This window comes from Mytilus galloprovincialis, chromosome 4 (genome assembly GCF_965363235.1).
Source record: "Mytilus galloprovincialis chromosome 4, xbMytGall1.hap1.1, whole genome shotgun sequence".
Taxonomy (NCBI): Eukaryota; Metazoa; Mollusca; class Bivalvia; order Mytilida; family Mytilidae; genus Mytilus; species Mytilus galloprovincialis.
Window position 1 is genome coordinate 75816324 of NC_134841.1, and position 138808 is coordinate 75955131.

Here is a 138808-nt window from a genome sequence, read left to right on the forward strand (position 1 = left end):
ATACTCAAGGTCTTATCAAAGAACACTCCCAGATTCCTAACACAGTTCGCATCACTTAAAATAGTGCCATCGAAGGGTAGCTAATACTTTGATAACTGTTTGACTCGATGTTTCGGAGAAAAAACCGATGAGCTCTGTTTTGTCCTAATTCAGTTTCAGCATATTTGAAGTCATCCAATCGCTTATCGCTGACAAACACACTTTCAAACGGTCGGATAGATCGTCCCATGCAATCACATTCCGGTTTAATCACTTGATATACCTGAGTGTCGTCGGCATACAAGTGGTAAAGCATTTTATGTCGCCTGCATATTTCACCAACAGGTTTCGAGTACATGCAGTATAACTTTGGTCCAAAACAACAGAGTGAACGTAGCCGGGTACTTGTATATCCCAACATGAAAAAGACATTAAGGACTGATCTGAGAGTACTCGCAGTTATTGACAGGTAGTTTACTAAATACCACTAACAACTAATAAAAAAAATCATGCATCTAAGACTAAATTATCAATCAGTACACATCCAACATCCAATGGATTTAGAAGACGTCATAAACAGTCAGAAAAAACCATGACTTTGTAAAATTCCAAGATATAGGTACCGACACATTGTTATTCCATGAATGTGTATATGCATATAACAATAATATTTAGTGTGCTTTTAATTAACTAATCAATGTAAATACCAATAAAAACAATAATCAATGATCTAATAACAGTCTTGAATTGGTAACCTTTTAGAATAAGTTTATTTAAAGGATCGAGTAGTTTACCAGGATCGTTTCTAATTTTCGAGCAAGGTAAACAGCACTTCCGTAATATGAGGATATGTTATCCCGTTTGAAATACGTTTATTGTAGGAACAACCAAACTTAAAAAAACATATCTTTATATCTATGGAAGAATTTAGTAAAGGTTTTAAGTAATTTAAGGTCACGAAAACCCTGGCTTGATTATTTACCAGTAAAACATAGATACCGTTGGTTTAAATAAAAAAAAGTCACAGCAGACTAGTTGTGAAATATAAACCCTGTAAGATGGTACCAAAAGGAAAATCACCATCCAATGAGGGAAAATAAACAATAGGGAACGAAAAATCTTAGTGTGGAGTTTCTCGTGTAAAACCGAAGTATCTAAATCTAGGAAAATTTGATTTATTTATAGTAAGTTCCTGATTTTTTAACGAAAAAATATCATCAAGATAACAGTAAATAGTTATCAAAGGTACCAGGATTATAATTTAGTACGCCAGACGCGCGTTTCGTCTACATAAGATTCATCAGTGACGCTCATATCAAAATATTTATAAAGCCAAACCAAACAAGTACAAAGTTGAATAGCATTAATACGGCTAAAGTAATGTAAAGTAAGTTATGTTTAATTTATCAATTGAATTCAATTTAAACGGGTCTTTACTGGGTTTGGTCATACACTGTTATTCATAAGTCTGCTATTAAAGTGGAGCAATTAGTGCCCATTGGAATACCTACAACCTGTCGATAAAGTTTGTTGTCAAAACGTTCATAGATATAAAAAGGAGAAAAATTAACAGCTTCAAGAATCTCATCACACCTCCAGTAATATTTCTAGCATATTTACCATCCTTTAAGCATGTAAACAAAACAGCTGTTAGCAATTAAGAATGAAGTCATATAAATATGTTGTTGAAATAATTAAAGATTTAAAGGTTTAAAGATTTATTTATATTTTTTTCGATCAAGCGATTGACTTAACATAGGTGAGTTTTCTGGAGTCTGAACTACGTTTTTTTTTTTTTTTTTTTTTTTTTTTTTTTGTTGTTTTTGTTTTATAAAAAATGAATCAAAGTCATTTTTAGAAATTTCCCGTTTACAAAACTTTGAATTTTTCAAAACACTCAGGATTTTCTTATCCCAGGCATAAATTACCTTAGCCGTATTTGGCACAACATTTTGGAATTTTGGATGCTCAATGCTCTTCAACTTTGTACTTTTTTGGCTTTATAATATTTTGATATGAGATCACTGATCCTGGTACTTTTGATAACTTTTTTAGTGTTAATGAAGAGAACAAACATTTAATACTTTGGTGGACTTCGTGGTTGATGGTCTCGTTGACATTCATCCCACATCTCCTTGTTTTATTTTGAACATTACAAATTTGGCCAATATCGGACAGAATATTAAAATGTTTCCATGCCTTTATTGTTATTCAGATTTAAAAAAAAATCTATGCTAATGTCACCAGATCAACGACACCCCTATTGCGCGTACCAATGCTATCATATTAGTGCTAATCGGCTTATAGATCTATATGTTATTCAATACAAGGCTATGCAATAAATTAATAAGGCATTCTGATTTTGTAAAATAGGCAAAATCAAATTCAAGAATATGTTAAAATATTTCAATAGACATGTCGTCAATAGAATTCGTCCGATGGTTGAACGAGAGTATCACCTAAATTTGATTTGAGACCATTAATGTCTATGTTGTTAAATCTCCAGTGCAATTACAGTTAATTTTCTTTGACATATCCTGAAACGTGGAACATGAATCGATTTTATTCATTATGTAAAGCAATTACATATTGATGTAGCTACAATCTGTCGAATTAAATAAGCAATTATATTGATATGACACAATTTCAAGGGGGAATACAGTTGTACCATACCAACATGTGTATTGCTGTAATCAAATAAGATGTAAATTTCATGTGAATCTGGTATTTTGACTGGTCGATAAGTAAACGAACTTAAGTTTTATGCCCTAATGAAAGTTACAACTATTGGACACGTCTACATTGAGCAGGACTTCTTTCGGTTGATTTCTATTCAAGTATGCGGAAGAAACATGCTTGTTGTCATGGACATGTGTAATTAACTTGATTCAATAGTTCTTAGCAAAATTAAAAAAACAGGTTTTCACCAGTTATTTTGGGGCCCTTTATACTGTTCTGATTGGTGTGAGCCAAGGGTCCGTGTTAAAAGCCGTACTTCGGCCTATAATTGATAACTTTTATATACATTATCAACTAGATGGAGAATTGTCTCATTGGCACTTATACCATATCTTTTGTATAATTTATAATTAATCCACCACTTTCTACATAAAGAAATGCCGGCACTTCGGGACTTTTCAAACTGATTTTTTTAACACATTTCTTTTTCAGAATATTACGGTTTGTATGTTATGTCGGCTATTTTGTTAATTATTTGTGCATTTCTTTGTGATGGGTGTTCTTGTGTGTGTTTGTGATGTATTTTTGGCACGTAGTGTTGTCGTTTTATCAATAAGTATTTTTTTAACATTGACATAAAAGTGGGAGATTGGCTTAAAACTAAGTTCAACCCACCATGTTTTCTTTAAATGTCCTGTACCAAGTCAGGAACATGGCAGCTGTTATCAAATATTTCGTTTCTATGTATGTTGACATTTGTTTCTGTTGCACTTCAGTGTTCCAGTTGTTTCTTTGTTTTCCTATTACAGTTGATGTGTTTCCTTCGTTATAAGTTTGTAACCCGGATTCGTTTACACTCAAAATCGATTTATGTCTTTTTGAACACCGGTATACTACTGTTGCCTTTATGTACTATAAAACTTTCAGTGCACGTTTGTTCACAATCTGTCACTACGGTTTCCTCTCGCACTTGCTCTGTGTGGCGGCAGTGGTTCTAACGGTAGGTCTCGTATTTAAGATCACTGCACACGGACAATATCGGCGAATTATTATACAGGAAGACAATAATGCATTAGCAGCTTATCTATGAAGATTTTGATAGCATAATGGATGTTCTTTTTATCAGAAAGTTTGATTACGTATGTTTTACGGTAAACAATAGTAATTTAAGTTTATAAAAACTATAAAAAAAAAAGGGACGAAAGATACCACAGGGACAGTCAAACTCAAAGATCGAAAATAAACTGACGACGCCATAACTGAAATAGAAAAAGACAAACAGGCAAATAATAGTACCAAAAATACAACATAGGAAACTAAAGACTCAGCAACATAAACCCCATCAAAACCTGGGGGTGATCATATGTGCTCATATAACCTTGTTATGATATTTGAAGTTTATTATGACTATGAAGGTGCAATACAATTTGTCACTGTGATATTTTGATTTATCAGTTTCTCTGTAATTAGTGCACATCAGAAACTGTCAAAAAATTGTTCGTCAAAGATTTAAAATAACACCAAGAGGTTGCAAATGATTGAAAGATTAGTTTTGTCAATCCTACATTTTATCTTTTACTGTCTCTTCTCTAAAATAATTTTCAGCTAAAAGTAAAACATGGTATTGACGTACGCAAATGGTAAATTATTCATTGATAAATAAAATGTTTACAAAATTTAGATTACGTCATGTCAATATTTTTAAGTCGTTTGTCTAATATTGCTCTTTAAAATTAGAAACAAGTGGGTAATTGCGTCATCCATTACTTTTTGTCAAAAAAATATTCAATTCCATAAGAAAATAGTGACATTTACGATATTTTTAAGGTGTTCCAATATTTTCAGATCAGTAATTTGGCAAAAAGAGCCATTACGTCCTACTTTAAGTCCTTGGGGGGGGGGGGGGGGTATTTCAATCAACTTCTATGGACTTTATGCTTCTCAAAAAACGAATCACAGTGGCATAAGTATCCATTAATATCGTTTTTCAAACAGTGTTCGGATGAACCCTCTCAACAAAACACAGATATCTCAAAGCTAGTTATTTGATAGTAACCACCATATGCACCATGCATTGAATATTTAAACAATTGCACGTTTTGTGTATCTGGCAGCGAAAGGCATACCTAAATAAAAGCAACAGTAGTAAACCGCTGTTCAAAACTCATAAATCCATGGACAAAAAACAAAATCGGGGTAACAAACTAAAACCGAGGGAAACGCATTAAATATAAGAGGAGAACAACGACATAACACTAAAATGTAACACACATAGACAAAATCCCACGAGAATAACAAATATAACATATATGGAATGAAATTCAAAACAGTGTAGCTGTGGCCATTGATTGACACATTAAAATCATCCATTGACTGGGACAATTTACGTGAACGTTTGTCTGTAACGACCACTGTTCACGACGTACCTACGATAGACATTTAAACTGTGGGGTCACCAAAGGTTTCTTAACGCCTTTAATTATAAAATAATTCGAAAAATTAATCAGGAATAACCTTTGTGTTTTGATTTATATAATTGATATAAATCAAAATATCGTGTTATTTCAATCTGATTAATTTTTCGAATTACTTTATTTAGGTGTTGAGAACCTTTGGTGACCCCATAGTTTAAGTGTCTTTAAAAAGTACATAGTGAGCATTGGTCGTTACATACAAACGTTCACCTAAATTGTCCCAGTCAATGGATGATTTTAATGTGTCAATCAATGGCCACAGCTACACTGTTTTGATTTTCATTCTATATAACGTCAAAACCAAATACATGAATTTGGGATAGACAAGTACCGTGACACGTCTTATCGCAATGTGAATTTACACTCAAAAATAAGAGAAAACAAACGACACAACGTTATAATGTAATACACACAGAAACGAACTATAATATAACAATGGCCATATTCCTGACTTGGTACAGGGCATTTTTAAAGGAAAAAATGGTGGGTTGAACCTGGTTTTGTGGCATGCCAAACCTCGCACTTTTATGGCCATGTGAAATATAACATCAAAATGACAACACAGGACTACAATATAAATAAATTGGAGAACACAATTGACAAAGAATCACACGAACAACAGCCAACAAAAGGCAACAAGTTCAAAATTTTAATACGCCAGAAGTGTATTTTGTCCACACAAGACCTACGTGTGACGCCCAAATACAAAAGTTTTAAATCTGGTAAATACCGATTGCTCCATTCATTATCCTCTTCAAAAATAGTACTATTATACGTTTACTAAAGAAATAATTTCATTGAAAAGAACAATATAATTTTAGAATCTCATGTCAAAGATATAGTTGCTTCTAGACAAATTATTATTGACTGCACTTTCCTCAAATAGAAATGTTATTAGTTCTGACTGACAATTGTAGTAAACAAAATCTGTGTTCAAAAAGGTTAATTGAATTACTATCTTTTTCGAATGAATGGAAGGGATGGTTCTCTATTAAAGTAGTACAGCATCATTAAATCTTAGAATAAAAATAAAGGATAGGATAAGCGTTATTTAAACATTATTTATATAAACGATATTTCTGTTACAAAATGTTAGAAATTATTATAAATTAAGGAATGTATCTCCCTCATGCAAAGCTCTGATACCTTTCACGGATTTGGCTATACTTTTTGGACCTTTTGGATTATAGTTCTTCATCTTTTATATAAGCTTTGGATTTCAAATAGAATGAAATTCAAAACAGTGTAGCTGTGGCCATTGATTGACACATTAAAATCATCTATTGACTGGGACAATTTACGTGAACGTTTGTCTGTAACGACCACTGTTCACGACGTACCTACGATAGACATTTAAACTGTGGGGTCACCAAAGGTTTCTTAACGCCTTTAATTATAAAATAATTCGAAAAATTAATCAGGAATAACCTTTGTGTTTTGATTTATATAATTGATATAAATCAAAATATCGTGTTATTTCTGATTAATTTTTCGAATTACTTTATTTAGGTGTTGAGAACCTTTGGTGACCCCATAGTTTAAGTGTCTTTAAAAAGTACATAGTGAGCATTGGTCGTTACATACAAACGTTCACCTAAATTGTTCCAGTCAATGGATGATTTTAATGTGTCAATCAATGGCCACAGCTACACTGTTTTGAATTTCATTCTATTTTGGAAACGAGCATCACTGAAGAGACATGTATTGTCGAAATGCGCATCTGGTGCAGGAAAATTGGTACCGTTAATGTTATTAAACAGGAAGGTTATTTAAATTTTATGAGATTTCACATCGATTTAAAATGTCGGAAGATGGAACAATTATTTTATTCTACAATAAAATTGCGAACGGAAATGGGGAATGTGTAAAAGAGACAACCCGACCAAAGATCAGACATGACAAACAGACATAATTTTTAGACATTTTTAGAATGATAATCATAAAAGCTCATGTAAGTTTCAAAAATATTTATATAAGAGGTACGTTCAAACAGACGAATAAGGTGTGCAAAACATATATTCGTACTTGCATGCACCGTGTATTTCGGATAAAAACACATTATAATTAACATAAATATAACAATTTACATGGAAACATGTTCCTGTTTGAATGGTTTTACAACAGTCATTTTTGGGACCCTTTATAGCTTGCCGTTCGGTGAGATCCAAGGCTCCGTGAGTCCGTACTTTGACTTATAGTGGTTTACTTTAACAAATGGTCGGTCACATGGATAGATAGTTGTCTCATTGGCACTTATGCCACATCTTCTTATATCTATACGTTAAACTGGTATATTTAATATCGACATAACTGCATTTCTATTACTCTAATTGATTCCCGTCTATTTCATGTTAGTGTTTTCAGTTTGCACCTCGACTTTGTAACATACATATTTTTTTAAATGTATAGTTATAAACATAACTGATCAAGTTCCAGTTAAACCCTGGCTTAAAGTATAAATATATTTTAAGGAAATACATGTATTTGCAATTTGTTTTCAAACTTATTGTGAAAACAAAGATGTAAACGCAAAAAAATAAGGCCTCATATGTTTGTCTTTTTTATATTTTACAAATTTATATTGCAGATTATTTTTCAAATAATGGAGATGATCCATTCGTTCATTAATTTGTATTAAAATTGATGTTGTTCATTGATACATTTACATTGATGTGTATAAGTTAGGTTTTAATTTTATTAAACATAAGAGATTCTTCAATACATTCCTCGGTTCAGGGATTTCTATACTAGCTAGAAAGTCCCTGCTCGGTTTTACATATACTAGAACACACCCGCGAAATCGCGGGCATATGCAGCTTGAAGACTGTTGTAGGATGATTTTTTGTAAAAGATATTATGTATGGAGAATTTCATAAAAGGTATCAAAAGCCCTCTCCCTTTTTCCAAAGTCCGATATTTGTTTCCTTTCTGTTAAATTCAATTATTTTATGTCTCTGGCCTCAGACCACAATTATTCTTCTCCTTTGCTACGATGCTTCTTTTGGTAAAAGTCAAATCAAATTAACAATTTGCACCGTTTCAAACATGAAATAAAGGCAACTGCTTATATATAGACCATTATTAGTCTAATAAAATATGCTTCTAGGATAATCCATCAGTGTTTTCTTTTTCTTTTGAGAGCCTTATTAATATGCCAATGGTAGGATATGAATCATGCATAAATGACTACGGCTAATTTGAGGGGTGGTCGGACGGGTCCTGATCCCGAAATCCCGGGCTTAAAACCATGAAATCCCGAGATGCAGAATTTAAAGAAATGCATATCCCGAAATCCCGAAATCGAAAAATATATTCCCGGATCCCGTAAGGATCAATCCCCAAATCCCGAGCTTAAAAACACCGGATCCCGACGCCTCGAAAAATGTTCTGCCTACTTCTAATCTCTACCTTACTTTCATTTTTGCCAAATCACTATTTTCCCTTTCAACAATAAATCGTTATGCCCCATTTATGGGCATTATGTTTTCTAGTCTGTAGTCTGTACATCCGTTCGTTCGTTCGTTCGTCCGTCCGTGTCTGTCCCGCTTCAGGTTAAAGTTTTTGGTCGAGGTAGTTTTAGACGAAGTTGAGCATGTTTTACTTATTTTAATATATATGCAAGTGGTATGACCCCTTAAACAGTAAAAATTTCAAAGAAAACAGTAGACAGAATCAGGGCCGACTTTCTATACTAACATGTTAACATACTAACATAGAAAGTTCCTGACAGAATACATATCTCTATATATTAAAGTAGTATAATCGTAGTTTACATGTAGATATACGCGAAAAATAATTGTCTTCTCTAAGGAGGTATAATAGTTGTGGTTCTTGCGATCTAAACACCATGATATGAAACGCGAAAAATAATTGTCCTCTCTAAGGAGATATAATAGTTGTGATTCTTGCGATCTAAACACCATGATATTGAGAACGCTCTGAATGGCTAATTTATTTTTCATTTTTGTTATCTATCATATGATTGGTTGTATTTGTGCATCTTTAAAACCGGAAGTCTTATCTATGACTAAAAGTCAGTCCGATGACGGAATCATATCCGGACTCCTTTTTTGTCGTTTTTCTCCCAAAATAACTCAATCTGAATAATCATAAGAATGGATGACAAATGCGACTATGCATGTTACCTATAGGACACAGAGGCATGATGATTGATTTATTGTGGAAGGAAGAGAAGCGACACCCAAAATGAGGTCTTCTCGTTTAATAGTATAGATAAGGGTGATCTTATGAAAATAACTCTTTATATATTTGGTGTGTCCAAACCTGTACTGGATTTCCTTCAACAAAACGCTAGAACCGTAGCATCTTTTTATGTGTTTACCTCATGAGAATAAAACGAGAGCATAAGGTTTGCAAATGTAAGAACAGTTGTCAAATAATACGATAAACTGTTATATCAATTGCTCTTATACGTTTAATATAACTTTAATGAATATCAATAGAGACATGTTTTCGCGTTCTTAGATGTTTAGATAACAGTAAAGTCGTCTGATATCTAATTTTAATATTTTGACAGAATGTAAATTCGCATGGCGCGGGATGCATGCATAACAGAAGACACGTATCCTTCGGATGCTCCTTTTGGAGTTCATGCGATTGCTTCAGTTTTTGTGTTCATACCTTGAATTGTCTTTTCCTATCGATTTACAAGATTTTATCATCGGTTGTCTACTGTCGCCTTAATTTGGGCTTTCCAAGCTTTCTGCTTCGTCAGCTTATATGATTTTAAAAACCATGTTGTCTCATTGATGATTATCTATCATATAAGTTATATTTATTACTTGCATATAATTTTTATATTTTACCATAAAAACTCTGATTTTTGGATTCAAAGTTGTAAGTACATTCAATACTTGAGTCTTGAACATATACGAATAACTCCAACACACCAACTAACACCATTGTTGGTAGGATTCGTGTTGCTCGTTCTTTAATTTTCTATGTTGTGTTTTGTGTAATGTTATTTGTCTGTTTATCTTTTTTGGTTTATAGCCATTGCATTGATAGTTTATTTTCGACTTATGAGTTTGAGTCCCTTTGGAATCTTTCGACTCTCTTTGAAACATAATGCTAAACATAAAATCATGAGTTGAAGTTATTTCTAAACAAATAGTATCTGGAAGAGAAATATTATATATTTAGTTCTGACTGGCAATTGTTGGAAGTAAGTAGGCTTCCTCAAAAGGTTAATTGAAATTACTATACTTTTTATTCGAAATGGAACTTTTTTTTAACACACTAGTGACAGAGAAGTATGAAAAAATCGGACTACACATATTTTCTTATCGTACATACATCTCATAAAGGAGAACGCTTTCGTATTCATGAATGGAACTATGGGACTTTCTTATATGACTTCCAATATACTTTACGCCTTGTTATTTTTGATAACTGTATGTTATTTTCATTTACGTTATGAGGTTACGTTTTTATATTGTCTACTATTACCTTTACGCTTGAATGTATATACGATTCTATCTCCAATATGCTCTTTGGTTGAAACTTGAAAGAATATTTTTTTTCAAAGCGATGCATGGAAATGTATCTAGGAATCTGGGGCAGTTAAGGACTTAATTTATATAACAAGAGCGTCACTGTGTGGTTTCAATTTATTCAATTGCTGGATTTGCCAGTCCACACAAAGGACAAAATGGCTGAATCATTCGGTGCCCGAGTCCAATCTACTTTACTAAAAGTAAAAAAAGTAGTTTAAGCTACAAAAATAACCAATATAAATAACTATAAGTATGAATGATATGATTAACTGCAAATTATTACAGAAATACTATCTTTAGAAATTATAATAAGGATCAATTGTTAATCTGATTATGATTATTATGAGAAGTGTACCAATAATTATATAATGGATTAAAACATGTTACTCAACGTCGAAACATCGAATTTCAAAAAGACCTAGCAAAAAATGCATATATATAATAATCATTGCTAATATCAATGTAATTTTGAATTATTGTGTAGTTGTCTCATACCACATAATCTTATTTTTAAGTCATTAAAATCCTTAATATAAAATGTAAATCGAAGTCAAAATATAGTATGAATAATTTAATCTACTGACTTCAAGTGCAAAGTGTCAAACTTTTCGATTATTTTGATTAGAGAAGCAAAATTCTGAATATTCAGAAGATGGCAATTGTATCCTTTTCTTGAAAATGTACGTACTTGTATATATACAATATGCGGTATGATTGCCAATGAGACAGCTCTCCACAAGAGACCAAAAATGGCACAAAAATTAAAATTATATGTCACCGTACGGTCTTCAACAATGGGCAAAGCTCATACCGCATAGTCAGCTATAAAAAGGCCCCGAAATGAAAATTCAACGAGAAAACTAACGGCCGAATTTATGTACAAAAAATAAACGTTAACAAAGAAACAACACATAAACAAACGACAACCACTGAATTACAGGCTCCTGACTTGGGACAGGCACATAAATACAGAATGTGGCGGGGTTGCACTGATTTGAATTTTCTGTAATAATTCAATGAGAACGAGTAAATTTTCATTGAATATATGAACAAAAAACACACAGAGCATGCATTGACAAAAATATCCTTTAACGAAATCTTTGATATAACAGTTTACATATCCGACTTGAAAATTAGGGTCTGTGCTCTCCTTTTTTTTTCCTAGGCATAAATGAGCACGAGACCCGGGCGATTTGGTCAAATTTTTCAAAAAGTTCTATTCTTGACCTTTTAGCGTTGTAAAGATAAATGATAAAAAAAAATTAAACAAAACTATACAAAATGTTCTATTTCGTTGTCTTGCATGTCTTTTCATAAACTTAAAACAAAAGACTTAATATATTCGGGTCCACAAAATAGCCCTTACCTAACTTAAATTGTTTATTTCAAGTGCTTTACGAATCAGTAAATCTTTATATCATATAAGTAAAGAGTCGATATTGTTGAAACGAGCTTTAGCAGTTCGTCAAGTACACGAAGAATAATTGGATCTTCTTATGGTGAATGAGAAAAAAACTATCATTGTTCTTAAACTTCACGTTTCGCTATATACTAGAAGACGATGTCCTCACACTAAACATTTCATCGTTTGTTGACTATGCTGAACCCATCTATCCAACTGTACTTGAAATAAAGGATACATCAGATACAGTTAGGTCTGTCGCGTATCTTAAATTTTATTAAGAAATTGGCAATGAACGTCTGTTAAACAAACCTTTTCCTAATTGTGATCTTTCTTTTTTTATCATGCAATATTCGAGCAGCACCTGCATAAGGAATATATATCTCCCAGTTGATGCAATAATCTAGAGCTTGAATTTTCCATCACCATTTCTTTGGTAGTAAAATTGTATGGTGGTTGATTTAATCCTCACCATTTGTAACTCTTAGTTTGATACCTTCCTTTTAAGTTTAACTCATTCCTTCTTAAATTTTACGGATGCCATTATGAGTTGGATGAATCTTATGGAATAAATGATTTACAGATTACAACGGATATGTTCCAATTGTCATTATACCTCAATCTAGTATTTTTTTCTTATATTGTGACCTATCCTACTAGACTTATCACCAGCTTTGTTCTTTTTTAATTAGATATCTCAAGTGGATATCAAGTGACATCCAAGTCCAACTCGTTATAAAATCTAGCAATTTCTAATAAAGAAAAAATTTAAGAATAATGGAACATTCACTAAGAGAGTACTAGTATATGGGAAAAAACATTTTTAAAGTTATTGGTGATAAGACGTTTCGTTTCTACTAAGGTTTACCTATTATATTTTTTAACACTTTCCTATGTTCACTCAAGTATCGAAACGAATATGACCAATAAGGAAGTATTTATACGACTTGTATTGACATATTGTATGATAAAATGTATAAAGAAAGATAACTCTAAAACTTTGTCCTCAGATAAAGACGTAGTAGATACAACTGATAGTAGATGTTTTAGCAGTTGACGTAACAATACGCCTACCTCATTAAGATGCGCTTCTTTACTTGAATGTTTACAGTTTTCGTTGCTACGACTGGATTCCTTTTGGAAGGTAACTTTACAAATAATGGCAAAAATGGTGGTATGAATAAACCGTTTTTGACGATAGCCGAATTTTATGAAACAAAGAAGGACCAGCAGCATGAACGTGACGAACTGTCTCATAAAATAGAACTAATGAGGCATGACAGTGATAAGACTTTAGCATTACTGACATCACAGATACAGAATAAGTTATCCTCCTTGGAACATGCAGTGAGCAAAATAAGTGCAATGAATGAAATATGAATCTTTGAGCAAAAATACCATGAACTGATTGCAAATCATACAGAATTGCATAAACAATTTGACACTTTGCGTACAGAATACACATCATTAGCTAATGAACAAATGGTAACACAAAATAAAATAAAATCTTTAGATGTAAAGATGAAGTCGATGGGAGAACTTAAAGCTGTTCAACAAGTACAAGAATTGACAGACCTCAAGGATAAGGTACACACAATTGAAAGCCAGACACACTCGCTAGCTGTTCATGAGCAGGCCAGAAGTCAGGACTTCTTAGCGCTGTATAATCACACAATCGAATTAGGTAAAAAGATATCTGTGAATAGCCAACAAGGTATGTTTATGATAAATACATACTGTAAAACAACTTATTTTCGCAAGCGATTTACTTTTGCGACTTTCGCGAGTAAAAAATAACGCGAATATAAATCGTCGCGAATTTTTAAAACTTAAATCATTCCTGATTGAACTTCATCAAGTAAATCGGAAAATTTCAAAATTAAATTGTCGCGAAGTGGCCTAGAAAGGGTAAAACGCGAAATAAAGTATCCGCGAAAATAAGTTGGTTTACAGTACTCGAAAATAGTCCAATTAAACAACATATACTTTGTATATTGCAAATGAAACCTTCTAAATATAGTAAAATCGATGTGTTTTTTGAAAAGGTTATTGAAAAAAGGATAGAAGAATAATATAAATAAATGAGGGGCAAACGATATTAGAGGGACATTCAAACTCATAAATCAAAAATAAACTGATGAGGTCATGGTTAAAAAAGACGAATAGTACAATAAACACAACATAGAAAAATAGAGACTAAGCAACAATAAGATAGTATCCATGCAAACAGTTATTTTGCTTATGGCATCATCGCCAAATATGATGGGCTATTCCGTACAGCCAAACTTGAAAACCAAATTATTGTACCGATGCAAGAAAGGTTTAAAGTAATTTGTGGTAACGAAAACCCCGACTTAATGGTTATAAGGGATATACAGAATACTCTCATTGAAATCCCAAACGTCAATACAGACACGGGCTTAGCGAACAAGTAGGAATATATGGAATACCGTAAGGCGGTGCCAAAAGAAGGAAATTAACAAATGGAAGAAAAAAAAACGTCTCTACAAATATAACGTATCGATCGATATTGCTCTAAATATTATCATTAAAGTTCAAGTTTAACGAAATTAACACGTATGCAGAGGAGAGATAAACAAGATGCGGAGATGGACATGGCGACCTTACTACAGGCATCAAAGCTTCAGAAATCCATCGATACAGTTAAATATGCGATACTTTATCATATAATGGTTATTGTACAATCCACGATGAACTTAGAATCTATTGTCATATTGTTATTTCAGTTGCATTTACCTCATGTGCCACAGATGCTGGTTATGGAAGTGGATCTATAATAAAATTTCAAAATGTGAAATATCAAGTTGGATTCAGTAATGGTTCTGTTTTTACAAGCACTGGCAAATTCAAAGCAAGTCTCCAGGGTCTCTATCATGTATCAGTGTCGATTGTATCCGACACACTGGACGGCACATTTGACATTTATAGAAATGGGAGAACGATTTCTCATAACTTTATTTCACGAAGCGGTGTTTATGAAATGGCAACTGCTGTTGTGGCTCATCAATTACATATAAATGATATTGTTTGGGTTCAGGCATCAAGTAGTAACCTTGCTGTTGATAGCGAAGGTTCGTGTTTAACCATTATAAAGATAAAGTAATGTGAAAGGTTTGAAAACAATAAAATAAATGCGCTGTTTAAAGAACTAGATGAAGCATTTCAGCTGTTTTTCATATTTATAGTATTTAAAAAAGTTCGTCACTCGTTCCAACATTTTTTCTCTATTACTTTTACTTGAATTCCTTAAATTTAAAGGAGGTAAAAATCACGGTCTATCTGTTGATAAGCGAAAGACGGCATAATATACCGGTTTACTATTCAATAACGAACTCGAATGTGAAGAGAATTGACAAAATGTTGCGTCAGTGAGACATAATTCTTCCACGGTCTTCAAAATATATGATGGTTAGGAAAATGGAGCGACAACTGCCTACATTTAAAGGGAGCCGAATTTAACTTTTAATTTATGGACATTTTTTAATAATTTGTCAGATGCCGCTGCCGGTGAACTGTTAGTCTACGAGAGTATCACCAGTTTGTGCTCGGTTATTGCAATTTTGATAACAAACATTTTAAAACCTTTTAAAATTCGCAAACATTATTAAGAAACTAAGGTTCAGATTATCTTAGGCAAATGTTGGTCGAATGATTTTCGCTATATTTAAAGGCCCTATCATCCAGTGCCACAAACTCTACAAGGAATTTGAAAATTGATCAATTCTATACCGAGACGATTCCATGCTGTGTTACAGGCTTGTGGTGGACACCAGCTATATTGAATTTGAAATGATGTCATCCGAACTCTTTACAATTTAATGTATTAAATTTTAGGATATTAAAGTCTGAGCAAACTAATATGCTGCTTATTTCTGTACTAGTATTTAAAATGATTTAGAAAATTTGAAGTAAATTAAATATTTGCACATGTTGCGTTTCTTTATTTCCAGAGATTATATATGTTATACAAGCCTGTATGAACACAGCATGGAATCGTCTCGGTATAGAACTGATCAATCCTCAAATTCCTTGTAGAGTTTGTGGCACTGGATGACGACTGAACTAGAGTTTATCAAAATCACCCCACATATATTCTATTGGATTTTTATCTGGTGACGTAAACGACAATGGGGGATTACTGTTACGTTCTGATTGACTATATCAGTAGCACGAGCTGTGTACGGCCTAGCAATGTCGTGCTGAAAATATTCGCTACGGAGGTTAATTATGGGCAGCATGTTTAGTGTCAAATTATCACTGTATCGAGCGACTTTACAGTTCCATGAGATGTGCGCCAGTTGAATTATAAGACAATTTATCAACCTTAAGAACGCAGTTTACCAAATTGTTTGAAAGACTAATGATGTCCTTATAAAGAAATATTTTAACGTAGCTGTATTTAGAAAAACTGTTACGTAATTTAGCTCAAAAAGGCTCATCAACTTTGTTCTTTATTTTGCCTTTTTTCTTAATTATTCGAGTATCACTGATAAGTTCTTTAAACGAAACGTGCGTTTGCTGTACTAAATTGTAAGCATTTGTATCTTTGATTAGAGTACGGTCATCTCTTCTCTACAGCATGAATCTTGATTCATAAAATCCAACCAGTCTCATATCATGTTTTGCTAATTCTGGCCCTTAATCTGTCGTAACATCTGACCCTTGCAGGTCAAAGTCGGCGTCTTGACAATGCATCATTTTTTCGCGCGACCGATATTCGTCAGAGACCAACATTTGATGTTGCTTTTGTTGCTTTTACGGTCCGGTTTCTCATGTGAAGTACTCGGATGTAGCGAACGTTGACGATCAGCTGTTGACCAAGATTGCTGGTATCATCGTAAAAAGTTAGAAAATCTGCACCTCAAACATTAAAAAGTATAGCGACTGAAATCTATTGGCCTGGATAGAAACAAATGACAACGTTCCGGATAGCTATCTTTAATCTAGTATAAAGTATTACGTTCGTGAGCAATTTTACGACTAAATGCAAATAAAAGGGCAAGTGTCTATTAACATGGATTGATTGATTGATTGTTGGTTGCTTAACGTCCAGTAGTAAATATTTCATGTCTTTTAAGGACTAGAAAAAGTTAACAGTAAATACAATAGATAGGTCTTGTCATTCGGGATGGTCGAAGAAATTTGGACTGCCACTGGTAAACATGGGAAGGTCTGATTTGAAAGAGGAGTTGTCCTTGTTATTCCCATATGCCTTCCTCGATCGTGCAGCGTTACCGTGACGTGCAGACCCATAGGTCAAATGTGACCACACCACGTTTCTTCTTATACAAATACATTTCTTAATATGTTTTATGTTTTATTTGACACTTGATTCCCGCTGAGTCACGCGGGAATCAAGGTCTGCTCTAATTCGTCCGTATGTTCGTCCATCCGTACGTCCCGAAATTTTTTTCCGTTCTCAAATTTTATAAAACTGATATATAATGCTTATTACCACCATAACAACAGATCAAGTTTGAATTTGAGAAGGATCACTTTTATTGTTCTTGGGTAATGTCCTTTTATTAATAGAAAAAATGCAATTTGTCGTTTATGCAACTTAACTTTCCTTTTCCACATGTTCTTAAACATTAAAACAATGACTATCACGACCAAACACAGATCAAAAACGAATTTGGGGTACGTCACTTTCTCCATTTTTCAGCCAACAAAAATGGCAAATTTGTACTTTCCGTCTCTTTTTTGCAACAACCAAATATTCCGAACCATTTATATAATGCTTAATACAACCGAACACAGGTTAAAATTGAATTTAGGATACATGACTTTACCAATTTTTTAGTTATTTTCCTACATAAACGAAAAAAAATTGCCATTTCCGTACTCGATCTTTACTTAATAGATAATAAACAATCAATTATACATACAAAACAATACAAGCAACACATCCCATCTTAAACAATTATTATTTCTCAGAATGTCGTATCATTATTTAAAAAAAAAAAAACAACAACACGATATAAACATCATGCATATGAAGCTCTTTTCTGGATTTACCTAGTTCAACTGTTGTATCACTGCATAAAAAAGTTCATTACAGATAGAGATAATTGTAAGCAGCTAGAATGTTCAGTAAAGTAAGATCTACAGACACATCACCATCACCAAACCCATTTTTGTCATGAATCCAACTGTGTCCTCTGTCAGATATGCACATAGACCAAGGTGAACGACACAGGCTCATTAGAGCCTCTAGTTTATTTTAGCGGTCTGTGAGTATTCATCTCAATCTATTTTATCAATGCGTACGCTATCTAGCATGTCTAGAAAACATATCAAAAATAAAATGTGAAGTATACAAAAATTATAAGGCTTACCACCGAATAGAAAATTTTAAAAAATCTAATTTCAATAGGAATTCGTTTAGTACATGCAATTCTTACATATTGCACAAATATAAGAAAACAATAAATCAAACTATTATCATTGTTTTGTTTTGTTACACCTCATTACTAGTAAATACATGAAAATAATCCAAAATATCCTCATATCAAATACGTCTTTCAAAAACGAGGCAATGTCTGTAATTTCCAAACAGAAGAAAGAAAGGGAAAACTATTCACACAATCATAACAAGTATGTGTTCATGATTTTTGATCAGCTGAATTTTCTGGTTTCGCCTTCTTGAAGATCATAAAATATGGACTTAGTTCGTCGTCATCTGATAATAAGTTTACTATCATAAATCGTTTATTTTTTCTGTCATAATCAATAGCACTCGGATAATTTAGCCCGTCATCTTTGCCTAATAACTTGCGACAATTGTCATATGAACATGTATAACATGCTTGGGCCGATACTAATATCACCTGACGTAGTTCTGGGCTAACGACATAAACATGTCCGTCTTCATCCATTGCACACTGTCCTTGGTCTTTTATTACATCGGGCTCGTATATCTGGTATACTTTCTCTGCAGATTCTTTATCAGGATTTATCTTTAATACCAAGACATCTGCATTTTCATTTGAGGTATAGCACAGTCTGTTACCAAAAGAGGTGAGATGGGACTTGCAATGACTGTTGTAGTGTTTACCATTCAAATAGTTTAACATTTTTTGGTTACCATTCGATAGATTTAAAGCAAAAATACATTTCCATTCAACCACAAAGTATAGGAAGCCATCATAGTAAGTTATGCCCCAACACCCAGTCTCTTCAGTTTTGATGGTTCTGACTATACTGTTAGTAGACAAACTGATTATTGAGATAAGACGAGTGCTGCCTCCAGTTACAGCAATAGTTTCATCGTCGATGGAAGTAATGGAAAATGGCGTTTCTATCGAAATACTTGCGCTGAGAGTTCCGTCTATCTTATAAATCACCACAACATCATCCATATGATTAGCAAATGCAATATTAGAGTTTGGCAGAAACAAGCAGCAGGTATAATTTCCAGGTTTAATATCTACTTTTATGTTCTGATACTCAAGTTTGATGGACTTGAATTCTTCTCGGATTTCTTCACTTGTCTTGTTTTCCCATTGATTGCAGGGTTCCATGGTGTAGCAATTTCTGCTTGCATCAAAACTGAATTGTCGTCTGTAGATCTACAATAAAAAGAATGCTTTTAATTGTTAGGTTTAAAAAATGGACACGTTTTTAAGCAATTTTATCAAAACTGACCCTCAAATATTCAGACTAAACCATTTCTCTGTATGGCTGTTTGAATTTGTTTTTGAAGTCTCATGTAAGGCAACGAATGATTGCACAATTTAACAATTTTTTATGCAGTTTATTTATAACTTTATCGTATGTTCCTAGAAACCGATGAATTATATAGTTTTATTTTCGAGCATTTGCTATTTTTTTTTTTGGTGCCATACTATGATGCTTAATACTGAATTAGGCAGTACCTCGTTTATAGGTTTTATGTCTAGACAAAGAAGAAATTGTGTGAGGTTCAAGTTATTTTGCAGTTCTCTTAATGAAGGAACTCAAATTTCGGAGAGTTTGGTAATGATAATTTTTTTCTGATATACAGAAGAACCAATGAATTATGAACATACGTTTATTTATTTTCCTTCAAACCTAAAAATGTAAACCGAGTGTTCATAAATAACCTTGTGTATATCTTAGTATGTGTCTATTCGTGCAGCAACACCTATTAAAAATAAGATAATGTTTAAAATATCTACCCATTTGTAACTTCGTCCTTTGGTCTGTGGATAGATTTATAATTTGCAATTATACCACATCCTTTATTTTAATATATAAAGAATACAGAATACTAATGAATAGGCCATGTTTTTTCCAGACAAAAACAGTACATTAACCTAACATTGTCGTAAATTAAAAAAATTCAACATTTGAGCAATATTTATCCAAAATATTTAGTTTCAAACGTCTCGTATTTCATAAAATTACGCTTTTTCAGAGAAAAGGATATTTCTACTCATAATTAAATAATAAAGAGTTCACGTACTAAGTACAATAGTTATTATATTTCTAATATCAAATCATCTGTATGATAAATCAGTGTGCTTTCATGCATTGTTAATTCCATTACAACATACACTGTATAATATAAACCTTCAATTCAACAGTAGCTCAGTTTTGATATCTCGAAATAAACAATTCTGAACTTATTTGGATTTTACAAATATATTCACTTTGAGCATCACCGAAGGGACATTTATTGTCGAAATGTGCATCTGGTGCAGAAAAAAAATGTTACTTTTATTGTAATTATTCGTCCGTGTTATTCTAAAATCACTTACCGGCTGTGTCTGTGTTGATGTTTGATACTATTGTAACCGTCTATATGACGTATGATCCTAAAAATGTGTGACCTTGTAACTATACTTATATATAAATAAATATTGATGGTTTAGCTTAGTCTGATACTCATCTGCGCAGACGTGTGTATGGATGAACTTTGTGTAAACTCCCTTCACAGATGTATTTTCATTTAAAAAGTGTTGAAGAAAGTATTTCTTTATATTTAAATTAAAAATATTTAAAAGCTAACACGCTGACAAGTTATTAATTAATCTAAATGTATTTTTTAGTATGATGTTGTTCAGGAATCAATTCATCAGAGTGTCCTAGTACATATAACTAGTATATTGTGATTGTCCGTGACCTCCAGTATATATAACTATTGTTTATATGATTTACATATAAAAATGTTTTATTTGCGCCCAGACGTGTTTACATTTCAAAGAAACATTTTTAATTACCTAGAGTAACATATAGAAAGTGGTAATAATCGGTTGTTTTAATGTCATTTTATACCCTTTATAGTTTGCTGTTCGGTACGTGTGAGCTAAGACTCTGTATTGAAGTCCGTACTTTTTGATCTATAATTGTGAACTTTTTATACACTGTAACTTGGATGAAGAGTTGTCTCATTGACACTCAGACCACATCTTCTTATTTATGATTAGTTCAGGAATGAATATGAAAAAGTTGCGATAGATGAGAGTTGTTTAAACGGTCGTGATATCGATTGTCCTCATATTTCACTCGTTGAAACAAAACGGGTTTGTGGCTCCGTTCGTCCGTTCGTCCGTCTGTCCCGCTTCAGGTTAAAGTTTTTGGTCGAGATAGTTTTTGAAGAAGTTGAAGTCCAATCAACTTGAAACTTAGTTCACATGCTCCCTATGATATGATCTTTCTCATTTAAATGCCAAATTAGAGATTTACCCCTATATTCACGGTCCACTGAACATAGAAAATGATATTGCGGATGGGGCATCCGTGTACTGGGGACACATTCTTGTTTTTTTTTAAGTTGTAAGTTTCGGAGAAAATATATAATATGGCGACATTGAGGGAAGTCAGCCATTAACCCAGAAAGAATTCAGAAGCCATTATACGATGCTCATAATATTTTCGATATTCTTAAAACTTTACACAACAAGTAAACGTACACCATAACTAAACATGTCCTTGAAAAGTCATGAAATCATCGTCGGTTCTTATCTATAATCGATTCATACAAGTTGGTTCCATAAACTTATTCTTTTCTTTGGATAACGGACATTATGAATTTAGTTAGTAAACTAAAAGGAAAATTACTCATTTATATGGAATTTGGATCTGAAAATTTACGATTAGTTGAATTCCTTAAAAAGACAATTTTAAATGGATAACGGTTTGCAAAACGGATGGTTTATATGTGCGGCATTTTTTTAGTGATGCTACGTAATATTGAATATTAAACAACTCAACTTTAAAGTTTAACCAAAATAGATATGTTTTACCTGAGTGGGCTCCTTTGCGTGACTTACAAAAAGACCAAATAGCATTAGGTCAGGTGAAAAGTAGCATTATATCTTGGTGGGTCAAGGGTGATAGATTTTATCGAAATGTAATACACAATGGTTCAGAGGGTATATGCAAGTTCCATCATCTAAAAGTGATGCAACTTTATGCTAAAACTAGGTGAACAAGAAGGTTTAGATTCCATAACGGTTATACCGATGTGATCTTGGATACATAGAATAGACAAGGACCTTACTTTATGATAAACAAAAGCCTTTCCAAGCCGAGCAAACAAAAATTGCAAGAGCCGAAATATTTTCGAAGCACATAAAAGGACAAAAAAAGTGTCACATGATAATTGATTTTATTTTGATTATGATATTTTTGTCGTTACATTAAAAAAGATCAAGGGGTGGGGGAAATCATATGTACCGGCATGTTACATTCTCTGAAAGTTGATGAAAGCTGAATAAATCGGTCCTTTTAAATGTAAAAAGGTGATATTTACTCATATCCCCTGTTAATATAAATTGAAAGATTAACTGGGATATTACACTCTACTGTAATAAAAAGATTTGTACTCTTCTAAAACACATTTCACCAAGCGAGAAACAGATATTCTCCATTTGCAAACAAACCTCTTCATTCCCTAAAAGTATACAATTTTATATAACATTAGATATAAGAACAATCTCATTTTAGACCAACACGAAGGTCACTACACCTGCTTACACAATTGTCCGTACATTTTTTATTGTACGCAACAGTTCGTTCTCTCCTTTTTCCAATCCGATCACTTGATATCCTAAGTTCAATTTATATCATCTATCTTATGTTCATACAGCCATGTTTGTCGCTAGAGTGACAAGCGTCAACAGTTGATTATTTACATTGAAGATAGATTTACCTCTGTTGATATTTTACTATTCAGATAACCTAGAAATCAAACAATACCCATTTTGATGTATAAAGTGCACGTTAAATTGTCACAAATTGGGCTTCAGGTACACTTTAAGTAAACATATTGGAAATCTGAAGTCTATAATAAATTTCGACTTAACAAAATTCAACGAGCATACAGAATAACTTGTAGATCAGACGAGACAACATTTGTACATGGAACTATGTTTGATTAAAACCGAACTATAACTGTAAAATTAGGAAGTCGCTGTCATTAAATATAACCTAATTGAAACACAAAAACTGATATTTTACAGGGTTGTTTTCTTCAACTATTGGCCTTTACAGCAGTAGAAGGGTTCATACTTGATAGTAACAACAACGGGGGAACTGTAGCAGGGGCGAATGGTCAATGTGTGACTCTTTTGGAATTTCATAGCACTATAAAGCAATTACAACGAGAAAATGATGACTTGCGACATGAAATGGCTCAATATCGAATCGAGTCCGATAAAGCACTTGCTGTACTGACTTCTCAGTTGCAGATAAAATTCAAGGAACTTGAAAAAACCTTGACCGCGGCTAATGACACAGCAGAAATGTATGAGTCGACAGAGAACAAATACTCCGAACTAGCCAAAAATCATACAAATTTACAGACTGAATGTTCAGGCTTGCAAAAGGATTACGTATTGTTAGAAAACGAACTGTCACAGACAAATTCCAAAATGGTGTCTTTGGAAAGTAAAGTAGACACATTTAAAGACATTAAAGCTCGGTACAGCAACTGCAAGATTTGACTTCTTTGAAGCAAAAAATCCAAACAATAGAGACAAAGACGCATTCATTGGAAGTCAATGAACAAGCCAGAGGTCAGGACTTTTTAGCCTTGTATAACCAGACCGTTGATATAAAAGTAAACGGAAAAAATCGTTTCCTGCAAATCGAACAGAATATTTCCGATATTCGTGAAACAGGTATCATTAAGTTTTCTGTACGTGAGAAGCTAAAGGTTTAAAGCAGAACATAATATAGATATGTTACGTCAAAAAATTTATGTATCAATAATACTTTTTTGAAATTTGAAATTGATTTGAAAAATCATTAATTTTAAATGAGGACATGTGATAGGATTGCCAATGAGACAATCATCAATAGAATTAAGACGAAGGATAAAGATGCGATCATTTACATGTTACCTAACGACCTTCAACAATGAGTAAACCATTGCCGTGTCATTAGTCAGATATAAGAGGCCCTGTATAACAAAATGTGAAATAATTCAAAAGAGAAAAACGAACAGCATGATTTGAAATACAATAGACAAAAAAATAATAACGACAGGCAACAACTATTGACAACCACTGAATTACAGGCTATTGGTTTGAGAAATGCACATAAACAATATGGAAGGGTTAATCATGTGCGTTCAACTCTTTAGTATCAATTATTTATTAGTTGTTATTGTCTTTGAACTAGCTTTCGGTAAATATGGATATTTTAAGATCAGTACTTTGTGTCTATTTTTTATGTTGAATGTTGTGATGCTTCAAGCCGATCTGATTAGTCAAGCGATTTCCAAATGATTTTTTTACAGTGTTGTGCTATTAAATCACTATCTCAGGTCGAAGGAGTGGTTGCGTATAAACATGTTTAATCTCCATTCTTCATGATCCTGTTCCAAGACAATATCATGATATCAAGTGGCTGTCATTATTAGCTGTCCGTCATATTTATTTATTTTGTTTATTGTTTTGTTATGAATCAGGACGTTGGTTTATTTTCGTTTGGATTGTATAACATTTTGTCATGTCAGGGCCTTATATAGCTGACTAAAGTGTATGGGTTTTGTAATGAAAAAACTCAAACGTGATATGGCAAAAATGTATTAAAAGTTCAAGTTATATCATCTTGTAATTTCTTTTGTAGTTGCAATTACCGCTTGTACACAGAAAAGTGTACTTTATGACGCTGGGTCAATTATAAAATTTCCTTTGATGCGAACTCATATCGGAACTAATGACTTATCTGTATTTCAAAGCGGTGGAAAATTTAGATGCATAATGGAAGGACTTTATCATCTTACGGTGTCAATTTTATCGCTTACAGTTCGTGGAAAATTTGACATTTACCATAATGGAAGAAGTGTGTATCATACGTATATCTCCGATGATGGCCACTATGAAATGGGTACAGCCGTGGTAGCTGTTTATCTGAAAATGAATGACACTGTTTGGGTTCAATCGGCAATTAATAGTCTTAATGTAGACCAGGAAGGATCATGCTTTACTATCATAAAAGTTAAATAAAGATTTTCCTTATTCAATGTTTTGCTTTTCTATTTAATTTTTTAGTAGATACAATACTAAGATGGTAGTTCTGGAAAATAATTTGCTTCTAAAACGATACGGAACACTCGTGTCGGCTTAAGGGAATACAATACAGTTACATATTAAGAACATATTTATGAGAAAAAGATTTTTCATAATGGTTCTATAAAATGTGTCTATACAAGGATATGAATGTCGAGAGTTTGACCCCTTTTATCTCTAAAAGTAGAACATGCAGGTATATTTTTTATTACATATTTAAATTGCTTAGGTGAAAAAATAAAACAATCATTATGGGATCGAAACTGTATTTTATGCCCTTAATGTGTCGCAACGTGATTTACTGAATTGTTCCCTAGAGTGATATACCCTTTACCATCGCCGCAAATGTGTTGATATCGGTTTGCTACGATTTATCGTGAAAAAATATCAATGAAGAATAAAAACATTAAGTTAAACACATTCATTTTAAACATTTAATTTCTTATTCACATTTCCTGTTGGTATTTCATTTTCCAGTTGATCTGCGTATTTTTCTATTGCACCGTTAACCTTTCTGGAGCTCATTTTTTTTTTAATTTTCTGTATAGGCAGTTGTTTGTCCTTGCGTCGTTTTCTCTTTGGTCTTTAATGGAATGTATTTATTTGACTTCGTCCTGCATATACTATATTCAATGCAATTTTAGATAGAGATCTAATTTCCGAGGACATAAAAAGCCAGTCAAAATAATTGATCTGATTTTCGAACCGAAGTTAAAAACATTGCTGATAAAAACCTTTGACCTTTGATATAGATTTTATAGAAATATAGCATGAATGAAATGTGTAGTGGGGGAACGACGATAAGACAACTGAATGTGACTAGCATGTTTAACTATTTATGTTTCCATAGTTACAGTTGCCAATAGAAACAATGAAAATAAACACATTATCAATTTCACATTCCCAAAATGTGAGTGTGGTTTCTTGTAAATTGAAGATTCCGACTTATACAAAACTACCAACATTTTCATATTATAAATAAGTTCATTTATAAAGCAGCTAAAATAAAAGAGAGGTGGCGTGTACATTAATAAGACAACAAACCAGTTGCGAAATTAATCAAATAATATCTACAGGTCAACAGAAAAATATAGATAGTTGTTTTTACGATATTTCAAGCTCTAAATCATTATTTGTTTTGGAAGAAAAGAACAAACTAGACATTGAAATAGGAGCAATCTCTGTGGGCCCCGCACTGAATAATGTGTGGTAAAAAAATTGTATCTTTATCATATATATAGGACATGGGGTTGACAATTGAAACCAAAGTTTTTGACCTTGACCTTTAACCAAGGAAGTTGTTCATACATTATGACATACCCTCTTGTGTTGTTGAGTATGCATGTCAAGTATAAACCTTGAAATCAACGGTTCTCAATATACAGAGCGGACACGATCTTTACTATAGGACATGGGGTTGTCAACTGAAACCAAAATTTTGAACTTGACCTTTGACCTATGAAGTTGTACATACATTATGCCACATCATCTGGTGTTTGTTAATATACATTTAAGAATAAACTTTGAAATCATAACGGTTCTCTAGATATAGAGCGGTCACAATTTGTTACGGACAGACAGATGGACAGACGGACAGGACAGACTGGTCACTAAAGCGTGACCCGCCATATGCTGTCAGTAGTTAAAATTCTAAGATTAACAATAAAGCCTTCAGATGTAACATAATTACAGTTATGATGAGGTTCAAATCGTCAGACTTTTTATACATTCTGGTAGACCCAACATAATACATCCCCATATGAAAATCTCTGCATTGTCCATGATACATACAATAATTAATCATGTGCTGCATCCTTAACTTTGCTATTTCGTTTCTATTGTATACTTGTTGTGTTCCTGCTCTACAGACATCTGTTCTGCCATCATCAATACAAGCTAATTGTAAACCTTCATGGACAAGAATGTTAGATTTCCTGAAATCGAGTTGGTCATAAAGGCAATTTGGCAACCTACCACACATCTTCCATCAAGGTTTTCAATGGTATTATAATATAAAAAATCTAATAACAAGAAAGTGTCATTAGTACACAGAGGCCCTGCTCGCACTATCATTTTCTATGTTCAGTGGACCATGAAAATGAGGGTCAAAACTCTTAAGTTTGCATTAAAATAAAAAAGATCATATCATAGGAAACATGTGTTGTACGTTTCAAGTTGATTGCACCTTGACTTCATCAAAAACTGTCTACCCTAAAAACTTAAACATGAATGGGGGAAAGCAGAACAAACAAAGGAACAGACCCAAAAATATACTGACCCTTGGTGGGGCATAAAAATATGTTTGTCAGAGATTCTCAGTCGTGTACTTTATTCTACAACAAATTTGCTACAACATGAAATGTTGTGCGACTATAACTGGTCACTATATGAAAATGGTGCTTCACCAATATATTGATAAACAAGAATGTAAGGTGTACCAAAAACCATTTTATTTTCCTAAAAATATTCTCCTTTGTTTTAAATGTAGAATACAAATTGTAACAATATATAAACATGAAAAAACTAACATTGCAAAAATGTAACAAGCTCTAATAAGAGTAAATATCCTTTATACAAACTGCTCAACAATTCTAAAATTCATTTCATTCAATTGCATTTTGTATCTTTGTTGGTTTCTTTCTGACATAAAATATTATTTTTTGGAAAGGAGGCTGTAATGAACTCAGATTAATTCAAAGATAAACAAGAATGTTTCCTCAGTACACGAATGCCCCACTCGCACTTTCATTTTCTATGTTCAGTGGACCGTGACATTGGGATAAAAACTCTAATTTGGCATTAAAATTAGAAAGATCATATCATAGGGAACATGTGTACTAAGTTTGAAGTTGATTGGACTTCAACTTCATCAAAAACTACCTTGACCAAAAACTTTAACCTGAAGCGGGACAGACGGACGGACGAACGGACGCACAGACCAGAAAACATAATGCCCCTCTACTATCATAGGTGGGGCAAAAAAACAAAACTTTGTCTTTATTAATCTCGCAAATTGAAATCTATACTAATCAGTAATTTTATATGATGAACATAATATTTGAGATATGTTATATTACAGAATACAGATTCTGGGGTTTATATTTTTGTTATTTTACATATATGTAGATGGGTTTGAGATTCTATTTTAGTAATAAGTATTGTACAATAAGGCAAAAAAATATGACATTTTCTTACTAAAAATATTGATCTTAACAATATTGTTAAGATTATGAGGTATGATAGTAATAGATCAATGAGACAGCAGCCCAATGACAAAAAAACAGAAAGAAATATTAGGCTAACAATTTTTATGAGGGTCTGGATGGGGTTTACAGAATAGAGAAAAAATGTATAGAATAAAAAGCAGCAAAAAAGTATAGAAAATAATACAGTACCAAAATATAAAGATAGAGAATAATGGAAAAAAGTTAATAATTGAAAAAATGAACAACATTATTAAAATAAACAGAAATGAAGAACCTACCATCCATTTTTTTTTCAATACAATATCAATACTGAAAATATTTTTTTCTCTTATTAAACTTGAATATTTATATGACTAAGTTAGAAAATGTAAATGACAAAAAAAATATTATTGTAGTGTAAATCAATTACATTATATATAAGTAGTTTATTTTAGAAAAAAATAAACAGGCAGGAATGTTTACATGATCTAGTACATTTAAATCAACATTTCAATAAAAACTCACATCTAACTACAAATCCATATAAAAATCTCAGAAAATGAGTATTTAAGAAATCATTTGTAAATAACAACACCTTCTATGTATATAGCTCTTACAATATTGATGTTTTTTAAATATAAAATTTGTGGAAAAAAAATATTCCGAAAAAATTTAATTTTTCATGAACAAATTAAATCTAAAGTTGTGCAAATTTACTGAATGAATATGTCAGATACTGGAGATTCATTTCTTTTTAGGAGACCATTTTTAGTTGATTCTGGAAATAATTTGTGGTTTTTTTTGTGGGAACTTGTAGCTTTGAGAAATTCTTGTTACAAGGCAATGTGTAATTCTTATGTTTTAGAACATTTGAAATTGCACATTTTACACCAAAAAATATGTAAAAGTATAAAAAAAAAATGGAAGACTTTCAAAAGACTAGACAAATTTGGCAAAAGAAGTAAATATTCATGTCATATGTATATTTAAGCTTGGTTACCAAACAATGTTTCTTATAATAAAACAAGTGTGTGGTGTTATATTCCTGGTGGAATAACTGACAAAATAATCCCAAATTTGTCATTATATTATACTCAGTATATAAGAAAAAACATAACTGATTATAAGATTTTTTCCTAATGTCCAGTGGCAAATATAACAAGCATATTGAATACTTCATAACATGCTAAATTAATGCAAATATATGGACAAAAGGAACATAACCCTCCGAGAAGTTGGGAACATATTTTATCATTTATAATATAGAATAAGATAATCCTGCACCTTTATATTTTTCTTTCAAATAAAAAAGATATGTTACATATAAACACTATACAAAAACTGAGATTTCTAATAAAGATATAATAAAAATGGCACCAAAAACAAAACATAAGGAAAGAATAAAAAGTTTGAAAACACTTCACTTGTATGTGATGTATTGTGTAGTTATGTACATTAATCTCAGTTTGGTAAATCTGTCAGCAGTACATCTATACAGTGATATTCATTAATATTTAAGAAAAATGTTTGCAATAAATATATAAAAATTCTACCATGATACCACATTGAATTTGATATTTAGCATCCTGAGATTCTTAAATTTTCAAGATTCATGGTGCAAAATTTCTTAAGCATTTCAAAATGTAAAAAAAAATCCATAGTACTAAAAAATCCTAAGTACATGTATATGGTTACACCCAATTCTCTAATAATTCGATTCAAAACTTTGTATGCAGTGTTCTGAAAAGATTCAGCATGAAATCAAATGCAACAATTTATACAATGTGTTGCTTGTCAACAAGATGTTTAAACGGATCAAACTAGTTTAAAACCTTAAAAAAGGAGGAATCAAAACAATTGCTATGGAATGTTGATTGGAATTTTATTTTTAAGTTGATATGGGATGGAGAGACAGACAAACAGACACAGTCAAAAACAAACATAATGCCCCTCTTCTGCTGAGATGAGTTATAATCATAAGAGATCCCTGCAATAGATAACTGCATTAATTTTCAAATTTCTTACCTTATAAATGGCCCTATAAACTATCTGAGTTTCTTATTTTTGTACAGTTATTTTGATAAAATCCACAATTTAGATTCAAATCATTTAGATCTTTGAAGTTAGACTTTGAAATACTTGGGGTGGAAAAAAGTACATATGCATATCTGGATAAAGTCTGGATGATAAACAAATCTACTGAATCAAAAATGTATTCTAGAAACAGTTGTGGTTCATAAATTCAATGACACCATAATCTTTGTGCCAAAGTAAGCTTCTTTTGAATCTATTTTTAATACAATTATCAACTTGTAAAAATTACTATATTAACTATTAAGAGATATGTAGAATTATTGTGGAAATCACAGATATCCCTACCTACTCTTGGCGTATGCAAAGAAAATTGACTAAATTATAACATCCAAAGTATTTCAGTTACAATTTTTCTGCAATCCACAACTAGCAACTTAAAAAGAATAAAAAGTTTCATATAAATTCCTAATAGAATTTCTTTATATTATTTGGTTAGGCCAAATATTGCCTTCTATTACTTCAAAGAAAGAGGACTTAAAATTAGTTCTTAAATTAAAACATACCTGTTTTCTCATTCAGACTGCTTTAAAACATGGTCTCATGGCAAAAAAAAATGTGACTCTCTGTCATGAAATTACCCTAACAATATATTATTTGATTCTTCATAACTAGATGCTAAAACATGTAAGGCACTATTTTCCCCCTTTTATTATTCCATTAATTATGTTTGTTAAAAGTAAGACAGTAAACACACATTATATATATTAAAAAAAAAAACAACATGAAAAATGCACAGAACAAACATTTTACTTTCCTACAAGTTAAAACTTAAAAACCTATATTTATTCCTATTCTGAGTAATAAAATTCTTTAACTATTTTTTTTTCTTGTTATTTAATTTTATTTCTGTTGCTAAACTGTCAACAAAAATAAATGTGGCTTTAAACATACAAAAAATGTATTTCAACCTAAAGTTTGTAACTTTGTTTTTATAGGAGGAAAACATTCTAAAAAAATCTCATATCATATCATTGTTTTCAAATCGTCACATTTAGATATTTTTCCAGTTGCCTTTCAAAACTCATTTAATGAATCTCTCTTTCCAATATACATTAAGATTAAACAGATAACACATGGTATAATAAATCTATGTAAATGACTAATATACAAGACTAGTATTGTGCAGAAACTCTTATATTGTATTAGATAAATATATAAAACGTGTAAAAATAATTCAGAATGTATTCAATACAATGGAATGTAAATATGAGACTAATAAACACAAAAGTTAAATACCGTACACTCAAAAATGGATGCACACAATGTTGTGCAATGTTTACCTCCACTTATTATAAAGTGATGAAAAAGTTTATGTATACTTAGTAATATGAAAACCAAAGTATTGTAACCCAGAAATTGACAGCCCAGCAAATCTGAAAACCACTATCAACTCAACATTGTTAACTTTGATACCTAATTAACAGATACCAGAAGAGCATATTATGATACCAAAAAAAATGCTACACAAGTTTTGATAAAAATTCAAAGTTTTTAAGGAGAAAATGACTGCCTGGCAGGTCTGAAAATCACATACAAAAGTTTAACTCAATAATGGGAAGTTCCTGACCAAATATCTAAAGATTCCTTAATGTAGAAGACTAGAAGCTGAAAAAAGTGTAACAAGTAAAAATAGTTACCCAATTAGTGTACCGTACATAAAAAATTAAAGTATCATCAAGTAACATCAAACAGGAAGTAAGTAACTTAAAAGCAGACATAAAAATAACTTACACTGGACAACACAACACAATATAATTCTAAGTCAAATTCTTAATCATTTCTTACTTCAGAAATTGAGTAGGATGTAAAGATTTTTTTTAATTCAAAGAAAGACAATTGAGCAGACAAGGTCATTGCAGTTCATAGCACCAATTCCTTGAGTGGATGTATAATAATTATTTACATGATACGAATCAAAATCACTATGACATGAAGACTCATAAGCACTTGTACCAATAAATACCATAATATTCTGTGGAAAAATTCAAATGGGAAAACTCACCAATATTTAGTCAAAGGGCCAGCAAATCCTTTTAAATGTCTATCAATATCAAATAAATCAAAGACTAAACAAAAAGTAATTAACCTCAATAGAAGTTATTAAAAACTTTAACCATATAATTTTAAGACAACTATGAAATTAGACAGCCATTTCAAAATTATAATTCATCAACTTCAGATATAACTACATAATTTGGAGTTTCATTTTTTAAAATTCCATAACAATTTATAATTCATATTATTTGGCAAGTTCCACCTCTTAACAACATTTGGCAAGTTCATGACAGGCACATTTTGTTTTGTCAGATGAAATTCTAAATGACATGATAAAAATCTTATAACTACAAATACAATATATATATATATACATAAACAAATAACGTATAAAATGTGATATAGATAACAAATTACAATTCAAACTCCTTTTCAATGAATGAACCAGTGTAATCCCTATCCCTGATATCTTAGCCATCTTTCCTTCTGGTCCAGTATCTGTCCTTCAAGCATTCTTGCTAGGAATATCCCAACTAACTGTTAAAATAAAATACATCACTGTCATTTCAATATGTTTTATAATCCAATAAGAAGCTATAACTTTCCACTCTTCACAATAGCAATATTTGCAGAGTTATGGAAATTTTATTATACTGATGTGAGGCAATGATTTGTGATACTGTTATATGAAAAGAGCCCAAAACAGTTGAATTCTTACTCCCATATTCAGGTTCTATATGTATTACCATATTGAAAATTGTAGAAGAGAATAAAAGAATATCTAGAATATGTATCACTCATGATCACTTTACACCAGTACACTGACAGTAAGACCTCTTTCAAGCCTATTTTTACTATGCATGATGTTCTATTTTTAGCCAAAGAAGCCATTTGCAAATGGTAAAGTAATGAAAACAAATAGGCCATAGGGCCAGCTGTGTTAAAATGTAGAGCACAATTGTTTATCATGTTTTTTACCTTCAAATCAACGTTTTTTTTTTTACTAAATAAAAGGTGAATTTAAGGTGAGTCTTGTTGACACAATTTTTCCATCATTTAATAGCTTAATTATGCTCATGTCATAGATAAATTGCAAACTGAAACTGCAGGGATATATGAAAATACATGGATTCAACAAACAGTTTGAAGTACATTTGATTTTAGGCCAATTTTGGGACAAATCAAATTGTCTCTGTTGATGTAACTGTTTACCATCAATCATTCTTTACTAAGATTCCATGCTTAACCTATATACTAGGCCTATTAGACAAAAACTGAAAATTTCTGATTTCATATTGAGAAAAAATCATCTACTTCTGATGCTATCAATAGAAAAGTTTACTTAGTTGGGTATATTCCATCTGGCTTTTTGATCCATAATCTGCCCTTCCAATGCTCTTGATAAGCATATTCCAAAAATCTACAAATATATATTCCACATCAAATGTTAAATGTGAGTTCTAACTGTCTATAGCTATACCAATCAGATATTTAATATTGCTGTACATGAATAGTATTCAATTACAAGTTTTTGAAAATTTCATCTACAAAGTCAGACCATTTACTGACCAGTATCATATGAAACAATCTTGCAGGCATAAAAAAAAATCCATTATTTTTTGGTCTATAGGTTCTTAAATTAAAATAATGAATATCTTGTACATTGTACTCGCATTATTCACATATTCAAAGGTTATTCCCCTAAAATTGAAAGTTGAAGAAAAATAATGGTAGATTATGGTCTAAATTAAATTTAGAATTTTTTAGTACTTTGCCAACATGTAGTCAAAAAATAATAAAATTATGAGTCACAGAGCTTTCTCCCAAACTACAGTTTGTTCAAAATTGTCAGATTTTGTAAAAGATCATACATTTAAAAAACGATAATGTGTGAAAAAAAAACCTAAACAATCGAATTTGGAATAAATTATGAGAAAATATCACTTATAATGTGCTTTCTGAAATAAAAAATAAAAAATGGGGTCAATGGATTCATTTAGAGTTAACTTTTGGAATCAATCATACTTTTGAGATGAACTAAAATGATACTAGTCAGTTTTATGTTATAAATATAGGAAAAAATTATCATACAGCAATAATTAAATATCTGAATATCCTATATGCAGCAACATCAGCAACATTTAGTATATTCAAAACCCAATATTCTATAATTAAGTCATTACCATGGTAACTTACATATTTTATAATTTTTATTTCAAATAATATGAAATTGGAAATACTTTTAATTATTTAAAGTACAATGTATTTAAAATTTATTAACTCTCTTAAAATTCCAGAAATATGTTTAAAATCGGATGTCTCAATCTCAATATTTGTAAAATAAGAAAACAAAATCAAACTATAGTTACTCTATATCTTATATTAAGGAGAGCATGTCCTTCAAAACATTATTTATTCATTTATTTGTTTGCAAACTGAAACTGCAGTGATATATGAAAATACATGGATTCAACAAACAGTTAAGGAGAGCATGTCCTTCAAAACATTATTTATTCATTTATTTGTTAGGAGATATGTTGAAATCATATATACATACAATTTTATGATGGATAATTTTAAGATTAAAACACAGGAGTTTTCAGATGAATGAAACAAAAGTTGCAATCAGAAATTGAATATTATCATGATAATGGAAAAGTATCCCTCCTCATTTTTAAATCATTTTCATTTCTTGTTGATTTAACATCGTCAGTTTCATGATTATCTGACATTACATCAGTTACGCTTTTTGAGCTCCTTATGCATAATAAACAAACAATCAATCAATAAAATTTTTGCATGCTTGGTAGAAATTTTATAGGATTGAAGAAAAAACGATTGATACTACAAATTAATTTAGAACGATGTGGGAACAAAACCAGTATAATGGTCATCATAAGCATGTTGTTATTTTATCTCATCTGATGCTTAAACTAAAAATAAATGTAAATGACGCAGAAAAAATCAAATCAACAATGATGAAAACAAAACAGTTTGAAGGTTTGTTAAAAAATAGTTGGAAACAGTATTCATGCCAAATTATTACATGCTTACATTGAGCAAATTAGATTACAGGCAGTTAGTCTATGATTAGAAAGTTTTTTTCATCCTCAACCCATTGGGTATATAAACTATATATGACAAATATATGGACCTATGGCATGTATGGCGACTACATGTGGCAGAAAAAGTGTTTTTATACATGTAGAAACAAATATGAAATCAAAGTTCTGTCAAATTTTGTAAACTGGCACCTAGCACCTAGCATTGTCACCTAGTGATCAAGTGTATAGCACCTAGTCACCTACATAAATTACACCATACAAAACTCATTAAAACTTGAAATATCAATCATACAAATATTTAAATACAGGATGTAAGCATCAAGTAGAATATGACAGTCCTATCTCAATGGTTTCTGTATCCATATTAAGCAACAAATTGGAATGACACTCATTTAAAATTCAAAATCCACTAAAAAGGTATGAGGTAGATTTATCTATTCAATCTTGACATACAGGTGTAGATAAAAGTCCAACAGTTACATTGAGATTTCATGTTGCATGCAAAATATTAAGGTTCAGCATAAAATATATCTTCCAATATACATGGTATATGCAACAACAATTTTCTTGGGTAATATCAGAGTATATGATATCAATGCAAAAAAACATTACATGCAGTCTGCTGCGTGCAATTGTGTTCATGCAAAATATATGTACATGCTTCATGCAATGCCTTAGAAAATGATCAATATTTAATATTTTTTTAAATTAAAGGTTGTAAAAATTGTATCTCTCAGTCCTGTTTTAATTGAAGTACTTCAAGTGCCTATAGAAGGTTGTTTAAAGCAAAACAGACACCCCTTTAAATAAACAGTCTTATAAACAGAAGAGGTTTTTAACAGATAATACCTATGCAGAAACAAGAAACTTTCTGGTTGTAATGGATTTAATTGGGCTGCTTTACCTCGGAACAAAAAACAACATTTAAAGTTTTTCATTGTCAAAAATTCAAAGATGGAGGTCATAAGTGGTAACAGTTAGCAAAGAGAAGGGAGAAAAGTTGAAAGGAAGGTCAATTTTAATCATTAGCATTTAATTACTTTTATATGTCTTTTATCAAAATATAACCCAAAGAAAGTGTTGTCTTTAGAATAACATACAGAAAACAAACAAATTTTCCTTGATACTTTTTTCTCGCTTAAAGCCCTTGTATGCTGCTTTCTTCATGATTTGAATTCATCATTTTTTAACTCTGTACCTGTATTTATATAACAGAAGCTTTAAGTTTAAAGGGGCACTAGCTGTCAAATTCATGTTCACCGATTCTAATCAAATTCTCATATTTGATTTATATGATTTATAACAATGTAAAACATTTATCCAAACTATTAAAAGTCTTAATAAAACAATAAACAAGGCACAGGCATGAAAATACATAGCTTCGTTTTGTGTGTATTTGAGTCTAGACGCCATCTAATTATTTATCAAGTTGACCTCTATAGTCATCCAATGACCATATAAGCGATGTAAACATAAATATAGATATAAATAGATTAAGCAAACTTGTGCTGTTCAATTATTCTAGGTCTATTTAATTTCATATTACAGATAAAAATTAAATGTTTATCATCGTTTTTACCTGTATTAGAATGTTTATTAGTGGATCGAATCAGTCAATCATATGATTTACCTTTGCTTCACTTTCAATGTTGACATTCTCTTCCTTTAAATAACTATGTATACAATTCACGTGTTATCAATCTCAAGCTAAAGGGTTAAATTAAAGTTCACATGAATACGGATTCAATGAGGTGGAATTATTCACTTGCAAGTTAATAATTCATAATCAATGTATTTTGCTTATTTTGACAAAATTGAACCTTATTGGCTACTAAAAAGGAATTATTATTTCACTACAAAATGTATTTGTATTTCATTACTGATTGAGCCAAAAAAAATAATATATATTTGATTTTTCATATATCTCGTAGCTAGTGCCCCTTAACAGATTTGCAACTGTTTATATTCATGTTATCTTTCTAATCATAAAAGTCACAAAAAATAAATATTCCTGAATATAAGTGGTAATCATAATTACATTTAATAGGAAAACACCCAATTTTCCCCTTTTTTCTTTGCCATTGATAGATGCTATATTTTCAAAAAGGTTAGATGGGAAGAGTTGTAAACGAACAACACTCATCTTGTGTTAGAAGCAACCTCTTTATATTGATTACAGTCTGATCTTTATCAATACAATATTGTCATTGGAAAGTTAAAAACTTATATTGAGATATCTGTCTTATGATTAGACAAAAAAAAAAAAACCAAACAATTCACAAATACTCTAGTTTCCATGGAAATAACTTAACAAATGCAACTAGGTTTGAATATATACAAATGTCACTACTGCAAAGTTACTACCTACCAACAAAGCCTATGACTTACTACTTATATACCTACCATTGGCAGAAGAATTCCAATACATACACCTCCAACAACTGGCAAATTCTTAGCAGAAAAGACCAGAGATAATATGGCATCCACACAGCCCTGAGTATATATCAGTGATAGATCTCCTGCCTAAAAAATGACATTTATATGGTTAATATTTGTTCAATAGTGGGGTACAAACTCACAACCTCAGTGTTAACAAGCTGGTAGTGGCTGTAGATGAAATAATTGCAATTTGTATATCGGTAACAACTTTATAAATGTACATCCTCTATCATGCATTAGTACATATGTATGAGATTCAGTTGCTGTAATTGATACAATTTTCAGATGATAATAGTTGAAATTGTATATGCATTGTGTATATAGATTTTACCACTGAACCAAGTGTGATACAATAGACCAACTCTAGACCATTAAATGTGAGATATCTAAAAATTTAACTGTCTCAAGTGGATAAATATTCAATCACACTAGATACAGTGCTAGATTCTATATTTCATTGATGTTATAATTTGTTTATGTGTGTTATAACTAGAATATCATATTGTTGGAAAATAGATCTTCTAAGTTGTGATATCTTGTATTTATTTCCTTTGTTACAATTAAGCTAACAAATTTGTTATTGTAATCTGAAACATTTCTATGAATATGAAAGTACTTACTGAATTCAAGACATTTCTTCCACACAAAATATTAGTCATACCAGACTGAAATAAAAAAAAAATATTATTTAATTCAAAATCTCCATTGATTTGCTCACTTGTCTTAAAAGTAGAAATGTTCAAATGTCATTAATGATGTACTTAGGTGAGGTTAGGTGAAAATTAATAAATTAAGAAGTTAAAATTGATACTATAAGCTAGTAGAGCATCAATTAAGGATAAACATAAGCTAAAAATATTGATAGGTCATGGACCTCCTTTTTGAGATATTTGAGATTTAAAATATGTCGGGAAAAGGCTGACTCAGACTTTTACCTTATGTTTGCATTGGTATTATTAGGTCTCAAAACAAAAGAAAAAAAATTATGAATCTTCTAAAATTTTGGTAAATGACCTTTCATGAGCTCTATTAAGTCTTATATGAAAAAATAAATGGGTGTTATGGAGCAAAATATTTTACATTCATGTATTGTATGGAAAAACACCAAGGAGTCCGAACATATGACACAAATTCCAAAACCTCACCTAAGTACATTCTTAAAGGATTTCATAATATTGCAAATTTGTTCTTTTGTGGATTCATTTATTTTCGTGGGTATCAATTTTCGTGGATTGCTGAACACGTGTTTGTGGATATTTGATTTCGTGGTTTTGCTAATATCTGCATACAAAACCTATTGAGAATATGTTATTCGTTGAACATTTGAATTCATGGTTTATCTGTACCCACGAAACCCACGGAAATTGGTATGCAATGAATAATAATGATTCCACAGTATTTCACTTTAGGATCTCGCAAAACTGGAAGTGTTAAAACAGCATAATTGTAGATAAGTACAGTAATTCAAAATGTTGGCAAAAATATAGACAACTATTCTTATCATTAAATTGGTTATATGCACAAACTCAAATTCTAACAATCTAAATGCACTTTACAATGTATTAATATAGCAATAAAGGTATGGACTAAAGCTTTGATTTCAAAATGTACTGCTAAGCAAACTTTAAAACTGTAAACCAACTTATTTTCGCGAGCGATTTATTTTTGCGATTTTCGCGAGTAGAAAAATAACATGAATATAAATCGTCGCAAATATGTTAAAAATTTGATCTTTCCTTATTAACGTGAAATAAAATATCCGCGAAAATAACTTGGTTTACAGTAGAACATCCTTTATTGATAATAAAAATAAAAATTATGTGTAAAATTAGAAGATATGGTTTTATTTGCAATGAGACAACTCTCTACCAGAGACCTAATGTGTAGAAGCTAACAACTTTATTATGTGCCTGTCCCAATTCAGAAGCATATTGTAAAGTTATTCAGTAATTATTCTTTGTTCCTGTATATCTTATTTGTTTTTCATTTATTATTTTGTACCTAAATCAGGATTTTGGGTTTTTAGTTTGAATTGTTATACATTTTGCTATTTTGGGGCCTTTTAAAAAGCTTGCAATGTGGTATTGGTTTTGCACATTTTTAAAGGTCGTATGTTGACCTATAGTTGCTAACATCAACGTCATTTTGTCTCTGATAGAGAGTTGTCTCATTGGCATTCATAACAATTGACTTATTTCTATTATTGTCCTTGGTTGCTGTCTGTGATAATTATTAGCATCCTTAATCTTTGGTCTTTAATGGATGGTTGTTTTTTTATTTAGATCTTTGGTGGATAGTTTTTTTATGTCTTTAGTACATACATTTGTAGGTTTTTTTGGGATCTTTGGTGGATAGTTGTTTTTATGTCTTTAGTACAAACATTTGTAGGGTTTTTTTGGGGATCTTTGGTGGATAGTTGTTTTTATGTCTTTAGTACAAACATTTGTAGGGTTTTTTTGGGATCTTTGGTGGATAGTTGTTTTTATGTCTTTAGTACATACATTTGTAGGTTTTTTTGGGATCTTTGGTGGATAGTTGTTTTTATGTCTTTAGTACATACATTTGTAGGTTTTTTTGGGATCTTTGGTGGATAGTTGTTTTTATGTCTTTAGTACATACATTTGTAGGTTTTTTTGGGGGGTCTTTGGTGGATAGTTGTTTTTATGTCTTTAGTACAAACATTTGTAGGTTTTTTTGGGATCTTTGGTGGATAGTTGTTTTTATGTCTTTATTACATACATTTGTAGGTTTTTTTGGGGGGTCTTTGGTGGATAGTTGTTTTTATGTCTTTAGTACATACATTTGTAGGTTTTTTTGGGATCTTTGGTGGATAGTTGTTTTTATGTCTTTAGTACATACATTTGTAGGTTTTTTTTGGGTCTTTGGTGGATAGTTGTTTTTATGTCTTTAGTACAAACATTTGTAGGTTTTTTTGGGGGGTCTTTGGTGGATAGTTGTTTTTATGTCTTTAGTACATACATTTGTAGGTTTTTTTGGGATCTTTGGTGGATAGTTGTTTTTATGTCTTTAGTACATACATTTGTAGGTTTTTTTGGGATCTTTGGTGGATAGTTGTTTTTATGTCTTTATTACATACATTTGTAGGTTTTTTTGGGGGGTCTTTGGTGGATAGTTGTTTTTATGTCTTTAGTACATACATTTGTAGGTTTTTTTGGGATCTTTGGTGGATAGTTGTTTTTATGTCTTTAGTACATACATTTGTAGGTTTTTTTTGGGTCTTTGGTGGATAGTTGTTTTTATGTCTTTAGTACAAACATTTGTAGGTTTTTTTGGGGGGTCTTTGGTGGATAGTTGTTTTTATGTCTTTAGTACATACATTTGTAGGTTTTTTTGGGATCTTTGGTGGATAGTTGTTTTTATGTCTTTAGTACATACATTTGTAGGTTTTTTTGGGATCTTTGGTGGATAGTTGTTTTTATGTCTTTAGTACATACATTTGTAGGTTTTTTTTGGGTCTTTGGTGGATAGTTGTTTTTATGTCTTTAGTACAAACATTTGTAGGTTTTTTTGGGATCTTTGGTGGATAGTTGTTTTTATGTCTTTAGTACATACATTTGTAGGTTTTTTTGGGGGGTCTTTGGTGGATAGTTGTTTTTATGTCTTTAGTACATACATTTGTAGGTTTTTTTTGGGTCTTTGGTGGATAGTTGTTTTTATGTCTTTAGTACATACATTTGTAGGTTTTTTTGGGGGTCTTTGGTGGATAGTTGTTTTATGTCTTTAGTACAAACATTTGTAGGTTTTTTTGGGGGGTCTTTGGTGGATAGTTGTTTTTATGTCTTTAGTACAAACATTTGTAGGTTTTTTTGGGATCTTTGGTGGATAGTTGTTTTTATGTCTTTATTACATACATTTGTAGGTTTTTTTGGGGGGTCTTTGGTGTATAGTTGTTTCATTGTTAGTTAGGCCAAATAAAAAAGTATGTGTGGTTCCAGTTACATCTGAAAAAAAGTTAGGGTAGGTAGGTAGGGATTTTTTTTTATGTTTTTTTTTTTACATTGAGTCTATGGGAGCAACATTCTGACTTTAACAGTGCTTAAAGAAAAATGACAATAAAATCTTTAGGGTAGGCTATTTTTAAGCCGAAAAAGTAGGGACTTTAGGGTTACTAGAACCACACATATATTTTTATTTGGCCTTATAACTCATCTCGTTATCTTTATAAAACAGAGTTGGCAACCTGCGTTATAAGTATCATCTGAGCTAACTTTTTACAGAAACTGTTACCTTATAAGTATCTTGTACTCTGCAGCATGAGTGTGGTACACTGCATCGGAGTGAATTAGTCAGCAATGAACTGGAGCAGTTGTAATACTGATTTTTATTCCAATCTTTGTATGACTCTACTCCACAGCATTCAAACTGAAAAAAAATAGTAAATCCTACGATCAAATAAGCATACAGACAATTGTTTATTCTCTTTTTTAAAACCCTGCCTTAATAGCATTCATATCCTGGTGACAAGAAAGTCAGGACATATAGACAGATACATTGATTTATGAAAAAGTCATAAGTCATAAACATTTTATACGCCGTACTTTTGTTGAATTAGGAATAACCAGCAGTAAATTTTTATATATATAAATGTATATATGTTAACGCTCAAACATGTACAAAACAACACCAATAGCAAAAAAAAAAAAGAAACTATAAATTTAACTTATTGCTATTGGTGTTATTTTGTACACTTTTTAGGCATTTATAAAACTTATTTATTGTGTACATGTATCGTTACTTGTAACAATCCAGCAGAAAATCATTGACTATTATTCCGATGTTTTATATTTACATTTTCCTGAACCCAGTCAATGACTGCCTGATCATCTCTATCATCCTGGTATTTAGTAATTAAACTGTCTTTCAGTACTTGATGTTTCAGGAAATCATTTACTTTGTCTTTCAAAACAAATGTAGCTACAGCTAGGCCAATCAGAAACAAAAATATGATGATCATAATATAATAATACTGAAAAGAGAAAAAATATTCTTATAAATACATCTTCCATGTATACATGCTTTAAACATATACTTTACACATATACTTCAAACAAATATACACTGATTTACAATAAAGTTATAAATATAACTTTCATTCCTTTCATTAATTGATTATTCTTGTCAACTTTCCATTCAACATAATTGGTTTAAGGGGAGATAATTGTTAACATGACTAAATGTATATTCTGTTGCCTATAATTGTTTACTTCTACTTTATTTGAACTTGAGTGGATAGTTTACCCATTGACATTACCACATCTTCTATTTTTTATACAAAATCATTGTCTGAAAGAAGGATTGATTGCAGACTATCTAAGATACATGTTTCCTATGTTTAAACATGAATGGTACTTATTTTTTTTTACATATTCTGATAGAGCATGTAGAGTGCTGAATTATTCTGATAGAGTGCTGAATTGTTGTTTATTGTGTATGATGTATAAACTCATAGAAATTTCATTTCTAATAATTAAAAAAAAATATGAATCATTTTAGGTGAATAAAAATGAAAACTATATAAAAACTTACAATTTTTAAAAGTAAAACATTTTCTCTTAAGGCACCAATACAACCACACAAAGATACTAAGAATATTGTTATTCCAATTAGAATTAAGACTACAAAAGCTACGGAAACATTTTGTAAGGCATCGTCCAGACTTGTTATTCCATGATATTTATTCTTTTCTATGAAAGCCCATATTCCTGCTCCTATAAAACCACCACCTATCATCTACAAAATTAAGAAAAAAATAAGCACATAATAGAAAGAAATAAGAATATATGTACATATAGGACAAAAGTCCCAGCACACACTACATACACAAGTCCCAGCACACACTACATAATACTACATACACAAGTCCCAGCACACACTACATCATACTACATACTGTAAACCAACTTATTTTTACCGATACATGTACTTTATTTGGCGTTTAGCCCTTTCTATCCCATTTTGCAGCGATTTAATTTTGCGATTTTCAAATTTGCTTGATGTAGTTAAATAAGTTGTACAAATTCAAGACGATTTATATTCACATTATGTTTCTACTTGCCAAAGTGGAGTAGATAAACCGCTCTTGGAAATTAGTTGGTTTATGTCAATGCAGAATATCACATTTCAATACATGTACATGTTTTGTATTCATAGGAGGGCAAAATCTGGGGAAATCCTCATTTGGTAAATACATATTTTAATAAGGTTCACATCATAATGATCTTCAAGTTGATGTGTCCTCAGAGAATGTGTCCACAATTCATATTCAGGTTATAAACCCTTAAACCAAAATTTTAACATGATGATTGAATGTAAAGACAGGTCATGCATGGTCATAAAAACAATAATTTCTTATTTTGCAGTATATTATAACCTATAGTTTTCTAGCAAGTTTAGGATTAAACATGCATTATATTTTCTAAAAATTTAAAGATTAAGCCTTTAACATACATGACATATCATAAAATTTTAACAGAAAACATATCAGGACCCAGGTTTTTCTTAATGCAATTTGAACTTTCTATAAAACCAATGGAATTTACAAATTTTACTATATTAAAGGACACAAGTGTACAAAAATAAATATATGTTGATAATTGATTAATTGTTTTATTACATGTATTAAAGATGCAACAAGCCGAAATTGTGGTTAAAAGGTGGATATAAATAAGACATTTCAGTTATATATTAATGTGACTAGTAGACAAGAGTTTATATTTATATGAATGTCAAGTTCTAAATAACTAAACAATTACATTTACTGTTTGTGATCTGAACCATAACATTCCTCATTCCACTTGACAACCATTATAACCCCTGAAAGCAGTTTTAACTAAGCTGCTAAAAGGATATCAGTCATAGCAAACATTCATTGTTGGTCAGACAAAGAAGTAACTTGTATGCATCCTTGAACTTATATATGCCTATGAAAAAGTTGACACAAAAGACAAATTAAACATGTATGTACATTTAGAACATGTATATATGAGCATGTCCAAAATGTTACTATTAATCATCATTTTAAGATGTTTTACCTAAATTGAACATTAATCACATATTTCTAGAATACTTTCTATTTTCCATTTGATATTTGCTCATAAATGTAAACATTCTTATTTTAAATTCCATATAGTTTATTCAAAATGTTCAAAATGAAAGAACCCAAAAGTGTAAATAAATGGCATGCATGTACAATGTACATATATATATGAACATGATGAACATGTAAACAAAAGGAGATATTATGTATATCATGTATATGCTAAGTTGCAAACAACCCAACCAAAAGAGAGATTTCAGGTTTGTCAAGTCATACTCAATTAGTGTGAAACAAACGCATGTTCATGCAAATTTGGTGGCATTTTCCTTTGATCTCTTGTTTTTCTCTTTGATCTTTACAATTTTGACCAAATTTCACACATTTGCTTCTGGAAAAAGTGGCAGTACTGACATCTTAAGGTAGAAATATGCTTTTCAAGAACAGACAAGGGTGTATTTCATACCGGTATATATATACATTAATATACAATGATATATATATGTATATATTTCTCTGAATTAGCATACACTGAGACATGTCTTGAACAAATTTAACACTTAAGATTAGCTAATTTATATAATGAAGATTTACCATGTCTCTCAAACATGGTTGCACCTGCAACTTTGGGCCTAGCTACCTTTAGTCTCATTCATAATTACCTGTGACCTTATAATAAAAATTGATCAAAAGCAACTTATTTTAATATATGACCTTAAGATCTAAGGGACTCTACTAAAGGACCTGAATATTAAGATATCAATTTAGAAGAAAAGAAACACTTATTAATAAATACATTGCACATGTTGTAAGATGTAAAGGTACATTGTAAATCAATGTTTTATCAGAATCAAACAGTTATTCGAAAAAATATGTTGCACTTTTATCAATTTTATGACTATTTATGGAAATATTAAGAAATTTAAGTCTGAATTAATAACAAAAATTTGGCAGAATACTTCTAATACATGTATACAAATCAAAAAGATGTGGTATGATTGCCGATGGGACAAATTTCAACCTGAGACCAAATGACGTAAAGTTAGTTATATTTTCACATCTTTTCTCTGACACACCATCATGATCATGACCTCATTTAATTTATTACCATGTTTATAATTTCCTTATTCAGGTTATTTATCCCTTTATAGTTTACTGTTAGGTGAAATATTTTTATAATGTTCAAAGTGAAGATATTATCCTTCATAAACATGATAAACTATGACATATATTAGTTTTACCTTATATTATCATAACAAAAGATAATTGAAATTCAAATGTATATATGAACACCAATAAAGTATAAAAATACATTATAATGTCAATTTAAGTAAAACTGTACCGGTTAATGTATAGTCATTAGATTCACAAACTGTAAATTTGACTTTGTGCAGTTAACATTATTATATATACCGGTATGCGAGTTAAACCAAATTTGATAAGAAAAATACAAGATTAAATCATGATACATGTATATATATATTAGGTACCATTTAAGAACCCCAAATAAAAACGCATTAGGATATAAAAAAATATCAAGTTCATATGCCATAGCCCTATTCCTTAATCATTTTCAGCTCTAATTTTTTGGTCCTTGTTAATGTAAGGGCTATTTCAAACTTAAACTGAGGGTGTGGAAGGCACTCTTTTCTCTCGACTAGCTAGGTAAGAAATTTTTATGAATAATTGTGAAAAAATCTTGTTTTGAACCCCACTGCCCCTCTATTATAAATATAAGGTGCCTTCTGACCACAAACCCTTTCAATTAATTCTGATACAGCCCTGAGGTGGTTAAAGTTCACCATCATTTTTTGACCTGGATTCTAAATATTTTGACCTCAAGGACAACTGTTAACATCTTGACAGTTGTGTATATCACTAATTATGTTAAATGTCTGAATGTACATGATGTTTATTATCATGTACATGTATATATATTGTTCCTAATTTGTATGTTTTGTTTTGTTAAAATACTGTTTGCAAATCTTTATATTTTTTTAGTTTTATCTCTTTTCTCCAAGAAAATCTATGTTTATTAATGGGGATAAAATGAAAATTTTAAACTAAAAATAATTCTAGTCTAATATGCTAATAATGTGATGAATGTTGCGAACATCTGTGTATTGTGCATTTTTATTCACATGTTTACACCAACATGACCAAGTTACTTCTGAATATATACATGATATAGGTACAACCATGATAATATATATATGCAACTACAAAAATCTCCTTCAAGTCAATCAATGTTATTTCAGTAACTAACATGATGAACATGACATGAAGAAAACATCTGCAGGCTGTTTGACTTATTTTTTGTTGATCTTTGATGATGTTTATCATTTTCAATCAATATTTTATATGGTTCAGTTGAATAAGTAAATATGTTAATTTACAAACTAATGAGCTGACTTTTCTTTATAGATGCTCATAAGATCACAGAATATTTTTTTATAGTAATTTTGTGGACACATTAAAAGATCCAACAAGGCACTTTTTTATAATGGACTTTAAAGGACTTTTTAAAGGATCGAGACTAAAAGTTATGTGAAAAAAATAATAATAGTCCTTATAATACATGTAATATGAATAAGTTTTTATCAATATTCAATTTATTTATTACATGTACATAATTTTTTTGTGAAATGAGGTGGAATCTTAGAAGTCAATTTTCCCAGTTGTTTTATATACAAAAATTAAAGAAAGTTCTTTGAATAATTAATTATAAGGAAATAATATGACAAAAATAAACAAATAGAACTAGTTTGATTTAAAACACTATAGAAGACAATCATGACATTAGTCAAAGTTGTGGATCTTTTTCTCTTGTGTTGCCTGAGAAAATATTGAAAATTGAAAAAAAAACAGCATCTGAGTTTTAAGAAGGCTAACAAATTTGAATATTTCAACTGGACTTTAAAAGAAAAGATGAAATTCTTGGTCTTTTTTAAAACTTGCAAGCATTTTTTACATTGATTCTGACAACATTGACAATAAAAGTGATCATAATGAAATAAACGAAACACATCAAAATATTTTAATTAATAAAAACAATTTTGCCCTTTCAAAATGTTCAAGAAAAAGGAACCCAAGAAGGATATCAACATCTATCCTCATATCTTTTGCAGGAATTAAAAAAATATCAGAATCACTGCAGTATCATGTTCTTCAACAATAAAGACAGGTGCCTAATACTACATGTATATGCTAAGCTACAAATGTATTACCCCCCCCCCCCCTTCTTTTTTAAATATCTAAGACTGATTGCTGATGTCTCAATATCTTTTTTTTTGTCATGATGGGTTGATGCTGTCAATACACTGCACTATTTTATTTATGTTTATAAAACGATCACTGCTTCTGAGATTACTTTTTATGTATTCATGGTATAAGAGAACACATTGTACATGTACATGTTGTACATGTAAAGTTGACTTTTGAAGAAGAATAAGAAAATCAATGTTCAGTTTTTGATGTCAGATCCTGGTTGTTGTGGTAATTGGCTTCCCAAAATTGTGTTCTCCATCATTCAAATATCAGCTCAGGAACAACTTTAGATATTTGGTTCCACTTCAAACCTTATCATGTTTATGCTTGTTCCAGAGAACCCTTTGCACACTTTTGTAACAGAAGAGCATGATATTCCTGTTGATATAACCACTGTACTAGCCCAAGTTATCACTCAAGACCCTTGGCACAATAAACCACTGTTCTACATGTACCAGCTGACACCTGCAGCTGAGCTTAAGAACTTAGGTGGTCTCAGCAATGTAGCTAATGCCATTAATGAAAGACAGTAAGTCATTGGTTTATCTACTAGTTTGACCAGGGATTTTCATACAATTTGAAGTAGTAGGCAGCCATGACAAAATGATCTGCGGTGACCAAGTCAAAGCGGGGCGCTGCAGCCTTTCCTTCAAGGGGTCTGCTCAAGCATAGAGCAAAACCTTGCTTTCACTCAATCTGCTGACACCTAATTTCATCTTTCAAATTACATTGGTTTATGTATGGAAGGCCTGGGTGGAAAGAAGCACTGCTATATTTCACATTGTCATTGAAGTTTAACTTATTTTTCTGTTCTGGAATAATAATAACAAATATTAAAACTATCAAACCATAAACATCAAAGACAGCCCAAGTGTATTCATCTTATTGCCTAGTGTATAACCACTTTCCAAGACTTAACTGTTAAATGTTCAACAGAAAAGGGGGGTTAGTCTGTTAGTCAGAGTGTGTTTCTCAGTTCTATAAATTATAAAAGACTTCAAGCAGCGAGAAGTAACTTACCCAACATAAGAAATTCCAGAAAAATAATGTGTATTTTACACACGGACTGATAAAAGTGTCATCTGTGTTTAAACATCCCATCTTTCACTTTTACGCGGAAATCGAATTCGTGTGATTGTTTATTTTCATTTCATTCCGGAAGTAATCAAAATGGTAACGCCCACTTTCTGATTGTTGAGGTTCGAAAAGGGATGTTAGATACGGTGTCATAATTAATTTTGTATTACGCAGAAAAAAGTAATAATCTGAAAATGAAAATTGCTATTGAAAAAAACATTGTGGGTATTAATGGATAAACTATGAAGTATAACAAATAACGTGGTTACACCAACAACACAAAGATGCAATTTAAATTTTGTATAAGTTATTTATAATACCAAGGATTTGTCTAGTTACTCTTATAAATCCTTGTTTATACATGTACATTTTTTATCAATAAAAAATAATAAACATAAACTGCTCAATTAATAGACATTCATATAAATACTATTGGTTTCATATAAAAAAAAAGAATCCCAGAATTTCGCTCTTCATTTTTTTTTTTTTTTTTTTGTGCTTTAATAGACTGGTGTTTCTGAATTGGTATCATTGTTATTAAAAATAGTGGGGTCCTTTGTCGTTCATAAATCATTTACATTTAATCCGAGAAAGCAGGTCTTTTTTTAATATCAACAGTTTGCTGTACTGAGTCCTCTCATACCATCTGCATGTAATTTTTTTATATTTTGTTTTTGTATATTTAATGTTCATAAAAATGATTTATTTCTTTTAGTTTTCAGTTTCATATGTCTTCTTATTGCTTTAGAAATTTCCTAATCATTGAATATGTTTTCAATGTATCGCCTGCCTATAATCAGTTCATTGTTCACGTAGATATATGATGTATAAAGAAGACACCCGTGACCGGTGATATGTGTCAAGGTAGCTAACGTACATTCGCGCAAACACCGTGGGCACACACACACTGACACACACACACGTACATCATGATACATAAACAACATTTCTATAGGTGTAAAATAGGACGTGGTATGAATACCAATACAACAGCAACCTAACAGAGTTCGAACGACAAAGATATATATTTTACTTGCACCGCACTGATATAGTAAATTTGTAAAATAGTGAAATTTAATATTTTCTTTTAAAAACGTGCACTGACTGTCAACCTGAATTAAAGAATCAAATAATTTCTGATATATACAAGTAGTTATATAAGAATAACAGTTGACAATATTTGAGACACATACAATTGTTTAGAAATATGAATATGTGAAATTGTAAATAAATAACTATTAATATTAAGAAAAAAATATTGAGTAATCAATTGTTGCAATGAAATCATATCTAAACATGAAGAAATTATTTCTTAAACCAGTCATTTCATTCTTATGCTACCTGTATGCATAAGAATAAAATCTTAGATTTTTTTAACTGTATGTTAAGTTAAAAATCTCATTACATCATATATTTGATAAACTGACATTATACAATAATAAGTCAATCACTTAGCTTCAAAAATAAAAAAAAATGTTTCAATTTTACTTGCTTTTGAAATAATATTCTATTATTTGAATTGCATATGTGTTAACAAAAAGTTTTTTACTTGGCTTCCGCTGACCTAATACCAGCAAAATACTATATTTTCTATGTTCCCAGTGCTGGCAACAAATTCACTATATTGCAGCTGGTGCAGCAAAATAGCAAATTTCCGGCAAAATAGCCATTGCCTAAACAAATATGATTTCTTTTTATAAAAATATAATTTACGAAAAATAAATATATGACAGACTCGGGATGAACCAACGATGCACAAACCACTCAGGATTCTATATCTTTATTCTCATAAAGCCAATGCATTACATCAGTACAGAGATAACAACAATACTGATTTATTTACAATACATACAAAACAAGGAGAGAGGTTACACTATATAGCCAGGAGGACAAACACAAGTATTAATATTTTTTATAAATAAACAAAGTTTCTTCAGGACTGGTTTTCGTGTACTCGACATTAGTTCCGAAAATTTAAATGTATTATGTCGTTGTACAAAATAGGAGGATAAATACTCTGTACGTTTTTGATCGAAAAAAGTACATACCAATATATAGTGATATTCGTCACCAAATTGTCGATTTTTACATAGCCGATGGCAAACACGGTTTTCTCTCAGTACATTTTGCCACCTTCCTATTTCAGTCGGCAATTTGTTATTGGTCGTTCGAAATCGACAAAGAACAACGGCATCTTTAAAGTTCAAAATATCCTCAAATTCCCAGTTTTTCTTAAAAATTTTGTAGCCAGTTAATAGCTTTTGCCGAATTTTGAAATAGGCGAATTCCAATTCTGAAGAAACTGGTCTACCAGTCTTTGCTTTATCACAGTTTTTAACCAATCTTTATCTATAAAATTTTGTGCTTCACATATATATTGAAATATTTTTTTGACAAAAAGAATTCATTGGTCTGCATGTTAAAATGAACATTCATATGGAGAGAAAGTTGATACAATATACAGGAAAACTTTGCTCGTTTACCGGATATCAAATTTGCCCAAAATAATACTGCTCGAACTTTTATATCTATGTCAACCGGATGGCGACCTAGTTCCCCGTAAACCATATAGTTTGGTGTTGAGGATTTCAGATTTGAAAGCAATTTGCAGAATTTTAAATTTATCTTTTCTAATACCTCATTATTACTAAAACCCTATACTTCAGACCCATACAACAAAATGGGCTTGACAATTTTGTCAAAAAGATCAGGCTGACATTTTATGGAAAGCTGATACATCCTTCCCATTTTCAGAACTTCATACTGGCTTTTAAGGCCTTAATTATCATGTAGATTAAATTGTAGATTGGCGGATAAGTACTTACTTACACCAATATACTCTAATCTGACCAGTGCATGGTGAAACAGTCCAACACAAGACAGATATATTGATGGGGCTTCCTTCTTGTGATTGGAAAATATATTATTTTGAACATAACGAAACCGTCCATTTGTAGCATCGCTCCGCTCGGCGATACTTGTGAGATTTTGGCTTCCTTTATATAAATGGAAATAAACTTGGAACCGCCCTGTTAAAGTAAACTGTAAAAGTCAGTTGCAAATGGCGAAACTTAGTAGATCGGTATGAAGAACATATAAACACAACTAACATAAAAACATAGCACCTATAAAGAAGAGCACTCAGCATATGCGGTCTATCATACTGAATATTTATTGGTCTTCTATCAATATGCCAAGGTTTGAATCGCCAGATTTTTTTCTTCTTCACCTTTATAAATACGTCCCTGAACGTTTAAAAGCTTCAACTATTCAGTTATTTTGACTTGTAACTATATGCAAACCTCATTACCAATCATACCACATGATATCTCTTTATTTGTCACAGTATATTGTCATAAATTTTAGTGCAGTATTTCTGAAGATTCTAAAATAAATTTTAGTGAAGAACATTGATTACTCATTGGAATTCCGGTAATTTAACCAAACATATATCATATAAGTTATAAAGCCATGATTACAGTGTAGAGCGACTAAATTTGTAGACACTTTTAGTAAAACATTATTTTAACTTTAGTAATTTGTTTTGCCTAAGATATAGATTATGGTAAAATATGTGTATTTATGATCCACTCTGGACGTTACCTAATGTTTGTTTCGGACATAATGTTTAAGTATATATGTATGTTGCAGTGCATTATTGTCACGGAAAGTGAGTTTTGCATCATCGGCAGTACTTTTCTCACGAGTTTCACCTAACTTCATCAATTTTCCGATATATTTCAATGCTTAAACATGTTCAAAGCTACCAGGCTTATGATGAAGTACTCAAGACGCTGTCGTGCTTCGACAGTATACATAAGTCTCATCATTACAGCATCTTATTTGTTTAATATAGCTTTAACAAAAACAAGTTAAAATCATGGGACAAATTAGGCTGACCGAAAAGCATTGACCGCGAATCCCCCCCCCCCCCCAAAAAAAAGAGGAGTACTGGCTATTTAAAAAGTCATATACTCATAGAATCGCACCTCTTCTGACTTTAAAGACTTATTTATTTTGGCAAGTTGTTGGACAATATGCTGATTCCAAATGAAGTTAAAGTTTCAATGACTTACACATTACACAATATATTTTCCGGATTTTTCCAATGTAACTTAATTTCTTTGAATTCTTTGTAATATTTTTTTTTTATATCCCAAAACAAATTACATGTAAGATTTAAATTAATTACGTTCAATTACAACAACATATTGCAATGACCCCATGTCCGTTTTCAATTAATACTGAACTTTAGATCCCATATAGGGCCTCTCGTCTATAGTTCGGAAAACAGTTTTAAAAATCCGTCATTGGACGTATTTTAGAATATCTTGGCGTCATCCGGTAAAAAAATGAAAAATGAAATTACAAAATGAAATGGTTCTCAATCAACTATTTAAACATTCTTGTCAATAAGAATGAGCTCAAGTACGAGTACAGATGCCGAGGAAGAAAGGAGAGTTAAAGATATCATAGACGCTTTGAAATCGAAAGGACTGTTTGATCAGTTTAGGAAAGAATGTTTAGCTGATGTTGACACAAAGGTAGAACACAAAATAATTTTAAGGTACAACAGAAACACATACATAAGGAGATATATATACTTCTTCTTTAGTAACATTATTTGCCATGTCATATAATCCAACATGGCATTGCTACAACATCTTAGATTCCGTGATTTTGAAACAATAATGAGACATCAAGCTAAAACAGATTGTACAAGGACCTATAGCTAGTATAAACTAGTAAAAAAAAACGGATAGACAACTTTCAAGTTCGATGCATTTCTGTCAAAAAGTCTGGTTTTAGTGGACATTATTCATACGTTTAGGGGCATCATCACTTCCGTTCCAATGTTGAGCGAGTGGTTGGAAAACTATAATACTATATTGCACCAATTATTCAGCAAATTACATTCTCATAACTGACAATCAAGATTCAGAACTGCTGTCATTAGGGAATTGCGATTAAGTACTTACAAAACAAACATTATTTTCAGTTTATCCTGCACAACATGCACAATGACAATCACTAAGACGCTTGATGAATGTTAATAGTGCAGGGATACAGGCGATCCCTCCTATCTAATAAATCATAAATGATGTCATAAAGGAGTGCCTAATTGATGAATTTTTTCCAGTGATCAGAATGAACTTGAAAGGGGTCTAATTGGGGTCCCTTTGCTCCAAAATTATTTTAGTTTACCCCTTCACATACACTCCCCACATTTACACCAAAATTTGATTGATTAATTTTCTTAATCATGTAGTAAGTTACATGTATGTACAATGTATTTAAAGTGGCTTAAGTGTATAATATGAGGCAGGCTTTACCTTTTTAAACTGAAAGGGAACGAAGTCTGTGTCAATTTTTTTTTTAATTCATATATATTTTAATGTTCCAAAAGAAACAGAAATGCAGTAACATTTCTGATGTTGGTCCAGTTAACGTTGTAAGTGATATTTAAAGTCTCACGACAAACAAGACTGGAAGAAAGAAAGAGATTTCTGCGCAAATGCGCGTTTCGTCTACAAAAGACTCATCAGTGACGCTCTAATAAAAAATGTTAATAGAGGACTTCCTCCCCTTATTAAATCATAATAATTGCTATGAAATAAAGAATAAGTGTCAGAAAGATATAAGTTAATTTGTGGTAAGTTTTGTCTTTTTGACTTAACATGTTTTGGTAAGTTTTGTCTTTTTGGAAATGTTTGGGATACGATTGCTTTTAAGCAATCTGTAGATTTATACCATTGACTCAGGGCCATGCCCTCACGTCAACCGTTTTATTCTAAACATTGTGGAACATCTCAGATTCTTGAGATTGTCTTGCTTTAAATGGTATAAAAAACAAAAGGATTGAATTGAAATAACTGTCCTATAATGTTCTTCTCATAATCTTCTGACATGTTTTGATATTTCCCTTGACTTGTATGCGTGTTTTTAACAACACGAAAAATCAGAATTAAGCAGTATTTATATTTAGTGTTTTTATTAATTTAGAAATGTCAGAGGGAATTCCCCAGTTAACATACCAGAGTTCTCTGAATTCTGATCAATAAATCTATTTCTGTCATATAAGAACTGAAGTGGAGTTTTCTTATACATTTTTGTATATCACCGTTATGAAACTGATATTTGATATTGTACTTCCATAAAGCAATGGATGTGGTTTAATTAACATTTAATATACGTCCTTGCTACAAATCACAAGTCTAGGGTTTGTTAAGGTAATTATACCCAGGAGTATAGTTTTCTTGACTTGAAGGGGTATCAGATTGAATGGTTGCTCTGGATTCCCCACTCCCCACTCCATTGATTAATTTGAAACTCACAAGATCCTTTCTATGTCTCTCTGCTATTGAGGGTTTATTATTGCATAATTTAAATCATATGCATCATTTAAATTAAAATAAATGTAGTCCACAACGTAAAGGTGTAACTAGAACATCCCCTCAGCCAAAATGAAGTCTTCCATATTATCGCTTTGAGTTGTCTCCCTTCCGTAAGTAGCTTTCGTCAAACAACGATTCGTCGAGAAAAATTAACTCGTTCTGTCGATAGACGTCGTATTGTATTAAACTGATCACAATTTAAACAGAAGAATGTGTACGGAAAGGAGTCATGCCCACTGACCAAAAGGAAATTAAATATTTAAAGAGTTAGGAATGGGGTTTCACCTATAATTCACGTAGGAAAATAGACCTGTGATAAGGTACGAAGGGAAATACCTTCTCTCACTCTCAGTGACTGCTGTGGAAAGTAAACTTGGAATTGATAGTACAAAAATAAAACACAATAAGTACATTGTTCATACACTTGTATTAAGGATTGGCTATTTTTAAAGTTGAATAACTATTCAGATTACGTAAATTACATGTTACGAGCATCATTTTACACGTGCAGTTGAATTATTTTTAAAAATAAAACTAATACATGTATCAATAAAAACAATGGCAATCGTATCCCTCAGGGCAATCTGCTCTTTGATTGATTTAACATGTTTAAAATTGTGTGACATTTTTAAAAGTATACAGATTTTGTTAAGATTAAATTAGTGTTTTGTGAATTATTTTGAAGAAATGAATAATGATCATGATGATCAAAAGGCAAATTCATTATCTAACTTGATCTAAGATATGTAAAAGAAAGGAGAAAGAAACCAACACGGCTATTGAACTCATCTTGACATTACAACAATGTATTTATTTCCATGTGCCGGCCATAATATTATTCTGCTTAATGCACTCACATTTTACATTTTTGTCAACATTACATGTACAAAGAACACAGCATAATTCAATTTAACATGTTTAAAGGAAAGCTACAGATTTTTGCAGAATACCTTTACAAATATTATGCATGTACGGGTATGTATCATGGAATTTTGATAACAAATTAAATTTTTTTCTACAGCCAGCCTATCAGAATTTGAGACAAAGAGTTGAAGGATACGTATCCAGATTTCTATCAAGACAACAATGGAGTCCAAGTCTCAACAAAAACCAGCTGAGAGACAACTTAAGAAAGCAAATTACTGCGTAAGATTTTCCTATGGTCTTACATTGTGTATCATGTATATTACCAATATTTTGAACAAGAAATTTCCCTAACATTCACCAAGTTAGTAACTTACATATAAGGTTCATAGTGAGATTAGAGTTGTCTCCCATTCATGTGATTAATACATGCACATTTTAGCTGAAATAAGGAAGAACTTTTATTATACATGTATTTTCTTTATGGACAAATACCAACTTTCTTTCAGTATGAGTCATTCAATGCACAATGTGTGTTATGGGTGTTTACTACTTAAAGATCACAGCATGCTATGGCAAGCAAACTAATTTGGTATTTTCTCTCATGTATAAGAAAACACTTTTACTGTGGGTTTAAAAAAAGGATTTGAAGGGTCAAACCTTTGTATATTTCATTGGTAATGGAATGCATGCATGTTTAACCATGAATTTAAGCGAATTACTATTTTTTAGGTAAAGATTGCATGAAATGGGACTGACTTGATATCTAAATAAATGTTTCAAGCTAAGGCTGATCACTACCTTTTTTGATACACAAAATATAGTGCATTGACCATAAAATTCTATACATACTATCCATGAACATTTCCAGAAATTTACCAATGTAATATATGTTCAGATATTCAAGGCTCAAAATGATGTTTCACTTGTCAAGAAAATGACATAACTTTTGCAAGGTGCAGGAAATTAATATCTATTATAAAAATATAAATTATGTCATTGTTTAAACCTCATCTTAAAAATTGGAGTTTTCTTCCATTGTCTAAAGTAGCTGTTAAATCAACAACCAATGCAATATTTAAATTTACTTCCCACTGATAAATTGAAGCAATTTTTACCATTCAGTGCTTTCAAGCACTTTGATTTCTGTAAGTTTGTAGGCTGAAATTATTATCATTTAAACATCCTAAAAAAAAGTATACAGCTTTTGAATGAAAACGCAAAAAAAACAAACAATTACTATATGAAAAAAATTTCACATGTTTTACAGATCTGGGATGTTGGCTAATGGTGTAGAAAGGGTGATAGAACAAGTCATAAATCCTAAAATACTTCAGCTGATTAAGCCAAAGATTGATGAAGTTGTTTGTACTCATCTAGGCATTGATTCTAAAGAAAGAAAAGCCCAACAAGAGGCACAGAAACAACAACAGAAAGAAACGATGCAGAGTTTAATGAGCATAAATTTGTCTCAAGCTGGTAAACAACTGTCATATTTTAGGGGAAACTGATGGGAAATGGAAATAAATAGGAATATAGACCCAAAATGAAAATTACATACATGTAGAAAAGACAATATGTTTATTTACAGATGAATTTGTCAAATTCTTTGACACATATACATGATTTTGTAGGATACTTTAATTTAGTTTCATTTGAATTATGTTGGAAAACAATTGTAAAAATAACCAAATTTATTTGGTGACATATAAAACTTGAACAACCATCACATCTTTTATAAACTTATTTTACTGTACAAGAAATCGCTATTTGACAATACATTGTGAATCCAAATGAAAGTAAGGTATCCATAATTGATTTTTATGTTTGACTTCTTCATTCACTGCATAACAAATCTTAAGCCTTCTAGATATATATTTTTTTTTTTTACAAATGGTCTTTTTCTACTCTTTGAAGATTATACTTATATATAGTGAACTTGAATTCAAGAACAAAACTGAACTATTTACTACTTTCATGTTTAAACTTTTGCTTTTGTTTACATTTGTACATTTAAATAATTTTGTTTTTCAAATTTTCATTTTTCAGAACAAAATCAAACTAGTACTCCCAGTAGTTTTCAAGGAGAGCAATCAACAACACCAGCTGCTCCAACCTTCTCTTCACCATATTCACAAGCTATCTGGACTCAACAGATGCCACCACAAGTTGCCTTTGGTGGCATGATGCCAAATTATCCAATGGTTCCCCCATTTGGTGGATTTCCACCCTTTGGAATGCCACCTCAGATGTTCCCATATTGGAATAATTTCATGTTTCCACAGCCAATTCCAGGGATGCCAGGAATTCCATTCCCACCCCCTATGTCTTCAGGAGCCACCACTACGACGGTCACATCCAGTCAGTTTGCTGTTTCTCCTATACCCCCAGTACCTAGTACCCCAACAACAACCACACAGACAACAGCTGTTGACACACCCACTCCTCCAAAATCATCCCAACCACCACTACCCCCAACACCACCACCCCCAGGGACAGAGGATATACCTGTTGTTATACCAAAAGAGGAAAGTAAAGACAAAGTGACTAAAGCTTTGTTTAGTAAGCAGGAAGAAAAGGGGGAGACTTATGATATTCCACTCCCACCTATTGCCAGGGGTGCAGGCAAAGTGAAAAGTAAAATGGATATTGTTGTTGAGAATGAGGACAGTAATCAAAGCTATGAAATGGATATTGAAGACGATGATGAGGGAAGCCAAGATACAAAAAGACCTTATAAATTTGCCTGGGATGAGGTTGTTGATGCAGACCAGAAATCTGATATCACAATAAGTTCTGTCCACACCAGTGATTTATCATCATGTGACTTTGATGAATTGGGAAGTGGGAGTGATAATGATATGTTTGATTCTGATAAATCGGCTTCCGAAGATGATGAATATATAGGTAAATATTACACAAAATTATGTTCTTTTTATATATAGATAATAAGTACTGTAAGTTTCACATCAATCAAACAGCAAGTCAAAAATGCAAGTTAAAGAACTAACATATGTACTATGAATTTATTATTTTACATGGGATATAAATTTTTTTGGATTTCATTTTTACAGGTGAACCCCATAAAAATTTAATTATCCAACAAATTACAAATATTTTATAGGCTTGTATGCAAAAAGAAAATACAAGTTTTCTTCAATCTACTAAAACTGGTACCGCTAAAAATAACTGAATACTGTCGATTCATTAATTTTTGTTTGATACCAATTTTTATAAAATTTGTGGGTACAGGGGAATTATGAATTTAATTGTTTAACGAATTACAAATGTTATCAAAGAATGTATGCAGACTTTGGAAAAACCACAAAAGTAAATATCCACAACACACAAGTTCCTTTCTATGTAATAGAATATAAACATTAAACTGAAACTCTCAGATAGGCTAAATAAATTGAGGAAAAATAATTGTGTTTGAAGAAATTCAGTTGAAAATACTTTTTTGATGATGGTAAAGGATACAAGGTGATTGTTTGTGCACTGGTGTTTACCTACTTTTAAATACTGTAAATTCTAACACACTTCAAAATGTTAACATTAATTTCCTTTCATTATTTCAGAGCGACCACAGGCAAGTCCATTATCTGTAGCTGGAGACAAAACACCAGATATAAGTGAAGACGAGGTTGAAGATATAGAAAGCACAGAGGTTCCTCCAAATACCAACACAGACATAGAGGTTCCAGAGGAAGAGTTAAAGCCAACTGCCAGTACAGAAACAGAGGTACCTCCAACTACCCACACAGATGCAGAGGTGTATCCAGTTACCAGTACAGATATTGAGCAAGAAACACCTGCTAGTCACCCTGAATTGTCTATACCCCTGCCACCTACTTCTGATGTTGCAACTGCTGTAGAAGTTGTCTCCCCTTCTAAACATAAGAAGTTAATATCACTGCAATACAACTATAGTGATAGTGAGGATGAAGAAACTAGAGAAGTCAGGAAATCAAGAATAGTTAGTATATATACTGGTTATATAGTGTTATGTATGTATAGGGGATATGGAGGGAATAGTTAGTATATACTGGTCATACAATTATATTGGATATGGAGGGAATAGTTAGTATATACTGGTCATATAATTAAAGGGATATGGAGGGAATAGTTAGTATATACTGGTTATATAATTATAAGGGATATGGAAGGAATAGTTAGTATATACTGGTTATATATGTATAGGGGATATGGAGGGAATAGTTAGTATATACTGGTTATATATATGTATAGGGGATAGGGAGGGAATAGTTAGTATATACTGGTCATATAATTATAAGGGATATGGATGGAAAATTAATGAGACAGCAACCAAACAACATGTAATCAGCACAAGGTGATTCTGTATAAAACTCACCTTTGGTTGATGTTATTGAAGTGAATAACAGTGATGAAGAAGAAAAATAATTCATAAATGTTTTTTTCTGATCTTTGTTTGCACATATAGGTGAAAAAAAAATGTTTTTTTCCTCAATTGATATTCAAATTTAAAAAAAAAAATTAAATAGAAATTCATCGAATTGGATTTATATTCAATTATTTATTAACATTTAAACATCAAATAAAAAAAAAAATCATTTGACAATCTTTACTCAAAACATTTACTTACAACTGAATAATTTAATTCTGAAACCTTCCTTCATAGTAAAAACATACTGTGGTGGAATATTTTTAGAAGATGAAGTATTTTGTAAAATTGATGTTTTGTATGAGGATATTTATGCATGGTATTAAATAATTGTCATGTGTTGTAATCAAGGCTAAAGAAAAAGAAGAACGGTATTTGAAAAGAGCACAAAGAAGAGCTGAGCTTGAAGCCAAGAGAAGGGAACGAGAAGAGGAAAAGGTCAGAATAAGAGAAGAGAGGAAGAAAATTAAGGAACAAAAAGCTGATGAAAGCACAGATAAAGGTAAACATGTTAAATCATACTATCAAGGTGTTAAGGTTATGTAGTGTAGAATTAATGGAGCATTTTAATTATTGGGTATTAGAGAAGATGTGACACTACACCTTATTGAAAAGTGGAAATTAATGTGTTCATTTATTATTGAAAATCCTTGATCGCTTTATGTCACTGGTTTTATTCAGACTTTTGAAGTTTCTTCCATCGATAAAATTATTAAAAGTTTATCAGTTACTATGCCTCAATTGATTACTGTAGGCTTACTTATTTACTACAGGCTTTACACCTTTATCCATGAGATAATTTGCGAGTTACTTATATTTATATCACTGGTTTTCCTCTGGCTTTACAGTTTTAATGAGGACACAACTGATTCAAATTAAATTCTAGAAATTTGTAGAAAATAGTGTTTTGAGCATCTTAAAATGAAATGAACTGATCATCGCTAATGAGGTATCACATGAACGAAAGATGAATTAATAAAACTAATCTAATTGTAGCTCAAACAGATTCTAGTGAAAGGATAGAAAGGACAGACAGTTTAGAGGAATCAAGTCCTGAGAAAGTACCAAGTTCTCCGGAAAAGAAAAAAAGAAAAACAAAAGCTGAGCTCAAAATGGAACTTACAAAACAGAAAGTTATGGAAAAAAAAGCAGCATTACGGAGGCAGAGGACAAGAAATAGAAGGTAGACAAACATAGATTTTTAAATAGATATAGGAAGATGAGGTATGAGTGCCATTGAGACAACTCTCCTTCCAAGTCCCAATTTATAAATGTAAACCATTAAAGGTCAAGGTTCAGTCTTCAAAATACACATTTATTTTGTAAAGAATACATGCTTTATTGAAAATAGGGAGAGTCATTGGCTTCCCTTATTATTGATTTTATGATGGATAATTTTAACAGAGTGATTAAAAGACCAAAGGATCTTTTTATTTTCAGCTGGTAAATTAAACATTATCTGCTTACACAAATGTTATACCAGATTTCCACATTGTTATTTATATATTAAACATATCAACTAAATGATTTACAGGCATTTTATCATTTCTATATAAAAATGCAACTGTAACATGACAAAGTTATATTCTACCTATTTTTATAAGTACATTGTATCACTAAAAGTCGTTTACTTTTATAAAAACCTGCTCTTGTCAGCATCTAGTATTTTGAAAACAAATCAGGTTAATTTGTCAATGTGATAGAGCAAAGACATTTAATCCAATGTAAAAACTCTTTAATTGCATGAAAAGGGGAAATTATTTCTATACCTGTTGGAGACTGGAAGTAGATTTTTTTTATATAAAAGTACCGGTAAGATGTGACATGATTGCCAGTGAGACAACTTTCTACAGGAAACCAAATGACATAAAAGTTTACAACTATTGGTCACTGTATGGTCTTCAACAATGAGCAAAACTCATACCCCAAAGTCAGCTATAAAAGTAAGTTTTCATTACTGAGATATTCATTTTGTCACATTTATTAATGCATTTGTAATAGTTTAGTCCCTACAGTAGTAATGATTAATTTGAAACAGTGATGCTACAATGTTTATATATTGCAATGTTTACAATTAACATTTTTGTTTTACTTTTGATAATAATGCAGATACATGTATTTTCATTATGCAGGTATACATCAGATGAATTTACATCAATTTTCAACGAGAAAAAGCAACCATTTTCCAGTCAAAGTTATTCTGAAGTTGTCTTTGAAGAGCCAACTATTGAAGAAACAATTGTTACAGATCATATTGAATATATAGTGGATGAGTCTCAAAATCATCCAGACTTCCACACACAGGAAGTGTGTGAAACAATGGAAGGGGAGGTTATTCTAGAAGATGGAACACAATTAAAAGTTGAAGGTGACTATATCATGTATATAGCTATGTAAAAATAAATATATTAATTTTATACTGTAGGTGCATGATGGTTTATGGTGTGTGGTTGTAAATGATCAACTCAGAATTTGAAGAAAATTTTAAAATAATTTGACATATATATCTTGAAAACTTTATGAAAATAATTTTTTTTTTGTCAATTTTAATTAGATTTTAGGTCCTTTTTACCTCATTTGACTCAAAAGGTAATCTATGAAAATTGGTACATTTGTACCAACAAAAAATAAATCAATTCACAGTAGTTAATCACTTACACATATTTGGTTGATTTGCGTTTCAGTTTTTATGGAAGACATGCCATCTACGCCTCCTACACCAACTCAAGATGAACCCTTTACTGAAGTTGTAACAATAGATGAAGATTCATCTAGTGCACAAGTAGAAGATAACTCTGTGTCCAGTACACAAGGAAAAAGTATTGATAGTTCTGAGAGTGCTCGGAGAGCCACTAGTCCACTTAGTGATGTATCTGATGAGTCACTTTCTGAAGTCACAAGTAAAGGGACAAAGAGAAAACGACAAGGCAGTGAATCAAAGTATACAGATCAAAATTCATACAGAAATCAGAATCAATGGTAACCTTAGGCCACATAAATCTATTTTTTGTTCTTTTGATTTGTGTGTAGTAATGTATTTCATAGATCAGGGTTTTAATGATTTAATTTAAAAGAAGCTTTTCTACATCTGAAAAATTCAATTAAAGATTCTGCTGAAAGCTTTTGAAAAACACCAAAATTAAAGTGTTACGAATGTAGGTATTACTGATATATCTGACATATATCATGTATATATTCAATATATATTGTTCGACTGATATTTAGACAAATTCAATATATATTCTTCATATATAGATAATTTTATATTCAAAACTTGCACTTTATTTTGTTTTCTAAAAGCCACAAGAACTTAATTTCAAGTTGCTGTTGCCTAAGCTTATATAATAGATATGTGTGTTGCGTTTACTTTGAAATAACACTACATAGAATGATTAATACCTCAATTCTGCATAAAGCTTCACATGAAATAAAAAATAGTAGATTTACAGAAGAAGGCTCTGCACAAAGCTACCAATGAAACAAAAAAGAATAGATGTACAAAACATTGCAAAAGAAGACTTCAAGCACAAAGCCATACATGAAACAAAAAGAATTGATATACAAGAGAAGTGTATGCACAAGGCTTCACATGCAAATAAAAAATAGTTGTACAAGAGAGGGATTTGCACAAAGCTACACATAAAATAAAAAGAATAGATGTACAAGAGAGGGCTTCGCACAAAGCTTCTCATGAAATTTAAAAATAGATGTACATGAGAAGGCTATGCAGAAAGCTACACATAAAATAAAAAGGAATAGATGTACAACAGAAGGCTATGCACAAATCTACACATGAAACAAAATAGAAAAGATGTTCAGGAGAAGGCTATGCTCAAAGCTTTTTAAAAAATGACATACCGGTAAACAATTTCTATTTTTTTTAAGGTCCGAAAGAGAACATAAGAAATCTCAACGTTACGACGAATCAGACCTATACAAGCCACGACCAAATATCAGTGGTAGTAGGCGAAGAAACTCCTCTCCGGGGGCTGCATTTGAAAAAGATGAAAGCCAGCAACAACCTAGAAGAAAAAGACAGCCCAGCAGAAAATCAGAAACTTCAAGATCGTCTAGACATTCAAGTAGGTCAAGGTCTAGATCAGTGGAATCAGACTGCCAACCTAGTCCAATATCATCATCCTCATTGGCATCAGTACATAGCAGAGGTTCTTCATACTCAAGGTCAGGGTCAAGTTCATCATCAAGTTCAGAAAAGTCTAAATCTAGGTCTAGGTCAAGGTCATCAGGGTCATCTGTTGATGAATTTGGTAGAAGAAAACGCAGGAAGGGAAAGATGCCAATTGAAATGATTGATTTTGGAGAAGCTGAGAGGATGATTGAAAAAAATCTGTACAGAGTGAGCTTTGGTGAAGCTGAGAAAAGAGCTGCTTCAAGGTATATATTATAGATTGTTTTTTCCCTACAACATACTCTGGATTTATTTAATTTTGTGGGTTCCAAAATTTCCAAATTACAAAAAAGTTCTTATTCATTGGTACATTTTGCATTTTACAATAAGATAGTCTAATGTTAACCTATACCAGACATCATTAACTTTGTGAAACATTTTTATGCAGTTAAGCTATTTTATGCGAGCACCCTAGATTTGTGTTCTACCCAATAAATGCTGAAATACTTGCCATTGTTATTACCTAGCTGGCTACTATGTTATATATAACTAATTAAACACTTTTTGAATACTTTTAATTCTGGATTACAAAAAATATGACCAGAAAAACCTTAAATAATCGTGGAATCACCAAAAAGTTTTGAAGTTTCACATAGGAAGTAGTGCTTAAGAGGAATCCTTGTGTAGTTTATTATGGTCTGTGCTTTTGGCTAAGATATCAAAGAACACTTTGTATGAAATATTTAACTGCCGAAAATCTCTTAAGACAAGTTGTTTAAATTTCCCAAATGGCAAAAGTCGTAGGAATATTGTTTGTCATCAATACGTAGTACAACTACGTCAGTAGTCTATTATATATATAATAAGTTCAACTGTTCATGCTGTAGGCGGCAATTTCAAATTAGAACTTACAGAAGACGAAATTTTCGCATCTTTTCAATTTGGAAGCAGGGGTTCAAATTAGCGGTGGTCCGAGGTCCGCGACTTTCCACTTTTGCAAGCAGAATTACTACTCGGTTTCTAGCTACGCCCGACGTAGTCACCTTCCACTTAAATGAAAATAAAAAATAACTTTGCAAACCTTTTCACCAAAGTCTCCAAATAAACGATCTCAAAACTTACTTTCATTGTTATTATTCATGACAGCGATGTTTATTTTGTTCAACCGCTAGCTTTGTACAGAAAATCGCCGACAAATAATGTGTAAAATTGTATCTGTCTGACAAAAAGTTGAAAACAACATTGTGTAAACACAATAACAATGGCTGCCGTTCAGACAAAATTATAAAATCGGATCCGATTCTGGATGTGGATAAGGGTAATTCCGGGTTTTGGCGATCAACTAAAAATAATCCAGGCAGGTTACAAAATACATCTATGTATGGTAAATGAATATAAACACTAGAATTGAAAACCAAATGATACATGTGAAAGAAAGAAAAAGCATAAAAAAATTTATACAGAAACTCAAAATTACTTTTTGACAAATTTTAATGTCTATATCATATAATACCTGAATGTAAGCAAATCATATGATATATAGGTGGTGTCCTTTGGGCCACTCTACCCCTCCTGTTTGATAACTTTGAAACGGTCGAGATCCCCACCCCTAAACCATATACTCAAGTATAGAACAATATGATAAATCAAATGAAATATAGTGGAGTCCCTGTGGTCACTGTACACCCTCCTGTTTGAGAACTTGGAAATGGGTGAGATCCCCACCCCTAAACCATATATACTCACGTATTGTACTATATAACAAATCAAATGAAATATAGGGGGAGTCCCTGTGTTCACCCTACCCCTCCTGTTTGATAACTTAGAAACTGATGAGATCCCAACCCCTAAACCATACATACTCATGTATGGGACAATATAACTAATCACATGAAATATAGGGGGAGTCCCTAGGGTCACCCACCCCCTCCTGTTTGGGAACTTACGAAATGGTCGAGATCCCCACCCCTAAACACAATATATATTCAAGTATGGAACAATATAATCAATCAAATGAAATATAGAGGGAATTCCTGCAGTTGCCCCACCCCCTCCCATTTGAGAACTTGGAAATGGTTGAGATCCCCACCCCTAATTAACCATACAAACTCATGTATGGGACTTTATAACAAATCAAATGAAATATAGGGGAGTCCCTGGAGTCAGCCCACCCCTACTGTTGGAGAACTTGGAAACGATCGAGATCCCCACCCCTTAACCATATATAAGCATATTTGTGACAATATGAAAAATCAAATGAAATAATTAGAGAGAGTTGCTGGGGGTCACCCCACCCCTCCTGTTTTAGAATTTTACAACGGTCGAGATCCCAACCCCTAAACCATATAAATTCATGTATGGAACAATATAACAAATCAGATGAAATATAGGGGGAGTCCCGGGGGTCACTGTACACCCTCTTGTTTGAGAACTTGGAAATGGTCAAGATCCTCACCCCTAAACCATATATTCTTATGTATGGGACAATATAACAAATCAAATGAAATATAGGGGGAGTCCCTGTGGTCCCCCACCCCATCTGTTTGAGAACTTGGAAACGGTTGAGATCTCCACCCCTTAACAATATATATTCATGTATGGTCCAATATAACTAATTAAATGAAATATAGTGGGGAGTCCCTGGGGTCACCCTATCCCTCCTGTTTGAGAACTTAAAAACCGAAGAGATCCCCACCCCTAAACCATATACACTGTATATTCATGTATGGGACAAAATAACAAATCATTTACATTTACTATGGGCAGGTCAGTCAGACCTCACCTTTGATCCCCAGGGCTTTCCATTGAAGCCGCTAGCCGGCGGAAATCCGCCGTTTGCGGTGGCTTCAAGTGCCGGCTACTTCACTATATATATATAAATTCAAAAAGAAAAAATAACTTTTTCAAATGTTTACAGGCAGCCGAGAGACGTATTGTCGCAAAGTCGCGGTCACGATAAACAAGGGATGAAAAGTCAGTGTTTACCTTGGGCTAAATATAGTTCACATGAATTCAGGTCACTGATTGGTTGTCTATTTAAAGTAAGAATGCATCGTTTCTTTTCAAAGATAACAAGAGAGACGTTCCGGTGGTCATTGAACGATAACAATAGAGACGTTCCGATGGTCATGAACTCGTTGGCTTATTTTTGGCGTTTAAAACATGAAGACAATCAGATAGGATGACAATCTTATGTTATGGAATAATATCAGTCAAATTAAAGAAAGTGTAGTAGATCATATTGTTCAGAATCTGGAACACAGTATCTATTGAAGTTCATTTTTCAAAGCCCACGTGGTGTTCAGAGAATCAAGGTCAAAAACGAAAGTAGAATATTGTCGACTCGACCTCAAATGAATAACATTTCCAAATGATTTATGTATCCGACTTATTGAACAGTTTACAAAAAAGAGAAAATCAGAGGATATATCAATGCTTGAGAAATAATTGTATGATTTAAATACGCAAAACAGTCTTTAGAGAGAAAAGGGGGTCATTTGTTTACAAATGCACGTAGTTATGCAAAATAAATCGATCAAGTTTTCTAACAAACCAGATTATTTTATAAATAAAACTCCTTTAAAAGTAACTGAATTTTAAGCATAAGGTAATAAAAATAAACAAAACTATAACATTAAAAAAAAATGAAATTTCTTTGAGATTTTTTTTTCTTTCTTTAATTTCATACATAAAAAATGGTCATTTGAAAGATGAAATAATAGGTGCCGGGAGATTGCGAGAATGCAGGATTTTGCTCTATTTATGGCAGAGCTTCTGGGGGCCTTGAGCGGCCCCCACACCCCTTGCCGTAAGGCACCAAGCTTACAGCTTAGTGGGCGTACGGCTTTGCCGAACGCATGTAACAGCCGCCTTTAATTTTAATTGAGCCTTCTACTTCAATTTCAATGGAAAGCCCTGGATCCCTGTAGTAGTGAACATTTGTCTGATTCTTGTCTCATACCTTTTGTACATGTACTATAGAACACAAACTTTAGTTTTATTTCCAGGGAAACCAGTCCATTCATACTATTACATTTTCATACTAAGTCAACTTGTACTACTAGCAGTCAACCAAAACCAACGTTAACTACCAAGTAGAAGAACTGCAATTATTGCGAACTTGTACCACTGCAGACTCACCATAAAAAATATACATTGATATATGCATTGCTTTTGAAACCTTGATAACATATGAACTATTTGCCTTAATAATTGAATCATTAGATAAACATAAATGTACTATATATGAATGTTTAATGTTGAAGCAACATTGCCACAGTTTTCATAATTACGTTTGCCTTGGTTTTTGGTTAACTGCCTTCAGCGCTTACAGCGCTTTGATTTAAAGACTTCAGGACAATAAAAGTTTATCAAACATCAATTATATTGTCAAAACATCTTAGAATTCTATGAAATCTTACAGAATGATGTGTGTGCCCCTGCTGCTGTGAAGGGGGCATTAAGTGCTACACTTGTCTGTTTGACTTCCTTACATACATATGTCGCAAAATTGATTTTCCCTTTTTTCATTGTAATGAAACTTATACATACTGTTTATTATCATAAAACAGATCAAGTTTGAATTCGTGTTGCATCGCTTTTACCTTTTTAGAGTTATGCAACTTAAAATTATAAATAGAAAAAATGCTGAATATTTAGTTTGTCTCCAACTTTAGTTTACCTCAACCAGTAGTTATGAAACTTAATTCCCTTTATGTCCCTTTATAAAGTTATATGCAAGCTGGGGCATCATCTGTGTCCTTAGGGTTCATTTTCCTTTTTATAGGACCGCAAAAAATTTTGTGGTCGTATATTGGTATCACGTTGTCGTCAGCGTCGTCCGAAGACGGATGGTTTCCAGATAATAACTTTAGTATAAGTTAATAGAAATCAATAAAATTTTAACACAATGTTTATAACTACAAAAGGAAGCTTGGGAGTGATTTTGGGGGTTATTGTCCCTAAGGTTTAGAAATTAGCGGACCAAAGGGGCCCAAAACAAGCATTTATCTAGTGTCAGGACAAAAAAGTTGTGTATAACATGTATAAGTATTTCAATTGTTCTGAAATTGTACCACAATGTTTAATACCACAGGTAGAAGGTTTGGATTGATTTTGGGGGATTATGGTCCCAAATGTGTAGGAATTTGGGGCCAAAATAAACATTTTGTTTAGTTTTCAGTCAATAACTTGTGTTTAAGTGTATAAATCTCTCTGAAATTTTACCACAAGTTTTCATATCACAAAGGAGTGGTTAGGGGGTGGGGGCTGATATGATTCAAATCATCAAGCAATTAGGGACAAAAAAAGGGGGAAAACAAGGATTTTTCTGGTTAAAGGACAATTTAGAAAATTTAAAAGCAGTGAAGCAGGGGTTTCATTATCTTTCATGTTGACTTGTACTTTCCACGTTTCTAGGTGGTACTTTTCAATTTATTTCATGAATATCTTATAAAAAAATTCCTACATTTAGGCAGTACTTGTCAATAGCATAGGAGGGTAAAAGTACCGGGTACCGCCTCCTAATGAATGGCCTGGTGAAGGGGAGGTAATCAATTAAAATTTAAAGATCACTGTTATATATATGTTTGATTACTTGATTACCTCCCTTACACTGCTTGAAAATTATGTATTAAGAAATGATGATTGTCTTGAGATGTGTAGCGGTAAATTTATTTTTAGAAGTTACTGTTTATTAATATTAATTTTAACCATGACTGTATGTCATTTTATATTTTAATATTTTATGATGTATTTAAATTTAAACTCCATTAGAAATTTGAATGGAGATCATTTTTGGAATAAGGGAAAGGGGAGGTGAAAACAAAATTGGGGGGGGGGGGGGGGGTTCAATTTTTCTCATTTCAGATTTCAAATATTAAAAAGAAAATTTCTTCAAATATATTTTTTTTGAGAGGATTAATATTCAACAGCATAGTGAATTGCTCAAAAGCAAAAAAAAATTTAAGTTCATTAGACCACATTCATTCTGTGTCAGAAACCTATGCTGTGTCAACTATTTAATTCAATTAAATTCAATCCAAATCTTTATTGCCATAAAACTACATATTTATAGTATGTGACACAACATAACAAAATAAAAATACAAAATAACAACAACATCATTAATATACACAATAAAAGTAAATATTTTAATAGTCCCCTGTCCTCAGTTCAATAGACTGTTTTAAAAAGGATCCTAGCTTATTTACCTGAATGTGTGAAATTGGGTTGAGTATATATGTTATTTTATCTATGTCATTTAAATTTAAAAAGTGGATATTCTCATTTATCAAAAAATCAAAATAAACTTTTCTATTATTATGGTTTCTATTACAATATAAAAAGAAATGAATTTCATCTTCAATTTGTTTACAGTTTTTGCATACCTTAATCTTTCTTCTCTTGGTATTTTAAGGTATCTTCCCTTTTCTATTAATAAATTATGGTCACTTAATCTAAATTTTGTTATCAGTTTTCTGAATTCAAGTTCTGAGCCAGTTAAATATTTTTCTTCTGTATTATTTATTTTTACATGTTTATAATCACAATTCAAATTCAGAGCTGTGTCCAGCTTGAATGTTGTGTCCATACTTGCCCCAACCGCTCAGGATTCGACCTCTGCGGTCGTATAAAGCTGCGCCCTGCGGAGCATCTAGTTTTTCAAGAAACCAGCTAAAGAAATGCTCAATAGTCTAAAAAAGTATGAAAAACATCTGCTAGACCATACAGACATACTTCAATAAGAGCCAAAATTTTTTTTACAATTTATAAGTTTCCTTTCAAGCTACTTTTACCATAATACTTTGAATATAAAGGAAAATTGTTAAAAATATTTTTTAGATCCTCAGTAAAATATTGAAGTTTGAAGGAAATCTACTAAGACATACTTCAGTTCAAACGTTTCATCTTATAATGAATCAACAGAAAATGGGTTAATAAGTCCATCATCAATAGGAATAATATAAATGAATTAGACATTGATGAAATGGTTAAAATCAGTACCTTAAATCAATATATTGGTACATGTTCATTCTGTACCTATGTCATTTTTGCACTTTAAAATTGTATTTAACTAAACAACCTATAGCTATACCACATAACTTGCAGCTGATGAAGTTTGTCAGCTGTTAATCAAATAATTATGTGTCACAATGGACATCTGTATATTTGCTGTTAGTAGTGTTGATCATAAGGTTTTTTTTATTGTAGTATGGATGTTCCCATCATACCAAAGCCTCCAAAAATGACCAAATATGAGAGGCATGTAGTTTATTTATATTGAGCATATACCAATTGACCATGTAGTTTTGATACAATACTCTTATTTATAATGCAAACATGCAATTTACTTTTTGCAAAGTTTTCAAATATTTGTTAAATATAATGAAATATAATATTGTGATAATTTAAATTTGTTAGTGGCATAAAAATATAAAGAAAAAAAGACTGATTGAAAAACAAGAAATCGCCAGTTTAAAACTTTTCAATAAATTTAATGTATCATCTTGTATTTTTCTTTCTTGTTTAAGTTTTATCTGTTTGTTGGTTTTGTTCATTTTTGCAACATTACAAAAAAAAGGCTATTCCTTTACTAAACAACTCAACATCGTCTGTTCTAGAATGGGAGTGATCATTTCGCCAAAAAAAAAATCAATATTTATTCTCAAAAATGGATAAATTTTTAAAAGCTGTATGTACTTTTAATACTAGAATTTAGCATACTACTGAAGGTCATAGGATATTGTCTCGTACTCAGTGACATATGTTCCCATTTTACAGTAGCAAAAACTGGATTATAGACTGAAATAAATGAAATTTCCAAAACAACCTGGGGATTTATTACAAGAACAAGAGATGACAACTGCTGCATTTTTTCAATTTTCATTTTAATAAATATCATTTGAATAATGTACAAGCATAAATGCTCAATGTTGCATTTATTCAAGAAATTCTATTGTCTTCAAACACATGATCTACAGTATAGGATCTGCATGAGTTTATAAAAAAGAAGATGTGGTATGATTGCCAATGAGACAACTATCCACAAAAGACCAAAATAACACAGACATTAACAACTATAAGTCACCGTACAGCCTTCAACAATGAGCAAAGCCCATACCACATAGTGAGCTATAAAAGGCCCTGATAAGACAATTTAAAACATTTCAAACGAGAAAACTAACGGCCTTATTTATGTAAAAAAATGAACGAAAAACAAATGTGTAACACATAAACAAACGACAGTCACTGAATTACAGGCTCCTGACTTGGGACAGGCACATACATAAATAATGTGGCGGGGTTAAACATGTTAGCGGGATCCCAACCCTCCCCCTAACCTGGGACAGTGGTATAACAGTACAACATAAGAACAAACTATAAAAATCAGTTGAAAAAGGCTCAACTCATCAGATGGACAAAAATACAGTGGACGTGGCCCGGTAAAATTACAGTGGACGTGTCAGCTTTTTAGCAGAAGCTAATTATTGTTTTTGAGTCAAAAATGACATATTGTTGTTTGTAGTTTTGTTTATATGTTTTTTCTTATTGCAGTATGGATGTTCCAAGCATAGCCAAGCCTCCAAAAATGACAAAATACGACAGGCATGTTATTTATTTATATTGATATTAAAAATTGATTATGTTGATCTTTGGGTTTAATTTAAAACTCATCTTTATCAATGCTACTATTTTTCCTCTTAAAAAGCTAGAAATGTTTTACAATGGTGGTAAAATATAATAGAATATTTACGATTGTTATGATTTATAATCATATCATATTTTATCATGTCAAGAGGCAAAAAGATGGACAAATAAGAAACTAATTCATAAACCACTTTTCAGTTTACAATATGTATGCAGAAACCATGTCTTTCTTTTTTGTTTTATTAATTGTATTGAATGTTTTTCAACACATTGCAATATACAGTGAAATTGTAGAACAAAACATAACTTCTGATCTAAAAGTTATAACTCAATTTGGCCTGCCAACTGTTTTGATTCAAATGGCCTGTTTTATAATTAAAACATTACACAAAACAGAATAATTGTAAACAACAACAAATGGATTACAGGCTCCTGGCTTGGTATTTTGGCAGGTTTTAACATTTGTAAGTTCTGTACTTTCTTCTCTTTACCTTTGAAACATGCTCTTTTGACTGATGCAATGTTTGTTTTCCTGATGTGAAGATGTGTCTGAGGTTCTTGTTCAAATAAATTGGTAAACCTTTTGAACTTTGATTTTATGTTAATGATATCTGTCCTGAAATGTGTATCTACTAAAATTTATACTCATTAGTGTTACCTTCCTATAATATCACAAATTTGAAATTATGTAGGTTTTATATATTTTCAGACGATTCAAGGCAAGAGGAAGAGGTGCCACAATGACAAGAGGTACATGGCAAAGACAGAATTCATGGCAGTTTCCTGAAGGAGCAAACTCAGGTTCATGGTCACCACAGGGATCACCTACTAAACGATATTATTTCCCAGAACCTGGGAGATCTCCTTCTCCCCAGTCTCCAGTGAGAGAAGTTTCTCCTGGCATGTGGGATGATAGATCAGAATCACCGCCATATTATCCTGGAACAAGGGGACGAAGATCATCGTCACAATTATTAGAAGACTCTCCACCGAGACGATCTCAGTTCGCTATGGGGAGACGACCTCAGTCTCCCCCACCAGAGTATCTGAGAAGATCATTGTCTCCTTCAGAACACATGATGGCTCCTGAACCATGGGGAAGAGAACCATCAATGTCCCCACCTAGAATCAGAGGTCATAGGTCACCATCTCCACCTTACCCTGGTGGTAGATTAACACCATCACCTCCTCCCTACATACCTAGAGGTCAGAGGTCACCATCTCCTGGGAGACCATATCTTAGAGGTAGATCTCCTTCACCATATAGACCAGGAATGAGGAGGACACCTTCACCCCCATTATCAAGAGGAGCTCATTCACCATCACCACCATTTTATAGAGGATCACCTCCACATAGACCTGTTACCAGGGGCAGATCACCATCACCATCATTTCATCGTAGATCACCATCACCACATCGACCAATGACAAGAGGGCAAACTGCTATTCCCCCACATGATTTGAGAAAGAAACCAGTAGTTAATTCTCCCAAAGTTCCAATGACAAATAAACTAAGAAATATCAAATTTGGGTCCCCATTTCAACAGATGGGACCCAGAAGAGGAGGAAGGTCATCGCCACCATCAGAACGACCTCCAAGTAAACGAGGCAGAAGATAAAACACCATTTCTTATATTAACATTATTTAATGTACTATTATAAGGGAAAATGAATATTCATATATATTATACAATTGATGAGTTCTGTTTAAGAGTTTTAGTTCCAAAAAGAATTATTCACCCTCAATGTTATATTAAGAAATTTATGAGTGAAATAACTTTTTTAGTCTAAATTGATTTTATTCTACTTGTTATTTTTGTTGATTTTTTTAAAAACAAGTAAAATTGTCAAAAATGTTATATCAGTTCATGTAATTGGAAATAAAATATTGAGTACGCTATATAAGCCAACAAGTCAATTTCAATGCACTTTTACAATCATAAATGTTTTATAGTGTACTTTAGTTTTTTGTTCAAAGTTAAAATTAGTCCATGAATGTTTGTTATTTTGGCTTGTGTTTAATAAATCCCTTACATCAATTATTTTTTAATTGAGAGGACTATATTGAATTTTGAAACTGAGTTTTTCTGGCCATCCTTATAGTAATACATGTAATTCTAACTTTGAATTGATTATCTCTGATTGAGATGGGTTACTAAGATTGTACTTTTATTTGTGGGATACTAATTTTTGTTTCTTTCATAGACAACTTTATCCATAAATACAATTGTCCTAATCAAGACATGGGAAGATCCACATTTAGGTTGACTACATCGATATGTAAAGTTATCTTCACCGTATATAAATTTCCCAATGTACCACTTTAGGATATTTTTCTGTGTTGTATTTGAAAATGCAAAGAAGATTAATCTCCAAAAACTGATTTGATAACAGAAAGCATATATCATGAAAATATTATGCTGTCAAGAGAAAATATTTGTATTCACTCTCTGAAAAAGCGTAACTTGTAAAAAAAATTATGATGTGACATCATGTTTACAGTGCAAATATATATGTTAATCATGCAATGTTAAAATTTTTGAATAACTTTGTATAAGAATATGTGACTAATAAATGATGTTCATTGACTGTTTCAGCCATTCCCTGTAATAATCTGGTTAAATTCAAATTGTTCCTCAGCTAAATTTTAAGGGGGTCTCATTGGGGGGTTCCGATCCTGGATCCCGCTTACTGTTTTGTCAGATTCCCGTATCCCGCTTACACTATGTACGTAAGCAACTCTCATTTTTTTGTCATTTCCTGGGTCCCGCTAGACCTCATTTCCCGTTTTCACGACACAATAATTTGACTTTCATGTGTCCCGCTCATAAAAAATCGGCAATCCCGCGTCACGCTTAGACCCCAATGAGACCCACTTTTAAGCTATTATGAGATCTTTACCAATCTTTGATGGATAATGTGCCTGGGGGTGAAAAGACTTCTTTTGATATTGAGGTCACTAAAAAAGTATATAAATATGTATTCTTAGCTAACTTGTGACAAAGTTAACTATAATGGCTTATAATAATGAATTGATGAATGATGATTGGATGTCAACATTTTGGTTTCTAATAATTTAGGAACATGATTCTTAAATGGTCAAGTCATGGAAATCATCATATTTATGTGGGACTTATTTGATCAGCAATTATGGACTGATTTTTTTTTTGTTGTGCATATAAATATTAAATATTGCAATAAACAAATGTCATCATTCTTACTGACAGTTTATTATTGGCTTTTAAGTTTACCTTTTGTGGAAGTATGAAGAATAAAATGTTTCCAAAACAACAGTGTTGCAAGGTCAAATCTGCATACAGTCAGCTGTAATTTTTACATTGTTTTATTATTGCCAAAAATAGGTTTCTCTTAAATGAAAACTCTCTTTTTTTTTTGGTATTTAGATTGTGTTATTTCTCTGTAGCATTTTCTGGAAACATGATAATTAATTTTCATATTTTTTCATTGTTTAGCATAATTAATAGTCTATAAAAATTTCTAAATTTACAGACATAAGTATTCATTAGGCAATACATGTACATAACTTGCATAAGGAAATATTAAATATATATAGAACTCCTCTAATTAGATAAAATTTTTAGCATTTGTTTACTGTAAATTCAGAAATAATTGCATGCATTTATTATTGCGATTTTGTCATTAAAGACTAAAATGTAATTTTAATTTTGCGATATTGAGAAAAATCCTGTTTAATTCATATAAATAATATCAAAATGTGAGTAATTTTTCGCAATAATTTCTGAATTTATACAGTATTCACCTGTCTCAACTCTAATATGGAGAAGACACTTGCCATTTTGTGGAGTTCACATGTAGACCTCTGAATTAATAGGGATCAGGAATCCCAATCAATGAGACAGTCATCCAACAGCACAAAAACAAGAAAAAAAGATGTCAATCAACATGCTTACAATATATTCCAAATATAGTTGACCTGTGGCTTATAATATCTAAGCTAAGAAATAATCAAAAAAACTTAACATTGACTTGTGAACCATGAAAATGAGGTCAATGTCAGAAGAAACCTGCCAGGTAGTCATGTACACCTTATTATCATTCCATACACCACATATAGTCAACTTATTACTTATAGCAGCATGAAAATCAAAAACATGTACCAACTACAATCATTCCTTAAACCAAATACTCAACTGATTTTTATGTCCATATGTTGTGCTGTAACACCACTGTTCCAGGTTAGGGGCAGGTTGAGAGCTCACAAACATGTGTAACCCTGCCACATTCTTTTAGATGTGCCTGTTGCAAGTCAGAAGACTGTAGTTTAGTGGTTGTCATTGCTTCATGTCTTTTGTGAAATCGTTATGTTTTAGATATGGCTGTTTGTTTTCTCACTCCATTTTAACTTTGGTGAATAATTGTTTCAATTGCAACCATACCACATCTCTTTAAAATTATAGTGGCCTCATTCCTTATAGTATCTGCAGAAATAGATTAAACCACAAAAACTTAACTTCATGGATGAGCCTTGAACTGAGGTCATGGTCAGATGAAACCTGTCAGTCAGACATGTACACCTTACAATCATTATATAATTACATACAACAAATACAATTCACCTAAATTGCTTAAAGTATCTGTGATACAGACTTGACTACAAAAACTTTAAAACCTTGCAAAAACGCTAAGAATAATATCTGGTGCTGTAAAGTCTATCCTATTCTGGATATCACAGTTTCCAGTTTGTTAAAGCCAGTTATTAACTGAATGTCATCATTAACCCGAACCACTGTACACGTGACAATTGATTTGAAAATATTTGTCTTCTTTTATCTTGGAAATGTCTTATCAACAACCGATTCAAAAGAAAACCCTTCATTTGTGATATCAACCTAGTTCTGATGTTACCATAAATTGAGCCTGGACAAAGCAATGCGCTTATATATTTTAATGAATTATATTTCCAATGTCATCACCAAGGTCAGAAAGGTTGTTTAAAGATGAACAAAACTGAGGTATTTTCGTGCTTTGCTGTAATTTGAATTGATAGGTATAAAGCAAACAGTTTGTCCGTGATATCTTTAATAGCTACCTCACCTACAAGGCAAATACATGTTCTCTAAATCGCTTACAATGTAGATGGTCTTGTATAGCATGTATAGCAAGTTATAGATTTGATCCAAGAACAAACTATCAGAACTTCTCCAGTTAACCAGTGACTCTTCCAATGAAACTTGGTTCTGTGGGATATTTTTGTTTTTATCTTTAACTTTTCTACCATTGTTTTAGAGCTATGTGTTTAAGGAAATTTACAACAAAAATTTAGGAGATGTGTTAATGACCTGATTTAAAACGGTCAAAATATCAACCAAACATCCATTTATCGTCTAGTGACAGACAGTCATTTGCCTATACCCCTGGCAGGGAGTCCCAGCATTTCCATTATCAGAACTCAGTTCTTACACTGAATATGTTCAAATGTATGCTATTTTTGCCAATAAAGCAATAAGCAATAAACATCTGTAAATTGTATACATGTACATGAACTATCTGTTAAACAGTCAAATTAAAACAGAAAATTTCCGGTCCAGGAATGGAAAATGAATGTTTTTGTGTACTCAGTTGTGATACAAAATCCCTTTGCACATTTTAGAAAACGCAAAGCAAAAGAATGGTGCCTTTTTTTATATTCCTTTTCTCATTTTTTTTTCACAGTGAGGCCTTCAACATTGAGTAAAAGCTTAATGAATCTTTTAGGTTATTTTTCGTGATGAACAGCTTGCATTGTTATTGCCCTGTAGGCTGTATAATGATGAAAGAACAAAGCTTTATCTTTTTATATCTTTTTTACTTGTAATACATAGTCATAAATTTTCTAGATAAAAAATAAAAATAAAGGTACAATGTATATTTCAAATAAAAAAAATAAAGTTCTAAAACATGTAATAAATTTGTATAACATTAAAGTTGAAAAAGATAACTCCATATAAAGCAGCATTTAAAGCAAAAATAAACAGTATGTTTTCAAGTTCCCCCAACAGACCCTGTTTTCTCACCCTGTGATTTCTATGGACTGAAATATTTCTGACTTGCCAAAACTCCTAGATGAGTCAGCATAAATGCATCATTTCCTACAATTTATTAACATTATTTGAATGTAACAATTTAATTGTATAACATCAAACACACAGAAAAATGAAGAATGCAAGACATTTATTTCCCTCATAACACCCTCAGAAATTTCCTATTATCTATAATTCAACTTGTCAATAGTATTTGACATTTGCAAGCTATGCATAAGTAGTATTCTTTTCAAATGTAAGTTTCTATATACTCATGTGAATTCTAAACAATGGCTTAATAATTTTTATTGCAAAATATAATTTAAATAAAATTTCAGATTTGTTAAAGGAATTCCAAATTGGAACAGGCTATTGCATATTGTCAGCATTTAATTAAATTCAATAACACCAAAAATTGTGTTATAAATGACTTTTCCATTGTACAATACTTACATGTATTTAATAGAGGGAAAAATGAAGAAATCTGTAACAATAAAAATACAGATCAGAAATTTTAAACCTTAGAAGGCGTCTATCGTTTTCCATACTAACACAATTGGGATGCTGTAGTTCAAAATAACCCAGTCAAAATAACTGATATTTTTTTTCAGGTTTGTTATTACATATATTGCAGGCGCGGATCCAGAGGGGGGGTTCTGGGGGTTGGAACCCCCCCTTTTTTTTGAACTATCAATGCATTTGAATGGGGACATGTAATTGGAACCCCCCCTTTGTCCCGGGTTAGGAACCCCCCTTTTTAAAATGGCTGGATCCGCCCCTGTATTGCCAGAAAAACAACATTATGTTTTCTTAATAGTGATGTCCTCTCATTATATGAGAGTAAAAGCCGTATTTATTAGAGCACTGTTTCCCGCAAACATTACACACAAATGGGTCAGTATGGCTATGGCAACCAATATGAATAGAATATAAAACTTCATCATCAAATGTGATGCCACAGTGTCCACAAGTGTTTTCTTTAACTGGACAATCTGCTGCTACTACTCTTGAGTGATGCATCAGCTCACACTGAATACCACAGTCTACAGTCGGTTGAATTTGTGAAATTTCTATTAATGAATCAGATTTGTGAAGTCCACATTGCACGCCTATTGTTGTAGTTTCTGATTTGACTGTAGTATTGACAACATTGTCTGCACTAGATCTAACTTCCTGTTGTGATGATGACGAATCGGTAGAATTTGTTCTGATGCTGTCCATGCAGTTTGATGACTCATTTTGTGAATTATTTTCAAATGTTTCAACAAGTCTTTGCTGGTAGGGTTGCATGTTTATCCGATGTGACATATCTTTTGGTGCTCTGTATGGAGGACCAGAACTTGATACATGTAAATCAGTAGCTTCATCGTAATCTCGAGGTTCTATTTTGACTTTCACTTGTCTTGAGCTTGGTAAATTACTTTGGTAATTTGATGATAGACATGACGACTGACATTCACGGTGAACCTCAGTAGTTCTAGGTAGGAAATAACCAGATGATGTCATGGTACTTGTGACAGGCACCCTCGGTGGCATGTTGGTGTTCATAATGGATGAGACAATAGATCTTAAGTAGTTCGATGCCATGTGATTTTCTTCAGTTTGACGTTGAACTTGTGGTACATAATTGCTAAATTGATTGAGACATTGGGTTTGTAAAGTTGGATTGTTTTGTGGTCGATAAGATAATTGTGTTGGATGGATGCCTGATAGTAATGAATGTAATGCATTAGTGGCTGTCATGTTTGAATTTGAAGGTGATGGCTGACCATGAGCACTGAGATCCAAGGTATCAATTTGCAAGGGGGTTTGGTGAAAACTTGGTGGTTGGTATGGTGAGTGCACTGATGTTTCAAAATGATGTACTCTTGGTGGTTCAATTCTGTCATTATGAGCTTGTAAGCAGTGATCACGAAATTTCCTGGGTAGAATGGTTGTGTAGGCACATTTACTACACTTTAGAACATTAACAGGATTGCTGCCCATATGTAGTCTTCTATGTCGACGGAAATTACTTTTATCGTTAGTTGTATAGTCACATAATGAACATTTCAATGCCTTCACACCTGAAATTATAATAGAAAATAAGAATTTTAAGTTTTTTATGATTTTCAATTATGGAATTTTGATCCAACAATGTAGCATAAATAAATTCATTTCAACAAACACATACATATACTGTTAATTCAGAAATTATTGCGTGCATTTATTATTGCGATTTTGTCATTTGAGACTAGAATGATTTAAGTTTTTCAAATATTGTATACATGTATATTAGCCTTATCTTAAAATCTAATTTTACCCAGGACAAAGTAGAATGCAACAATCAAATTGATGAGTTTCAAGTAAGATGCTTTAAAAAATATTTGTAACTGTGGATTGTTCTTGGATTCCCAAATATATCATACATTATATGAATTTATTGTTTTATCTAAATGTATAATGTTGTTGTTTTTTTTTTTTTTTGGGGGGGGGGGGAATCCAGGTGTTAATTATGTGTTGTATGTGCATTACTTTCTTCAGATCTGGGGTTAATCTGACTGGGTTTGACAATATTTTTACACCACCTCTGTTAGCGGCTTTCACAGTCTTTTTCCCATCAGCAGTTGAATTTCCCAACCTGTATCTGGTCAAAAAACTTTGCCAAACATTCAGATTAGATTAGTTTTATGTTTGAGTTCTGAATATTTGATACTTTTTTGACAATTGACATTTAAAAGACTAAATTCAATCAATCCGAATACATATTTTCATAAATCAGTAATCTTTCTTTAAATTTGATCATATTAAGCTCCATAAAGTTTTCTCCCTTTTTATTTTTAAATTATCTCCCTTTGACTCTTACCTCCATGTTTAGGCATATGAAGTTGAAGTTGTGTATATGTACTTGCTGTAAATGGACAAAATCTGCATTTGTAGAATCTAGTTGGTGAACCTGTTCTCATATCCAAAACATTCTCCGGTGATGAGTCCATGTACTGGTATGGGAAATCGTCATTATTTTCCCCATCATCCATTTTAATGGAATCATATCCCATTCGACCGTCTTCAAAACTTGCATCGCTGTTTTGATAACCAGTGTCATGTGATAAGTTCTGTGGCGATGAACTCTGTGTTGACCGTGGTGATTGTTTATCTTCATTTTGTTGTATATATGAACGATCTAGTTCCCTTTGTTCTTCAAAGCTTGTCTGGCATTGTGTTTGGTTATCTATGTTGTCATCTTGTATCATAGAACTTGCCTGAATTAATGCATCAATTGAATTGCCTGTTGACTCTACAACATTGTCTGATGTGGCAAATTCTTTTTCAGTCATTGTTTAATCTGAAAGAAATGGTATGCACATTGTAATAGTTAAAAAGATGTAGTTTGAGCTACTGCTCACTCATTTATACCTTTTATGGTCTTCTGCATGTATATTTAGATAACAAACAATGACAGCAGAAAAAAGTAATCAGCAATATAAGATCAACAAAACAGTTTTTTTTTTTAATTCAAGTTTACAATTCTACAATTCTTTTTAAATCTCATATACATGTAGGTATTTTTCAAATTCAGAAAAATTTAAGTATAAAAATTTGCATAAATTTACATTTAGTAATACATTTGAGAAACAACATTTCAATAGAAAAAGGCAGGCATTGGGAAAGTTTGCATTATATTAGAAGATGATATTCATCTATTCTTCACTTACCATAAAGCACATGTAAAAAATAACTTAAATTGATTAAAAAGGTATAATGTCAAAACAAATAGTCATGAGTAAAATTTTAAAAAAAATCAGCTATTTATTCAACTAGTTATATTATTTCATTTTATTTTTAAATTTTCTTGTCATAATCACAGTAATTAAATTTCACAAACACATACATGTCTATTATACATGAGACACATGACCTGTAAGTCATATAATTTGAACACTTCAATGCATTCAAGATTTGCCTTTATCCTTGACTAGTTTTTGATTAATACCTTGTGTATTAATTAAGCGACAGGGGGTATAATGATGGACATAAAGGGAGACCATGGTGGACATAATTTTTATGGCCACCATGAATAAGATAATGTCACAGGTAGTACTGTAGTATTAAAAAAAATGTTTACCATGTATAATATATGCCTTCACATTATATATTCACTATTTTAGTTTTCATGTCAATATTTTCATTTTTCTTAATGCTGGTGGCACATTGATAATAATAAATAATATAAAAAAAAAACGGTAAACTGGTAAAATAAGTAAAAAGAAAACAGAATTAGAAAATAATGCCCCCATATAGCGTACAAATGGCAATTTGACTATTCATAGTCACCAATAAGACATTATATCATAAGCCTCAGTCAGTATCAGAGCCAAAACAAAATAATTTACACAAGTCTTGTGAGGCTTTTTAAAAAAAAAATTTGACACCTTCCTGCAACGTACTTTTTAAGGCGTCAAAGAAAAAAATATAATAGCCTTAGACCATTTACCGGATTTGTTATCACATAAGCAACACGACGGGTACCGCATGTGGAGCAGGATCTGCTTACCCTTCCGGAGCACCTGAGATCACCCCCAGTTTTTTGGTGGGGTTCGTGTTGTTTATTCTTTAGTTTTCTATGTTGTGTCGTGTGTGCTGTTGTTTGTTTGTCTTTTTCATTTTTAGCCATGGCGTTGTCAGTTTGTTTTAGATTTATGAGTTTGACTGTCCCTTTGGTATCTTTTGTCCCTCTTTCAAGATGTCATAATTATTTGGACTAGGATCCTGACTTTTTTGTAGGTCTTTCATTTTTGAACAGAAAGTAGATCAGAGTGTTTCCACATTTTGTATATGAAGTGTTTATATTTGATTTGTATTTTAATCAGATTGGTCATGTCACTGCATGTTAAAAAAATATGAGTCAGTCTCACGTCTCATGTTGGTGTGTGTGTGTTTTTTTTTTGTTTTTTTTTAGGATGATGATATTCACATCTTGATTCTCGGTTAAATTAGACATTTGATTTTTGGAATTCAAAAGATTTATTCTTAATTTGATGGGTTGATGTAAGCCCTCAAAACATGTGGTCGTTCTACGATATTTTTTTACCTACAAGCATAAAAATCTGTGTATATCCATCAATTTTTGTGTCATTTCTGTTTTTCCATTTTTGTGTCCTTCACCTTGACACAGGAGAGTTCTGAAAGTAGATAAGTCTGAAAACCTAAAACTATGCAACGAACTAAAAAATAATTGGCATCGACTTTGGTATTGTTATTTTGATAGTCTTGTTATCACTGATTAAATAAGACTCGTGTACACCTGAGACTACTATGTGTTATAGTAGTCTCAGTGTACACCTAGTTAAGTCACGGAGTTTTGGCGACTTTATGTTTTTGTCCCGTTTCTTATTATTATTTTTATTGTTCTCACCCCTTAAAGTGTCCTACTGTACCATTTTCTTGTAAGTAGTAGAGGATGACACAATCTAATTAGATTGAGGATGACAGAGCCGTAAATTGCCTGTAAGAGGAGGCAGTTTATTATCGCCGAGCGGAGCGAGTCAAAAATATTTGGACCCATTCCATACAGAAAAGGATCATATTTTTTCAGGCCTTTTCCTTGTATGCAATGTACCTCCCAAGAATACACGACTTGTTAATTTTTTGTTACATTTCAATAAATATGCGCCTGGAATATATTAAAAATATATTAAACCAGAGTTGGATTACGTGTCCCGGTAGAGTAAGATTTGTTTTCGCTTTATCTTGCTTTATGACTCTTACTTAAGTTTAGGGAAAATTTTGCAAAGACTTAAAATGAAAGCCCCCAGAAGTTGGTCATTTTTTGTGGTTTATTCGGCTTATTTGGCTGTCGAATTAACTTTGACTTCGTTTCAAAGACACAATTTTTAGACCTTAAAATGAAAATGCATACTCAATAACTCATAATTTTATCTATCAAGTTCAAATTATTAAAGCGTAGCATTAATGTTTGTATACACCGAAAAGTTTTATTCTGGCTTTGTCAAATGCTAAGGTGATTTTTTCTGACTGGACGAATCCCATCTTGTAACACTTCTATGCATTCAATACTGCCAACATTGTCACTTCTATGTATGCAGATGCAATAGAATTTGGTGGGAAACTTGTATGTGTGCAAAGGAGTCGAGTTGGGTACCGACTGTTCAGATCCAAATATTGAACACACCTGCATGAAGTTATGATTAACCACCTTGTTGTTTTAAATAACAACCAGTGCTATAAAAATTATGCATGATTCTAACCATTTTTTTTTCAATAGGAGGCAACTGCCTACATGCCTCTATGTAATTTACGGCCCTGGATGGAAACTATATTTTTCTTGGTATATGGGTCTGCATCATGGGGTTGCAAGACCCAATGTCCATGATACCAGGGTGTCATCTTGGCATAATTAGGAGGGCTCATTTTTTTATTTCAGTAGGGGTCTACTTGGCATAATTTTAGGGGGTGAATTTTCATGGAACATTCCAGAACATCAATGTTAAATTTATTCTAGAGACATTCAATGTTGTATGATGGTTTATATTTATGGAGAGACCAAATTGCAACATTAGCGTGACTTTGGAATTTTCAAAATGGCCGCCGTTACCATGGAAACAGCAAAATACGAAAAACTTCAAAATGCTTTAAATTTATTGAAACTTATAACAAATGTTGTTTTAAATAGCTAATGTAGACTTGACTTTTGAGTTTTGGAATTTCCAAAATGGCCGCCGTTACCATGGAAACTGCTATAATATGAAATATTTCAAAATGCTTCAAAATCTTAAAACAAATATTGACTAGCATATCTGGACTTGACTTTTGAATTTCAAATTTCAAAAATGGCTGCCGTTACCATGGAAATGGTGCAAATGTCAAAACAATCAAAATTCTACAAATTTAATGAAACTTTACACACATTTGTTATCTGACATCAGCGATACTGCAGAACAATGATTTGGGGTCCGTTTTGGTGACTTTTGTGTTAGCATCCTAACACAGGATTACTTGTTTGAATTTGAATTTGTATGTCCTGTTATTAAGGTAGATACATGGTATACCGCCATCTTGGATTGAATTAACAATCCCAGTGCAAAATCTGTCTATTTATTTGCCCAAATCTGCCAATTTGGAGACAGATTTGCAATTCATTGGTTACAGTGTTTATTTATATAAAGAAATCTTGGTGATTTATTTTATAACTCAAAATATTTAAACAAATATCAAATTTTGTGTTTTTAAAATTCTTTTTTTTCAAATATGTCATTTACGGGGAGATAACTCTTTTAGTAAAAAAAATATCCTGGAATGATATTCTTACTTCAAGCAAGAAAACAAGTTCGGTGACACCATATTTTTTATTTTCTTAAAACATAATATAAAACCTATCTTCTCGCAATTTATTTCAAAATTCTATCTCATAGAATTTTTATATTTTCACAAAAATTAGTTTTTTCATGAACAATCTAACCAAATTTAGGCAATTGTCAACGACTTGTAGCTTGGATAATAGCAAGTGTGACCAATCCTTTTATTATATTTTTGAAAGCAACATAGTGAAATCTTCATTTTGGCAAAGTATAAGAAAATTCTGTCTCAAGAAATATATACCTATGATCTACCTTAAATTGAGGTAAAGACATCAAGAACAATAAATCTCAATTTTATGTTTTTGTTTTTAGTCGGTTGCTGTAAATAGTCATATTTGATTTTCGTCCATTGTTTTGTACATATAATCAGGCTGTTAGTTTTCTCTTTTATATATCATTTTATTCTGGTTTCACCTAAGTTGGACAAAGTCAAAGGTATACAGAAAAACACATTAGTTTACATTACATTGCATATATGTACATTTGTTAAGGAAGCATTAAATATGAGTTTTTTTACAAAAAATTAACGGTATGATCAGTATAGCCAGAGACATATATACACATATATGTCTCTGGTATAGCCGACAGATTAACATCAGAGAGAATCCAGTTTGTCATTTATAATTCTAATAAATTGACACAATTTTCGAAGTTTAGATTTCTGTTTTTGGTTCATAATAGCATTAAATTTTAAAACATTAAAGTTCGTTAGGTATTTCTTGTCAATAAGTAGTGTTCTATCTGTCAAGAGACTGCTGCATTCCATTACATAGTGGTATTCGTTACCTATAGCAACTCTGCACAACGGACACTTTCTCTGTTCTCGGGGAATGTTTTGTCATCTACCATTTTTAATCGGCAGTTTATGGTTCATTGTCCTAAACCGCGACATTGTTATTACATCTTTATCATCAAGTACGTTAAGGTAGTGTTCGAAATTGTGTGATGTCTTGTATAGGCGATAATTCAGGGCTTTCGGCGAATTGTTTACCTTTCCTGACCATGACTGTGTAAATTGATCTTCTAGTCTTTGTTTAATTATCGATTTAATGTTAGGTGATGTGTTTTGGAATGACCATAAGTAAGAGAATCCACAATTGTCTAGAATACTTTTCATCTTGTCTAACGATCGCGATCGAAATGTTGTTTCTTGTGCTAACTTGAAAAGGTATCTAAACATTACAGCAGCGAGCTTACTTTCTTTACCGGTAATTAACTTTGTCCAATAAGATATAATTCTAGTTTTTATATCTATTTCTAGGGGATACAGACCCAGTTCTCCATAAATGAAGTCGTTTTGAGTAGATGGCTTAAGATGTAAAAGTAGCTTAAAAAATTTAGTTTGAACTCTTTCTAGTATATCTAAGTTTTCGTAACCCCATATTTCGCATCCATATAGCAGAATAGGTTTTACCAGTAAGTCAAACAAATCTACATGGCATTTAATTGATAAATTGGGAATTTTTCCCTTCCTTAAAACTTCGTACATTGCACTTGTTGCTTTGTCCTTTAGATGTTGTTTGCATTGTTTAAAGCTGCCTGTTTTGCTGAAAATAATTCCTAAGTAGTTAAGGTGCTTTACAGTTTCAATATGATGATTGTTGAATCGGAAAAGTGGAGGGTTTGTAGTTCTTCCTTTTGAAAAAATTAAGATTTTAGTTTTAGCAACATTTACTCGCATCTTCCACGTTTCGCAATACTTTTTAAATTTGTTAAGTGCATGTTGCAGTTGGTCAGGTGATTCTGTCAAGATTACAGTGTCATCTGCGTAGAGAATTATTAATAATTTCATTAAAGTTCCAAGTTTTTCTTCTATATCTTTACTTATTGTGTTCATACCTAAAATATTTTCAGAGATGAGATAGTCTTCTAGGTCATTCAAGTATAAAGAAAATAAAAACGGTGACAGATTTTCTCCTTGTCTGACACCGATTTCACAAGCGAAAGGTTCACAAGTTTGACCATTATAGCTCATGCTGGATTTAATATTCTGGTACATGCTAAAAATAGTATTAAACATTTCGTGGCCTTTTATGGGATCTGCTCATTGTTGAAGCCTTAGGCCGTATATGGTGCCGACCATTAGTTGTTTATAACTTCTATGTTTATTTGGTCTCTGCATGTCGGAGAGTACTAGTTAGACTAGTCTAATTTATTAACATACCATCAATCATATTATATATATGTATGCATACCAGAACTTTCATCGCACGTATCAAAACCGTAACATGATACATGACGAACTCAGTAACGGACGAACAGACATGCAGACCGACCGAACACATAATACCCCATACTAGCGTAGGCGCGATAAGTCAATGCTATTCAAATTTTATCTAGTTAAGAAATTTGAAAAAAAATTCATCATAGATACCAGAATTGAAATTTTGTACTATGCGCCAGACCGCGTTTTGTCTACAAAAGACTCGATCATCAGTTACGCTCGAATCAAATAAGGTTAAAAATGCCAAATAAAGTACGAATTTGAAGAGCATTGAGGACCAAAATTCCTTAAAGTTTTGCCAATACAGCTAAGGTAATCTATTCCTGAGGTTGAAAAGCCTTAGTTTTTTTTTAAATTCAAAGTTTGGTAAACAGTTAATATAATTATGACCATATCAATGATAACTCTGTCATAAAAAAAAAGCGCGAGTACTGGGCTGGTAATACCCCGTCGGAATTATTCAGCATTGACCATGTTGACAATTGTTGAATATAACTTGTGAAATCACTAACATTTGAAAAACAATGTAAAATTATTGTTACTTTTTTTTTGAGTTGATGATTCAAGGAAAAAAAATTAGTCTTTATACTCTTATTTATATCAATCTAATTAAAATTAAATCCTTTAATTGCTCCTGTTCTGATATGATGCGCGACTTAGAACATACCATGTCACCCCTTCTCGTCCAATGAAAAGTCCGTTTTTCCCCCTCTAATTTTCATAGTACATGGTTTTCCATACACTATGAAATGTTATACATGAATGACTTTTCATTGTCAGTTAATTATGAAAGTGAACTTTTAATAACTGCACTAAGTGTACAACCCCTGAGGCATTTTCCATGGGAAAAGAGCCTACTGATTAAAGATGAAAGAACAAAGATTAAAACAAAACATTTTGAATTTTGCAAATTTTCATACATTTTCTAACGGTACACATATATAAATTAAACAAAAACAATTTGGGTAAAGATGTAGTTAAAATAATACTTATTTAATTTATTTGACATTTGAGGGAACTTTTTTTTCTTCAAGAAAACAATGCCGGACTGCTGATATATCAAGCAAAGCTTTTTTTCTCGGAGAAACACAATACATGTAAATTTATCAATAAAAGCTAAGCATTTAATGTTGTTTGGTCTGAATTTAAATATTTATACAGAGAGTTTTATATTTATTAAAAAAAAAGGTCAAATTTCAAAAAGGGGATTTATATAACATTGTGTTACTTTTTAAAATAAAGAAAAATCTCAAGATATATAAGTAGTAAATTTTACCAGAAGCAGAAGATAAACAATTTATCCATTCGGTCCTCACAAACTCACTATGTCCGAGCTTTTTCATTTCATCCATTGAAATGATGATTACCTATGTTTTACATTTAGTTCATTATAAAAAGTGAACTCTTATTTAGGTTTGAATATTACAATGGGAAAGGATAATTTTGTAAGGTCAATCGAAAGTGTGAATATGTTCTAAATTGGTCAGAAAATACTTGGGCATGTTTTATGAAGATTTAAGCCCTCGGCTTCGCCTTGGGCTTAAATATTCATAAAACATGACCAAGTATTGTCTAACCTATAAATATCAAAACAGGAGCAATTAAAGGATTTTATTTTTATTAGATTGTATTTATACACACTTAAATTAATGTTGATCACTCACTTTTCAAGATTGTTCTCAAGTTCATATATATATATATATGAAATTATAGAATATCTCATCATTTCCCCGTAATTATATCTTACTGAAATTTTAGAAATTTAGTCTGTTAGTCGGGCGATCGTCAACCATCGCAAACTCAGTCAGAAAAATGTAAATTACGCTCAGCAAATGACATTAAACCATTGGTGTTAAGGGTCATGACATTTTTATTTTACTTTAAAAATAATAATACAAGAGGGCGCCAATGACAAACTTCAATAAAGCCGGACTATAAGTCTCTCTTTTTTGCTAGTCACTTTAGGAATTTTGTCCAACCCCAACTGTTCCATCTGTTTTTTCGCATGGGCGAATTCAGTTATTTTCAAAAGGGGGGTCTCAACCCAGAATAAAGGGGGGTTCTAGCCATATGTCCGCATTTAAATGAACTTTGCTTGATAGTTGTCTCATTGAAAATCATACCATGTCTCCTTATTTCTATATAAGCATACGTTGTGTCCTCTGAGAATGATGTTTTTGGACATTGTCTGCAGGGCTCCATCTTTAATTTCCCACACATAAAAAAAAAAACAAAAAAAAAAAACAATGAATACAAAGAGGAAAATAATGTTCGTTTTATAATGTGATTAAATGGCGCAATTATTATTTTAACAAAAGTCAAACTGAAACATCTGGAAGACATTTATTGAAGTCTGTCTTCTTTCTTCAGTTTCTAAACTTCTGATTTCTTCCTTTCTTCTTATCTGGTATATTGCTTCAAATGAAATTGAGAATGGAAATGGGGAACATGCCTAACTGAGACAACAACCCCACAACAGCCGAAGGCCATCAAAGGGTCTTTACCACAACGAGAAAATCCTGCTACACCCGAAGGCGGGCTTCAGCTGGCCCCTAAATAAAATTGTGTACTAGTTCAGTCGTAGTCTTTTTCTAAATTTTATTTTCAAATCGTTTTGATTTTGCTTTCTAATCTGGCTTCTGGCTAAAACTTTCTTTTTTACCTTGATTTTCTTTGCTACACTAGTTGGAATAGAAATTTGATTATCCGATATATGTGTTTTTTGTTTGCAGGCTCCACTATGAATATTATTAAAATCACTGAGAAGGGTGACTCTTTCTTCTCATACCCAATTAGTTTCATTTCCGTAGGTTCGCTGTAGGAATGTATCTATATTTAATATATAAAGGCAACAATAGTATACCGCTGTTCAAACTCATAAATCCATGGACAAAAAACGAAATCGGGGTAACATACTAGAACTGAGGGAAACGCACCAAACATAAGAGGAGAACAACGACACAACACTACAATGTAACACACACAGAAACGGACCACGCATCAGACAAAATCCCACGAGAATAACAAATATAACATCAAAATCAAATACATGAATTTGGGATAGACAAGTACCGTGACCCGTCTTATCGCAATGTGAATTTACACTAAAAAATAAGAGAAAACAAACGACGCAACGTTAAAATGTAACACACACAGAAAAGAACTATAATATAACAATGACCATATTCCTGACTTGGTACAGGACATTTTTAAAGGAAAAAATGGTGGGTTGAACCTGGTTTTGTGGCATGCCAAACCTCGCACTTTAATGGCAATGTTAAATATAACATTGAAATGACAACATAATATTACAGGACTACAATACAAATAAATAGCAGAACGTATTAGACAAAGAAACACATGATTAATGGATAACAAAAAGCATCAGGTTTAAAATTCAATACGCCAAAAACGCGCCTCGTCCACAGTGACGCCCAGATATAAAAGATCGAAAGTGAAAAAAAGTACAAAGTTGTACAGCTCTGAAGATCAAAAGTTGAAAAAAGGCTATGTTTTTAAGCTTGGGATAAGAACATCCTTATCCTTTAGAACAATTATTGCTATTGCAAACAGTAAATTTTATTAAATGAATATAATAGATATACATAATGAAACTGAAGTATTAACTAATTACAGAAAGCAAACACGAATACATAATGCAAAGACCAACACAATAGACACACCCGACTCAGTCCAGGCTTCAACGCAATAAATCATAATAATGACGTCACATACGATGGTGAAAAAGCACGAAAATTACATCACATTTGAATTTATGAAATTTGAAAACGGATCATAAAAAAATGAAAAATGACGTCACATTTGAACGAATAAGATAGAATTAGGATTGATTTAAGATTATATTTAAACTAAATACTGATATTGCATTTAATAACAATGCACATTTTAATACTTATAAAAAGCAAACTAAGGAAACAATTAACTATTTATAATAAAGCTATGTCCGGTTTGTTTTGACTCTAACTTCAAACGTAAAATATCGTACTGATTACGTTGAACAAAATCTAATGCGGTGATTAATTTTCTTTACCATAACACATAAATATAATAGAAAAGACGTTAACAGATTTGACAAAATCCGATGAGAATTAAAAATATAACATTAAACATTTAAACTAAATACATGAATTTGGGATAGACAAGTACCGTAACACGTTTTATAGTAATGCGAATTCACACTCAGCAAAACAGTCACAATCGGGAATAAGTCACGTTTGGTACAGACCTTCTAAAATTCAAACTGACCATTATTCCGTGCGTTCATCGTGTATCGTGCGTGTTGCGTGCGTGCATCGTGCGTGTACCAAACGTGCGTTCATCATTCATCGTTCCGTGTATTTTCCGTGTAACGTGCGTGCATCGTGTATTCTTAATCGTGTATCGTGCGTGTATCGTGCCTGTATCGTGCGTTCATCAAACATTCATTCTTAACCGTGTATCGTGCGTTCGTCAATCGTGTATAATTGTGTAGATCAGATAACGTGCATTTGTGAAACGTTCATCTCTAATTGTGTAACGTTCATACATTGCGGTTTTTAAATGATAGTCGGTTATAGAGCGGTTAAAGTATATGTATATATATATAATATATATGTATGTTCCGACTTTAAATAAAATTTACAGTCATACTTACTTTCTTGTAGACTCTTAATTAACTTCATCGTACATAACGTTCATACAGATTCATGACTTTTTGTGTAAATATTTTATCATCTGTAAAGATTTTGTGGTTATTCGGTGAATCTTGGCTGGGACTGACACATTTTGATATAATGATACATGTTGTACGTACAAACAATAACATGATATTGACATTTCTACGACCAGAAGAGTTAAAATTGGAATTTCTATTCAACTGAGCGAAAATGGACTTAAAAATATACTGTTGGCCAACTGGTATTTGTTAAAAATATTCTGTCAATTTAAAACAAATGTGTTTTTGCAAAATTTAAATGTGGGGTAGCTCCACTAAAAAAATAGAAACTGGAAAGTATGAAAGAAAAGAAGTCCACGAGATGACATGTGTTGTAGCTCTACTATTGAAGATGAACTTCATGCCATTCTAAAATGCCCATTATAGTATAATATTATACATTTTAATGAACATTTTAACCCGCGGCTATAATTATCAGATAGCGAAAATTTAATTTTTTTATTTAATAACGGCAATGTTGCTGCTATAGTCGCCAAAAACACCAACAATATTTTATTGAAAAGAAACTATACAAATCCTTGGTTGTAATTATATAAATCCTAGGTAGATTATAATTCTTCGCTTATTGGTCAAATTCCTATGCTACTAAGATATTTCGAAATATTTAAGTTTTGATAAATACCATTATAAATATCATTTTTGTCTTAGTTTCTGATGGTCACATGCACGTTATGTTATTTCATTGAGAAAATACAATATACAAGATTGTCGGGTAAATGTGGATTGCGGATTAAAATGTTAAATGTCAAACATGAATTAACAAATTAAACTGAGGCGAATTAACACGAATATGTATATTCTCTTCAACAGTGTTCGAATTCTCTGTTCTGAATTTCATTTAAACTAAGCTAAAATGTTTTGTGGAAATTGAATAAAAATAAACATTACATGTATTTGAAGGCATTATTTTAATTAAACAAATATAAGATCACGCAAATATATCATGTATTATTTTAAATTGAGGAACTTTTAAAACTTGAAATTGGATTTACAAGTTAAAGATATAATCTTGTTTTGTTTTTTTTAGTTTTTGTTTTTTTTTATAAATTAGTTAAATATATGGTATTATCATAACAAGTCTTTACTTGAATGGAATAAACATGGAACACTTTCACGGATTCATTTTTCATTGTGTTCATGGTTGCCTATCAATGACATCGTTTTTAATGTATGTCTAAAAAATTATTATCCGAAAAATAATTCACAATAGTACGTTGTTACCGACTAGGTTGGTCCCCTCCGTAAAACATTCAGTATGCCTTCGGAACATACAAACATTTAGGTATTATCAAGAATTTCAATAACGGCCGGGAAACAAACAACCTTCTATGATTCTTAAAGAATGACGGATGTTGTGTTTTTTTCGGTACGTCTTAACACTGCTAAGGAATCCTTAGTGCACTAAGGCTTTGACTATACAATGCCACTAAGGAAGAGAAGGAGTGCTTTTATATGTATTATTTTTATATATCATGTTAGAGATTGATATTTAATGCATAAATTTCAAATTTTACAGAAAAATAATCATAAATAAACGAGATATTCAACATTATTTAGACACGTGCCGGTTTTTCTTTGATATGCCGAAAATCAATGAACCGTTTGACACGTGCCAAATAACACATATATATAGCAACTGATTAAACAATGACGATCTTTTTCATTTTAAGTGATTTAAAACAATTGTATCGAAAAGATTTATGCTTCAAATATTTAATTAATGTGTTGTTCTTATTTAAAATGATGAAAAGGACAAATAATTTTGCTGTTGTTTCATTTCGTTTGCAACAAAATTGTTTGCCATTGGAGCACGACTTTGATTTGCGCCAACTTATAAATTAGAGTGTGGTCAGTTTGTTAAAATGTTTATATAAGATATACGGAGACAAAAGGAATATATATATATATATATATATATATATATATATAAGTGTTTTGTTTTTATTTTAATTCCGACAAAGATGCGTGTAAATACAAATGGTTTCACTAAAAATATGAGTAAATTCCGAAAACCATCATAAGAAACAACTATGTTAATTTTCATGAAATGGATAAGCGGTTCTCAAGTTACAGTGCGACATGCGGACGAACGGACGCCGGACATTTGTATACCATAAAACGTCGCGTATAAAAAAGTGTAGTGCGCCCGTATGTCAGAAAGAAATCTGATTTGTATGTTTTTGTCGAGTCTTCGACTTTAGTCGAAAAAGCGAGACTAAGCGATCCTACATTCCGTCGACGTCTTTGAAATTTTAATGACCGTTTCTTAAACTATCCTGGATTTCTATTAAACTTGGACAGAAGCTTGTTAATAATCATAAGATAGTATCAAGAAGTTTTAAAACACTTGTTAGATTGATAAACTGTCCTGGGTTTTTATCAAACTTGGACAGAAGCTTTTTTCAATCAAAAGAAAGTATCAACAGGAATATTTTATTGATTTATTTCCTCATTTTTTTTTACATATTGTATGAGATAATTTATGAAATAATTACTGTGGTGTGTTCATTACTCACTGTTGAAGGCCGTGGGGTGACTTATGGTGAAAACTTCTGTGTCATTTTATTTCTTGCGATGAGTTGTCTCATCTCCAATCATACCACATCTTTTTCTTGTTATCAAAACTTCAACACGTATTTTCAAAAACTTTAAGAACGATTGTACGAATATGTATTGAAACCTCGTAACCAGCTTCAACATGTTCATGTTTGGACAAGTATCATTTGCAAATATTTAAAACACGTATTCAAAATGGCGATTAACTGGAAACAACAAAGTATTAATACCAGAATTTGTGAAAACGCTCCACGAACAACTCAAGCTGACGACTTTGGCGCAATGGAGTGCGATGGTTTATAAAACGCGGGATTTCTTAACTAAAGTCTACATAAAAATTATGTGCAATTATTATGAGCAGTATATTTGTTTCAATGTCAGTATATAAAGCATTTTTTTTTAATTTGTTTTTTAGGGATGCACCCAGTTGCACCTTTTCATTTAAGATATATTTCCGTGACGTAACCTCGAAAGATTAGTCACATCACTAAAAACAATAAGGGAAATGAAACTTCTTCTCGCATGTTGCACTTTGGGTAATAGTTCTCTTCGACAAAATACTGCCTTGAACTCAATTTTGGTATAAATATAAAGAAGCCAAAATTTGGTTCTGAAATGTATATTTTTGTAAACTCTAAAAGCTATGTAACATATCCCTTAATTGATATAGGCTCTTAAATTCGACAATGTTTAGAGACAGTGTCTACACTGTTAGCAAGTCAAGGTCGATAAACTCTCATTATCCGTTTAGAGATTTTCTGAAAATACAATGGTTTTTGCCTTATTCGAAACAAAAACATTAGCAAATATAACTGGTGGCCTTCGGCTGTCAATTGTTCTTTTCGGGTTGTAGTGTCTCTTTGACACATTCCCGATTTTTATTCTTAGTTTTAAAATAAAATAACTAAAAATACTATTTACAATTGTCAGTTCAAAATACATTTAAGAAGTCAGTGCGTTGATACATGTTATATTCTACCGAATTTACTATATCCGTTATTATTACGTAATATATATATTATATAAGTCCTGTGTCCAGGTGGAAATAACGGGCCGTAATAACAATATGTGATTTGTATGTCAGGTGAAAGTGACAACGGGTGGTATGTATACTAAAATGTTTATCGTCTTCCATTATACATGAGGGTGTGAATGGGGATTTATAGAAGGAAATTATAGACAAAAAAATAAAGAATACAAAAAATAACCAGACAAATAGAAAAGAAAATGATGAGGTACTAGAATATATAGAATAAAGAATGATCGGCAAAAGGTAAAACGAATTATAAAACAAATTGCCTAAAAATATAGAATACAGAAATACTGAATCCCCATTCAGACCCTCATGATCTGACATTTAAAGCTTTAGGACATTTATGGGCATGCGATACAGTTTTAGACCGACAGTGATTTTTTTTTACAAAATCAATTTGTACATGTGTATATGTGCTAAAAATTATATCTTCATGTGCTAAATTTAAATGACAAATGGGTTTGAATTGTCCTTTGAGCAGACACCCTTAACATTTTATGTTTCAAAATATAAAGATATGCAAATTTCGGTAAAGAGATAAGGAATATCTTCGTTACAAAATTGGGTTCTTCCTACATTTGTGTAACAATTCTATTTTTGTTAAAAGAAATTGATTTAAGAAAAAACGGTATTTTTGTTGAATATTTATCTAGTTAAAAAAGTCGTTAATTTCTTCATAATAGTTGGAACAAAAATCTCCATACGGTATCAAGCCAAATTTCTAAAAAGAAGGGAAATATGCTCTTAGCTAATGGTTAAATCTCGAAAAAATGTTAAAATGCTAAAAGTTTTTAAAAGAAAGAGTTAATTAAATGTCTGCTATTTTAGATTAATTCTGCGAATTGTTTTTGTCTGCAAAAACATAAAACAGAGAGATAAAGAGAATCACAACTAATTGAATAAAATGGAGGATTGAAATGGAGAATGTGTCAAAGAGACAACAATCCAACCAAAAAGCAGAAAATGGTGCGTCTAAACACGGCTCAGGACTCATAAGTGCACTAATATGTTATAATATGCTACTAAGGACTAACAGAGTGATGTGCAGTGTAAACAAATTTCTTATCTAGATTGAGATTGATATTTAATGCATATATTCAAATTTAATCAATAAAAGATCACTGATAATAATTGAACAATGCCTGTGCCGGTTTTCGTTAATTTTTCCGAAAATCACTGAACTATAAGACACGTGTCAAATTACATAACTGATAACACTATTACCTTAAAAAATGAAAAAAAAAATATTATTTAAGGAGGAAAATTACCCAGACATTTGGATATATTTACCATAAAAATATGTTTTTAAATTTTAAAAAAATCATTTAATATGCATCGGTTTATGATTTAATGAAAACATATAGAAAATTGTTAAGCTGGGTTTTTTTTCAGGAAGGAAAATAATGTTTGCATCAAGAAAAATAGCCCCTCCCCTATAAATGATCATTAATTTACCTAAGTGGAAGCTTAAATTTTGGAATCAATCGCGAGGCCTGACTGCCATAAACAACAGATTACGAACAGCAAACAGTGGATACACCAATTCATTGATATGTATGAAAGACAACGACGGACACAAAATGATTGCACTGAATAATTTCAACTACCATTGAGATAGATTTTTCAAATCTCCTTATCAAATTTGACATGCATTTAAAAAAAACCTTGGGATATCTATTACCGTTAGGTTTCAAATTGGAATTAAAAATTGCATTTTCCCAAAGAGTTTTAGGTAAAATCCCGTGAATCTCACCTCCTAGAAATTTGAAGTGTCAGCTAAGATGTTTGAAAATATGTATGAATTTTCTTACATACTTGAAATTGGAAAGGAATATAAACACATTCAGTATGTTTACTGTACAAACAAACAACAGACACCAATTGTGTCTTATATTGTTGAAGTCATTTTTACTGAGAGCAAAATTTGATTAATTGATTATTCAGTGGTTGTTTAAAAACGTCCAGTGGCAAACATTTCATGCATATTCAGGACGAAAAGTCGTTTCAGAAGTATATAATGAAGTATTTGGTATTACAAATGTTAATTTTCTAATTATTTAGTAAATGTCATTTTCTTAGGTAGTTCTAATTAATTTGTACGAATCAAATTTTTCTGACAAAATAATATCTTTTGCTCTCAATTATTAAACACATACGATTCTGATAACAATGGATAATATAAGGAACTTTGTAACTTAAAAAAAGAAATTATGATTGTTTAATCAGGTGTTATGTCAGTTCGCTTGTGTCAGTCGGATCACCGATTTTCGGCAATATAAAGGAAAAACCGACATGTTCTAAAGATTGTTAAACTACTCATTTATTGGTGAAATTATAACCTAATATGTCCTGTTGATAAGTATTTATGTACAGAACTACAAAAATTTGCAGTGAATGTTAACATAAAAGAATCAAATAATTTCTGCTATGCTTGTAGTGAAAACGAAAACAGCTTACAATATTTTTTAGATATATACATATATAATCGTTTATAAAATGTATCCGTCAAAGTGAAAAAATATATAACATGTAAAAATACATAAATCATTCATTTATTGCAATCAATTATATCAAACATGTTAGTTAAAATAATTTCTAGAACCAGTCACTCTCTGTAGATATAATGCGTCGGACATTGTATGCATAAAAAAAAATCTCGATTTTTAACTGTATGAAATAAAATTAGTAAGAGTTTCGAGGAACACAATGTCTCGCCTTCGTTTGCCGTAAACTTGAACTCTCAGGGTGAGGCTGAACAAAATCAAGACACTATATTTTGATTGTTATGAGCTTCTGTCCAAGTTCACAAATATTTCCGGTGCCTATAAAATAGCCGACTTTAATTAAGTTATTTGAATCTGAGCTGGCAAATAGCATATTATCTATTGTGGTGGTATCGGCAAAACAGCTACTAGTATTGCCTTTAATGAAAATGCATATCAATTTTGAATACTATTCTAAATAAAATAGCTTTGAGAATCGTGTAAAAAGCGTTCGTTGTTCAGTCGTCAATGAATCATTTAACGTGCGTGTATCGTGCGTGCGTGTATCGTGCATGTATCGTGTATTTATCATTCATCGTGCATCGTGCGTTCATCATTCATCATTCATTTTGCGTTAATCCTCCGTGTAACGCTCATCGCTCATCGTGCGTGTATCGTGTATTGTGCGTGTACCGTGCGTGTATCGTGCATTCATCGTGCGTGTATCGTGCGTGCGTGTATCGTGCGTGTGGTCAGTTTGAATTTTAATTTGTAATTAAATATTAATATATGCAAGGCTTCACTGCTTTTAAATTATTTCATTTATAGAAGTTTAACATATCAGTATAAGATACAAAGTATTACTGATTACAGAAAAGGTTTATTAAAGTTTATTCTGTATGTTAATGATAAATATACCCTTTTAGGCCAACACATCAATTTCTTCGTATTTCGACCATCATGTCTATTTCTTCTTGATTATATTGTTCTTTCTTATTTGCAATAAAAAGGACTTCAGACGATACTCTGTGTCGATTTTCCGTTTCAACTGTTAAAACTTTGTTTTATTGAATGTCTGCTATACGTTCAGTGGTAACACTTTGTTTTATTGAAAGGCTGCTATACGTTCAGTGGCAACACTTTATTTTATTGAATGTCTGCTATACGTTCAGTGGCAACACTTTGTTTTATTGAATGTCTGCTATACGTTCAGTGGCAACACTTTGTTTTATTGAATGTCTGCTATACGTCCAGTGGCAACACTTTGTTTTATTGATTGTTGTTTGACTTATGTCCAGTGGCATATGATTTGTTATATTGAATTTTGTTTGTTTTACCTTCAGTTGCAATACTTTGTTCTACTGATTTATATTGCTTACCGTGCAGTGGCAAAACTTTATTATAATTATTAATTCTTAGAATCTGCTATACATTCAGTGGCAAAACTGTGGTTCTATTGTCAGAACGTTGTTTGTTTTACATTCAGTGGCAACTTTGTTCTATTGACTCTTGTTTGCCTAACATTCAGCGGGAAAAACTTTGATCTACTGATTCGAGTGTTTATCGTCCAGTGACAATACATTGTTCTCTATATTTGTGTTTGCTTTACTTCCAGTGGCAATACTTTGTTCTGTTAAAAACCGCATGTTTAACGTCCAATGGCAATAATTTATTCTATTAATTTTTGTTTGCTTTACGACCAGTGGCAATACTTTGTTTTATTAATAGCTGTTTGTTATACGTCCAGTGTCAATACTTTGTTCTACTGATTGGTATGTTCGCATTACGTTCAGTTGCAATACTTTGCTCTATTTAAGGAATGACAGTTATACATTTTCTGTCTATGAAGAAATAAAAAAATGTGGTACACACTGAATAACCCGGGTAGAGAGTTATTTAAAAGTGTTCACCACAATTAGTTAAGATTATTTCGAAGACCGAAAAATATATTTCACTCACTCAATGTAATTTAATTCTTAATTACATTTTTAAGGAACAATTTATGAGAAAAACACATGATTAAGTCACGGTCACGTACCACAATTATTTCTATGATCGGATAGACAAATATTTCTAGTCAATCAGGACAGATACTTTCAGTCAATCAAGACAAATACTTCCAGTAAATCAAGACAGATAATTTCAGTCAATCAAGACAAATACTTCCAGTAAATCAAGACAGATAATTTCAGTCAATCAAGACAAATACTTCCAGTCAATCAAGACAGATACTTCCAGTCAATCAAGACAGATAATTTCAGTCAATCAAGACAAATACTTCCAGTAAATCAAGACAGATACTTTCAGTCAATCAAGACAAATACTTCCAGTCATTAGACAGATAATTTCAGTCAATCAAGACAAATACATCCAGTAAATCAAGACAGATACTTTCAGTCAATCAAGACAAATACTTCCAGTCAATCAAGACAGATACTTCCAGTCAATCAAGACAGATAATTTCAGTCAATCAAGACAAATACTTCCAGTAAATCAAGACAGATAATTTCAGTCAATCAAGACAAATACTTCCAGTCAATCAAGACAGATACTCCCAGTCAATCAAGACAGATAATTTCAGTCAATCAAGACAAATACTTCCAGTAAATCAAGACAGATAATTTCAGTCAATCAAGACAAATACTTCCAGTCAATCAAGACAGATAATTTCAGTCAATAAAGACAGATAATTTCAGTCAATCAAGACAGATACTTTAATTCAATCAAGAAAAATACTTCCAGTCAACCAGAAGAGGTGATACATCCAAAATTTAATTACTGAGTGTAGTGTTCTTAACGTTAAGTATCAATGCTTTGTTTCATTGATTGTTTCTTGCTTTACATTTAGTGGCAATACTTGTCTATTTGGTTGTTGTTTGTTTAAAATCCAGTGGCAATACTGTGTTCTTTTGATTGCCGTGTGCTTCATGTTTAGTGGAAATACTTTGTTCTATTTAAGGCATGCCTGTAGTATATGTTATGTCTACGAAGAAATAGCATTATATAGTAAAATCACAAAAAACAAGACTCCGAGAAAAATCCAAAACGGAAAGTCCCTAATCTACTTGCAAAATTAAAAGCTCAAACGAATGGATGAGAACTGTCATATTCCTGACTTGGTACAGGCATATTCTTATGTAGAAAATGGTGGATTGAACCTGGTTTTAAAGCTAGCTAAACCTCTCACTTGTATGACAGTCGCATCGAATTCCATTACATTGACAACAATGCATGCACAAAACAAAAACGCATAAGTAAATATGTCAAATACAGCAGTCAATATTGTTTTATTATCTTGATCACTGAAAAAAAAATTAACAAATATGTAACAAAGAAAACTCAAAATGGGATAAATTTGCCATAGTACAATACCACAATGACGGGATGTTCAAGTAAGAGCCACGTCATATATGTAACAAACATAAAAAGGCATATAGACAAAGCAAAAAATGAAAGACCAGCAACAAACAAGTTTTACAATAGCACAATGACTGGATAAGCACAGAGCCACGCCACATTCATACGAGAATAAGCGCCGTAGCGGGTTAATTAAAAGTATGCACCACATTTTTAGGTTATATCGAATCGACAGAAAAAATATTACACTCATGCCTGATAATTAGTCTAAATTTCATTTTTATGGAGTTTTAAGATCATGAAAAAACGTTGATGACGTCAAAATCACATGACAAAATTATGTCAACTATCTGAAAAATAAAAAAAACTTTCAGTCAATTATTGATTATTGTTTGCTTTACGTTCATTGGCAATACTTTGTTCTATTGAATGTTTTTTGTTCTACTCTCAGTGGCAATACTTTAATCTATTGAATGTTGTTTGTTTTACGTTTAGCGGCAAAACTTGCTTTACTTAAATGTTGTTTACTTTACGATCAGTGGCAAACGTTTGTTCTATTGAATGTTGTTTTTCTACGTTCAGTGGCAATACTTTGATCTATTGGATGTTGTTTGCTTTAGTTCAATGGAAATTCTCTGTTTTATTGGTTGGTGTTTGTTGTACATTCAGTAGCAATACTTTGTTCTAATGATTGTTGTTTGTTTTACGTTCAGTGGCAATACTCTGTTCTATTGAATGTTGTTCAGTGGCAATAGTTTTATTCTTTGAATTTTATTTTTGCTTTACGTACAGCGACAATATTTTGTTCTATTGAATGCGTGTTTTACGTCCAGTTTCAATACTTGGTTTGACTCTTCAACCATTTAGATGAGTTTAACTTTTCAACAGTTAAATTCAACTAGCTGATTGCAAGGTCTAACTTGTTACAGCAGATATTTCCAATCAGTTGTGTTATTCAGCAGTTATATGATTTTTTTTAAATTTAACTATGCCAAAATTGTATTCCATGAGTAATTATTAACACAGACTTGGGAGTTCGGGATTTTTTGTTGTTTTACTTTTTACGGGAAATAACACGAATTCAAAAGTCGTTTGTTTGACGTGTGAATTAAATAGCGAAGAGAAAGTCTTGCGAAAACCGAGACGTTAATCTGCCATAAGAAAGCATACCAATAAAGGTGCTATAACAAACAATAAACGATAATTTTAGATATTCGGCTTTGGTTGTTCATTTTGAAGTTAAATCCAGGAAAGCGCGTCGGACGCATGACATTTATAAAATGTTGTTTTCAGTTTTCCATGTAACTTAAAAGTTTCCATAACATTTTTTAGAAACACAAATAAAAAAAACAATGGTGCTTTCAAACAATCTAATCAAAAACCGATCTCTCATCGCTCCTGTATCTGATATGTCGCGTGGGAGATCTAACGAAACCGGCTTTGAGGTCACATGTGAGTGAACTAAAAGTAATGAATTTATAATGATATGCAAATGAGTTGACGACCTATTGATAAGCCAATCAAAAAAGTTAATGAATTATTTTGACTGACGATTTCGTCGTAAATAAAATAAGTTACATCCCTTTACCTTACGTTAAACTTCCAAGATCGTGGAAGACTCAATTTCATTGGTCGAAAAAGACACACCTACGAGGTCACTCACATGTGACCTCAAAGCGGGTTTCGTTAGATCTCCCACGCGACATATCAGAAACAGGAGCGATGAGAGATCGGTTTTTAATTAGATTGGCTTTCAAACACCCAAATGTATGTTTATGACCCAGATTTTTTTTACTGCAATGAAATGTACCATTAATTTCCTTCAACTGTCAAATTCAAGGATATTCGACCCATTTCGTATGCAACTGGATGTGACGTACTATGATTTGGTGGTATTCCCCAAATCTTTTATGATAATATTCTATATAAAGCAGAAAAATGTTACCTTTCACCTCAAAAGTTAACAAAACCCTTAAACATACTTATTCAGAAGGAATATAGTTACGATACTGTTGTCAGGTCATTAAAGATGCTTATTTTGGCATTACTATTGATTTACACATAGGGTTTTTGCATCGGAAACAAATAAATTTATTCTAAAACCTGTTGTTGGCATGATACGGGTTATGCACTTCTCATATATTTTATAAGCATGATACTAAACCCCTAAAGGGAGACACAATCCTTAAACAGTTGAGGTGTTGAGCTGGCATGTCAGTAACTGCTAACAGTCCCTTGTTAATGTATGTATAAATAAAGGCAACAGTAGTATACCGCTGTTCAAAAATCGTTAATCTATGGACAAAAAAACAAAATTGGGGTAACAAATTAAAACTGAGGGAAACGCATTAAATATAAGAGGAGAACAACGAAACAACATTAAAATGTAACATACACAGAAACGGACTAAGCGTTAGACAAAATCCGATGAGAATAACAAATATAACATCAAAACCAAATCCATGAATTTTGGATAGAAAAGTACCGTGGCACGTCTTATAGTAATGTGAATTCACACTCAAATATAAGATAAAACAAACAACACAACGGAAACACAACGTTAAAATGTTACACACACAGAAACGAACTATAATATAACAATGGCCATTTTCCTGACTTGGTACAGGACATTTTTAAAGATAAAAATGGTGGCTTGAACCTGGTTTTGTGGCATGCCAAACCTCGCACTTTAATGGCAATGTTAAATATAACATTGAAATAACAACATAATATTACAGGACTACAATACAAATAAATAGGAGAACGTATTAGACAAAGAAACACATGATTGATAGATAACAAAAGGCATCAGGTTTAAAATTCAATATGCCAAAAACGCGCCTCGTCCACACAAGACTCGCCAGTGACGCTCAGATATATAAGATCGAAAGTGAAAAAAAGTACAAAGTTGTACAGCACTGAAGATCAAAAGTTGAAAAAAGTTGTCAAATACGGCTATGTTTTTATGCTTGGGATAAGAACATCGTTATTATTTAGAACAATTTATGCTATGCAAACAGTAAATTTTATCAAATAAATATAAAAGATATACATAATGAAACTGAAGTATTAACTAATTACAGAAAACAAAACCCGAATACATATGTATCATCGTCATTTTGCTTATAGTTTCTTTTGTTACCTATATATTCTGATATCGGAATCGGACTTCTTTCTAACCGAGTTTTACTTTGCTGTGTTTGTTCATTCTACATAGGTATAGTAGGGAAAGGCAAATATATCAAAAACATGTTAAACCCTGCCATAATTTTGCAATTCTTTTAAGTTTGTACCATTAGGCCACTGTAAGTCTTGTATATTTTTAAAAGCTTGTCCATTGATATATCACTGGTTCTCCGTTAAAGCGCCCATTTTATGACGTTATTTTGTCCCACCGTTAGAAAGCAAACCTAACTACTTCGAGTAATATACCCGTAGCTTGTTATACTTATGTCTGAGAATTTTTTGATTTCTTTATTATCTATATTTTTGATTTATATAAAGTTTAGTATGGTTTTCACGACGATAGTGATCGTACCGGCCGTCCATAATGTTTTCTTCCTAAACCTGAAATTTCCGTAGATTGATAAAAGACCAAGCAGGACAAAATATTTAGTACAACACAGAGTGTGATATAAGTAAAATTTGATCATAAGGTTACCATAAATAGTTTTATTTATAACAATGGTCATTTATTTCAAATTACATCAGTCTGAAAAACTAAACAAAGTTGAAAACTGCAGAGATTTGTTAAGCATGTAATCTCCGTGGAATGGTCAAATTTTAACAAACACCAATTTTGTAAATAAACTCCACATCCAACAGATCGATAACGGTGTCAACATTTAATTTTAGAACAACTTTTATCTTCAGATACTCATATTATGGTTCATAAATGACGAAATCGTCAAAATGTAACCTCCGTGGAATGTAATCTCCGTTGACGTTTTGGTAAAGGGTACTTTCTATCACGTCCGCACTTTTTATCGAGTATGGCATGCCAAATAAACATATTAGATATTTATAACGGATGGTGGATATTTCACTTAAATATCAATAATATATTGTTATCAGAAGACATACGAAGACACCATGTACCAATTTTAATAATCAATTGTTTGAGTGTAACAGAGTTGCTTATTTCTTAAATCTAGAAGCAGAAGAAAAAAATGGACGTTTGTATAGCAAGTAAATAATGTAAACCCGTTATCAATATTCAAGATATGAAACTTCTATGAATAATATAAATTTGATATCGAATTCAACAAGATTTAACAATTATGCAACTGCAAGTAGCCATACAAATTGCTCTTCCTTATGAGTGTTTTCGTATTGAACAAGGAGGGAAGCTTTTAATTACACCACAGCCCGATCGGATTTTGCTTTTTCCACCGGCCCACCGTAGGCAGCCTACCCTAGCTATAATCTCATTTTTGTAAAAATAGTGATTACAAATATTTCATCAGGGCCTTTTATAGCTGTGCTTATTGTTGAAGGCCGTACAGTACCTATAGTTGTTAATGTCTGTGTCATTTTGGTCAGTTGTCTCATTGGCAATAATACCACATCTTCTTTTTCATATTATCTGCTTTTTTCAATTGACTGTACTTGCCAGTCTTTTGATTAAACAAAACAAATTGCATGCCCACTCCTATATGGGTGGGCAGAGGGGACAAGCTAGAAAGTTTGACCACCCGGCGCCCACTCCCACTGTGAACGGGTGGACAAAGCAAAATCCACCTGAGCTGTAGTGTACTTTCTTTCATTATTAAAATGAAATTACGACGTCGGCCTAAAGGGCATTATATATATTATTAACAAAACCTTGTACAACATTCTTTTCGAAAATTGACACAGTAAAATAGATAAAACAAAACTACCCGTTACAATGATACACTGTATATATATATTACGGTCTGTTTTAGGTGAGGGAATCTACATTTCTGAACTCTGTAATTCTTTAGCCATTTTTCGCTCTAGTCAGTGAGAAATATATGAACTTTTCTGTAAAGTTCTTATGTTCAGTTCCTGCATTTGAAAACTTCTGTATAGTACGATAAGATTTTGACAAGATATATTGTCTTGCCTGTATCAATAACACACGTATGACGACACTACTCCATGTAACCCCCTTTTTATTCTGTCGCTGTACTGCTTAAATGATATCATGTATCAATTAGAATTAAAATCAAACTTGGAGGAAAAAAAAACACCAAGTATTTCATTTTTTTTTCAAAATAAGTTGGAAAGCTTAGATAATATACAAAAGTAAAGATGACATGAGATACAAATGTATATTTGATCATATTTTCCTTGTGATCTGAGGTACTAGTAATGTGGAGCTGAACGTTCAGAGACAGTACCTGTAGTTAACCGACATGAAAGATATCTGAAATCGGAGAGAATAAAAATTTGATCATCAAAAATAGATTTTATCCTTGATTACTTATCTGTCCAACACAATATAGAAAGAAACAGTGCTTATCAATCAATTGTTTCGGGAGAATATTAAAATTTATCTAAGTTTTTTTTGGTACTAAAAAAAATATTATACCCCAAAAAAATCCGTGAAGACAATGTCAACCGTCCTCAAGCATCAGTATGAAACTGAGGACGCAAGAATTATGACAATGTTTTGATTTTGCAAACCCTTACAATTCCAATCAATTGTCCATTAATATGTTTTAGAATTATAAAGATACCTAAGGTTTCACCTCAATCAATCAATGTTACAATCGACTATTTTTGTCACAGTCCTTTTCGTAATATAGCTCATCAACTCATTCATTTCTTTGCCATCCTTATATTTCAAATACTCGTCGCTGACGTAAATGATGAAGATGAATTAAAAAAAAAAAACGCTTCGGACGCATGAAATTCATATCTTTTTTTTTTCACCAACTATTGCAGATCTTTTTGTTGTTTATGCTTATCGTGGTCTGACATCTGTCACAAACTGTTTTTTCAAAGTGTGTAAAACTATAAAAATAAGTGTTGACACAATGCAGGAGGAGGATGAAAGGTTAAATTTGCCTGCAATAGGAGACGAAATGATACGTTAACTCATGCAAGATCGGGAGTTTAGCGAAAAACACCGATGCTTATGAATGTATGACATATGCATCGTAATTTCATTTGAACAGTTGCGTTTACTACCAATTTGAAAGTTAAATATTTCATCCGGAATGATCTACTAGAATATTGTCAATAATAATTATTAATATGCAGAAGACGCAAAGTTTCATTATTCTTCAAATCATTTATCCCTTTTATTTTTTATTTTACCTTTTTTTCAATTTTCATTTTTTTTTACCTTTCAACCAAATAATGTTATTTTCTATTCTTAACTTGATTGCCTTTTTTCTTTATTCTTTTTTTAGGGGTGGGGGTGGGGGAGGGGATGTTGTCTTTATTTTTTTATTTGTAAACCATCTCATATGTCTTGAATTATTTCAAATAACTATCTGATATTCAAGCGGAATAGGATGCATAATTCTACTAGCATAAGAGGATCTACTAGGAGAAGCTGTTTATTTGGTCGTTTATGGTTGTCTTAAAATTAAAGTCAGTGTGATTAATAGACTACAGCAAACCAACAAAGAGGACGAAAAAATAATCCATCAAAATGATTTTATATTTCATATTTTGCTGGATTATTTTTTGTCGTTTCTCTCTCATCGTTGTTTTTTTGTATATTTATATTGAACCTTTTCAATTATTTATCACCGACAACGCATGCAAGATCTTATTAATTTTTTAAATGTTCTTCTCCCGGTCATAAATCTACATGAAATATTTGCCACTGTGTGTTCAGACAACCTATATCAATAAATCTTATATCCTATATTTGTAAATTGCAGTATTATAAAAACTGTAAACATAATTAAATAAGTGATTCGTTTAAACTTTGGTCAGATATTGTCAGTTACATAGTGATGTAGTGACCTACATGTAATACGATATATACGGGGTCAGTAAATTCCATAATGGAGTTTGAGCCAAAATAAAACCTCATATGGAATTTACTGACCCTGTATATATCGTATTAGGTCAATAACACACTATGTAACGAATTAAGTCTATAATACCGACTATCTTGATTTGTTAAATGTATACTGGAGTTGTCTCATTTGCAATCATACCATATCTTCTTATTGTTATATTAGAGTGTTCAATTTTAAGGACATACTCCCATTGGTCTGCACAAAAAACTAATAGACACTTCTCGTCTCTCTCCTTTTTTTTCAAATTTCCGACACATTGAACGCATCAAAGATACAAGAGTTGAGTTTCGGCTTCGAAAGAAATTTTCAAAACAGTACCAGACCAAAGCAAGGGATTCAAGCGTTATACGCCATTCTTGTGCATTTTGAAATTGAAACAGTTTAAAAGTTATATATTTGTTTACAGTATAAGTATGACCACATCAGTGATAAGTCATGGTAACACAGATTGGTAAATAAGATTATGATGAAAAGGAGGATGATTCATTGGCGAATTACATACATATTCGGGTTGAAAGCATGTTAATACGATATCAATATTGATCCTGCTTTGTACAGGTCTGACATCCTGACTGGATTGTTTAGCATACTAGTTCACACGGAAAAAGCATAAAGGCAGATTTATCACCTTAATTTGTGTTGAAGAGATAAAACAGACTTATATAATAATGCAGACATGACTGAATATTATGCTTAATTTAAACTAACAAGGAAAACGAGAAACAAGAAATAAAAGTTTACGTGAAATAAAAAAAAATTTGTTAAGCATTTTGGTATTGAAAATCACGACGTCAAAGCAAATAAAATGACGTTAAATATATCTTTTTTTAATTTTCTTTCATCTAAACTGTCTCGATCATTATAAATTAACGGTAAAATATTACATGCTGAAATTTATAGGGTGGGTAGAATACACTATGAGGATGTTCCATGTTCTTTATAAACAAGTTTTGATGAAATTTATATTTTATCATTTTTTACTCTGACGTTGGGCGCTTTAACGGAGAACCAGTGTGATATGTTCTCACTGTACAAGTACACCTTTTGTTTAGGGGCCATCTGAGGCCCGCCGACGGATGCAGGATTTTCACGCTGTGTTGAAGACCCATTGGTAGCCTTTGGTTGTTTTATGCCGTTTCGTCGGGTTGTTGTCTCTTTAACATATTCCTCATTTTCAATTTCAATTTATTTAGAACTATGAACGCACAATCAACAATCCCATTATAATTATATATGAATTTAGTCACTTTCTGATTAAACCTCTCTGTGAATGCATTTCCGTAGGTATAAAATGGTGGATTAATTATAAAATAGAGCCAATGTGGTATTTTTGCCAATGAGACAACCCTCCACAAGAGACCAAATGACACATAAAATAAACAGTTATATGTCAACGTACGTTCTTCAACAACGAGTAGAGCTTATGCCTCAGTCAGATAAAAAAAGGCCCACAAATCACAAATGTAAAATAATTTAAACGACAAAACTAACGACATAATTATTAACATACACTATAACAATATATCATTTTACCAGACCACGGTTTGCGGAAGTAGTCAAGAAGACAATATTATGTTTTTCAGGGGTTGACAGGATACACGTGATCGTTGTTAGTTTCAACTTCAATATTATTATGTAAGCAGATGTAATAAACAATGATTTCATACATTATTTTTTTGTTTACACTTTATATAGGGCTTTATTTATGATCTTATTCCAGAGTGCACAATTCTTATTCTACATATTTCACCTTTATCAAAATTAGGAAATCTGTTTGGTCGTCCCATTTTGTTGTAGGGATGTTTAGATTAAGTGTCGAGTTAATATGTATATTATTTTGTGTTGTCTGCGAGAAACAAATCAATTTTCTGATCTAGTAACTAAATTCAAAACCAATATAGATAATGTTAACATATATATTTTATTGAACTGTGTAAATTAGTCGGAATGCGAATGACAACATGCACCTTTGTGTGTTTCCCATTTCGGTAACACATGACATTTGCGCGGGAACTTCTTACATAAACATCGTTTTTGGATTATTGATACATGTGAAATGTACTGTAACAGTTATTGATTTTTGGAGGTAATGTGATATTATTTATTATTCGATAGTACATAATTTTACGTCAGGTTTGTACACATTAAGTCTCTCGTCAGTGGCGGATCTAGGGGAGGGGGGATTCCGGAGGTTGAACCTCCCTTTTTTGTTGACGATCAATTCATTTGGATAGGGATATCAGTTGGAACTGACCCTTTATCCTGGGTTAAGATCCCCTTTTAAAAATGGCTGGATCTGTCTCAGCTAGTCCAGTCAGAAGCGAAACACATCAGTGGCAGATCTAGCCATTTTGAAAGGGGGGTCCAACCATGTCCCCATTCAAATGCATTGATCACCCCACAAAAGGGGCGATTCCAACCGGGAACCCTCCTGCTGGATCCGCCACTGCACACTACTCGGACCTATGTTATTTAGTGAGTGATGCGAAAAAACTCAATTTACATTAAGGCAGCAACCATTTGATTTTCTGGGGGGGGGGGGGCTATGGTTTTTTTTGGAAAAAAAAGTTTGTTCCCAGTTTTTGGAGAAAAAAATAATTTGTGTTTGATTCTGAGAAAAAAAAATTGTTTGTTTCACCCTCAGCTGCCACTATATGTAATGCTAAAATTGAAATAAAAAAATTGTTCTCGACTTGTCGCGAAAAAAATAGATTGTTTTTCGCTGCAGGCGGAAAAAAAAATTTGTCCAGAAAAAAAAAACCATAGCCCCCCTCAGAAAATCAAATGGTTGCTGCCTAAGTCCCCCTTTTTGAAAAATTACTAAATCCGCCTCTGCTCATCCTGGGTGAGGTCCCCCTTTTAAAAATTGGTTGGATCTGTCTCAGTTACTCTAATCTAAACTGAAACACATCAGGGGCGATTCCAGCCATTTTGTGAAAAGGGGGGGGGGGTCCAACCATGTACCCATTCAAATGCATTGATCACCCCAAAAAAGGGACAGTTCCAACTGAATACCCTCCCCTGGATCAGCCACTGCACATTACTTGGACCTATGTTAGTTCGTTACATGTAATTACTTAAGTGATGCGAAAACAACTCAATTTACTAATAAACTCCCTTATTAAAGAAACTTTATATAAAAGTAAACATGTTCATTATATTTTGCTGTGTGAAATTGCTTATGCGGGAAAGACCCATTACAACCCGACCATAGAGGAGACAACAGTTGAAGGCCACAATGGGTCTTCAATGCAGCGAGAAGCTCCCACACCCGGAGGCGTCACAACAAACCCGTTCTAGAAATAATTTGTGAATGAAATTGGTAAATACAGTTATTCTTGATCTTCATACAATTTAAGGGCATTTCCAATTAGTCCTAAATATAATGCTTTATGTTCATACAATTTAAGGGCATTTCCAATTAGTCCTAAATATAATGCTTTATGCATCTGAAAAGGGTTGAAAATAACACTGAAAAATCATCGTTTTTCCTCTAGCATAGTTTGTACGTGCAGTATAGGTGTATGTTAAAGGCACAACAGTGTAGCCGCCGTATAATACTTCAATCGAATCGATTTACTTTTTGAAGTTTAATTACTATACTATATATAAAAATATTAATTTTCGCGAACCATTTAGGTCACGGAAATTCCAAAATATGGCATCAGTAAGGAGAGTTGTACAAATAATGTGAATACACAGAACTCCCATCCAATTCATCTTTAACTAAAAGTATTCATCATTTTATATTTTATATGTACTAACAATATTCCATTTTTCTATAATTTGGATTAAAATGTGCAAAAATCTGAGTTAGAATAGGTCGAATGCCCCAAATAAACATTCCCTGATTGGTTGAAGTACTGTGGCGTCGATGTAAAGCATAGCAAGCCTCTATGTAAAGCACACGCTTCACAGGAATAAGGAGAGTTTTACAAATAATGTGAATACACAGACCCTCAATCCAATTTATGTATTGCTAAAAATAATCAAGTGTTCATCATTTTCTGTTTTGATTCTGCTAACAACATTCTATTTTGTCTATAATTCCATTTGAAATATGTGAAACCCCGCAATGAAAATAGATGGCCTCAATGATGTAAAAGCAAACCCAAAAAATTTCCTTTAATATGTTAACATCTTCAACTTCAACCCTGGGTTCAAAGGGTTAATAAACCGATTCACAAATAGAGATATCCTTTCGCTCAAGTGAAGTATACAGGCAACTTCGTTTACAGAAATATATACACACTTTATCAGTAATATATTGTCATGCTTCTGCGCATATCCACGTTTTTGTGTATGCTGAACTTCAGTCAAATTCAATTCTATACAAACTTTATTACGTAAAGCAATAGGAGTAAGAATATTTTTTGCGCCAATTTAACCGTGACCAGCATCATCGTCAGTATCAAAATTGTTTATCGTAATCATTGTGAAATTTCACTGACATAGGGTTTATTAATATAGAGTAATTTTGGTAAGTATGGCTTATTTATGTTAAAGTTCTCCAGATGTGCTTCTCTAGACATCTTTGACGGTCAGTTTAATCCCATTTATCTCAATATTATCCCTGATGACAGAAATGTCAACCCGACCTATACGTGTCAAAAGTGAAAATCTAATCTATTTGATGAACTAATTTCTTCTAAAACTGTACATGCATTATTTCTGTATTATTTGATCACCAATCACATTTGCGTTGCATGATAATGGGTACTGTTTGAGCGAACTGTCTAGTGTACTGCAAGATCGATGCAATTTGTGACGTCAGTGAGTGATCAGGTGACATTATTATTTGTAAACAAACCAGCTCCTCATGTAACACGTGTCTCAGTCTGAACTATACATTCAAAGTGCAATCAATCTTTCAATCGCTATTTTATGATATTTTTGTGTCTGTTTTTTGGTTTGCATATCAGTAGTCGAAGTAAACTCAAGGTTATTATATAGAATTATTTGTCTCTTTTCGTCTGTAGTACATGCGTTTGAGGTCCGGTTTAATTTGTACGCATGAAATCTCTAGTCTAAAAAAAGCTAGTGATAGAACCTTAACCAGATAAGCAACTGTCTAGGGCCAAGTAAGGAAGGTGAAAAAAAACAGTATTGGTACTATTACCCAGAACCATAAACAGATGCATAGACAGACCCAGGGGGTGGCAGTGGCGGATCCAGAACTGTTCATAAGGTGGGGCCCGCTCCAGTCATGCTTCAGTGATTCCCTATATAATCAACAAAATTTTTCCAACGAAAAGAGGGGGAGGGGTCTGCCCCTAGATCCTCCTATTGGTGGGAAAAATTTAGTTGATTATATAGGAAATCATCAAAGCTTGACAGGAGTGGGCAGCCCTTTGGAAAGTCAGAGGCCACCCCTTTATGAAAAGTGCTGAATTGCTACTGAGATTTGCAGGTTTTCTTTGTAAAGATACCTTAAAATATCAACAACTCTGACTGAGTACACAATTTGATTCATTTTAGCTCATTAACTGGGCTCACTCGCTAAAAATATTCATTGCGGCTCACTAGAAAATATCTTACGATACTCATGTGTAGAAAAACTGATAATCTATACATGTGTGTGAGGAGTAGTTATATATATAATTAGCTTAAATATAGCTAAATTTGGAAAATTTGAAAATGACTTGGGGAATGAAGATGTAGTAAAGACCGAATATCAGTTTTGGTCTTATATATGTATACAAATATATCACTGTTTCAGTGGCAATGGTAAATAGACACTGAAAAGTCTTGGATAACATTTTATAGTTTTGAATGTTTCTTCATCAGTTGACTTAAATTATGTGGAGCCAGGAGGTGTGTTCTTATTTCCAACAGAGGAGCGCTCAACCTATATCAATTTGTGCATGAAGCTAATTGATAGTTGCTAGATACTGAATGATTATACCACAAGAAAGTTTTAACCTGTGCATACATTTTACTTAAAATACGATAAAAAAAAAATGTCTTTTTCAGGACTTCTGTTCCAACCATGTAGTATGGCATTTTATTGAGATATGGTTTTGGTCAATGGATGTTCATGAAGAACCTGCAGTACAAAGTATATCACTGGATTTAGCTCTTTGTCTAAGTGTATTATTAAAGTACTTTGCTTTGAGCTCAGTTCATTGTTATGCAATTCATTCTTTGTGAAATAAAGATTTGACAGACAACTCTCATGTACAAGGATTTGTCAAAGTAGTATCACCTCTTTCTTCAATGTAAGTAATAGGGAGATAAAAAGCATATATCGATTTGAACCAAACATTATATGTCCTTTGACCAAATTTTATAAAAAGAACAAATTTACCCGACAATGCTACTCCCACTACTAGCAATATGATGCTAGGTTGTTTTAATACATCTGTACTGCCTACTGATGACTTAGTCCTGAGTGTAAATGGTCATTTGATTGTGTTTAAAAAAAATTATAAGGCCTATCTGACCTAATTGATTTCTAAAACTATGTTCCATTGTACATGTTCAACATTTTTCATTCAATTGTTTATTTCTAATAAATTTGTGTGAATTAACATTGTAACAGTAAATGTTAATTACTACACTTTCATACCACAACAAATACTGTATTTGTGGTACATGTATCACTTATATTTGTATCTACATGTATATAACAAACAAAAATGAAAAGAGAATAATTTTGCAATACCTTTTGAATACTATAATTTGTTAGATATTTAGACATATTAAGACTAATTAAGCAGATGTTGATAATATCCACTTGACATGCTTGAAATTCTTTTAGATTACTTTCGGAGCAGTTTTGAGTCTTTGAAGCATGCTCAAAAAAGTTCTTTTGGTGAAATCATTTTCATATTTGTCAATTTTCTTTTGCTTCGACCAGCTTTGGAGGAAATATTATCAAAGAATTGATAAAAATCAGCACAGAAGTTTTCTTCCTAGCTCATCTAGCCCCTAGCATCTTGTCAGGCATTGTCATTACTAAAAACCAATAAATGTATTCTAATCTGAGGAACAATTCGACCTTTTAACAATTTTTTTTACTAATGATACTGACGATCCTCCACAAAGTAATATAAATAGAACCATACAAATAGTAAGCAAATACATATAAAAAAAGATGTGGTATGATTGCCAATGAGATAATTCTCCACAAGAGACCAAAATGACACAGAAATTAACAACTACAGGTCACCGTAAGGCCATCAACAATGAGCAAAGCCAATTCCGCATAATCATCTATAAAAGGCCCTGAAATGACAATGTAAAACAATTTAAACGGGAAGACTAACAGTCTTATTTATGTACAAAAAATAAATGAAAACGAATATGTAACACATAAACAAACGACAACCACTGAATTACAGGCTCCTTATATCATTTTCTCAAATCTAGATATCATCTGCCATTTAGAAAAAAAAACATGAAAAAATGAACCTAGAAAAATGTATTATGTGTTGCTCTCCTAGCTACAAAATGTATCCAAAATCAAAGATGTGGAACATATTCTATCATAATCATTTGGTAACTAATGCAATTAATGTCTCTTCCATGCCCGTCTTGAACATAAAAACTAAATAATAAATAAACAACACTCCTAATGCTCAGATTGTTTGTCATCGTGCAACACAACTAATAACACCATATAGGAAAAACATAGAACTCCTTTTGTCATAAGACACTGTCAAACATCCAAACATACTATCCACACTCATATGTGTCCACACTTGTTTATGTACAAAAAAAATCGAAAAAATATGTAACACAGCAAAAAACGACAATTACCGAACAATACAGGCTCCCGAATTTGGACAGACACAAACATACAGAATGCGGTGAGGTTAAACATGTAAGCGGCATCACAACCCTTCCTTAACTGAGACAGGGGCAAGAAAGGACTATAAAAATCAGTTGAAAAAGGCTTAACTCTTCAGATGGATACAAATAGAAATACATATAACAAAAACATATGGACGTGACTGGGTACTTGTACATCCTTACAACAAAAAGACTCCAAGTTTTGAATCATTAAATGAAAGGTACCAGGCTTCTAATTTGATAAGCAAGACGCGCGTTTCGTCTACATAAGACTCATCAGTGACGCTCAGATAAAAATAGTTAGAAAGCCAAACAAGTACAAAGACGTCATAAACAGTCGGAAAAACACATGACCTTGTGCAAGATACAGGAGTCGGAGTTGACAGATTGTAGATCCATGAAAGTGCATATGTATATAACAATAATATTTAGTTTGCTCTTAATTTACTGATAACAAAATCAATATAAGTACCAATAAAAACATTACACAAAATTCAAATAAAAGTGTTGAAATTGTAATACTTATAATAATTTACTAGTAATACAAAGATTACGTTCGTTCAAATCTAAAACGTCACAACAGACACTGGCATAGCGAACGAGTTATGAAATATAAACACCGTTAATGTTGCCAAAAGAACATCGATCGCTATCCAAAAAAGAAAAAATACAAAAGGGAACAATAAAATGGTTCGATTTGTCATAAAAAGTGTGGAGTTTCCCGTGTAAAACTTGAATATCTAAGTCTATAAAAAGACAGTAATTAGCGTTTACATTATAAAGTTTTCATATTTAAAGAAAGTTCCTCTGGGGAAATTTATGCATTATTTTAAGAAAATTCTTGATTGATTAACGAAAAAAAGATCATTTTAAAGATAACGGTAAGTGTTGAATAATTTATCAGTCAAATGCAATTTAGACGGCTAACGGTAAGTGTTGAATAATTTATCAGTCAAATGCAATTTAGACGGCTCTTTACCGAATTTGGTCATAAACTGTTACACAAACAAACCTGCTGTTAAAAGGGTGCAATAGTGCCCACAGAATATCTACATTCTGTTGATTTTGTTGCCGAAACGTACATAAATATCAAGCTGAAAATTAAGTTTCAGTTATCTCATTACACCTCCTATAAGTATATCTAGCATATTTACCTTTCTCTTTACAGAAAGAAGGCTTTAAATGAGTTGCAGCAGGTAAATTTGTATTCAAGTTTTCCAAAAAGTAAAATTACAAAAATAAACTCCAAGGAAAATTGAAAGTCTCTAATCAAATGGCAAAATCAAAAGCCCAAACACATCAAACGAATGGATAACAACTGTTATATTCTTGACTTGATACAGGGATTTTCTTATGTAGAAAAGATAAAGGTTATAGCTAGATGAACCTCTCACTTGTATGACAGTCGCATCAGATTCAATTTATTGACAAAGAAGCGTAAACAAAACAAACAGACATTATAGGTAAAACTGTCAATAAAACAATAGGCAGCATTATTCTATAATCATACTCACTAAAAAAAACATACAAACATATAACAAAGAAGCATAAAATGAAATGGCATACAGACCAAGCATCTAGTAAAAATTAAAGACAAGAATACACACATTAACCATAGTACAATAACGGGATGTATAAGTACAGATCCACGTCATATATGCAACGAAAAAACATAAAGACAAAGTCCATAGCAAAAAAATGAAAGACAAGCAACAAACAAGTTTTGGAATTAACACCAAAAAGCATATAGACAAAGCACAAACGGTCATTTAATTAAATAGGCAAACTTGTTTGGCAAGAATGGGTGGAAGTGTAGTGTAAAAAGTTAAAAAGTCAAAACTGTCAACAATCACAAGGACCATCAAAAACTAATAATTTATCTAAAACACCCAAGATTTATTCACTCCAAAAATAGTTATTTCCACTATTTTCATATATTTTATCACAAAAGTTAATAATAAGTTCTTTGGTAGTAGTAAAGGAACTAGTTAAAAACGATTAGTTGTGGAATGCTTACTGGAGGCCGATATAAAATGATATTTTTCTGGTTTTTTTGTGTGTGTGTATTTTATGTATCCGATTCATAGTTTGGACCTTCAAATGATCAGAAGAGGTCTTATGCTGTGATGTAGTAATGGTATGTTTGTTAACTATATGACTCTCCGTGAAGCGCACTTACTTGAATGTAGATGAATTTAAAATGTCATTCTTAAGAACGTCCGTGTAGTATTTACAGCAAACCACAACCACATTGTTGGCTTCTCTGTCGGCAGGTTTAAACACAAACCTCATTGACAGTTCTTGAAGATTATCTCTTATATTGGAAATAATTGTTTAATCTTTAATTTATTTCTAAAGTATTTTCAATCAGATTTACCCCGTTTACAACAATGTTTACAATACGAGGAAAGAATGTCTTTGTAACCTGACGACACTTTTTCCTATCTATTTTAGATGGATGACGCTACTTTGGTCCTTTTTTTCAAAAAAGTTTTTAACCTCTCTGTCTTGGACGATATTTAGGTCCACAGTAAAACCATGGCCATTGGGATCAGATCTTGCCGTAACTTCGACGATTCAGTTTCAAGTTAAAGGTGTAATCAAAATAGGGAGGTACAAGTTTTGAATGGTAGAGACATTAAATATACTCGATAAGTTGATACAATCAATACCTCTGTTAATATGTTTAATTTTCAGAAGGTGCCGTTTATGATCTTCAGGTTTAAACCGTGTTTTAAAGCAAGCTAAACATCTTACAATTAAAGTGTTGGTTCCTTAACGTCAAGTTGAGGAAAACAGTGGATTAAACCTGGTTTCATAGCAACCAAACTTCTCGATATGATAGTCGCTTAAAGTTCCATTTAAGTTACATAAATGTGTGAACAAAGCAAACAGACACACTAGGTAAAAATGTCAAAAATAGGGGTATAGCTGTCTACTTTGTTAATTTCTAAAAAAACAAACAAATATGTCAGCAAAGAATATTAATAGGGCAAAAATACAAAATATAAAAAAGAAGATGTGGTATGATTGCAAATGAAACAACTATCCACAAAAGACAAAAATGACACAGACATTAACAACTATAGGTCACCGTACGGCCTTCAACAATGAGCAAAGCCCATACCGCATAGTCAGCTATAAAAGGCTCTGATAAGACAATATAAAACAATTCAAACGAGAAAACTAACGGCCTTATTATGTAAAAAAAAAATGAACGAAAAACAAATATGTAACACATAAACAAACGACAACCACTGAATTACCGGCTCCTGACTTGGGACAGGCACATACATAAATCATAAATAATGTGGCGGGATTAAACATGTTAGCGGGATCCCAACCCTCCCTCTAACCTGGGACAGTGGTATAACAGTTCAACATAAGAACGAACTATAGAAATCAGTTGAAAAAGGCTTAACTCATCAGATGGACAAAAATACAAGTGGACGTGGCCCGGTACTTATACATCCCGACGCAAAAAGACACAATGAACAGATCTGAGAGTACTCGCAGTTATATGACAGCTAGTTCAAAGCCACTAATAAAGCACATAAGCAACTACAACACAACACATTCTTTTTTATTTTAGAGTGTAAAGGTAGTTCAAGAATGGAAGAAACTCCCCCTACGATCTAACGACTATATAACAGAGCAAGAAGTGAAATAATATCAAATTTATCCGCAGACGAAGCATTGATATAAAGAGACTGGGCAATGAAATTCCTTCCTCTGCTCTACAGAGCAAATGGTTTTGAAAGCGACGTCTAAATTGGCATGTAAGTGTTGGAGCAAACCATACTTCCAATTCCAATGAACACCATAAAACATGTCTTTGATAATGCATATCAAGATGGTAGATCATTTAACGTTCTTAAGAAACAATTACATACTATGAATCCTTCACTGAAAAGGCTTTTATAAGGTCAGACAATGCTGGTTGTTTCCATGGATTTTAGGCAGTTAGTGAAATACCTAAAATTAATAAAGAAGAAAATATTAAGGTTGTGCAAATGAATTTAGCTGATCTTAAAGGAGGAAAATTCATCAGTGATAGGAGGGCTGCTCACATTTAATCAGCAATCAGCAAATATGTAAATGAGGGACATGATATGCGCACTGCCGTTGAATTTAAGGAAGCACTTGAGAAATGTAGTTTTAAAATTGTAGCAGTGGTTTTTTTCCATTTTTCTAGAAAGCACCAATAAATATAGGTCAATTCTCAAGAAGCAAATATCACAACCTTTAACAATTTTGCTTACCATCAAACAGGAATAAGAGTGTTCTGACAGTATAGCATAGGAGAAAGAAAGTTACTTTCACATATTCATTAAAAATGCAGCTGTTGAGTGCCTGCAAAATTTCGATTGAAGAAGCTGTTGCTGGACACCTTTAGTTCCATTCCATCCAGGCAAGGTGATTCAGTTCAAGACTGCAGATAAACTAGCAACAATATGGAGCAATTTTAAGAATTGAGGATGATGAGGTGGTTGATAGTATAGACCACTTTCGAGTTCATCCGTCACCGGTAAAAACTCGTCAATTATACGCGCCTTTATGACGTCATTTACCAGATTGAGGGGGTCGCCTGTCACGTGTCGCCTGTATCCTTGCACTATTTACGTTCATCAAGCGTCTTAGTGATCGTCATTGTGCAGGATAAACTAGAAATAATGGTTGTTTTGTAGGTATTTAATGAAAATTCCCTAATGACAGCAGTGCCAATTTTCAATTTTGAGAATTGAATTTGCCAAAAATATAGAATTATAAATTTCCAACCACTCGCTCAACCTTGGAATGGATGTGACTACGCCCCTAAACGCACAAATGACGTTCACTAAAACAGAGTGTTTGACGGAAATGCATAGAACTCGAAAGTTGTCAATTGCAACAATCAGTTTGCTTGTCCAGAACCAAATGTCTCTTATCTTTCAGCAAATGTGGCAATTTTAGTGACTCATTTTATAGTTGCAACTGATCATTTAACATCAATTTCATGAAAATAAAAAAAAAATAAACACTTTCCAACCCTAGCTCAACGATACATCATGTCCCATCCTCTTAAAATGATAATCAACGAAATTACCAAGAATCTATACTTCAAGACCACCATATCCTGATATATACTTTCTGGCAGTTCTTGTCCATTCGTTTTTAATGGTACATTTGCTCTACTGTCAGTAGGGTGCAATTTGAATCTACACTCGTGAATTGGTCTGACCATTAATTCTAAAAATAAGTACCTGCGTCATGGACAGTGACAATTTTACAGCAGCACAATCAATAGAAAAACGCCACTTCAATATTAAATAAAAAGTCACTCTGGCAAATGTGATAAAGAGGCAATCAATGTTGTGGAGAAATTTAAGGTGGATGGTTTTGTCCTTTGTACAAAGATAAACCCGGTCGTAAAGTGCTCTGATTGTCCACAAAGGCTGACAACTCGACCACATATTAATAACATTGAGAATAAATAAACTCATCATAGATACCAGGACTAAATTTCATATGTACGCCAGACGCGCGTTTCGTCTACAAAAGACTCATCAGTGACGCTTGTTTAACGTTTACGTTATACCATTGTGTATACAACGTAATGTTAAATTTTGAAAATTAATCAGAAATATTTTTTCAACATTAAATATATCAATTCCAATCTACTTGAAGCCAATTATTAAGGTATTTCATCTGAATATCAAGGGACAAATACCATTAGCTAGACTTGTTGCTCTTTAGAGATATTTCCATTTCTTGTCTATGAACTTATATGCACCTTTCAAAATAATATATAAATCATAAAATAAAAAAAAATATCAGGAGCCTGTAATTTAGTGGTTGTAGTTTGTTGATGTGTTACATATTTGTTTTTCGTTCATTTTTTTTTACGTATATGAAGCCGTTAGTTTTCTCGTTTGAATTGTTTTACATTTGTCATTTCAGCAGTATTAATAGTTGACCATGCGGTATGGGCTTTGCTTAAGGAAGTACGATGACCTACAGTTGTTAATTTCTGTGTCTTTTAGACTGTCTAATTGGCAATCATACTACATCTTTTTAAATGAACCTGCATGTGGGATATACATTTCCTAACACGTTCGGTATCCAAGAGCTTACAGCTGCTACTCTATAAATCGTCACAAGTGACTGAGCAGAAATTGTGGAATCGGGAGGCTTTAATCTTTAAAAAATATCAGAAGTTACCAAGACCTTGTTGGTAAATATTCCTTATCAACTTCACAAATAATAAACAATTGTCTTGAAGTATAGATTCTGGGTATTCACGTTGCTTGTCAACTTTGAACACCGGACGGTTTATTACTGCGGCTTTTATTTTGTAAAATCCATTTGACGTTGCTCGGTACTTATACATCCCGTAATTAAGATATTGTGCTTTGGTAAATTTTCTTTTTGTTTTTCTTTGTTGTCATATTTGTTTAATCTATAGTGATTAAGATTATGCTTTGGTAAATTTTCTTTTTATTTTTCTTTGTTGTCATATTTGTTTAATCTATAGTGATTAAGATTATAACACAATGTTGACTTATACCCGAATTATTGACAGTTTACCTTTCATGAAGTCTGGTTTTTTTTCTCACTCAAATCGTTGTCAATAGAAATAAAATTTCATACTATGGAGAAGTTTAACTGGCTATCAAATCATATTTAATCCACCACTTTCTACATAGTGTTAGAGCTTTTGTTTGTGCTATTTGCTTGGGAACATCCTGTTAAGAATTTTTCGCGGAATTCCGTATTTTTGTTATTTACCTTTTCCTGCGATATAATTTATATGACAGTTGTCCATTTATTTGATGTTTTTCACCTTTTGATTTTGCCATTTTGATTAGGGACTTTCCGTTTTGAATTTTCCTCGGAGTTCAGTATTGTGATTTTACTTTTTTCTTACACTGCTCTTTGAAACTAGCTTACGATATAATAATTACTACAAACCGAAAGCGCTGCTGCTGTTCAACAACAAAGCGCATGTACTCATTATATTTATTATATAATACTGCATTGTAAGTGCATTAATATGTCCTATTGTATTCCAAATAAAACGATTTTACAAATAAGTATTTCAAAAGTCGTATAATGTTTTTATTTTGATCGCTACTCTTCCTGCAGCAGCACACACAACAAGAACACATAACTAAACTATGTCGAACATGAAATAAACAATGACACGACTGAACCATGTTGACCATGATTTAAACCATGACTCGACTGAACCAAACCATGGCACCACATCTTCAGCAAAATTAGTTTATCATAACGAACCATCTAATTTAACAGACATTAAGCAAATCGCTTTTCTTTATGCAGTAGGTAAGGATCACGACTTTTAAATTTTGACATACACAAGCATCACTGTCATTTATGGTCAGAAGTTCATTTAACGAATTGTTAATACCCTTGAGATAGGTTAAATCCTGGTACGTTTGATTACTATTTACATCACTGGGTCGATGCCACTGCTGGTGGACGTTTCGTTCACGAGGAAACGTCCACGAGGGTATCACCAGCCCGGTAGTAAGCACTTCGGTGTTGACATGAATATCAATTACATGTATATATGGTCATTTTATATAAATTTCCTGTTTAGAAAAGTTTGAATTTTTCGACAAATAAGGATTTTCTTTTCCCAGGATTAGATTAACTTAATCGTATTTAGAACAACTTTTTGGAATTTAGGGTCCAAAATGTTCTTTAACTTTGTACTTGTTTGTATTGTATTGTTTGGCTTTATCACTATTTTGATCTTAACGTCACTGATGGGTCTTATGTAGACGAAACGTGCTTCTGGCGTATTAAATTATAATCCTTGTACCTTTGATAACTATTCATAAGGACGCAAATGAAATCGAATATGAAAACAATTGGCTTCTGTAACCTGTTCATTGTTCTAAAGACATTTTGGATTGGTTAGTTTGTTCTTTTAGAATATTAAAACTAGTCATGGAACACATGTTAAAAGTAAAATCACAAACATACTAACTCGGAGGAAAATCCGGAACGGAAAGTCCCTAATCAAATGGCAAAAAGATAAAACACATCAAATAAATGGATTACAACTGTCATATTCCTGACTTGGTACAGGCAATTTCTTTTTCTTGACATTACTTTTTACTTTAGACTTAATGTGATTTTTCATTGTTTTAGGTTCGAACCTAGTGGCTTAAGCCGATACCAAACAATTGTAATTTTCCCTTCATACTTTAAACGACAACATTATTTTATATCTAAAGGAGGGACGAAAGATACCAAAGGGACAGTCAAACTCATAAATCTAAAATAAACTGACAACGCCAAGGCTAAAAATGAAAAAAAGACTAACAATAGTACACATGACACAACATAGAAAACTAAAGAATAAACAACACGAACCCCACCAAAAACTAGGGGTGATCTCAGGTGCTCCGGAAGGGTAAGCAGATCCTGCTCCACATGTGGCACTGCCTATGAGACATTAAACGCGTGATTTTACGCAAGTACTTAAAATCATTTAACCCTTTATGGGTTGATTTTACATAGATAAATAAAATCGTATAATAAAAAAGCAAAATGAGGATGTTCAAATTGATGTATGACTTTTTGTGCTTCTTTTTTATTACATTTGTTTGTTTTTATTGTGATAAGATGATATATTGTTTACTACTGTACCTCTATTTTTGACATTTTTACCTATTGTGTCAGTTTGTTTTGTACAATGTCCAATAACGCATATAACACAATGTTGATTGCTGTACCCCTATTTTTGACATTTTTACCTTATATGTGTTTGTTTTTAACACGCATTTGTGTCAATATAAAAACAAACACATATAAGGTAAAATGTCAAAAATAGGGGTACAGCAATCAACATTGTGTTATATGCGTAATTACTAAAAAAAAACTACACAAATTTTCCATAGTACAATAACGGGATGTATAAGTACAGAGCCACGTAGGACTCTGGGGTGCGATGGTTTGGCCTGCCGTTAGCATATTGTGACGTTTCGCCTTAATTAAATACAACTTAAATTCGCAGGTAGAACGATAGGGTTGTTTTTCTCACTAGATGAAGTTTTCATGTCAACAAAGAAAAAGCAGGGAAAAAGAAAGTACCTAACGATTCAAGTTCCGATTAGTTTTGAGCATTACAAGTGGAGGTTACAAACAAGTGCAGCAAAGCAGCTGACGGATGAACTTAAATGGGTCTGTAAATGGGAAAACCAGTGTTAGAAATTGTGCCACAAACCTTTTGCATGATAAATAAAGTATATTGATCTAAATATTAATTTGGATTTAACTTTAAGTAAAATTAGTCTCGTGATTCTGTCGACAATTTAATAGAAAACTTTAAAATTAATAATGTTTTTGCTATATCAAGTTGCTATAATGTTGTAATACACCCGAGACGAATCCTGATTTTTAAGAACAACGGCCGTCATTCTAGTCTCTTTTTTTTTACAGTGGTTACAGTGTTGATGTTTTACAAAATGTTAGGCAAAAAATGACCTTACTTATCCCTAAATGTACTTCCGAATTTGTCATCACCTAATTTTTCGTGGAATAATTGACAAGGATCGCTATTAGTCATACATAAATGCACTGAGCGGTTTTTTACTCCGTGGACAAGCAGGTGTATATAAATGGATGAATAATTGTTGTGAGCAATTTCTAAATTTTGTCCTAATCTTTAATAAAATGAGATGAACCCTTCTTAGTACTATTATATAGACCTACACGCTTTTTCTTCCCCCCCCCCCCCCCCCGTCTTGAACGGCATATTTTATGACTCTCCAACTACTGCATGCTAATCAGAGAATTAGCATGTTTTGAGAGATTAAAAAAAAATCAAAATTTAAAGCCTTTTGTTTGACCTAAACAGAAATTTAAAATCTTCCAAATGCGAGGCTAAGGGCTATACTTTTGTCAAATTGTTATGATATTATTTCATTTAAATTGCCCATATATACATTTTGCTTTTTACTCAATGTCACAGGAAGATTATCGTACTTAAGTTTAACCACCATCGCACTTCGGCGTATAGTTATCAACAAATTATCGCTACAATGTCACCATCGCACTTCAGCGTATTAACCAACTCACTTCAGCGTGACCATCGCGGTTCCGAGTTCTACATAGATCTATCAAAGAAACTTCAAAGAAAAATAATAAGTCATATAGACAAAGCACATAGCAAACATGAAAGACAAGCATACAAACATAATCCTGGTATTTATGATGAGTTTATTTACAAAGGCACGATAACAGAGCCACAAAGCGCACTAGCAAGAATACGAGAATATCATAAACAATAATAAAATGAAAGGATATACTTGCAAGTATCATGATTACAATAAAATATATTAATAGTCGCCAGTTCTTAAGAACTGTTTGGTTGGTTAAAAACTCCATTTAATGTTACCTTATTATGCGGAAGTAACTTTGCGATTTTTTCTCTCCATATTCTTATCTGTACAAGATTGTCTACTCTTTCTTCAGAATTTGTGTTCAGTTGCCTTCTAAACAACTTGACCTTCAAAATATTTTTGTTTTAAATTGAATCAAGTTCCAAAGAGATGTACAGACTTACCCTACCAGTACGAAATGACGGGTCCTATTTGTTGTATTCCTATCAAGGTTTCTTATGTCCCGGAGAGCAGGATAGGAGTTCATATAACGACGGCGCTCCCTCAAAGAAAAGACTGGGATCATGCATTTCAAAGTCGTAAGTCGTCCTATCCATGGGTCTAGCGGCGGGTATGATCTTTGCTGGTACAAATTCCTCTGCTGTCCCTTATTTTTACTAGCCGCTTCTACTGATTGTGTTAATTTCACCAGCGATTGCTCAACCTTCCTAACAGCAACTACCGTCTCATTTTGCTCGGCTTCAATCTCAATCTGAGCTCTGTCTGGTCTAGGCATACCTTGGTTTTTTGGAAAATGCAGAAAATTTTTCATACTTCAGCGCTACCGAAACGGCATGATCCACTGATTTTGGTCCATGATCAGTTCATCACCTAAAGAATCTAAGGCCAATTGATCCATAATAGAGAGGTCGGATATATTTATTAATATATGCAAAGCACGGACACCTATATATTTTTGGAAAGGTCTCAACAGCACAAACTCAATAAAGGTTATTTTTAAACTGTATCTCATACCGTTCTCTGGGAAATTTGGGTCGAAATTTTACTTTTTCACGATTTTTCTGACCGATTTTCGTAAATTGAAAAACAGGTTCATTTGAAAGTCTCAGCTCCATAAACCTATACATTTTTAAAAAGGTCTCAAGAATACAATCCCAATGCAACTTATTTTTAACAGATCTCAATCTGTTCTACAGTAGTTCGGGGTCCAAATTTTACCTTTTAACAAATTTTTGGACCAAATTTCTTAAATTTAAAATAGCTGAAAACTGTTGACATGTTAGTCAAAATCCCTTAAACCTAAAAAAAAATAAAATCTGAAAGGTATTTAAACCAGTTTTCAAGAAAAATACATATCAGAAGAAAGATAATATGTTGGTTCTTTAAGTTTCTACAGATAATTTGAAATTATATGGTGTCTTTACTGATTTGTGGACTAGATTTTGTCATGGGGCAAATTCAGAACTCACTGGGTTTTATACTCTCCCTTCATATAAACAAAAATCTGAAGTTCTGCATCATCGAAGTCTTTCTCCAGATGGTTATATGTGTACACAGCCGAATCATTATCGTAAACTATGTTGAACCAATCTGGAAACCATGGAACCTGAAAAAGTGAACGAACCAGAAATTAGTTAAAAAAAATCAGACAAGTTTACTCTTCTCAGTTTTTCTTTCAGCCCACTTATCTGCTTACATAACTATAAAAAAATATTTGAAATGAATAAATCTGGTAATATATGTATTTAAATTTAGAATACATAACACACACGAAAAAAGCTTTTTCTTTGCTTTCATTTAATTTGTTAACTACACGTCATATGACATGAATAAATGACGCAAAATTTCTTCAGTGCTCTGCATACATCGATCATTCCTGAATTGAATCCGAACTAAAACGCAAAATAAACATTATTAAAACCAAACACATTAACATTTTCCACAGAAGTGCCAACTTTTTATGTATGCAGATATTTTCACATTGCAACATAAATAATTAGCTGATTTCAAAAGACTAAGTTGGCAGATCTGATTGCATGTAAGACATACACAGAATGTACGTACTATCATTACATGCTTAACATGTTTGGTCAAAACACTAAGCATGTGATAACTCAAAAATAATAATTAACAAAAACAAAGTTGAATCTGAACCCAATCACACATTTGAAAAACATTACTGTGAACTGTTTTATGTACTTTAACTCGTTATGTTATGAGACCATCTTTTTTACTATCCCTTGAGTTGAACCTTAAGACGGTTTTGACTGTAACTAATTTTTATTCATTATTCACTGATTTTGATTTTTAACGGAAAAAGTGATGTACGACAGGAGAGCGACTGCAAAACAATTTCTGTCATTTACTAATGAACCATTCAACTGTATTACATAGATACATATACACATATGCACACACATATACACATCAACACATGTATGTGTTTATTGACATATACACATACATATGTGGATTGACAAATACACATACACATATAAAATATATATTTAATGTAAACATTTATTTCTCATGTATATACATACATGCATCTACAAACAAACTATAACACATACATACACACACACATACTTACACATATACATACATTTATATGCACACACACACACTTACACATACATGTATATGCACACAAAATATGCGAACACACACACAAACATACTAACACACAAACACATACAAACACACGGTTGTAAATCATCGGCTCAAATAAAATACATGATTAGGACATATAAGTGCTAAGATATCTATAAGTCACTTTATTTCGGTTCTCTCTGTTCTTTCTGTTGTCTTCTGAGCTCACAACGTACGCGATCTACAATCCTCTTCAGGTAGGTTTTCCCCAGTTTCTTTTTGAGCTCATCCAACAACTGGATTCCTCGATCGTCCTCTTCCATTGATGTTAGTATACTGGCCAAATTAACGGTCCCCTTTTTGATGTTGTCTTTACAAATTTCCAGCAGTATTTTTACCTCCTACGCTTGTGGTGTTCTTTTTGTGAATCTAGGATGTCATCCTTAACCTCTCTAATCCACATCATCCTTTTGTGAATCTAGGATGTCATCGTTAACCTCTCGGTAATCCTCATCATCTTTTTGTGAATCTAGGATGTCATCGTTAACCTCTCGGTAATCCTCATCATCCTTTTGTGAATCTAGGATGTCATCGTTAACCTCTCGGTAATCCTCATCATCCTTTTGTGAATCTTCTTTTCCATCAAACGTAGTAGCTTCTAAATCAATCTCTTTATCTTTTTCGTCTCTCTCGAAGTCTTCCTCATTCATCTTATCCATTGGTGTTTCTTTTCAATCTCTATCTGTAACGACGGACCAATGTATGCTGTTGCTAATGGCTTTGGTTGGAGCTGTATGAGCTATTTGAGATTCACAAGTACTGTTAGTGGAAGTGTCGTCCTGAAGTTCGACAATGTTAGCAATTTTCATTGGCACCATAAGCGTAGCTATCAAATTGGTCACCATCATTGCGTTGTTTCTCTGGTTAATCATGTTGTAATGGCGATCAGCCGTCTGAGGACTGTGGGTCATGTGATCGGCCAACGATTCCCTGCTGGTAGGGTCAGCCAATCTTACGTGTGTGGCCGTGCTTTTTCTAATTCTGGTGGCCGTGATGCATTTTTGGTTTACTGGTTTTCTTCCAGATGTTCTGGATTGCCTTATTGATCAAGTTGGACGTCATACCGAACATTGCTGGTCAATTGGGACGGTTATGAAGATGGGATGCGTTGGATCGAGTTGAAACCCTGTGATTTTCGTTGTCCATTGAATGTAGGACAGCACCATATTGACTATGTCGTGAGACATGCCCAGGTTAACTATCCCCTGTGCACCCGTATTGTGTTCTGCAATCTGAAAAAGACATATTTGAAGATATTTATATGTTTAGTTTTATAAAAAATGAAGACATATTGTCAATTTTTGCAGTTGATGGATACAATATATGGACGCAGGTGGTTACTGAAATGAGGCAAATGACTTCGTTTTGTGAAATAGTAAGCATAATTTGCAAAATAATTGCCAAATACCTTTTATTGGATACCAGATACCGCAAAAGGTTACCAAATACCGTTTATTGGGTACCAAATACCGCAAAACAGTTACTATATACCGCAAATACTGACGGTATTTAGTAACCTTTTTGCGATGAAAAGTAACTATTAAACGGTAAATGGTAACCAATAAGCGGTAGTTGGTGACTATTTGACGATGAAAAATAACTTTTTGCAGAAGCCTTATTTGCAAAATGGTTACCGAAATACCGTTATTAGTTACCTTTTACCGCAAAAGGTTATTTAATACCGTTGATAAGTTACTATATACCGCAAATACTGACGGTATTTAATGACCCTTTTGCGGTGACCAGTACCTATAAACGGTATTTGGTAACCCTTTTGCGGTACAAGGTAACCCATAAACGGTAGTTGGTGACTATTTTGCGGTAAAAGTTTACTTTTTTCCGCTAATTGGTTACTTTGTATCCAATAACCGCATTAAAATTGCAAAATACCGTTTCCTCATTTATGGTGAAATGGTTACGTTTGCGGTTATGGTTAACTTATTTGCGGTGAAATGGTACCGTTTTGCGGTAGCTGGTAACTTTGTATCCAACTACCGCATTTTAGTAACCAGATACCGCAAAAGAGTTACTATATACTGCAAATACTGACGGTATTTTATGACCCTTCTGTGGTGAAAAGTGACCGATAAACGGTACTTGGTAACCCTTTTGCGGTACAAGGTAACCCATAAGCGGTAGTTGGTGACTATTTTGCGGTAAAAGTTTACTTTTTCCCGGTAATTGCTTACTTTGTATCCAATTACCGCATTAAAGTTGCAAAATACCGTTTCCTCATTTGCGGTGAAATGGTAACGTTTTGCGGTAATTGTTAACTTATTTGCGGTAGCTGGTAACTATGTATTCAACTATCGCATTTTAGTTTAATACGATACCGTTAAGTTATTTACGGTAAAATGGTAGCTTTTTGGAATTAAAATGATAATTTAATTTGCATTATAAATTAAACATAAAAGATAATTAGTTGCAGTATCTGTTAACTTTGTATCATATTACTGTGTATAAAACACAACACATTTTATGTTGATCTTTTTTTACTCCCATTACTGTTCATCAAACTTATATTATAGTCATACTACTGCTTCTCTTTTCGTCATTTTAACTGTCTCTAAAGATTCATTGCAATTTGTTGCTGCAGTCCTTTTAACAACCGATTTTGCGTTGCTTTTAATCTTTACTTACACAACTTTTTTTCAAGCTGATTATAGCAGTAGTCATACTTTTACTTACCATCGCAACTGCTCCGTTTGTGTCGGTATGGACCCTTTCCATCGATTGTTGTGTAATATTCCTGACGGCTCCAGGCCTTTGTGCGTTCGACTTCAACAGCCTCAGCAGGAGGTAATTCCTCACGTGTAAGAAGTCTGATTGTTGACATGTGTGTGGTATCTCCCCTTTTAACTTTGCTTCTGCCTCGCTGGCCACATCACTTTGCCAAAATTCCTTGAAATCTTCTGGCGTGATCATTGTCTCTGCAAAATAAAGCGCTCATCATTGTTTTGTTTAGTTTATTTGTGTTATTCAAATACATTTGGTATGAGGCATATGACAAAAAGCACACACACACAAACACACATACATGGACATACTTACCAATAAACACATACACACATACATGTATATACATATATATATTTTAACACTAATAAACACGTATTTGCATACACACACATGCATATACACACATACACATACACATTCACACATATATACATACACCCACATACACACACTAATACACATGTACACATTCACCTTCATCTTTCTTTTCTTTGATAGAACACCCCATACCATATAAACTTGGCAAGCATGTTGCAGTGCGTCTTTGCGTGCTTTCATGTAAGGTGGCCGTTGTAGATACCTGATGAATTGTTGGATCTCCTTATGCTGAAAATAGTACCCTTTCTCCTGTTCAGCTGATTCTTCACCACTATCATCAGTGATTATCATTGAGCTTCCTGAACTGTTCTCTTCAGAACTATTCTCTTCTGAACTATTCTCTCCAGAACTATTCTCCTCTGAACTATTCTCTTCACGACGATTCTCCTCTGACCTAATCTCTTCACGACGATTCTCCTCTGAACTATTCTCTTCACAACGATTCTCCTCTGAACTATTCTCTTCACAACGATTCTCCTCTGACCTATTCTCTTCACAACGATTCTCCTCTGACCTATTCTCTTCACAACTATTTTCCTCTGAGCTTATTTCAATAATGTCCTTCTTTTCAAACCTAATGTTCACTGTAATCTTCTGGTATTTCGAGTCTATTTGTTCTTTCTTCACCTGGACGGGCTCGTCCTCCGAGCTTATTACTACATCATGAATTTTGTCCTCTTCTTTGATGTGTTTTTTTTAATGTTTTGTCTTTTTCTCCCAGACACATCACATATCGAGGGAACATCTTCGGCTCTCTTCTGGAGTCTTTTGAGTTGATAAGACTTTCTAGCCACTTTGTGCTTTCGGACGAGGTGATCTGTCAATCTGTCTACAATAGCCAGGCATCCTTTATATGGGCATCTTTTGATAATGTACCCCTTTTTGCTCCTTGTCAAGTCCTCGTTAGGTAGATTTGAAATTTTGTGTACGTTTTTCATATGTCTCCATATGTTGAGGACAGATATTTTACAGTGCGGACAACTCTGTGGCGTACGCACTCGTTTTGGTTGTTTTTCTGGCTTAGAATTCTTTGCAAGTGGTGTGTTTGTCTTTTTCTTACTCGGAATTGCATCCTCCCCGTCTGTATCTGTTTCTTGATTCCCTTTTCTCTTTTTCTGAGTATTCCTCTTGATCTGTTTTACAAATTCAAATGACGTCATAATTTTTTTGTCATTTTTAACCGGATTTTTGTGACAAAAATGTCGGTTATTGATTTGGGGATGTACGGCGGGTGGGCGGGCGGCAATCAAATGTTGTCCGTGCATTAACTCATGAACCGTTCAACCAAAGCTTTTAAAATTTTAATATGTTATTACTGACAACTATACGAAGGTCAAGTTCAATAATGGCGATTTTGACTTTTACCGTTCAGGAGTTATGGTTCTTGAAAGGCGGCAATCAAATGTTGTGCGTGCATTAACTCATGAACCGTTCAACCAAAGCTTTTTAAATTTTAATATGTTATTATTGACAACTATACGAAGGTCAAGTTCAATAATGGCGATTTTGACTTTTACCGTTCAGGAGTTATGGTTCTTGAAAGATTGAAAAATGGAGTTTTCAGTCGTGTCTGTGCAATTACGCATGAACTGTTCTACCAAAGCTTCCCAAATTTTAATATGTTATTACTGATGACAGCATGGAGGTCAAGTTCAATAATGACGATTTTGACTTTTACCGTTCAGGAGTTATGGTTCTTGAAAGATTGAAAAATGGAGTTTCCAGTCGTGTCCGTGCATTTATGCATAAACTGTTCTACCAAAGCTTCCGAAATTTTAATATGCTGTTTCTGATGACAAAATGGAGGTCAAGTTCAATAATGAGGATTTTGACTTTTACCGTTCAGGAGTTATGGTTCTTGAAAGATCGTAAAATGGCGTTTCCATTCACGTTGTTGCATTTACTCATGAACCATTCAATCTAAGCTTTTCAAATATTATTATTTCAAAATGTTGATACTGATGACAAAATGGAGGTCAAATTTAATATTGATGATTTTCACTTTCACCATTCATCAGTAATGGTTCTTGTGATATTACCAGGACACAAATAAATGTTGATAAATCCGGTTTGCTGTCGTTGTGACAGCCTCTTGTTTACAATTTCAAATATGACGTCACTTGGCGTTGAGGTTTAAACTTATTCGGATGTGTCTACATTTTGTGTTGCAAATGTCTGGTTATGTAATGTATTTCAGTTGTTTCCTGTAATTAGTTAATATTACAGTTCTATCATGTACAGCTTTTGTTTAGTTATTTTATTGTTTGCAAAAGTAGGATGTTCTGGTAACTAACAGAAAACCCTGGCCGTTTTTGGCACACCTTTTTTGATCTTTTGGTCCTCGATGCTGTTCGACTTTGTGCTTGTTTCGGCTTTCAAACTTTTGTATCTGGGCATCACTAGTAGATCTTGTGTGGATAAAATGCACTTCTGGAGTATTAAAATTTTCAACTTGTTGCCTTTTGTTGGCTGTTGTTCGTGTGTTTCTTTGTCAATTGTATTCTCCAATTTATTTATATTGTAGTCCTGTGGTGTTGAGTTGTCATTTTAATGTTATATTTCACATGGCTATAAAAGGGGAGGTTTGGCATGCCAAAAAACCAGGTTCAACCCGCCATTTTTTCCTTTAAAAATGTCATGTACCAAGTTAGGAATATGGCCTTTGTTATATTATAGTTCGTTTCTGTGTGTGTTACATTTTAACGTTGCGTCGTTTGTTTTCTCTCATTTTTTTAGTGTAAATTCACATTGCGATAAGACGTGTCACGGTACTCGTCTATCCCAAACTCATGTATTTGGTTTTGATGTTACATTTGTTATTCTCGTGGGATTTTGTCTGATGCTTGGTCCGTTTCTCTGTGTGTTACATTGTAGTGTTGTGTCGTTGTTCTCTTATATTTAATGCGTTTCCGTCAGTTTTAGTTTGTTACTTCGATTTTGTTTTTTGTCCATGGATTTATAAGTTTGAACAGCCGTATACTACTGTTGCCTTTATTTTCAGATTTAAATATGTTGTTTCTGATGACAAAATAGAGGTCAAGTTCGATATTAATGATTGTCACTTTTACCGTTCAGGAGTTCTGGCATTTCGGTGTTGGCATGAAAATCAATTATATGGTTATTTTATAAATTTACTGTCATAAAACTTTGTACTATTTGGCTTTATAACTATTATAGTCTGAGCGTCACTGATGAGTCTTATGTAGACGAAACATGCGTGTGGCGTATTAAATTATAATCCTGGTACCTTTGATAACTATTTACACCACTAGGTCGATGCCACTGCTGGTGGACGTTTCGTCCCCGAGGGTATCAACAGCCCAGTAGTCAGAACTTCGGTGTTGACACGAAAATCAATTATATGGTCATTTTATAATTTTACTGTCATAAAACTTTTGGATTGGATCCTCAATTCTCTTCATCTTTGTACTTGTTTGGCTTTATAACTATTTTGGTCTGAGCGTCACTGATGAGTCTTATGGTATTAAATACTGCAAGACGTAAAACAAAATAAGTGATTCACTTGATAATAGCGTTTCTAATGATATACTTAAACACATCAGCCACATTGTTAATGGGACAAGTAGGACGAAAAAGTGTGTAATAGACAAACGGACAACTAGTCATGCCTCCTTAATGAGGAAGAATATACAATTGAATATGATTATGAACTCACCTTGACAGAGGTAGGTTTTTTCTAAGGTGCTGGTTTTCTTAAACTTTCTTCTCCAGAGGAAAATATCTCATCAAGAGTAAATGGCATTTCAATTCACGTCAAGCAGCAAAGGCAAAACTAAATGGGTGCAGTTATTGGATAGCATATTTTCGATTACATGTAATCGTAATTTAATCGATTACAGTAAAAATAATGATGTAATCATCTATTACTTTCGATTACATTTCAATTAACTTGGTAAAAAAGCTTGATAAAATAAACCTTATAATTTAAATGAAAATAGACAACTGCATTTATTCATCAGTTTATGGTACTGCTAAATTATAATGTATTAACATTACTTGAGAGTTTATCATATACCTTATTTAGTTCTGCATTAAGATTGACCAGATCTTCTTACAAATTTAACTATATTTTCAACTTTTGAAATAAA

At 32.3% G+C, this 138808-nt stretch overlaps 5 protein-coding genes and 1 long non-coding RNA gene across 10 annotated transcripts; 3 read left to right on the forward strand and 3 right to left on the reverse strand.

The window, feature by feature from the left end:
- Window positions 1-13354: 13354 nt before the first annotated feature.
- Window positions 13355-15224, forward strand: LOC143070758 (uncharacterized). Its single transcript, XM_076244920.1, has 2 exons — window positions 13355-13764; window positions 14798-15224. The coding sequence occupies exons 1-2, from the start codon at window positions 13533-13535 to the stop codon at window positions 15172-15174; spliced, it is 609 nt and encodes a 202-aa protein (XP_076101035.1). The 5' UTR covers window positions 13355-13532; the 3' UTR covers window positions 15175-15224.
- A 2692-nt stretch (window positions 15225-17916) lies between these two features.
- On the reverse strand, window positions 17917-20877 carry LOC143070759 (uncharacterized). The gene is made up of 2 exons (XM_076244921.1): window positions 20813-20877; window positions 17917-19642 (listed from the first exon to the last, which is right to left on the reverse strand). The coding sequence occupies exon 2, from the start codon at window positions 19592-19594 to the stop codon at window positions 18677-18679; it is 918 nt and encodes a 305-aa protein (XP_076101036.1). The 5' UTR covers window positions 19595-19642; window positions 20813-20877; the 3' UTR covers window positions 17917-18676.
- Window positions 20878-22019: 1142 nt separating this feature from the next.
- Window positions 22020-25522, forward strand: LOC143070761 (uncharacterized). Its single transcript, XR_012976684.1, has 3 exons — window positions 22020-22090; window positions 23519-24178; window positions 25131-25522. It is a non-coding gene; the product is annotated as an uncharacterized LOC143070761 (long non-coding RNA).
- Window positions 25523-28001: 2479 nt separating this feature from the next.
- Window positions 28002-49833, reverse strand: LOC143072967 (tetraspanin-33-like). 2 transcript variants are annotated; one of them, XM_076248154.1, is made up of 8 exons: window positions 49693-49833; window positions 43899-44102; window positions 43162-43338; window positions 42600-42734; window positions 38972-39016; window positions 38316-38435; window positions 34190-34267; window positions 28002-33384 (listed from the first exon to the last, which is right to left on the reverse strand). In XM_076248154.1, the coding sequence occupies exons 1-7, from the start codon at window positions 49771-49773 to the stop codon at window positions 34190-34192; spliced, it is 840 nt and encodes a 279-aa protein (XP_076104269.1). In that variant the 5' UTR covers window positions 49774-49833; the 3' UTR covers window positions 28002-33384. The 2 variants fall into 2 exon arrangements, with proteins under 2 accessions (XP_076104269.1, XP_076104268.1); XM_076248153.1 differs by lacking the exon at window positions 34190-34267.
- Window positions 49834-54074: 4241 nt separating this feature from the next.
- Window positions 54075-77790, forward strand: LOC143072969 (uncharacterized). Of its 3 annotated transcripts, none has more exons than XM_076248158.1 (13): window positions 54075-54293; window positions 57166-57290; window positions 58279-58487; window positions 59058-59915; window positions 60587-60984; window positions 61783-61933; window positions 62428-62614; window positions 63564-63799; window positions 64116-64410; window positions 65317-65826; window positions 72773-72823; window positions 74117-74167; window positions 74919-77790. In XM_076248158.1, the coding sequence occupies exons 1-13, from the start codon at window positions 54168-54170 to the stop codon at window positions 75826-75828; spliced, it is 4107 nt and encodes a 1368-aa protein (XP_076104273.1). In that variant the 5' UTR covers window positions 54075-54167; the 3' UTR covers window positions 75829-77790. The 3 variants fall into 3 exon arrangements, with proteins under 3 accessions (XP_076104273.1, XP_076104274.1, XP_076104275.1); XM_076248159.1 differs by having other exon boundaries at window positions 64116-64371; XM_076248160.1 differs by lacking the exon at window positions 72773-72823.
- A 2225-nt stretch (window positions 77791-80015) lies between these two features.
- LOC143072968 (uncharacterized) lies at window positions 80016-85435 on the reverse strand. Of its 2 annotated transcripts, none has more exons than XM_076248155.1 (3): window positions 85326-85435; window positions 83096-83575; window positions 80016-82316 (listed from the first exon to the last, which is right to left on the reverse strand). In XM_076248155.1, the coding sequence occupies exons 2-3, from the start codon at window positions 83565-83567 to the stop codon at window positions 81061-81063; spliced, it is 1728 nt and encodes a 575-aa protein (XP_076104270.1). In that variant the 5' UTR covers window positions 83568-83575; window positions 85326-85435; the 3' UTR covers window positions 80016-81060. The 2 variants fall into 2 exon arrangements, with proteins under 2 accessions (XP_076104270.1, XP_076104271.1); XM_076248156.1 differs by having other exon boundaries at window positions 85322-85413.
- Between the last annotated feature and the right edge of the window lie 53373 nt (window positions 85436-138808).

Excerpts from the sequence above, each read along its gene's own strand:
- LOC143070758 (XM_076244920.1), top strand. The coding sequence starts at position 13,533 with ATGGTAACACAAAATAAAATAAAATCTTTAGATGTAAAGATGAAGTCG. Across the intron at positions 13,765-14,797 it reads ATCTGTGAATAGCCAACAAG|TTGCATTTACCTCATGTGCC; the intron begins GTATGTTTATGA and ends TTGTTATTTCAG.
- LOC143072967 (XM_076248153.1), bottom strand. The coding sequence starts at position 49,773 with ATGGGATGTTTAAACACAGATGACACTTTTATCAGTCCGTGTGTAAAA. Across the intron at positions 39,017-42,599 it reads GAGTACAAGATACTTATAAG|TCTGGTATGACTAATATTTT; the intron begins GTAACAGTTTCT and ends TTTTTATTTCAG. Across the intron at positions 38,436-38,971 it reads GAAGAAATGTCTTGAATTCA|GCAGGAGATCTATCACTGAT; the intron begins GTAAGTACTTTC and ends GTCATTTTTTAG.
- LOC143072969 (XM_076248158.1), top strand. The coding sequence starts at position 54,168 with ATGAGCTCAAGTACGAGTACAGATGCCGAGGAAGAAAGGAGAGTTAAA. Across the intron at positions 62,615-63,563 it reads CAGAGGACAAGAAATAGAAG|GTATACATCAGATGAATTTA; the intron begins GTAGACAAACAT and ends TTCATTATGCAG. Across the intron at positions 64,411-65,316 it reads TACAGAAATCAGAATCAATG|GTCCGAAAGAGAACATAAGA; the intron begins GTAACCTTAGGC and ends ATTTTTTTTAAG.
- LOC143072968 (XM_076248155.1), bottom strand. The coding sequence starts at position 83,567 with ATGACTGAAAAAGAATTTGCCACATCAGACAATGTTGTAGAGTCAACA. Across the intron at positions 82,317-83,095 it reads TCATATGCCTAAACATGGAG|GTGTGAAGGCATTGAAATGT; the intron begins GTAAGAGTCAAA and ends TTATAATTTCAG.
- LOC143070759 (XM_076244921.1), bottom strand. The coding sequence starts at position 19,594 with ATGGAACCCTGCAATCAATGGGAAAACAAGACAAGTGAAGAAATCCGA.